Source organism: Ursus arctos, unplaced genomic scaffold, assembly GCF_023065955.2.
Source record: "Ursus arctos isolate Adak ecotype North America unplaced genomic scaffold, UrsArc2.0 scaffold_20, whole genome shotgun sequence".
Classification (NCBI taxonomy): domain Eukaryota; kingdom Metazoa; phylum Chordata; class Mammalia; order Carnivora; family Ursidae; genus Ursus; species Ursus arctos.
Window position 1 is genome coordinate 54,113,456 of NW_026622875.1, and position 144,179 is coordinate 54,257,634.

Sequence of the window (144,179 nt, forward strand, 5' to 3'; positions counted from 1 at the left end):
CACCGCTTCCGAAGCATTAGACACGAGGATGCATCAGGTTCCAGTCAGGATATGGAAATCACACCAGAATTCTAACTGGGAAATATTACTGTAAAGAACTGTTATCTTAATATAAAGTTGGTAAGGAGGTAACTGAGGTAGCAAGTGCAGGAACAGCTTCCTCATTGGCCTGGGACTGCCCCGGCAGCTGGGAAATGCCACTGTTAGTGCTCCAAAACCCAGGAACACCAGGGCCAGGTGGTCAGCCTGTTCAAACCCGAGGGTTGGGGCAATGCTGGAGAAATGTTGGAATTGTTAAAACTCAGAAGTTTGGAGGAGGAGCCCCACAGAGATGGGGCTCAGGCCCCTGAGGAGGGAATGTCCCCTGGCTGGCACTGGTGTCTCCAAGGGGGTACAGTGATACTGGCTGTGAGCACTGGCAAAGCTACTCTTGACATTCAACTGATCCTACAGGGAGGAACTGGCACTGCTGGGGTGGGGGGCATTGCTGGCTGCTGCTCGCCCCACTGCAGGGAAACAACAGAACAAACCCTTTCTCCCTCTTATGCCCTCTACTGGCAAAGCTTAGCAGGGAGCCAACTGGCAAGGCAGAAATGGGGTTTGCCCAGTCCCCAGCATCACCAAGCAGAGTGCAGAATATCAGCTTCAAAGCTGAGAGTCGATAGCTTAATAACCGGCACAGAGGCTTGCAAGCATATATAAGAAAGAAAATGTCTCTGGTAAAGGATTTCACCAAAGAACTTGCCTTTTTCAGAATTCTCACCAAGCTGCTGAGTCCAGTCTACATGGGAGCTCAGGAGGAAGGGAATTCCTGCAAGGCCCTATTCTCTAGGCTCCTGCATTGTGACCCAAGAGAAGGGTGGAACTATATCTGTCCCCTCCCAGCACAGTGACACCACCCGGGAACAGTCCAGGGTGCCAGCTGCCACTGCAGCCCACCTGACACTGGGTCAAGTCTTGTGGCCTTCTCCTGGGGAGCCATGTTGCCTGCTTTGCAAACTTTTAGACAGCTGGGCTGTGAGGAGCATTAAGCAGCTTTAAAAATTGATGTGGATCATTATTCTTTCATGAGCCACCGCAACCCAACAGCACAAGGCCAAAGGCATGCACGTGGGAATTGCTGCACCACTTGGCTCCATTCATAGTGGATTTGAGCCTCTAAAAGAGTGTTTAGAGAGGGCCCCGCAAACATTACACATTGCTCTCACCACCAAAGGAGGCACCACGCGACAACGGCAGCAAATGTGTGCCTGGTCATGTGGCTCAGGATGGCCAGCAGCAGGCCCGTGACCTCCTCATCTGACACCCCTGCAAACACCTGTGCCCGTCACCGTGGCCACAAAGGGGGTGACCCAGCTCACGGCTGCAGCTCCAGCTCTGTCTCTGCTGCCCTGACGTATGCAAAACCGTCTTCCAGGGCTTCCCATTCACTGCTTTCCCATTAGCACATTACTGGACCTTCTCCCACCATCTATTTCTTCCTTTCTCTATCTCTTCTTTCTCCTTGTCCTCCATTCCTGCCTTCGTCAGTCCACTTTTCCCTTTCTTATGGGTCCAATCCCTTTCTATCTGTCTGTTGCACTCCCTCTCTCTTTTCCCCATCTGTATGTGGACCTGTCTGACCACATTCCTCTGTGCGTGCATGCACGAGGGTGTGTGTGTGTGTGTGTGTGTGTGTGTGTGTGTGTGTGTGTTTCCCTAATGCTTTCTACTCTTACGGCTTCTCTGCGTCCCCTTGGCCACAACTTTCAGCTCCAGTCTCAGTGGATAGAAGAATGAAGTGCCCGTTTCTCCTGGCGTAAGGGGAACTCAGTTTTATTCCCTTCTTCCCTCTGCCAATGAAAAGAGAAAATGGGGCAAAAATGAGTTCAATTCAGGACCCAAATATAGAGTCCCAGCCATGTGCTAAACAATTAAACACAGATGCATAATTCAGTCCAACACATATTTACTATGCACCAGGCCACATGCTCACTCATCACTAGGGACTCAAAGAGGAATCACATGGGGAGAAAGTGCCACAGATCCCACGGTCTAGGGCGGGAAGCAGTTCTGTGAAAGATGCTAAAGAAGGCATCTACATCAGGCTGGGGAAGGGGTTAATCAAGAAAGGCTTCCTGGGGGAGGTGATGATGAATTTTGAAAAATACGTAGGTGATAACCAGATGGAGCAATGAGAGAAGGGCATCCAAGACAGAAGGCATATCACAAACAACAGCATGGAGGCAAAAACCAAACAAACAAACAATGCACCTAGGGTGTGCAGGGGTCGGCAGGCAGCATGGGACTACTTGAGCACAGGGACTGGTGCAGGTGGAAGAGCCGGAGAGTTGGGCAGTGGCTGGTCATACAAGGCCTCATGAGCCAGGCTGTGGGGATCCTGCCAGGGCCCTCAGTACTCCCTGCTCTACAGACAGCTTCTTCCTGCATGCACCTGCACTCTCTTGCCTGGAGGCAGCCTCTGGCCAGTGGAGCTTGCTGGGCCCCTGTGCAGGGCAGACCACAGCGTCAGATAATTAACACTCCTGGGAACAAACTCAGCCACTGACCAATGGGTGTTTTTGGAGAAAACCTGGTTTATAACCCCATCTGTGGGTAATTCTGAGGCACGTTCTACAGTCTCTCAAGGACTCTCTGGGATTGAGCTCCGATCATCCATGGTGGTCATCTACTCCCTGGCACACCCTGTATTGGCTGCCTTTCTTCACCCATCTAAAGTCCCCACCCCATCTCCTGTTCTCTTCATCTTTCAAATAAAGTCCTGAGTCAGACTGATGCAATCTCCTATGGGCATGAGGAAACCCACAGAAGCTTCTAAGAGGAGTGGCACAGTCAGATTTGCATTCCAGAAGGACACCCTCACGACTGGTTTGGAGAGTAGGTAATAGGCTGCTATAGTAACCTATCCTAGAGATGAGGAGGACTGCCCTGGGATGCCCATGGCAAGGAGGAGAGTAAGGGTCAGGTGCAGAACACAGAGAAGAAGAGCTAGGTTTGACAAGTCACAAGCCCTTTAGGAATTCAACACACTTTCATAATGTGTGATGAAAAACCTAGTGATGAAAAACAAGAAAAGGTGAGATTGGCACCACAGAGACTCAGAGCAAGCTGCCGCACAGAGAAGGGGCCAGGAAGGAGGAAGCAAAACCATCCTAGGGAAGATAACGCCCAGATGAGCTGTAAAGAATGAGCTAGATCCTAGCAGGATAGGGGGGTGGGAGGGATCTGGGGCAAGGTGGGTGTGACTGCTCAGGATCCACAAGTACTCAGGATGGTTGGGGCATAGAACAAAGAGTGGGGAGCCCTTGGTGAGGGCAGAAGGCACATGCCACAGGACCCCCTCCCTAGCTGTTCCGTTCATCTGAGTCCAAGCCTGTCCTGGACTCTATCCGGGCACAAGCACGGTTGAATGAGGGTTGAGTGCCAGGAAGCCACAGGCCAGACCACCAGAAAGGCCTAAGAGACTCCACCGCCTCTGTGTGGGGAGGTGTGTACATGGCTGCCATGCCAAATCCTCCCCACATGAGAGCCTGCCACCCAGCCAGTGGAGACGGCTCCATTCCTCAGTTTGTGGGGACAAGGCTGTCAACAGATGTCAGGGAAGTTCCCAGAGCTCTTGACAGAGGTGAGGACAGGTGTCCAAAGGGGAAACCCATATAGTCTAAAATGTTCAGGCAAACATACAAAACTCCTGTCCACCAAACCTTCCCTCCGTGTGGCTAAAATAGAGCAACATTGATATATTGAATTGTTTCTCATCATCTCTCTACCCAATTTCCATGGAGGTGATATAATGGACTGATATGGCCAGGAAAGGGGAAAGCAAAGAGAAATCTAGCTGTCAGGCATGTCAAGGGTACAGAAACCATCATCCTGTAAAGGAAATTCCATGAGTTCATTGTCTGTCCTCCATTGGTGTTCTAGCAAATGGCTCCTCACACTCTCACCAGACTTAGAAAAATTGCTCCTGAGGAGCAAGGAATTCTGAGAAAGGAAGGAACTAGCATCTGTTGACACCTTAATACACCAACAAAATGGGGCTTATTCTTTTGGGTTTACAGATGAAGAAAATGCCCCAGAGAGGTGCAAGAACTTGTCTTAGGTCAGTACCAATAGAATTCACTCACGCTTGGTTGATAAAATTATTCGATATTGTTTTTTACCTAGAAGAATAAATTTGACTTGCTTTGGGTTTGGAACATTCTTAACTATCTTTCCCACCATGTTTAAAATTGCTTGTGTAAACCAGCTAATTGTTTAGTGGATTTTACAATTTTTAAAAAGTTTTTTTTTCTAAAAATAAGTTTTAAGGACCTCAAGTCGTATTCCCTGCTTTGAAAAGAAAACCCGTAGAGAGATATTTAGGTATATAGTGTTATCTCCTAATGTTCTCCAATAGTAGAATCCTCTAGGAACTTGTTCTACACTCCTCACTCTCCTTCCTGGAATATTCTAGGACAATTGTGGGCTTTGGAGTAAGACTTGGATAAGATACTGGCGTTGGTACTTAATAACTGTGAGAGACATGGGACAAGGCACTTACCCACTCATGTGTAATTCTAATACTTTAGAAGGTTTGTTACAAGAATTAACTACAATGGCATAAGTATGGTGCCTGGCACATAGGTGACAATCCACCAATCCCTTCCTTCCTCCTTCTTCCTAGACAACTTTGCCCTCCCTGGACAATATTATCACTCCCATGAGATGGCAGCCTCCAAGCAAAGAGGACACACATCTTCATTGTCCACGGATTTAAGATCTTGGCTCAATCCCCTGTTCCACTCTCTGCCTAAATGTGTCTAGAAGGTATTAAATTCTATTTGAATGACCTAATATTGGTTGGGTGGCAGAAAAGAAAAGCAGACATCAGCCGGGGTGGGTGGGTGGGAGGGAGAATATCCCTTTGCAGAGAATTGTTGTGCATCCCTGGGGCAACACGAAAAAAGTCCAAGATCAGGTAATAAGCTTGCTTTGGCTTCAAAGAGAAAATGAATCACATAATTTTGTACCAAGCAGTAAAATCTAATAGAGAAAGTTTAATTTATGTAATTGGTTAAATACTGTTTGGTTAAGTAATATAAATAAGTTGGGTCAAAGAAAATGAAGTTGTCCACAGAGGTGCACTAGCCTTGGGGTAGGGGGGATGGATGCTGGTCATGCCCTGGTGAGCTGGAGAGTTGGGCTGTACTCCAGAGGACTGAGCCCTGTCAGGATGGGGCTGTTCATGGGCTCCACAGACTTGGGGCAGGAAGCTTTGGGACCCATTTGAACCCAGATAATTTCCCCCAAAACTAGCCAAAAATTAGGAATCTAGCAGCTTGCAGGCCATAGTCAAACAGGTCACTATGTCACATGCATTGCTGGCTATCCCACTTTCTCAGACCTCACAAACTGCCAGATTGACTCAAGATCAGGAAGATGAGGAAGAGCAGTGATTGCAAGTACTTCTACCACTGTCTTTTCATCAGCAGTACCTAAATAAATAGGCTTTCCTGTTCTCAGCCTAAGTCAGTGGACAGTGCAGGCAGGCTGAGGGGTGGGGGGCACATCTGAGGCTGTCTGCAAATCAAGCTAACCTCAAGACTGTTCCCCATCATCTTCTGCATCCCCTGTGCCCCTCTCAGAGGCAGCTCTGGCACACATGTCTTAGGCCTCCAAGCAATCCTTCAAAGTACCTTCTAAATCATTTTATTAATACATTTATTTTTTAGAGAGGGAGAGAAAGGTGGAGAGGGGGCCACACTCAGCATGGAGCCCAACATGGGGCTCAATCTCACCACCCTGAGATACCCTGAACTGAAATCAAGAGTCAGATGCTTACGTATTGCATGGTGCACTGGGTGTTATATGCAACTAATGAATCATCGAGCCTTACATGGGAAACCGGGGATGTACTGTATGGTGACTAAAATAATATAATAAAAAATCATTTTAAAAAAAAAGAGTCAGATGCTTAACCAACTGGGCCTCCCAGGCGCCCCCCTTCTAAATCATCTTAAACTAACACCTAGGAAAAGTCAACATCAGAGAGCCAGAACCAGAGAGGCATGAGTTCAAATCTCAACCCTGGAACTACCTGGCTTACAACCTGAGGCAAGTCATTTAACCTTCAGGTGACCAACTGTCCCTGTTTGCCCAGGACGGACGGGGCTCCTGGGATCCAGGACTTGGCGTTCTAAAACTGGAAGAATCCTAGGAAAACCAGATGAGTTATTCACCTTACTTAAATTCAGAGCTTCTGTTTGCTCATCTGTAAATGTGTAATGAGGAGAGCTAATCTGCACGTCGACCCTGATGACTAGGGGCCTTGTTTGTGCCAACAGCACTCTGTAAATCCTGTTACCTTTTCCAAAAGACTAGTCCTTGCTTTGAAAAGCAAATCAAGAATAATGAGAGAAAAGAAAAATGAGCAGGAAGGCAATAGAGATAATGGGGGAAAGGAAGGAACAATGAGGACAAGAGAAGAGCAGAGGGGGCAACTACAGCCCGCAGAGCCCATTATCAGTGGGCCTTCCTCAGCCCTGCAGGAATCCAGCGCAGCACGGCCAGATCTGCAAAGCATGTGGCAGAGTGACAGGATGAAAGCAGCTCCTTCTCTGGGCACTTAGCTCAGAAATCACCAGAAGCGATGCTCAGGGCACCTTCTGTTCTGAAGCCTTCTTTTCATCCTTCTCCCTAAATCCTGACACCTTCCCCCCCCCCCAGTGCCTGCTCCTGAGAGCTGGCAGGAGGGTGAGGGCTGCATCCTGTTGATTTTGCCAAACCTCCTGGAGTGGGGACCATTGCACTGACAACATCTAAGCCCAGGTGTCTTTACAGGTGACATCCACACCGCATGTTCTTGCTCCCTGCCCATACCTGACAGGCATAAGTTTTTGCTCTAACTGCTTAGTTGCCAGGCACTGTCAAGTGGGGATTTCACCTGCTTCCTTTTGAAAGAGACTTAATTGTTGCTGCTACCCGAGTGTCGAGTGCATCTCTCTATGCTGAAGGGCTACTGGGGAAACTGCACTTGTTCAAACATGAACGGGTTCCAGCTAAAGGAGGTGCTTCAGCAGGGCCTCAGCAATCAGGAGGGCAGTTTTTGTTACCAGCCCAGGGGTGGAGAGGTCCCCTAACTTGGGCTCTGCATGTCAAGAATTTCAGCGGCAATGCTAGCAGGGATCTGGGGAAAGTCACTGGACCAGCAGTGGAGAGACCAAAGTTCTAGTCCTAGCTCTGTCCCCGCATGGCTGTGTGACCTTAGCTAAGTCCCTGAAACTCCCTCTGAAGTTTCCTTGTCTATATAATGAAGGTAAGGATACAAGACCCTATCCTGTATAGTGTGCAGGCTTTTTGTGGGCAAAGGGTATTAAATAAGTTGATAGACACTAAGACAATTTTGATAACATAAAGGAGCCAAAAATAAGAAGCAATCCATTAGGATAAAAATAGATAAATTGCGGTACATTCACACAGAAATTTTTAAAGAACAAGCTATTACATCATACAACTTACATGGATGAATTTTACTGACAAAATAATAGATCAAAGAAGTCAGATGCCGAAGACTACAGAGTTATGATTCCATTTATATAAAGTTCAAGAATAGGAGAAGTAATCTACAGTGATAGAAATGAGAATAGTGGTCATTTAGGGTAGGGACAAGGACTGACAGGGAAGTAGCAAAACAGAACATTCTACACTGTTGAAAATGTTCTATATCCTCATCTGGGTAGCGGCCACATGGATATCCACATACCTAAAAATACCTACAGTTGTCTACTTCATATCAGAGCACTTCAGTGTATGGCCGTAATACTTCAATTTGAAAGAAAAGTAGAAAAGATCAAACAGGTACCTGAATTACTCTGCTGGGTAGAAGTCATAGAATTTTGTTCAATGCTGATTCATCCTTCTCCCTGACCTCAATTATTCTTGAAAATTAAAAGTGCAAAATACACAGCATTTCAAAATAGGAGACAGTGCCATCTACTATTTAAAAGCAAAATGCACACGTGTATTCACACACAAATACAAAAGATGCTGCCAACCCTTGGCTACTAATAGAGATGAAAATCTCTAAATGATCTACTGCCAGGTTTGATCATGCTGATTTGTTTCTGATCCGAGTGGAAGGAAAGCAGAGACTCTGCAGTAAGATGGAAAGTGCTGCTCGGTTTGACAGAGGGAAATATGATTAGAATGCACCGAGGCAGAAATAATGACTCGCCTCCCCCCCGGACCAGCCTGCCCTCCTGCCTGTACCCACAACAAGCCTTGCATTGCTAACGACAGGGTGTTGGGAGGCCGATGGCATCTCAAATCCATCCTGACTCATCATGCAATCAGATAATATGCAACCTGAAAAGCCCAGACACTTCCAGAAGAATGGCTTGCACAGGCACAGAGCACAAAATATCCCCACGCTCCAGGAACTTAAAGAAATTCTCTCCTTAGATGAAGTTCCCTAGAAAAGCCTAGGAGAGAGACTTGGGGGCTGTAGTTTATTGAGAGGGTGCTCTGGAGAGAAACCTGTAGGGAGTGAGGAGCAGAGGGGTCAAGGGAAGAAAGGGTATCTGTGGTCTCAGCTTGAGACAAGCTCCAGCCTGACCCCATGGAAAACTCTAGAGCATGAATCGTGTTGCAGCTGGTCAATCGTTCACTGCGGACTATTCCCTGGTGGGACTGGGGTGGGTGGGTTCCTTCTCTACCAAGTGAGGCGGACACACCAGCAGAGGCAGTTTTCCAGAAGAGAGGGCAGCTGTGAGCCATTAGCAACAACACTCACAGCAATTTGGGAGGTGTTCACCCGTCCAGCGAGGGGACCTAGGCGGGGTGTCAGCCAACTTTAAGTACCCCCTCTATGCTGACAACCCCAACTTCACATCTCTAGCCAGGTCTGTCCCCCAGCTCCAGGCTCATACATCCAATTGCCTGCCCAACATTTCCATGTAATGTTTAATTGGCATCGCAGATGCCATTTGTCCCATGCTGAGTTCCTGAGATTCACTCCGAAGCCAGCTCCCTTGGCAGTCTCTCCTTGGCCATAAATGTCTGACTCTAGTCTTCCAGCTTCTTGCTCTTGATTTCTCTCTTCCTCTCATTCTCCGGTCCAGCAGCAAATCCTTCTGGATCTACCTTCAAAATATAATCTGGAATTGATTGACTTCTCATTATTCCCATCATCACCATCCTGGTCCAAACCACTACTGTACCTTGCCTAGAATAATGTGGTAGCTTCCTGACTGGTCTCCTTAATCTAACTTTGTCCCCTTAAGGTCTACCCTCAACAAAGCTGCTAGAGTGGTTCCTGTTAAAGAAATCGAATAATGCAGTGGTACTTCTCCTCTGTTCCACTGGTCCCCACCTCATGCAGAGAAAAGCCAAAGTCCCCACTTAGACCAATATGGGCCTGTGTGATCTGATGCCTTACCCCTCAGCTTGCTCCCCAACCACTGTCCAGCCAGCCTCCCTGCCCTCCTGCTGTTCCCCAGATACTCCACACATAGTCTCTCCTCAAAGCCTTTGCCTAGAATCCTCTCTTACCTGATGGCCTCACCTCCTACAGGTGTCAGCTTAAAAATCACCTTCTCAGAAACAAACTCCCTCATCATCCCAAGCTTTCCCCCCTGACATTTCATATCCTCCTATCCTGATTCAACTTTCTTATCCTAAGTATTTATCTCTATCTAAAATATTACATATTTTGGGGCGCCTGGGTGGCACAGTCATTAAGCGTCTGCCTTCGGCTCAGGGCGTGATCCCGGTGTTCTGGGATCCAGCCCCATATCAGGCTCCTCCGCTGGGAGCCTGCTTCTTCCTCTCCCACTCCCCCTGCCTGTGTTCCCTCTCTCACCGGCTGTCTCTCTCTCAGTTAAATAAATAAATAAAATCTTAAAAAATAATTAAATAAAATATTACATATTTTACTTATATTCTTGCAGAGGGTCTGTTTCTGCCATGAGGGTGGGGATCTTTGGGGCTTTCCCTCCATTACATAACCCTAGTGCCAGGGCAGTGCCCGGCACAGACGAAGCACCCAATAAATGTTGGTCGAGCAAATGCATGAATGAATAAATGAATGAAATATAGAAATACATTGATATGTAAGTATATAAAATATTTGAAGGAACTATACCAATAGAATTAAGAATAATTTTTAGCTTAGTTTTCTACATGTTCTACAATCAACTTTTATAACATATGTACTTTTAATGTTTATTTATAAGATTTTTAAAATTTTCCCTTCCCAGAAAGACTTCCTTTCTAATACTTCCACTGGTTAACCAGAAAATCCTACTCCCAAAAGAGCTCCTGGGAGCTGCCAAATATCAGAATAGCCTCTTTCACACTCAGCTCTAGGGAATCCAGAGGGAGAGACATGAGGTTGACAGGCCAGAGACATCCCTGAGGCAGAGAGAGTGATTCCTCTCCCAGGACCTTGTAGGAACCCCATCATCTAAGATCCTTGTTCTTACCATTGGCCTCATCTACAAACATGTTAGAAAAGCAAATTCTTGGTCCCCACCCCAAACCATGGTTTAGCAAACCCTCCGGGTGATTCTGATATACCCCTAGCTTTGAGATCAATGCATTGAAGCCACTCAAAACAGAATTGCAGGCAGGAGCAGGGCAGTGGTAAAAAATCCGGGGTCAGTAAGAGTGGAGGAGGATGAGGAGAGAGAAAGCAAATGTCCTCCTTGGTTCAGGCAGGGAAAATAGGACAACTGCCAGAAATGTGATAGATCTGTCAAAAGTATGTGCAAACATCTTAAGAATCACCCCGATTCTGTGTTTGCTCACATTGTATATGCTGTGCCTGGCCTGGAGCCCAGAGGCGTATTCAATATTTGTTGACTGAATTAAGGGGGAATAATTCACTCATGGGAATGAATTAGCCATATAAATTGTGTAACATAGCATGGTTTCATGTGTGCTATAAGAGTAAAAATTGCAAATTTTCCTTCAGGATTAGAAATGAGAACCTCAGAAAACCTGAGTACTTATCTTGCCAAGTAGCTCACCACAGGGACATCCCAGCCCTTGGGACCTCCTCAAACTCCTTAGTCCTAAATGCCTGTAGTCTAGGCTGCCAGATAAAATACAGGGCACTCAGTTAAATTTGAATTTCAGTTAAGCAACGAATTTTTTTTTATTGTATATCTCAAATATTGCATAGGACATACACTAAAAAAATTATTTGTAGTTCATCTAAAATTCAAATTTAACCAGGCATTTTGCATTTTGATTTGTTAGATCTGGCAACTTTATTGTGGACTTACTTCTGTCTTTGCAGCAGGCCAAGAAAAGCCTCCTTATACCTGCTCCTCTCATAGGAACAGTGAAGCATTACCGGCTCCTGCTGTTCCTTCTTTACTCCCAGAAATGCATAGGATCATCTTCAAAGGCTCAAGACTTTGCTCATTTGGATAACATGCTCTTGTGCTGCCGTGCACATTTGCTCTATTCTCTTTGCTTTGGCTCTTCGTTCTATTCCTACCTTCAGTCTCCCATCCTCCTTTTAACTCCATCTTGCCCTTTGAGACTCTTTACCTCTCCGTGGAAAACTTTCATGGAAAACACACAGACACAGAGTCTGAATTAAATTCTTCTCTTCACGTGTGCAAATACCTATCCTAGGAATTAGCACCCTCAGGTGGGAAGCACCTACAGATGTGCCTGTCTCCCCAACCAGGCACCGAAGCCCTCGGCGGGACTGTGTTTGTTCATGCCCCTATTGCCAGCACTCTGTCCGGTACCTGGCTTCCAAACAGCCTTTGGTCAAAAATAACAAGTGAATGCATAGCAACTTCTCAGGAAACAAAAAGACATCCAGCTCTTTGGAAAGCAATCAAGAGCTAGTAGGGAAGAGGGGAGTCCTTGCATGTGTCTGCCTTAGAAATATCTGTCCCTCAGGACCAGCCAGTGTCCTCGTAGCTAGGGAGAGAACACATGTCCCTATATGGCAGCCCAGGGTCCAGCAAAACAGTTGGCAGACAGGTATAACTTGGGCCATTCTCCCTGGCCAGTCAGACTCTGGACCAAACCTTGGCCACACCCATTGGCCAGCAGCTTTGCCAGGGCACTCTCAGAAATGGTCTAGAAGTACATGTGGCTTTTCTCCCCCATTTCATATGTTCTCTAATTCACTCTACTAAATTTAACCTAACTTGGTGCCCGTAAAACTAGTAACCACGTTCTCTTCACTCCGCCTCTTCTCAATCCCCAATCAGAGAGGCCATGTCTTTGTTGGATGGTAACTTTGGATTTCCCTCCTCATTGCTGCATGGGTCCTGAACACCTGCACTTCACGCTATTCCATGAAATATTACCCTAACGAAAGCTGAGGAGAACAATGAAAAACAAAGCCCATCTGCAAATAGAGAATTATACACTCAATAGCAACAGCAATACTAGGTCATGGGCTGGGTTGTTACATCACTGAGTATATACATCTAGGGCAGAAACACACACACACATGCACGCACTGCTGAAACGTTTATGCTGAGATCTAAAATGACTGGAGTTGAGTCATCCAGGGCAAGTGTCCCAGGATGGCTTTCAGCCCGGCTCCAATGTGTCAGCTCAGAGCCAGGGAAGGAAGCTTTCAGCACTCTCCAGGTAATACCCAGGACTGAAATATATCTCGAGAGATAATAGAACAATCTGTGTGACTTCAATATGAGGCTAGAGAATGCAGAGGAAATTTGCTTCCTCTTCAAAACTTTGAGTATTAATTAAGCCCACAGGGAAGAGGAAGGCCCGGTTATCAGCAAACAGAATTGGGCTTACCTTCTTTTGCATCTACCCCATGCTTAGAAGGGGGTGTCTGTGAGATGGTCTCGCTGCCAAGGGTGACTCCCATTGGGACTGAGGGAACTATTCTGCACTCTCTTTAGATGACAAGTTGACCCTGAGATTAAGCAACATGACAGCCACTTCCTAGTCACATCTTTTTATCACCAGAACCATGTGCTAATGTTCCACTGTCTCTTCTGCCCTGGCATGGTCTGCCTTTGTCTTTTTACCAGCTGACGTGTGGAAACCATGGTAAGTCCAAAAGTCACTTGCTCTAAGATGCAGGACAAGAAGAGGTAAACCCAAGTGACACCATTAATGGCAAGATGTCTAGCACAGCCCTCACAGCTTGAGGATGCCAAAGATAGACGAACTCAGGGAGGGGGACCAAAAGGACCGCAGACCTCAGGCCTTGGCTGCAAATCTCTATTTCACTTTCATCCAGGGATGCAGTCTCCTTTTGTTCCAGATGTGGAGGACAGAAGGTCAGTCTTCTCACAAAACCAGGTTGTAGACTTTGGATGTCAGAGTTTCTAGAAAAGAGAAATGTTCACTCTCCCCTCATTCCCAGACAACCTCCAGTATCCCTACTCTTTGTCACACTCAGCAGAGTACAAGACACACAGCTTGCCACCCCTCTCCCACCAGCCCACCAGGACAATATCCTATGGCTCCCTAAGGAGGATGGACGGGAGGAGGGGGCAAAATTCACTAAGCACTAAAGATGGGCCAAGCATTGCATTGTCTCCTTTACCCCTTTACCTTACTAAATACCACAATAACACCAGAAAGTAGGATTTTTTGTCCCATTTTACAATGACGATGGTGAGCCACTGGGGTCCAACTGCCCCCATCTCACAGTGGCACCAGCCAGTAATCTGAGGGGGCATAAAGAGACCACTTTCTGTATGGCTCAACACTTGTTTTGTGATTTTCTAAAACTCACTTAAACTCCCTGTTGGAGCTATTAATATTATCAGTTCTCCTAAATTGAAATAATCTTGTCTGTGCATCCTCTCCCTGTCTCCTGTTCCCTTGTCCTGTGGTGCTGCTGAATTAGATAATGTCTACAAAGCTCCCCAAGTTCCTTGAAGGCAAGTTTTGATAAACAGGAGTTATTAACCTTCAAAGCACCCAGAGTCTTGAATGAAGAAGTTATAAAAATTATCATAAAGTCCTGCTGGTATTTGATAATGAAAAGAAGCTTTATTGAGACTTCAAATACTTCCTTTTCTTCCCAAGAGCAGAGGTGAACCCCTCTAGCTAGGTTGGGCACTCATTCCAATACAAGTCCCTAGCTCTTCTCTCTTCTGAACTAAGGGAAGGTCAAGTGCCTCTTCCACAGCCTTCTGCAGGGGATTCATAGAGATTCTGAGCAGCAGGTGCCCAAGGCTCCTGAGCAACACAGCTCCATCACTCTCTGGCTCTGATTCCCCAGGTGCAGCTGAAATGATGCTGTGACTGCCAGACGGGAAAGAGGATGCCACCGCTGAGAAGTCAAGACCCAGAAATTCAGTATTCAAAAGGTGTCTCATTTCTCACCGCTCTGCCCTCCTCACACTGACAGTGTGATTATCATGGGCAAGCAGGACTCAAGCTGTGCCTCTCCTCTGAGACTATGCTGTGCCTGGAAGAAGCAGAAAAGAAGGGAGGAGGGAACTAATGGGGACACCCCACCTCCTCCGCTGGATCTACACAGCATGGCTGTTCTGGTTATTCAAATGCTGAGCCAGGAGCAGGAATGGAGGGAAGGGTGTGAGGCTCAATGGCAAAGTAGTCATCTCACTATTGATGACCTCCTACCACACTGCATACCTCAGCCTTCAGCTTTGCTCTGCATTCACAGTGCACCTACATGGACAGTGGTTACTGACATCTCCATGCATAGCCCAGTGCTCAGGTCCATTGTGGCTACAAAAAAGCCTGGCTACTTCCCCCACTTTCAAGATTCTGTCAAGCCAAACAAGACAATAAACTTGAGGTGAGGGTATAACAGAAAGCACCTAATCATCATAGGTCTTCAAAATCTTCAAAAGGTGTCTAGTTAGATTTGATAGGTCTGACCTACCTACACTAACCGCCAAAAATCTTATTTGCATAAAACCTATCTGCCCTCCCAGGAAAAACGGCAAATGGCAATTTTGGGGACTGGTGTGTGAACTCCAGGACTCCAGAATGAAGATTCTTAAATAAAGAGAGAAAGAACAAACCTGTCTCCTGTCTTTGAGAGAAATATAAATAAAAGAAGGAATTTGTCTAGAGGGAAGAGAAACCTGAATTGAGGGGCTTGAGGTCTTTCCAAGACACTGGTTTAGGGTTGGCAGACAGGACCACTTTTAAGGGCAGTTTTGTAAATGTTCCTTGATCCCATCCCAGAGCAATTTGACCCAAGTTCCTTGAGCAAGGGAAAGCTATAGGAAAATCTAATGATCCAAGACTTTCCCTTTAAAGTTACAACACAGAAGGGGAGTCAATTCTTTGCCAAACATAGCCCAATGAGGCCTTCTCTGGTCCCTACCAAATGAGGTCCCCAGGCCCTGTCCCAGAGATCTGTGCTCACAGTACCTACAGGATTGCTGTCCTGGTCTCCAGTGAATGTGCTGGTGCTTTAGAGACAGAAAGAAATGGGTGCCCAAGTCATTCCACCTGAAGGTCCCAGGGTCAAAGGTCATGGCTGCTAAGCTGTACATTGTATTAACTGGACTATGCCATGTGGCTGCAAAAACAGTTTATTTTCATTACCATCATGATTACTACTCATCTTTGTGCTAAAACCTAAGAATTCTATAGTCATACACATGCGGATCCAAATACCTTTGTGCCTTGAGCAAGGTGCTTAGCCTCATTTCCTCATCAGTAAAATGGGGTGGTCATAGCACCAACTTCATAGTAACATTGTGAGGTTTGACTTCGTTAATTGCTGGTGCACGGTGCCTGGTGAGCCTTCAATAAAGACTAGTAGCTCTAATCAGTGACTAAGCGATAAGTAAGACAATACTGACAGTACAAGAATCTAGAGGAAAGAAAAAGATGGTAGCTGAAAAGTCTGCCTTTCCTTGGCTGATGGCAGCTTTTTAAAGTAAGAAGAAAAGGAGGACCAAAAATCAGAAAACGTGGTGGCCCAGCTATGTGGAAGATGAGCCAGGTTGGAAAAGAAAGTGTTAAGAGGCAGGAGAAATGGAGCTGCCTTGCAAAAACCACCTTGAACTTCAGGCAGAAGGTTTGGACCAGCTACAATGGCCATGGGGGGCCCCTGCTGATGTCCAGGCTTTGGGCCATCTCTATCCATCAATGGAGGGTGGGGCACTTCCTGGGATGGAAGGGTTCCCCTCTAGGGCACCACCCCTCTGACCCCACTCCAGCCTTCCTGATAGGGGGGAGAGCCTTCAGAACAGTATGCTACCCAAGCTCTGACTCATCCAAGGACAGGAGGAACCCCCCATCCCACCCCACCCAGAGATCTGAAAATCCTCGAGTCATTGCTTGACCCAAAAATAATTGCCAAACTGCCTTTTCTAAAACACCAGTCCAGAGAGTGGGCCATGCATCTTCTCCATTAACTACACAGCTCACCTTGAAACCCCACTCCTGGAGAAGCAGCTCATTTTTCTCAAACCTCCAATAAAGAAAGCCTCCACATATTAAGAGAAATGTCCTGCAGACGATGGTGCTCGGGAGGGGGCCGTCTTGATTAAGGCAGGTTGTTCTGCCAAGAAGTCTTGAATATGCTCTGTTGGTTTGGGGCTGTTAGTGCAGTGCGGAGGCAGCAGGCGACATGAATTGCCTTTTATCTAATTGGAAAACTCCCACCGAGTTTAGAAGTACTCATTTAGACAGGCAGATCAATAAAAGAAATGGGGAGCGGATGGCCGTGGAGATGTTATGGAGACAAGCCGGTCCTCCATACATCTGCTTAATAAAGATTAACTCAGCCTGGTTGCAGCAGAAACCGGAATACCCTCTTGGCTCCAGACTGCAGCAGGTTCCATCTATTTTCAATGAACAGACATTTCTCACGAGTGATGGGCAAGAGACCCCTTCCCTTTTCTCTTTATCTGGATTCAAGAGCTCTGGCAGGAGGGAAGGGAGAGGCAGCAAGAGGGAACTTGACTAGGATTTTTCTAGCACCTACCCAAAATGGTATTCCCCCGACCCAGACTAAGGTAGAATAGAACGAAAAGCAGAGATTCAAGGAAAAGGATCGAAAAAGAGAGAAACTAGTGAGGAGAGGTATCAGGCCCCCAGGCCATCTCATATCATTTCATTGTGTATAAGTCACACTGCCCAATAATGTGCGCTTATGAGCTGTTTCAGGAAGTCCCCATTTGAAAGAAAACTCTGGTCTCCCTCTCTCTCTGCCGTTAATCGTTGGGTCAGAGGCTCTGAGATTTCTCCCTCATTCCCACATCACCGACCTCATAACCTTTTATCTGTCCCTGTCTTTGCTCTTGTCCCCACTCTCTCCCCCACCCCCATCCCATACAGCTGCCAAGGCCACCTCTCATTTCAAACAACAGCCTTTGTTTCAGGCCACAGCATTGGAACTGATTCGTGGCTGAGGGCCAGAAAGAGAAGTGGGGTGTATGTGTGTCTGTGCATGTGTGTGTGTGCACGCATGAATGTGTGATGCTGCAGGCATTCCGTTTACACTGGGGAAATTTGAGCAAGCTGGGAACCCCACTTTTGATTCATGTGTCCCTCCTTTGACTCCCGCAGAAGTTCCTCTCTGGGCAAGGGCTGTGGGAGGAAACCTGCTGACACTCCACTTTAATAAGGGCCTTTTCTCTTGCACAGTCCTATGGTGAAGGCACAGAGTCATACCTGGGCCATGGGTTGGTTGCCATGGAAATCACTGCAGAGTCACAAATAAGGCAGTATTATGTTCTCTCAGCAGGACCAGAGGAGAGCTAGAAGCTAAAGAGAGAAAAAGGAAGAGGGAGACAGAGCTAGAGAGACAGCGAGAAAGAGAGAGAGCGAGACAGAATAGAAATGCTTGTTATCAATAGCAAACCAGAAAGGAAACAAATAAAGCAATGGGGTGCTGTTTGGGAGAAAGCAGGTTTCAGACAGGGTGGGACCAGAGTAGGGGAATGGCATTGTTTTCTTTAAAGGAAGTCTTTCATTTTCGAAGAGAGGGAGGGAAACACATTTGAAATGAGCCTCCAGTACCTCCCTCTCTTCTGCTGGCTTTATGCTCTCCCTTCTCATCCAGTAATGGTGCAAAAAGCCTGCAAAGGCCTGGTTGGGAGGATAAGAAAGAGCAGGAGGCAGAAAGGAGGAGGAGGTGAATCAAACCATTTCTCTTTCCCTCTCTGCCCCAAGATACAGAGAAACCCTGCTCTAGTGTAGCCTCTCAGCCCCTGGGTCTCTAACAAGTTCCATGCCAAGCTTCCACCCTTTCCAAAACCTCAAGCCTTCCAGAATATCAGCACCATTATTAAGATTTTTCTCCCAAGTTGAGTGCCTCTGGAGGGAGAGTGTCCGCATTGTCTTCCTAAGGTCACTCTTCATTCAAAGCTTCATTGCTTTCCTCACTGTTGACAAAAGACTGAGAATCAAGACCTTGATCCAGATTCAACAAGTGAGTAAAAAGCACCAAGCTTATTTCGACTAAGCCATGAGACTTTATACAGGGCAAGGAATTCTAAAATTCTGCCTTTCTCATGCTTGTTTTTTTAACAGATGCATATATAGAGATTTTAATGAACGCAATGCTTTTGGAAAACACATAAAAAGTTTTCCATGATCTATTTGCCATCTCATCTATTTGCCATCTCATATCATTTCATCGTGTATAAGTCACACTGCCCAATAATGTGCGCTTATGAGCTGTTTCAGGAAGTCCCCATTTGAAAGAAAACTCTGGTCTCCCTCTTTCTCTCCCGTTAATCGTTGGGTCAGAGGCTCTGAGATTTCTCCCTCATTATCAAGATAACCAGATTTTCAAGATAACCAGATTTTCAAAATCATTACAACTTTCCCTGCTTCCTCTGAGCCTCACACCCTGTATGGTGACCACCATAGCTAGCTCTTCCTGGTCTAGAGTCTATGCAAACTGAGCAGCTTCCTGGAGGGCCTGGGTGACTCAGTCAGTTAAGATTCTGACACTTGATTTCAGCTCAGGTCATGATCTCTGGGTCGTGGGATTAAGCCCCGTGCCAGGCTCCGCGTTCAGAGGGGAGTCTGCTTGAGATTCTCTCTCTCCCTCTGCCCCTCTCTCTGCTTATGCTCTCTCTCTCTCTGTCTGTCTCTCAAATAAATAAATAAATCTTTAAAAAGAAACTGAGCAGCTTCCTCCTAATATGGTTTGAGTAGCATTAAAAGTCTTACCAACCTAAAATTTTCTTTCCCATCAACTAACATCAATGCCTAAAATCCCACATTCATGTTATCCCTTTCAACAAAATGGTAGGACAATCTTCCCTAAGTTTTCAGTATGAATGTGTTTTCAGATTAGCTGAGTAAGTGAAACTTGGGATGAATACATATTGGTGCATACAGTGGAGGAAAAGATAGCCATGCCTATCTCCTTGGTAGTGGGAAATATTTGATATGGAATCCAGATGCATGATTTATTGTATACATGACCCAATTACATGACTTCCAAACACTTGAGGGTTACCACAGGTGCTTGAGAGAAAGAGGAAAAGAAAATAATATTCTGAGTGAATGCATTACCACAGGTTTTCAGCCTTGAACTCCCATCTAAAGGGAGCCTTGGTGCTTTGAGCTAGACTACATGTCCCCGTGACACTCAAAGAGCTTCTTCAGTGTTCTGGATGCAGATTCTTGCTTAGTCTGTCTCTAAATCTTCAAACACCAACTAATCTTGACCCTAAGAAACAGAGTCAAGGAAATTATACTATTCCTCCCTGACACATAAAGTTGCTCACTCCTAAGTCTTCCCAGTATGGGCATAGACTCCCTAACAACATTATCAACATGGAAGTCCCAAGAGCTCAGATAAAAGAGTTTGGAGCTCTTCACTCATGTCTCTGAAGATTTCCTGACATGCACAATGGCTCCACACTAGCCATGGTCCTCACCCTGTACTTCTTTCCCTCCACTGTAGAGTGGGAGATAGTGGGGTGAGTCTTGAGCTAACTCAAGAGGCCAACTGCAAAGTCTGGGGGAGCATCCCAGGTATGCAGCCAGCGACCAGCCTATCCAAGGTCTCTCCCCAGGTGCCTAGAGTAATGAAAGAGCAAAGAAACCAATTTTTTTATTGAAACTGATAATAATTTGCTTAATCAAAAGCTTGGTTACAGCAAGGAGTCATAAAAAAATAAAAGTGATGCATAACATCATAAATAGTTTATTGTAATTTAAATTATAAACATGTTTTTTTCTACTAACTTGTTATGTAGGGTCAAGATGTTTTCTTTGATATTAGAACGTTGATAAAAGTTCATGTTCATCTTTCTTCAAAAGCCACATTCATAACTCACCATGTACAATTTCTAGTTTCTATTTCTTTAAAGCAAAGTAAAAATTTAAGGGCAATTATGAGGTAATCTGAATGCAAAATCCTTCCATATCTTTCTATTTCTCTGCAGTCATTGATAGTCATCTCAGCCATGCCTAATTCAACAGCAATTTTTTAGCAACTCACATTTATTGAGTCTTTTCAAAGCATGCGATTTTGTTTTCACAGAAATAGCCCTCTTTTCATACTCAATGTTCATTGGTTTACATAATAATTAAATTGTACAATTACATCAGTTAAGGTAGTGAATTGATTTAGTAGGGGTTGGTTAAGAGAGATTCAACTACTATTTTTTCTCTGAAGGCAAACGATCAACCTAAGACATTTGCCTGGAATTGACCTTTAAAGCAAATCACATTTTAAATGTAAGAGGTCAAATATCATAGATTGAAAAGTGTGTAATGAATAAGAAAATAATTTGTGAATAGAAAAACAATTAAGGTAAATTGGGACCTCTAGCATGACAGGAGGAGGAGGTCACCAAATCCCCTCCCTGGAAGCAACTGAAATACTGGACGATATTACCAAAACAGCTCTTTCAGGACTCTGGAAATCAACCAAAGGCATCCAACAAACTGAGAATATTTATTCATAAAAAATTACTAACTTTGGGTAAGAACAGTAGGAATTCCACAACCCATTCTGCTTGGGGCTGATCCCATCAACCTACCCTCACCTCTCAGGTCAGTTAATATAGGAGTTCTAACAGGTAGAACAGGCTCTGTGTGACCAGCAGCTCCACTGCCAAAAAGGGGTGACTCGACTTGGAGCTAATGGGGAAAATCTGATACTCAGTGTGTCATGAGTATCAACCTCAGTGGTGAACAAACATGGAAAGCCAGTCATCACAACAGTCCAAGATAGGGGTCTTATTTGGAGCAAACATCAGACTGAAGAACTAGCCACAAATTTAAGAGGGAAATACAAGAAATGAAACACTCCTGGAGGCACCTGACAGCCTTTCCATATAGCTGGATTTGGTGTGCATGTGCAGGAGAGACCAGAGAGAGCCCTATGAAGAGTGTGTGTGTGTGTGTGTGTGTGTGTGTGCATTTGTGTTACTATTATATATTTATATATAATACATATTATATACACACACATATACATACACTTTCATATATTGTTTTTATGTTTTTTTTAAGTAAGCAAAGACATTAGCAGCCACACACCACAAGGGAGACTGATTTCATAAGAAAGTTACTAAACAAACAAAAACCCTCTGGGGGTTAAAGTCAGAATCCAGACTTGCTACAATATATTATCTAAAATTTCAAGTTTTTGACAAAAAATTGTAAGATATAAAAAGAAATAGAAAAGTGTGATCCATATGCAGGGAAACAGCAGATAAGAGACATTGCTTCTGAGTATCCCCAGATGTTGGATTTAGCAGACAAAAATTGCAAGTTAGTTATTATAAGTATATCAAAGAATGAAAGGAAATTGTGTTTAAAAAACTATAGAAAAATATGGCAATAATCCAAAAACAGAGAATCTCAATAAATGGATAGAAAATATTTTAAAAGAACCAAATAAAAATTCTGGAGGTAAAAAAGACAATAATAAAAGTAAAAACTTACCAGAAAGGTAAAAGGAGATATGAGATAGAAGAAGAAAGAATTGGTGAATTTGAAGAGGGAACAACAGCAATTATTCAATCTAAAGAAGACAGATAAAAAAGACTGAAGAAAAATTAAGTCTCAGAGACCTATGGGACATCAAGCACAATAGTACAGGTGTGATAGGAGTTTCTTAAAAAGAAAAAAGAGAAACTCAATAAAACTGCAAAATATAAAAATAAAAAAGGAGGAAGAAGAAGAAGAAGGAGAAAAGAGAGAAATGGGTAGAAAATTTTTTGATAAAATAATGACCAAAACTTCTCAAATTTAATTAAAAGCATTAACCTGCAGATCCAAGAACCTCAAAAAAATTAGGAGAAATTTTCGTGACTTTCAGTTAGGCAATGAGTTCTTGGATATGACAGCAAATGCAGACTCAAAAAAGAAAAAAAAAAATTTTGTAATTTTGTAATTTTTTATTTTTTTATAATAATTTTTATTTTGTTATGTTAGTCACCATACAGTATATCCTTAGATTTTGATGTAATGTTAGACTTTTTTTTAAATGTAAAACTTACCCACTTCAAAAGACACCCCTAAGTGAATGACAAGACAAGCTGCAGCATGGGAAAAAAGCTCAATAACAAGACAATCTAGTTTGAAGACAGGAAAAAGAGGGATGCCTGGGTGGCTCAGTTGGTTAAGTGTCTGCCTTTGGCTTGGGTGGGTCATGATCCTGGAGTACTGGGATCAAGTCCTGCATCGGGCTCCTTGCTCAGCTCCTGCTTCTCCCTCTGCCTGCTGCTCCCCCTGCTTGTGCTCTCTCTCTCTCTCTCTCTGACAAATAAATAAGATCTTTAAAAATAAATAAATAAATAAAAACAGGAAAAAGAATTGAAAATATGTCACAAAAGATATGCAATGACTAATAATCACGTGAAAAGATGCTGCATATTTTTACACATTGAGGAACTGGAAATTAAAACAACAATTAAATACCACTACACACTCACTAGGATTTCTACAATTAAAAAAAAAAAGTGGTAGTGAGGATGTAGAGGGACAAGCACCTTCATATGTTGCTGACGGAGATGCAAAATGGGACAACAATTCTAGGAATCTACCCAAGAGAAATAAAAACATATGTTCACATAAAGACTTGTACGCAAATGTTCATAACAGCATAATTCATAACAGCTAAAAAGCAGGAAGCATTTCTTTTTTTAAGATTTTATTTATTTATTTGAGAGAAAGAGAATGAGCAAGAGAGAGCAGAAGCAGGGGTAGAGGGAGAGGGAGAGAGAGAAGCAGACTCCACACTCAGCAAGGAGCCCAATGCAGGGCTGGATCCCAGGACCCCAGGATCATGACCTGGGCTGAGGGAAGACGCTCAGCCAACCGAGCCACCCAGGTGCCCCTGGAAGCATTTCATATATCCATCAACCAGCAAATGAATAAACAAATTGTGATATATCCATTGCATTCAGAAATAAAAATGACCAAACTATTGATTCATCCTAACATATGGATAAACCTCAAAATCATTATGCTGACTGAAAGAAGCTCAACACAAAAGAAATCATATTACATGTTCCATTTGTATGAAATGTCCAGAAAAGACAAATGCATAGAGACAGACACACTAGAAACATGGTTGTCTGAGGCTGGAGCCAGGTGGAGAAACTGACTACAAACTGGCAAGAGGGAGAATTTTAGGGGGAAATGTTCTAAAATTGGTCTGTTGATGTTTGCATAAATTCTGTAAATTTACTAAAAACATTGAATTGTAAACTTACAACAGGTGACTTTTATGGTATGTAAATTACACCTTCAAAACACTATTTCAAAAGATGAGACCTGAGCTATTTCCCCACCATTAATGGTGTGAAGAGAGGAGCAGCAAGGAGCAAGAGCACTGTAAGTCCATAGCAGTATTACAATAGGTCTGGGAAAACATAGGATAGGGGTGGGGGAGCAAGAAGATGTAGATCAGAAAGCATTACCAAATACACACACACACACACACACACACACACACACACACAAAGGAATATTACTCAGCCATAAAAAAAGAATGAAATCTAGCCATTTGCAATAATGTGGATGGAACTAGAATGTATTTTTTTTAAAGATTTTATTTATTTATGTGACAGAGAGACAGCCAGAGAGAGAGGGAACACAAGCAGGGGGAGTGAGAGAGGAAGAAGCAGGCTCCCAGCGGAGGAGCCCGATGTGGGACTCGATCCCGGAACGCCCGGATCACGCCTTGAGCCGAAGGCAGACGCTTAACGACTGCGCTACCCAGGCGCCCCAGGAACTAGAATGTATTATGCTAAGTGAAATAAGTCATTCAGAGAAAGACAATTATCATATGATTTCAGTCATATGTGGAATTTAAAAAATAAAACAGATGAACATATGGTTGGGGGGAGAAGGAAACAAACAATAAGAGTCTCTTAAAGACAAAGAACAAACCAAGGAGTGATGGAGGGAGTTGGGTGGGTGATGGCTGGATGGGGATGGGTATCAAGAAGGGCACTTGATGTGATGAGCACTTTTTTTTTAGAGAAAAAAAAAAAAACAAAGAAAGAAAGCTTTACCAAAAAAAATCATACAGAAGCTGAGGCTCCAAAGACACCCTTAGTTTTTAAAATATTACATCAAGCTCAAGTAAAGTTTATTCCAGGAGTAAAAGGATAGTTCATCAACATCAGAAACACCAACAATGAAATTGACCTCATTAATAGACTAAAAGGGAAAGAAAAATATACGATTGTCTCAGCTGACATAGGAAAAGAATTTTATAAAGTTCAGTAACTATTTCTGGAAAATTAAGTCTCTTAGCAAACCAGAAAGGAAAGAGAGCTATGAGTAGAGAGAAATGCATTTCCTTTAAGAGAGGAAAAAGAAAAGTCACAAGTATGCTCACTATCTCTATTATTGTTTCACTTAATACTGGAAGCCTTGACACATAGTACTGAAAGTCAAGGTGGGGAGGGAGTAAGATGTTAAGCTCAGAAGGAAGGAGACAAAAACTAATTATCTGTGAATGATGTGATCACTGGCATAGAAAAAGCAACAGTAACACAGTTGACCAAGGTTGCTGGATATAAGATCAACTTACAAAAGTAAAAATTGGGGCACCTGGCTGGCTCAGTCAGCAGAGCAGGCAACTCTTTTTTTTTTTTTTAAGATTTTATTTATTTATTTGACAGAGATAGAAACAGCCAGCGAGAGAGGGAACACAAGCAGGGGGAGTGGGAGAGGAAGAAGCAGGCTCCCAGTGGAGGAGCCTGACGTGGGGCTTGATCCCAGAACGCCGGGATCACACCCTCAGCCGAAGGCAGGCGCTTAACAACTGAGCCACCCAGGCACCCCAGCAGAGCAGGCAACTCTTGACCTCAGAGTTACAAGTTCAAGCCCCATATTGGGGGTACAGTTTACTTAAAAAAGAAAAAAGTTAAAAAGTTTTTAAGTCAAATTAATTTCTTTCTAGAACAGTAATCAACTAAAAAATATAATAAAAAGTAAAATAACCTTCACAATAGCAACAAAAACATAAAATATCTAGAGATTTTTACTAACAATTCACCATGGAGGAAATTTTCAAGTTTTCATAAAGGACAAAGAGATAGAAATGGAGTGACATTCCACAGTTTTGAATAGGCTCACATTTTAAGCATGTCAATTCTCTACCAAATAATCTATAAAATCTCTGTAATCACAATAAAAATTTCATTTGATTGTTTAAGTTACTTACTCATCCTGATCGACTCTATGAAAGAAGAGAAGTCCATGAGAAAACTGTATCAACTTTGAAAAAGAAGAAAAAAGAAAAAGACTGAGAATTTGCCAAAGCTGTAATTACAAAATACAATTCATGTTAGAGAAAAAATAAACAGATAAAAATGGAGCAAGTGTATCTCTGGAACAAGTATATACACACACACACTCTGCACTTAATAAAGGTGACACCATAAATCGGTGAGAAAAGAAGAGGCTGCCTAGGAGGTGGTATTGGTAAAACTGACTTACTATTTTAGAAAAGAAAACACATCCAAAGACGGATGCCATGTGGATGAGTACTGAATTGTGAAAAATAAAATTATGAAGTTGATAGATGGAAATTAGAATATCGTTGTCACCTAAAGGAGAAGGCCTTCTTAAATAAAACCCAAGTGTACAAACCACAAGGCAAAAATTTTTTTAAAAAAATCATGAGTTTGCTTGCTTTAAACATGAATTCTTTTTGATCCACAAAGAATACTGTGGGTGAACTTGACAGCAGATTGGGAGAAGAAACTTGTACTCCAAGCTGATCAGGGACTAATACATACACAGGGAACATTTGTAAAGAAAAAGAAAAAGAAAGCAATCCCAGCAGAGAAATGGACAGAAATATGAATGAGGTGATTTATACAAAAGGAAACTCAAAATACTGTTGTTGAAGTTGGTGTTTGATGCTCAAACTCAATCATCAGAGAATACAAATTAAAACAACAATAAAATATCATTTCACCTCAATTAAGACTGGGAAAACCTCAACATCTGGATAAATTTCTCACAAAGGTCCATAATATCAAAGTACTCCAGGGAGCGGGAGGCCACTTGAGTGTCCGTCATTGCCACAGTGGGTACGTACAACAAAGGGGAGAGTGTGACAGATGCTACTCAGTAAGTGGCAGATAGAGGTGGGTCTTTTAAAAACGACCTTAGTGAAAAAAGTAAAGAACAGATGGAGATTAGGCCAAAGCACCACTTATATAAACTTAAAATACAAGCACATAAAACAATACTACAGGAATAGAGGGTGTGGCAACAGACAAAAGGATATACTGTAAAATCCTGGATTTTTTTTTATGAACAGAGAACAGAAAAGTGAGACTAAAGAGAATAAAATAAGTAAAATAAATAAATGCATGAATGCGAGAGGCAGAATGTCTTCAGATCATTTGGTAATTTGCTAATTTTCCTTCCCATTATGTGAGGCCACAGGCCACTAATAATTTCCAAGGAAAAGTTTTACATCTTTAAGTTACTAAATCATGGATGATATGTCTGTGATGAGCGAGGTGTCACCAAATAACAAAACATAAACCTTTCACTGAAGTGTAATTTTCAGCTTCGTGTGAAATAGAATAATGTGTGGCCCTATAGTCTTCACTGTAACATGGGGAATACTTTCAGTTGGCCTTAGGAATTCTACAAACTTTGCAAGAAATTAAAAGAAAAAGCCAATACTTTCTTTCCTCATGAGTTTGTTATCCTGATTTTTTTTCCAAGTATTTTTATTCCTATATTTTCAAACTCTGGACCTAGATTTTTTTTTTTATAACTTGACTGCAAGTCGAAGATACACATGTACTCCCTGCAGTGTGCCTCCCTTGAAATATGCAAAAAGATTAAACAGATTGCAAAATAAAAATCCCATGTGTGCCAAACACGTGGGTGTATCCACTTCTTAACTCTGCATAACCAACGTGATTTTGTCTACGGCACAATTTCAATGTGGAGAAAATACAAATGAGAACTTCAAAGACACTCCGTAAATGTTCATCAGTTTACTAATATTGAATATTTCTTATGCCTTCTGCAGCCTAGAATAGAAAGATTTTGACTTTCTTTGCAGTGCTTGTTGGTAAAGAAAATACACTCTTAACTGTATGTGTTGGAAGCTTTGTGACCAGAGATGGCTCTCCAGAGAGCTCCAGGAGGTCCAGAGCAGAGCTCAGGCCATCCCACCCTGAGAGTCCCTCAAGACCCACAGTGGCAGGCTGACCTGCTTTTGTTTCCTGGCAGCCTCTGCCTGTGCCCTGCCGGGCCTGACTCCCACTCTGTCTGCTTCCATGGGCATCCCTGAGGGGAACTGCTCCCACCAGAGCTCTGCACGCCCACAGGGGTCCCGAGCTGGGCGCAGTTCTGTGCTGATTTCCTTACGAGCATACCAGCCTCCATAAGTATTGATCATTCAACTAGAGTAGAGAAAGTTTCTCTTCTGTGATTTCTGATCACTTACAAGGAGTATTCTAAAACATAGAGCTGCCAGACAAATGTTTAAGAACATTCTCATTCGTAAGCAGATAAAGAACACTGTTTGAATTCAAAAGGTAACTATATTGGTGTCAAGTGAGTTCTATGTAATCATTAAAGGAAGCCCGGCAGCTCTTTGCCAACTATTAGAAATGCTCGTAGGTTCAAAATTTCAACTTTTTAAAATATGTCTCATGGTTCAAAGTGTTCACCAAGGTGGGCCCTTCCCACAGCCTCCATTCTACCACACAGCCCCCAGAATTGTGTGAATTCACCACGTCTGTGGGCGGAGAGCGGCCAGGGTTAATAAATCATCAGCCTGTGAGGTAGAGAGCCTTCCCCAGTCTCCCTCACAGATGCTCTGTCCAGTCGTACACTCACCAGCTTTGTGGAGCACTCATGTCAACTACGCTCTCAGAATTCTCAGACCTCAGGAAAGCTGACAGCTCAGAAAGAATGAAAGCTGAATATGCAATCTAATTATGTGTTTTATTTAAATTCCAGTGTTCTGCTCTGCTCGGAGCCCTCCTGGCCCCCCTGGGCCCTCCAGAGCCGATCTAAACAAACCCTAGGGCAACAATACCCTGGGCCTCTTACTGGAGTTACTACCCCCTTCACAGCTTCCACAAACCATTGGGGTAAGGTGAATTTACCACGGCATTTTAAAAAACAGGGTTTTTTTACACTTTTTAGACGTCCTTGCAAATCTCATTCCAAATATTCTCCAAGAAGACTAATCTCATTCATTTACAAATGGAAATTGGAAAAAGCTTGAACCCTTTAAGTTTACAGGGCTCTCAGGAAGGTTGAGGCCTCCTGGGAGATAAACGCACAGGTCTGTCTCCCTACTCTGGTCACAGGACCACTGGCCTCTCCCACCTCTCTCAGTTTATGATTTATACAAGTATGCATGGACATTGTTCGAAACTAAAGAAAGAAAAGCCACCAATATACCTACCATCTAACAATAACAATTATTAGTATTAATGATTAATTTAGCAAATAATATTAATATTTGTAATATTTCATTCCATGTGCATATATACATTTTCATATAATCCATCATATAGAAAGCTTACTGGGTGGTTTTTTTTATTACTGTAAGTGTAGTCACCACCTGTCACCATACAACATTATCACATTATTGAGTATATTTCCTATGCTGTACTTTTCATCTCCATGATTTATTAATTGTATAATGAGAAATTTGTACCCCTTAATCCCCATCACCTATTCTTTGTATCCTGCTTTGCTTTATGTCAATATTATTTTCTAAGCATCACATATTCTTTTCACATGTTCTTCAGAATCACAGATTTTCATAGCCACAAAAAAAATTCATTCTATGGATATACTATAATAATTAACTTCATTCAATTATAGAAACAATATGTGAAGTACAGGTTTTTAAAAATAGAAAAGAGAAATAAGAATCACTCACCCTGTCAACCCCAAGTTAACATATTGGCACTTGCCTCTCTAGATTTTGTAAGAGTACATAAATACAAATAAATAAAGAAGAAAGTGGATTCTACTAGATCTCTTACTTTGTCATCTAGTTTTAATCAAAAATTACATTAAACATTTTTAATTTTAGCTAATATTTTTCTGTTATTATTTCAATTAAGTTTTAATTACTAGCCGTTATTAATAATACTTCATCTTGATACATGAAACTTCATAAACATACCCAAGTAGCTCATTAATAAAAAGTCCTAGAAGTGACAGTGCCAAAGATCATTCTAAAAATTGAGACTTTTCATTCATACTGATGAATTTTCCCTCCAAAAAATTCTCTCAGTACTGTCGTCAACAGTTTTTAAGAGTCCTCATACGTCACATTTTAAACAACTCTTGACATAATATATTTAGTTTTTTCAATCTTGTGACCAAAATAAGGTATTTCATTATTTGAATTTGTTTAATAGCCACAAAGATTGAGTTTTTTCATACTTTTCTTATTATTAAAATCATCCAATTTGTTCTTGCATTATTCACCTTTTCTCATTGACTTATAGGTTTCTTTTTCCTATTAAAGATATTAATATCCTATAGCATGTATAATTATTTTCTTAAATTTATCATTTCTCCTCTAATTTTTTACTATTTCTCTTTTTTTAATGTTTCCATACTAAAAAATAAATTTCAGGACTTTGGGTTCTAGAAACATGGTAGACTGGGCTAACACAACCCTTCTCCCACATCCAATCAATACAATCACACAGAAATGATAGAGCAAAAGAAAAAAAATAAATACATTGCTTATGTTAAAAGAAAGGAGAAATTCCTTGGTGCCAAAAGCAAAGGGGCAAAATAAAGCCATGTGCCAATATCATGACACCAGAGGAATGTCAGAATGAACACAAGCACTATAGATCATGTGTCTTCATAGCTCCATAGGAATGGCAGATATGACTTTGGATCCAAAAAAGGTGGAGAGCAAAACAGAAATTGATCCCTAACACCAGACCATAGAAAAGCTGTCATCTTCATAAAAGAGAAGACTAGCTCGGTAGAAGACTAGAAGAAAACCCACTTGGTAGTAACTCTTTCACAATCCAGCTCACATGGATTTCCCGCATGAAAAAAGAAAGAAAAAGTAAGAACAAAAAATCTCTGCTGAAGATGAGCTCACAATTCAAAACTACAAACCACACTCACTACTCACTGTGACAGTGACCCTGTGTATACCAAAAATGGGCATAATAGAGCTTGTGAAAAAAGAACAAAGTTAAAAGACTCCTAGATTATTGATTATCTTTAAAATGATTAAAGACATGAAAGAAATAAAATCATATGGAGAACAACAGAAGAATATGAAAAAGAACTGACAAATGAGCTTCCAGAAATTAAAATTTCACTGTACAAGATCAACAAAACATTAAACATAATTGAAAATTTAACTAATTGGAGCAGAGAGATTAAATTAATGAGACAAAGAGGTGGAAAATGTAAACAGAACTTTTTAAAAAAGAGAAAAGTAATATTCCAAGAGTAATGGATGAGACTCTTCCAGAATTAATGAAAGACACGAATCTCTGGTTAAAGTACCATGAGCTCTAAAAATTATAAATTTTTAAACCCTACCTCTAACCCCATTTAGTAGAACTCCAGAACATCAAAGTCAAAAAGAAACACCAAAAAGGAACTTGAGAAAAAATAGATTATCTATAACATCAACAGTGAAACCGACAGCTAACTTCTCACCAGTGACAACAGAAGACAGAATACAATAGACCAATACCTTTAAAGGACTATGGGAAAATAAATATCATCCCAGAGTTCTATCTGTAGCTAATACACGACTCAAGGAGGAGGGGGAAATAGTCATTATCAGACAAAAACCAAGGAAGTGAAAATTCACCTGTCATAACAGAAATATATATGAAAGGAAATAATGCAAGAAAAGAAAGAGTGAACCTTAAGTCAGGAGTGGGATGTAAGAAGCAAGGGTTAGCAAACAAACTGCAAATATATGGGCAAAGCTATGCAAGCACTGAATGAAAAATAACATTAATAACAACAATGACTAATTTTGTTGGATCCAAGACAGGTAGAACTAAAATACTATAAAAAAGAAACATAGGTATGAGAACAGGAAAGATCAGAATTAAACTGTGTTAAAGATCTTGAATTATTCAAGATAAGGTTGTTGTTGCGGTTGTTGTTTTAATTAACCATGCATCTTAAAAATTAAAATCTAACCAATAAAAGAATAGAAATAGAGTGAATAAATTTCAAACACAGCTGAAGCTAAAAAAGGGCAATAAAGAATATTTTATTAACCTAAGAGAAAGTAGGAAAGAAAAAAAGGCAGAGAAAAAGCATGGTGAGATTAATTGGACCTAATGTATTAATTTAAAGAAAAACAGAAGTTCTCATGTTGAATATTTATAAATCTAGCCATATGCTATTTATCAAAGATTCACCTGAAACATAATGACATATAAATGTTAGAAGCACATGGATAAAAAAAGATATTCTGGGCATATCCATCTAAGGGGGGGGGGGAAGGCTGGTGTAGCAGCATGAGAATCATAAAAAGAAGACCAAACAAAAAATACAGATACAGAGATATATCCATGTAGATAGAGATATACAATCCTTACATAAGGATAAAAGGAGCAATTCACCAGTAAGAATAATAATGCATACTTGTGAAGCACTTACTATGTGTCAGACACTGTTCTCAGTGCTTTTTACAGGTATTAATTTATTTAATCTTCATGGTGATCTTCACAGCATAGCCCATTTTACAGATGAGAATACTGAATTATAGAAAATAAATCACTTTCCCACGGTACAAAGCTAGTAAATGGCAAAGCCATGATTCAAACCCAGGCAGTCTGTCTCCAGTGTCTAACCTCTGTATTTTTTGCTAACAACACAACTTCCAAATATGTGAAGCACACATTTACAGAATTGCAAAGAAAAATTAGCAAATCCATAGTCATAACAGGAGTGTTAATATGCATGCCTCAGTATCAAATTAAGCAAATAAAAAATTAGTGAAGATATAGAACACAATTAAAACACTTGATCTAATGACTCTATATAAATGCTATTTCCAACAATTAGAGAACACATATTCTTTTTAAGCAGCATGAAGCATTTGTAAAAATAGATCACATAAAAGATTGTAAAGCAGTTTGGTACAAATCCCAGAGAATGAAAAGCATAGAGGCCATGATCTCTGACTACAATGTAATTAAATTAGAAATCAATGACACAAAGATAACCCTAAATAACCCATATATTTGGATTTTTTAAAACATACTTTTAAGTATATGAAGGGTCAAAGGACAAATCATAATGTACATAATAAAATCTTGAGAAAAAATGATGACAAAATCCTGCATGTCAAAATACTGTGACAGAAGTTAGCTAATGTAGTATGTAAATGAGAGTTTTATATTCTTAAATGTGTATATTAGAAATGAAGGAAGATTCCAAATTTATGAGCTTCATTGTGCAATCAAAGATAGAAGAACAACTCAAGAGGACATAAGAAGGGAGAAAATGAACGAGTAAGAGTAACTAATAAAATAGAAAAACTCTGGTAAGTTGTCGTTTCTAGAAGTTTTTATAAACTTAATACTCAGGAAGAAGAGTTCAAGCTACCCCACACACGAGGCTGGGAGATCAGGGGTCTTCATTCCCCACTGTGTGATCTTCAGCAGGGTTCTTAACCTCTCTGGGCTGCTGCTTGCTCATCTATAAAGTTAGTCAGTCAGATCAATTCAGTGTGTCCTCTTTCAGAAACCATTTACCATGAGGGATGTATGTGGAATCATAAAGTAAGTGACAGCTAAGGTGTTGCTGATAGAAGAAATCTCTTTGGTCTTGATGCAATAATTCACTATATCACCAGGAAGTGAGGTGACCCATTCTAAGGACAGCTCCTTTCTTGTGCCACCTGAGATTGGTCTAGGAAAATGCTAGAAAATTCCCAACTGAGCAAGGAGACCACTGCTATTCAAAAACCTATTCCTGGGGAATTTTTAACTAGCAGCTGTAAAGGTTCTAAGTCTACTGGATGCCATGTGAGCCTGAAGCCCCAAGTGTACGGCAAGTTCAAGGCATATACACGGGTCCCAGTAAATGGTAAATATTTACTGAATATTTTTGAATAAAAATATTTTTTGAATAAATGAATTAAGATGAAAATGCAAGGTGATGCATGAAAGGAATTATTAATCTAGATTTTAGGATAAGACTAGTTTAATCACTTAGTTCATTAAAAAAAAAGTTGAAATAAGCACCTAGAAGTGTAAATCTTTAAATTCTATTAAATCATGACTGACAATGATGGATATGCTGAGTAACTAGAAAAATAGACTTTATCCTTCTCACGCGCCTATGAGTAATAAGGCAGGAAGGAGTCACAGAAATTACAGGTGGTATAGATGCAGTCCAAAGGTTTCCTATGCCCTCACTTCCTAGAAAATACCTAAAGCGTGCTAGCACTAAAGATACCCAGTGCCCCCGTTGTACAAATCAGGGCACAGGAGTGTAAAGAGCTCTAAAAAGCAAATCTATCATCTTAAACTCCTAAAGTAATAATAGCAAGAATCAAAAATGTTGCACTCTCCACAGACACGAAACTGGGCTTCCTGCCCCCTTCAAAAGCCTGAGGAAGCTCAGGTCAGCCGGAAAATCTTCAGCTAATGGGGCTCTTCCCCTGCATGGCTTACACATGTGTGTTTTTCCAGACAGACCACTCTCCAGCCGTCAGTATTAACCATGGAGGGTCAGAGACGACACCAAGCTCCTTGTACCCTTAATGCCACTTTTCCCGTGTCAGCTCAGCCCTCGTGACGGGTGAACTAATATTATAATGGAACATTTGGGGTAGATGCAGAAGAATCAATCTGAGAAACAGTTTTCAGTTTCCTGTCTCAGACCAAAACCAGAAAGTCAGAAAAATTCTCTCAGGAAAAGAAGGCTGTGTAATTGTTTTCAAGATAGTGTGGCAAGCATCCCAGGGACTTAACTGTTTAAAAGAACATCTCCAACAGGCCTTGGCTGTGCTGAGCTTTCCTGAGCACTCCAGGTACAAATAGGTCAACTCGTCTGGAATATTAAGCAGGGGTCAAAGCCTTTGCATGCTACCCATGCCACACTGCCCTTTCCAGGAGCCCCAGGACCAGCTGCTGCTTGGTGACATGGGTCTTGGCTAAGAAACCTGAGAAAATCCTTCTTCCCTGTTCCCTTTTTCTTTATGAGCTTATCTCTGTCTTGCTGCCTGCCAGTTTTGCCATCTCCCCTAGAGAAGGGCTCCCCATAGCCAATGGTAAGCCATCTCTTAAACTCTGCCAAGTCAGCCAGAGAAAACAAGATCCAAGATCCAAAGGATGTGGAGAGGACAAGAAAACCCCTTATATTTTCTTCTCCAATAAAAGCCCGGGAGTCCCCCTTTACCTTCAATTCCCTCCATATCCCTTCAAAATGCCAGAAACTAACCGGAAATCATTTTTACAAGGCCCATGTTCTCATGCCAAGAAAAAAGTTAAGTGTGAAAACACAAAAGAAGAAAATTTCTTTGTGTCTCTTATTACTTCCTTTGAGGCTCGCTCTCTCTCTCTCTCTCTCTCTCTTTCTCCCTCCACCTCTTTTATATCTAGATGTGTGTTGGGCAGCCAGAACAACTTCAGATTCCACAATCATGTATTTTTAAAATGTCGGTCTTTAAAGGGCATCACTGCCGATGGTTCAGTCACATTGCAGGGATTTAAAATGAAATACACTCAAAGAAACGCATGGTGGGGTTTTTTTCTTTCCACAACTTCACTTCAATTTGTATTTTTCCCCTTCTAATTGAAATTAATTTCCCTTGCTGTTTTGTGTTACAAAACACCTGAATGGGTTTATTATTCTGGAAAGGTAATTATAAAATTAGAAGGCTAACCACGATGCAGATTTCCTAAATCGCAGGTGGCAATGGTTCCAAGCACCGACAACAGGGAAGGTACAAATGCAGGTTAAATTCACTTGCAAAAAACACCTACAGGCCTAGTGATAACCCAAACCAGGTGATGCCTAAAGTCTTCCATTGCCAAAGAGAAAGTGCTGTACACTGTGACACACTGTCCAGATTCCCCTGTAGGACTAATCAATGCATTCCCCCACCTGCTTGGAGTGCTCTTGGCAGACTGCCCTCAGCTGTCAGCCGCCTGTGGCCATTGCCTTGCCCAAGGTCACACCTGCTTCTGTGAACAGCTAGCTCCATTGACTGATCCTCTAGGGCCTTTTCACCCCAATTTGGGACAACTCTGAAGGGCCAGCCTAGCTTCCGAGCTCCCTGTGGAACCATCTTGAGGACTCCATCAAGACTGCATCACAGCCCAGCTTCTCCCTCTGCCTGGTCCTGTCTCCTTCCCTTTCCTTCTACAGCTGTGGATCCCAAGATCCTAAGAAGCATCCTGCATGCTGTTTCAGGGTTGGCTTCCAAGGGAGTCCAACCTGCCATAGAGGGGAAAAGGAGTTGGATTTAAAAAAAAAATGGTCTTCATTCATTGTGCCTTCCAATCAAGTGAACACTAACCCCCTTACTTCATTGCTAAGAGTTTAAGCTCGCTGGTATTCAATGGCTTTTCACATTAGTCCAGCCTAAAGTCCAAGAAAAAAAATAGATGACAATCCTAGAAAGTAATGACAGAAAGCAAAGTTCATTTGTCAGCATGTATTAACACCCTCAAAAACGTTCACATTTTTGACCCAATAAATTACATTTTTCTTCATGAGATATGCTTATATCTCATCTAATTCCCAAAATTACTGGATGTAGCTTACAAAATTGCTTATTACTCAGCAAATCAAACTACATAAATAATGTGTGGCAATATAAAGGCAGAGCTAAGGTGAGTCCAAAAGAGCGGCCATAAGGTCAAGCCAGATTAAAGCCTTTAGAGGTCTCCATCCCCTTGTAAGCAATTTAACAAAAGCAATACTAGACTAAACACAAAATACACATCTGCACTGAAATTAAAATAGCTTTTTCCCTAGATTCCCTACTAGTAAAATTATCCATAGGCATATTAAAATAAATGTTTGGGGCAGCTAGCCATATGTTTGAACACCTGCCAGGTGATCCAGACTGCAGAGGTTTTGTACTATTGCTGAAGATGGACTGATGGTTTGGCTTTGAGAAGAACTCTGACTAATTAAGCAGCACTGTCTATAATCAATGAAAAACAAGATGGCGCCTGAGAAGAAGTGAAGCTGCTCCTGGGACTGTGACTAGAAGAAACCCTGTGAAGAGCTCTGTGTGAGGTGGATAGAGACCTCAGAGAGCACACTCCTGCCTGCCAGTTTCTAGAGCATCCCCTCTCCCAAGGAGGCTGAGAACAATATTCCAAACCCAATTTATAAAAAGTCATTTTAAAGGGCCCAGAATAAGTTGGTCTAAGCTCTGGTAGGTCTGGTCCAGCTAGATCCAAGGATAAAATGGAGGTCTAAAGGAGTGAAAGGCTTGTATCTGTCATAGTCGGCTCAGACTGTTCTAACAAAATACCAAGACTGGGTGGCTTAACCAACAAACATTTATTTCTCACAGCTCTGGAGGCTGGGAAGCCTGAGAGCAAGGTGCTGACACATTTGGTTCTTGGAGAGGGCCCTTTTCCGTCTTCCTAGCCTGTAGACGGTTGCCTTCTCACTCTGTCCCCACATGGCAGAGAAAAGGGGTTTGGTTTCTCTTTCTCTTTTTATATGGGCACTAAAACCATCATGGAGACTCCACTCCCATAACCTCATCTAATTGTAATAACCTCCCAAAGGCCCCACCTCCAAATATCATTACATCGGGAGTAATGGTTTCAATATATGAATTTTGGAGGGACGCAAACATTCAGTCCATAACAATATGCTCCAAGCAATCATCTGAAGGTTATTCTCCACATCAGACCTTTGACAGGAGTTGGGCTGCAGAATATGTGATTACATTCTCTGCCAAATAGCTGGAGAGCAAAGCTGTCTGTTTAGACAGAGTCCTGCGCATTGACATCAACTGACGTGCAAGAGGGCTTGGGGGTTCCAAGAGAAAGAACCACCTGGCCAAAAAAGGGTTGTCCTCAGAAGGAATTTTTCCAGCACAAGGATGAATGGACAATCAAGGTCTTTACATATTCAGCCATGGAATTCTATGTCAGTGTGATTCTTAGTCTAAAAAAAACTTCTTAAGCAGGAATTACAAATTGCTAAACATGGACTTTTTAAAAAAATGTTTAAAGCATCAGTCAAGTACCTACAACCCATAGAATATCAAATTTTGAGCTCTAGGAATATATCCTTCTAAAAATGGTCCTAAATGTCATAAAATGGTGGGCACAAAGACATTCACTACAGGTTCTGTATAATAATGGAAGCAACATGAACGACTCTCGGTAGAGATCACTTAAGTAAGTAATGACTAGGAATCAAGAATAGTCAATAACAAATATTCATTGCTGATTATGTTATAATGTTTAGTAAAAAAAGTTAAAATGGTGGGGTGCCTGGGTGGCTCAGTCGTTAAGCGTCTGCCTTCGGCTCAGGGCATGATCCCAGCGTTATGGGGATCCTCCGCTGGGAGCCTGCTTCTTCCTCTCCCACTCCCCCTGCTTGTGTTCCCTCTCTCGCTGGTTGTCTCTCTCTGTCAAATAAATAAATAAAATCTTTTTTAAAAAAGTTAAAATGGTGACTAACATAATATAATAAAAAAATATTATTTTAAAAAATAAATAAATAAATAAAAGGCGTTTCCGCACATTTAAAAAAAAGGGGTTAAAATGAAAATTGCATTTACCATAGGGAATATAACTGGGTTTTGAAAGCTAACAAAAGTCACACACATAAAAATGACTAGGAGGAAATATATAAATATGATGATATATATTATATAAATATAATCAATTTGCAAAGGAAAAAACAAAACAAGATGTGGAGAATATCCAAAGGCCTGACAGATTCACAGAATTTCCAAAATGGCATCCAAAGTGGGCACAACGTGGAGCTCAGGAATGGATCTACTGACTGCCCGAGGTCAGTGCCAATTCCAGCATCCGCCACCACCACGATGAGAGCCCATGTTCAAGTAAGAGCTGACATACTGACCGAGAGAGCACACTTCCTTCCCAAAGAAATTGGATTCGAACCCATCTAGTCCATGAGTCTTACTTCATTTCTTAAGTCAGCGTCGGAATGGAACCATTACAGCAACGCAGCCTCACCAAAGCCCCTGTTCTTCAGGAAAAAAATGCAGTAACTATAGAAGAAAAAATAATAAATGAAAAGGGCAAGTCTCACTTTCCCTGCGTGAAATCTCACAGCAATTTCTGAAATGGAAGTGGTACTGCCTCTAATGCCCCCTGGGGAGCCTGAAACTGGAATGAAGTCCTTGTCCCTACAAAAACTAACTGCCTCCCAGCCATGAAGATATATTTTCAAAACCAAAATTCAAAACCTGTGGGTTTGACTGTTGGGACAGGACATTTGAAGTCACAGCTGTTCTGAGCAAGCAGGACCTGTGAGTCACTGCAAACGCCCTTCCTTCCACGGCGACCAGAGCGCTGCCACATGGCACTCTACAGTGAGTAACCCAGGAGCTGCGTTTCTCCAAACTCTTTAGAAAACATAAATGGGCAAAATAGTTTTTAATTAGTTCTAGGTATGACACGATGAGTAAAGTAAGATTTACACACCAAAATGGTGGCGCTTCTGCATATTTTAACGGTTTGTATGGATGAAGCCGAATCTTGGAGAGAGTTATTTAAGGACACCCTCGCTGAGATTTGTGGTGGTCACAGCTATGGCTGCAGTGTGTTCTGTGAAGGAAGCAAGGACCTCAGGAGATTCTTGAAATGCCTCCTTTGGGCTGAATTGCTGAGGCAATTTGTATGTTGTAAGCAGTACTTATCCTGCAGGCCTCCCCGTTTTACATCCAGGGTTTTCCTATAAACAAACTATTCCCCCAAATCCTCCCCTAACCATGTTCTGAGAAGCCAGTGTTGGTGTCAGTTCTTTGACTCAAGCTTGGATCTTTCTTATGATGTAAATCCCACGGTTAGCTCAAGCTGTTACTACCCCCTTTTGTGTGTGCTCCAGAAGCTTCTGGATTCAAGCTTTGTAAGAGGGGAAGAGGAGGTACAATGAGGTCACTGATTGCCTGAGAGGGGTGGTGGAGAGAGAATCACCAGGCAGATACAGGGTCCTGGGAGGACGGAGACAGGCAGGCCCAGGCTGCTGGCCTCCATCACCCACCTCCCTCGCTCATCACTAGCAGGGGAAAGACAGCCAGACTCTGTCTCCTGCCTCTGCAAAGACTCTGTGCTGCTCCCTTCAAACCACGGAGGAGTATCCACATTAAGGGACAAAGTAACAGAGGACAACCAAGAAAACCTCTAGTGATTCTGGAGTGGGTCAGTGAAGGTGACAAGACCCCTCCCCAAAGGATCGAGCTGGGCAGGACTAGATGGGGGGCCGCAGTACACAGTCAAGCATGAGGATATGCATAAACTAAACCGTCCATGGGGACAGGCATCACACTCATTCACTCACCACTGCATCCCCAGCACAGGGCCAGTGTGGAAGCAAAGAATAAGCCATGTTGGCCTTTGGGGTTGACGTCCCTGTCCTCCCCTGTGGTCCCTGCATGCCCTCCAGAAGCTGCTCGTGTTGGAGAAAATAGATGATCTTTGCAGATCACAAGTCTGCTTTTTGGCCCCCAAGGAGAGACCAAGTCTTTTGGGGGGCTCAGAGGAACTCAGATATTGTAATGTAGAGTTACAGGGACAGGCTGAGAGCATGGACTCCGCCCCAAGGCCCACACAGAGCCAGCAGCCATCAGAAGACAGCCCCTCGCTCAGGGCTGCCCCAGAAGTGTCTTCAAGGCTCCAGTCCCCTACCGTCTCCAGGGTCTTCCCTCTAGCCATCAACCAGCACCCCACTGATGCTCTGCAAAGTTCACTCAACAAGACTGTGCCATCTTTTGTGTTTTCCCAATTTTCTATAATAGGCCTATACCGGTTTTATATTGTTTAAAATAAATTCAGGTTTTCTAAGGTGAAAGAGAAACTTTGCTCCAGCCTCTCTGCTCATGGCTGAGAATCCATGGGTTTATTTTGGCACCACGCACACCCACTCCAAAGTCCCATATGGCTTGTGCGGAAGTAAATGCATTCTACTTCTTTAAAGGGCCGTACACAGTTTCACTCTGAATTTCAAACAGAAATATAAACTTGTCAGTCTTTCTGAGGGGGAAAAAAAGAAAAAAGACCTACCCAGGATCCATGGAACTAACCCTCCCTTTCCCCTATGTTTCATCACTGGGACTTGGAAATCATTCTTTAAGGAATGAGCCATCGATTATCTGAACTCCTTCAGTCTTGCCCCAGGAGCCATTTACAAATTTGTGAAATGCCTAGGTTAGCTCTCCGTGCTCCCCATGCCCCCGTCTTCCTTACAATGCCTGCTGCATTCTTACATCCACGCAACACATGAGTGAGTGCCGTCTGCCAGCCACCAGGTAGGCTCTGGACATGCAGTACAGGACAAACCAATCAAAAACTTCCGAACCCTGCAGCAGCTCTTTCTGCCCACGGGTCCTGTCCCTGTGCTTTAATAAACCACCAATTTTGCACACACACACACAAAAAAACTTCTGAACCCTGATGGAGCCCAGGTCAGAAACAAAGGGAATTGCCCAGAGATCAATCATCAGGCATGTTCAAACAGATTAGCAGACAGCTGGGCAAGACCCAGCTCTGGCCAGGGGGGCTGGGGACTGTGGGGGATATCCTCACCCAAAAAAAATTGTCTGCAAGGGAGGAATCCGGGGTCAGCGACTTCCACCAGGACTGGTTTTGGGGGACAGCAGGTCTTGCACACACTTCCAGGCTACTCTCCAGGCCAGCCAAGCCCAGATGCAAGTCTCCCACAAAGCCAGGGCACCAAAGCTTCATTTCTGAAAACATTCACAATTTCTATTTCAAAAGAAGCATCAAAGCGTCATGGGAAAAATCGGAATCTTGCTTGACTTCTTAACACTAATTTTATAATTTGATTTTTTTGCTTCTTAATAAACCCCATGAGGTTAAGAGAAGAACCATAAACATTTTCATTCTCAGTGTCTCCAGAACTACTCTTGATAGTTCTTGGCTTCATAGTACCCTCGTTGTGCGTCACCCTCCGCTCTGACATGTAAAGTTGACATCTCCAACCACTGACATCGAAAACATAACGCTTCCCTCTCCACACGTCCAGACCCCCTCCCAGTTTAAGCTCTGCCCTTTGCCTGGCAGGAAAGGCTGCGTGCTTTCCAGCCTGAAATGAGGACTTCTCCCCCTCAAAGTTCCTCCTCTAAGGAGCTTATATCCTGGTTGTTTTCATTTGCATGCAAATCTTAAATAAATAGCTTGCCTAGAATAAATTTGGCCTTTAAAATTACACACACACCCACACGTTTTCTCTCAGTCTCTCTGCCTCACCCCCTTTTCCTCCTCCAAACACCTTTTTCTCCATCTCCTTGTCCTTCACACACGCATGTCTCCCCACTCTGCGCCACCCCCACACTTCAGCCATCCCCCTAGGAGAACAATCCTCTGGATGGCCTTGCTGCCCCTCTCCCCTGCCCACCCACAACTAACCCAATTTCTCTCTATCTTTCTGCAGTTGAACTTCTCAAGCCCGTGTGCCGCCTTCCTGGACTCACCACCCACTCCTTACCTCCTGCGCGCAGGCTGCCCCACCACCCCACAGCCACGAAAACAAGGCCCCCACTGTCTCTATAAAATCGCCTTTGTTCAGTCCCTAATCTCTCTCTGATAATTCTGACACTACCTCTAATAAAGACAACAGCTCCGATTTATCAGGCTCTTAAGATGTACCAGGTAGTATGCTAAGACCTTCATGTTCATTATCTTATTTAATCTCCAACAATTCCATGAGCCATCAGTTAAAGAGGCCTGCTTCATTGACAGGTGGGGTCTCCTTCCCCCGAATCTAGGAGTGCTTTGACCAATAGAAGAGAGTGGAAGTACAGCTGTGCCAGCTTCCAGGCCTCAGACTTAAGAGACCAGCAGCCTCCACTTTTCTGTCGCCTAGAAGGGGGGTATACAGAAGGGGGAATGAACCATGAGAGACTGTGGACTCTGGCAAACAAACTGAGGGCTTCAGAGGGGAGGAGGATGGGGAGATGGGCTAGCCCGGTGATGGGTATTAAGGAGGGCACGTATTGCATGGTGCACTGGGTGTTATACGCAAACAATGAATCATGGAACACTACATCAAAAACTAGGGATGTACTGTATGGTGACTAACATAACATAATAAAAAATTAAAAAAAAAAAAACACTCGCCCTTGGAAGCGTGAGCCGCACAATGGAGAGAGCACATGGGGAGACCACAGAGAGAGGCCCTGAGACTCTGAGCAGAGAGGGCGCCCCGCCAGTCGCCACCCTTCAAGCCACTCCAACAGGTCCCAGACCTCCTGGAACGCACACAAGTTGTCCCCACTTTGTTCTGCCCGAACTGCAGATTCACAAGTAAAACAAATGAGCATTCGCCTTTTAGGACATTAAGCTGTGAGCAGTTTGTCATGAGGCAATAAATAACAGAACATAGGGATGATTATTATGATTTTTATCTTACAGCTGAGAAAATGGATTCTCCGAGAGGTGAGGTTGGGGGCCCGAGGTCATACAGCTAGCCCTCTCCACCACGCATCCCCATTCCTGCAAACAGACTCCCCTCTTGGAAACTTTCCCTCTCTTCAGCCATCGTTCTTTCGTTGCTGGTGTGCTGCACTGCATGGGGGTGGTTTTGGTGAAGATTAAGCAAGAGAATGCATGGAAAGTATTCAGCACTGTGTCTGGTACATAATTAGCAATGGACAAAAGGTTTGCAAATAATTGCTATCCTGGCCCTTTTTGTTTTGTTTTGGTTTTGGTTTTTGGGGTTTTTTTGTTTGTTTGTTTCTCTGTTTTTAAAAGATTATTTATTTATTTATTTATTTATTTATTCGACAGAGAGAGAGACAGCCAACGAGAGAGGGAACACAAGCAGGCAGAGTGGGAGAAGAAGAAGCAGGCTCCTAGTGGAAGGAGCCCGATGCGGGGCTCGATCCCATAACGCTGGGATCACGCCCTGAGCTGAAGGCAGACGGTTAATGACGGAGCCACCCAGGCGCCCCTATCCCGGCCCTTTTTGATTGCATATTGTCACTTGGCAATCAGATTCTAATGACAGACAAAGTAGGTGTCCATTCAGGTGCCTGGGCTGATCACCCACTGAACAGATCCTCTGAGGGTGGTCAGTTCTCGGCACACAGACAAGAGGCTCCAAACTGAAGGCATCAGCCCCCATCCTAGTCAGACTGGAGCCCTTCTATCTGGCCCATTTCTCCAGGTGGCAACCTTCTCATTCCCATGCATAAAAAGGAAGTAAATTGAGCTCTTACACCTTCTTCAACCCTGACATCAACCCCAGGTCCCGTTTGTACTTTCCTTGGTGCAGTCCATCCCTCCCTGTCTGTCCATCCATGGCCACCTCACTGCTCAGGCCTCCTTCACCCCCATCTGGGGTGCCTGGGTCTCCATGCTCCTCTCTCTGCCTGGCCAAAACCAGTCACTGCACAGTGCCACACAGCTAATCTTACTAAAGCTTTAAGCTCCGACATTGCAGCTATCCTCTAAAATCCCTAAGGCCATACCATTCACTGTAGGTTCAAATTCACAGTCCTCAGCTTGGCGCTGAAGTGACTGCAAATGTGGGCCCCTCCTATCTTACTGCCCACCTGAGCTTCCACCACTCCTCAGCATGTCCCCTCTGCCCTTCCTGACGTCCCTCACTCTTTGGGAGGGTACTCTTTCCCACCAGTACAAGGATGAGGTGGAGAGGGTAAGAGCAGGGTGGAGCCCAACATCCAAGAAACCTATCTACCTCATTCATGAGGCCTGCCACTCATACTGTACGTCCCCTGTCAATGCCTTATGACCTCAGGGAATGTCCAGTGCCTGAAATCACTCATTTTGCCATTTGGTCTACACTGTCTCACTTTGTTAATTATCTGGGCCACATGCATGAGGCTAATCTCTCCAGACAGAGAGATGCAACCCATGGCTTTCTCAACACAGTATCAGCATCTCCAACAGAAGAACTATGCAGACTGCAGGTGGTCAATATTAAGTGATATAGTCCATTCCTAGTCTTGTCCTGACCCCTAGTCTTTCTTATTTAGGGATGTGAAACAAGTGCATGGATGTATGTGCATCTGGTCCCAACAGAGAAAACTGTGTATCTGGGAATTTACCAGGTGTTTTGCTGGAGGTGTTAGGTTGTTAACGAAGCATGCTTTGGAAAGAAGTATGGTGTGCTGTTGTTTTTTAACCACTTTATCATCTCAAGGGGAAAGTAGTTATCATTGGGAACCAAAACGCATCAACAGGGATACAGAACAGTAATTGACAGAACGGTAACCAAGGGAACTTCAGTAAGATGCGTCATAAGTAAGAATCTGCAAAGGCAATTTTGGCAAAATCTCTTATTTCCAGAGTATGTGACATTGCAAGTATCTCTTCCCAGCTCCATGTTCATTGTTATAGTGTTGATAGCTTGCAATCAGCCATGATGGGAGGATTCATAGAACTGAAATTGGCAAATGCCCAAAGTCAGGACTATTATTCAGGAAGCCAGTTGTTAAACAATTACCAACACAACATTGACAGCCCAGTACCAGTACCTGCACAACACGGGTGCTCCAAGGTAATGACTGAGTGAACAATTCGAAAACAGAAAGAATGTGGGAATGAAGAATGAGGAGTATCCTTCCAAGGCAGGTCAACACTTCTACTCAATTCACATTGGTGTTTCAGGGCACTTGTCCCTTTTGAGGGCAATCACCTCATCAAAAGCTCAAAAACCATCAAAAATCCAAGTCCTCAATTCCACACACAAATACAATATAATTTCACATCCCAGTGAAAACACAGTTCCCTGGCATCACTGTGGAATATACATTCCAGATTGTTTTTAACAACCCTTTGGGTGCCAAGGATGTATCATTGGGTAAAATCTAAAACACTATACGGGGGCAGGTAAATAATGCAGATGTGTGGAGTGGTCTGCTGAGAGCCCACGGGGGTACATATGCCCCACATACAGGCATGCAACGTCAGAATAGTATTATTAAATTGGTCACTGCGTTGACCAAACAGGAAGCATCCATGGGCCTTTCAGAGCCAGCAAGCAACCCCTGTAGCCTTGGAGGTGACTTCAGGCTATTTGCCTAACATTCTCATTTCTCTTTCTTCAAAGTCCTGTTCTTCCTCAGCCATCATGGCGCTGGAAGCTTGCCACATCTGGTCTCGGGGCTTTTCTTCCTTTCCTATTCCTCCACTTGTCTCTCTCTCTCCTCTTCCCTTTCTCTCCCTTTGTCTCTTTCGTATTCCTTAGCACTTAAGAAAATGAAGTCAGGGGGTCACGGCTGGCCACAGAGCTCTCCCCACTGGCTGGCAACAAGGCAAGGATTCTTGCCACTCTGTTTCTATTCAAGATTGTACTGGAGATTTTAACCAGCTCAAAAATATAGGAGAAAGAAATAGAAGGCATAAATATTAGGATGAAGAAATAATATGGTCATTGTTCACAAGTGCTATGGTTGTATATCTGAAAAATTATCTATAAACTTTAAAATTACTAAATGAATTTAGCAAGATTACCAGGTTAAAGGTCAATATTCAATTGCATTTATTTATGCCAACAACAAACAATTAAAAATAAAATTTTAAAAGATATTGTTTTCCATAGTACCAAAAAACATTAAATGCTTAGTAATAACTCTAAAGAAATATATGAGAGACCTTTAACAGAAAAGTACAAACATTACTGAGAGAAAGTAAAGAAGCCCTAAAGAAATGGAAGTATATACCAGGCTCATGGATTAGAAGCTTCAGTACTGTAAGATTTCAATTTCCTCCAAAATAATCTATGGATCCAATACTATCGTTATCAAAGTGTGTGTGTGTGTGTGTGTGTGTGTGTATGAAAACTGACAAACCGATTCTAAAATTTATACGAAAACCAAAGGACCAAAAATAGCCAAGATAGTCTTGAAGAAGAACAAAGATGGAGAATTTATACACTAGATATCAAGATTTATCATAAAGCTACAATAATGGAGATAGAGTGGTATTTGTGCAAGGATAGGAATAGACCAATGAAACAAAATAGTCTAGAAACATACAAGAATAAATAGTCGAGAAACAAATCAATGATAGAGGTGTGATAGGAGAGCAGTGGAGAAAAGATATTTTCAATAAATGGTGCAGGGTCTGGTGGATATCCATATGGAGAACAAAGTTGACCCCAACTATAGAGAAAATCATTTCCGTGTGTATTAGAGACCTAAATGTAAAAGGTTAAACAATGTATACATTCGTATATAAGCCATAAGGGATCCCCACACTGGCCTCCCTGAGTCACATGTTCTCCTCCAGTTTACTTTCCACACGGCCAACCAAGTGATCTTAAATCATAAATCATATTACACTATGTTTGACAGTTCCTCAACACTCTAAAACTAAAGACTAAAATACTTGGAATGGCTTATAGAGCTCCATGCAATCTGGCCTCTGTCACTTTCTCCAGCCTCATCTGCCTGTTTTCCTCCTTGCTCATTCACCATATAGCCTGACTTCTTTCTTCCCTCAAATACACAAAGCTCTTCTCTACCTCAGGACCTTTACACCCATTGTTTCTTCTGCCTGGAGTGCTGTTCTCTCCATCTGCCTCAACTCTTAGCCTAGCTGATTCTTTTTCCTCCTTTGAATGTCAACTAAAATACCATTTCCAGGGGCACCTGGGTGGTTCAGTCGTTAACTGCCTTTTTTCGGTCCAGATTATGATCCCAGAATCCCGGGATCGAGTCCCACATCAGGCTCCCTGCTCAGTGGGAAGCCTGCTTCTCCCTTTCCCACTCCCCCTGCTTGTGTTCCCTCTCTCACCATGTGTGTGTGTGTGTGTGTCTCTCTCTCAAATAAATAAATAAAATCTTTAAAAAATAAAATAAAATAAAATACCATTTCCACAAAGAGATCTTCCCTAACTTCCCAATCTAAAACAGATAAACCTACTATACTCCTTTATACTCCCTGAAATTTTCTCTAATTGTCTCTGTGGCTTTATGTCTGAGTTCCTTAGTAGATGGTTAGCACCATGAGGACAGGGACTGGGTCCATTTGATCTCCATTGTATCTGCACGGAGCCAACCTTAACCTACATGCTGAGTAAATTTGTGTCAATTAAGTGAATGGTCATATCATTCTTGCTCTGGAATAAGATAAAGGGTAGAATTAGTTACAATTCAATTTAGCCCTGAGGGACAGAAAACACAAAATAATGTCTCAAGGCAGATGTTCATTTCTCTCTCATATAAAAGAAGTCCAAAGATAAGTCTTCTGCAAATCCATTCTCCAAATCTTACAGCCATGTAAATGTATTTCTCACTCACGTAGTAGTAGTGGATTGATTGCTATGACTCGGCTCCATATGTTTTCTTCTGCCAGGACCCCTATTTGGGACATGCTGTCTTATGACACAGAGAAAGAGCAAGAGAATTGGGGAAATGTGCAATGGCCTTTAAAGCTTCTGATTGGATGTGGCATACATCACTCTGCTCATATCTCATTGACCAAAACAAGTCACATACTCAGGCTTAAAAAGAGAGTGGAGATGTCTATAGGGAGGTACTGTGAATCACATGCCAATGGGTGAAAATAAATGATTCTCCTACAGGTAAGGGGGAGTGAATAATTAAGAACATTGACTGCAAAAAGTTTCAGACAGACATCAGGGACCCAAGATCCATATTGCTGCTGTGGGACCCTCATCATGTATTTTCTACCCCTTTTTCCAGAGTGGTTGCACTGAACCAGCTAACACATCTGCATCCCAACCAGCAAGAGTGAGGGGGTGGGGGGGAAATGTGTACTCCCTCCCTTTCACTTCCACCCCATTGACCAGAATATAATCATATTGATTATATGAGACAAGAAAATGTAATATTTATTGCTGGGAGTCATATGTCCAGTTAAAATCTAAGGGTCTGGATATAAGGAGGAAGAATTAAGAGCAGTTGTTATGGTACAATTAACATCTCTGCTACAAAATCAATTCCTCTCCTAAAGAAATCCCATGGTCTGTGATACCATCCTTCTAACTGTGCCAGCAGAAAGGCCTCCAACCCAGGAAACCAAATAAATCAAATGGGACTCATAAATTTAATACACATTTAATAATAAACACCTGTTGTGTGCTAGAACTCATAACAACTAGAGAATCAGACGTGAACCCCTCCCTCAAGAAGCTCACTTTCTTATGATCCTATCTGTCTCAGTTAGTTATTGCTACGTAACAAACTACCCCACCACTTAGTGGTTTAAAACAATAAGTACTTATTATTGCTCATGAGTGTCTAGATTAGATGACTGGTTCTGCAGATCTGACCAAACTTAGCTGGTTTCACCTGTGCTCGCTCATGTATCTGCAGTCACCTGCCAAGGAAAGCTTTGTTGATCTCTGTAGGCCTTGTCCGAGACATTTGGACTGACTTGGTTCTGGTCCATATCATCTCTCACCCTCAAGGAGGCTAGCTTGGCATGATCATGCTGGTAGGGGATGCAATCCCAAGAGAGATAGGGGAATGCACAAGATCTCTCGAGGCGTACGTTCAAAACCAGCAACAGTCATTTCCACCAAATTCTACTAGCAAAGCAAATCACAAGTCCAGCCCAGATTCAGAGCCAGGGAAATTACTTTATCTCTTGATAACAGAAGTTGCAAAGTCACTTTGTGAAGGGCACAGACACAGATTGAAGTAGATAAGAGGGAGCATTTTTGCAATCTCCCACAGCGCCATATTTCTTCATTTTAAAGGTCTTCCACCATAATAACATAATAGAATCAAAAGGCTTGTCTGCCCCTCTAGGAACCAACTTTTTTTTAATTTGTTCTGTGCCATATATAACAGTTAGTAGAATTCTCAGGGGAATTGTAGAACAACAAAAAAAATTGGGAATCATTGTTTTGTGTAGTGTGACCTCCTATGCAGGAAAAAACACACTGGAGTGGAACGAATGATTTCTTCTGGAGTCACTTAGATATTTCAACCAAGACTATTATGTTCCACCAGGGAACAGTTTTCAAGTTCATACATTTTATGCATGCTTATTAAACATATTTTATTCATGTACATATATATAAGTAACCATATTCAGTACAACAGTCTAAATATACTATCAATATAAAAGCCAAGGAAATAAACAGAAAATCGATCTTTGGTGCTAAACCTTGACCAAAATAACTATTGATAAGATTCTGGAATAAAGAGGAATGCTTGGGTTCAAGATATACTTTGTTGCTATAAAAATCCTATTAAAGTTGACATCCATAATAAAATATTCATTCCAGTTTCAAGGATGGGATAATCATTTTTCCAAAGAAACCATTTAAACACTAAGATTAGCAGGCCCAGCACAATGCCTGTATATATAAACGTTATAGAGAAAATTCTTTACCCTACTTCACCCTGGGTCACATCGTCATCATTTTTGACAAATACTCTATTGATTGTAAAAGAAAAAGACAATACATAAATCTTAAATCTGTAAGGGATAAAGTCTGCTTAGAGAAGTGACTGGCTTCTGGGAATAAGGAACAAACCAGCCCAGAGGAAGTAGAAAGAATAGTATTTGAAGGCAAACCTCCAAAGTGCCCCAAATCAGATCACCCCCTTGTCCCAACTAAGAGCCTGCCAATGGCCAGATATGTAAATGAGACTATATAAAACCAGCCAGGCCCCAGCTGACCACCAACTGACCATAAGCTCCTGTGCAAACCCAGAAAGCCCAGTATGGGTCAGAATAACAACCCTCATAGGACTGTGAGATTTATTTGCAAATGACACTACAGATAAAGGACTGGTATCCAAGATCTACAAAGAACTTCTCAAACTCAATACACGAGAAACAAATAAACAAATCTAAAAATGGGCAGAAGATATGAACAGACACTTTTCCAATGAAGACATACAAATGGCTAACAGATACATGAAAAAATGTTCAAAATCTTTAGCCATCAAGGAAATTCAAATCAAAACCACACTGAGATACCACTTTACGCCAGTTAGAATAGCAAAAATAGACAAGGCAAGAAACAACAATTGTTGGAGAGGATGTGGAGAAAGGGGATCCCTCCTACATTGTTGGTGGGAATGCAAGTTGGTACAGCCACTCTGGAAAACAGTGTGGAGGTCCCTTAAAAAGTTAAAAATTGAGCTACCCTATGATCCAGCCATTGCACTACTGGGTGTTTACCCCAAAGATACAGACGTAGTGAAGAGAAGGGCCTTATGCACCCCAATGTTCATAGCAGCAATGTCCACAATAGCTAAATCGTGGAAGGAGCCGAGATGCCCTTCAACAGATGACTGGATTAAGAAGAAATGGTCCATATATACAGTGGAATATTACTCAGCTATCAAAAAGAATGAATTCTCAACATTTGCTGCAACATGGACGGCACTGGAGGAGATAATGCTAAGTGAAATAAGTCAAGCAGAGAAAGACAACTATCATATGATTTCTCTCATCTACGGAACATAAGAACTAGGAAGATCGGTAGGGGAAGAAAGGGATAAAGAAAGGGGGGATAATCAGAAGGGGGAATGAAACATGAGAGACTATGCACTATGAGAAACAAACTGAGGGCCTCAGAGGGGAGGGGGGTGGGGGAATGGGATAGGCCGGTGATGGGTAGTAAGGAGGGCACGTATTGCATGGTGCACTGGGTGTTATATGAAACTAATGAATCATCGAGCTTTACATCAGAAACCAGGGATGTACTGTATGGTGACTAACATAATATAATAAAAAATGATTAATAAAAAAAAAGTGTATTGTTTTAAGCTAAGAAGTTCGGGTTTGTGTGCAGCAAAGGCTAACTGATACAGATGATTAAGTTGTGCCACAGGCCATCCATGAGGGGACACCCACCACCCCATTGCCCATGCAACCGAGCAGAGCTGGGACGGAGGCCTGCTCAGGCACGTAGTGTGGGTGAAGGGACCTGGGGTGGCTTCTCTACAAGCCCAGTTGTGACAGAGCTCGCTGCTGTTATACATGGCTGCTCACCTATGCTCCGCTTTAGCCTTTTCTGCCACATCACGGATCTCCAGGATGCATCTTTAGGTCCACCACACCGATGGGGATGAAAGGAGTCTTTTTAACTGCCTGGAGAATTTAATCTTCCAACCATCCCTAGACTCGAGTCCCTGAGAGCCAGACCAGCTCTGTCTTACTCACCATGCACACAACAGCAACTTCCTCCTCCTCGTGGTACCTGGCAAGCTCACACACTGCTTCTTTGCAGACTGTATTTAGTCCCTGCAGGCTGCCACAATTGTGATGGCGCTCACAAATTCTTGCCTCGACTTAGGGCCCTCCATGGCAGTGAGTCCCCCAGTCATCCTCCTGCCACCAATCGGGCCACTCCTTCTTCTCCCCAAGATTCCACCTTTGCCAAGTGCACCAGGGTTAGAATGGCATCGTCCTCAACTCATCCTGGCCAAGAACCCATGGTCTGCATCCTCATTCACCATGGACTTCAAGTTCTTGTGTTTGCCCAGTTCAGTTCTGAACTGAGTTTTGCTTGCCAAGTGCCCTTCCCCCAGCCCTGAATTCCATCTACCTGACCCTAAATTGACTTTGATTCCTGATTGCTCTCTCTTTTGGGTGTTGACCTAGTACCCCTGACCCTGAGCTTGTATCTTCATCCTAATTAATCCAGCCAGAACTTCTCCAGCAGGAAGCTTTTAAGCAGATTGACCTACAGTCCCAGTTCATTTCACACCATGGCACAAATGAAAAATGAAGCCATTTGGCACCCTAGAATAAACCTGAGGAGTTTGGTGGATGGGGTACATCTATATGAGACTTGGGGTAAAACAATGCCTTATTATATATAAAAAAATTAAAATATGAAGTGCCATGGAAGATACTAAGCATGAATGTATATAAATAAACTTCCAAGACTTTTTAGGCACGAAAGGCTATGCTCAATTCCTGATCAAAGCAATTTAGTGATGCTCATTTCAAATTCTCGATGGTCAATGATGATAAAAATCTTTGTTCATACAGGGATTCATACAAGTTCATACAAATGATGAAGAATGATGCAAAACTATTTCTTACAATTACTCAAGACGGTTATAACAGTTGAAATTACATTTTAGCAATCTAAGATCACTCCCTTTTCTTTCATTGACAAATGCAATATTGAAATTTCTTGGGACAATGTGAGTAGATTTCACGTCCAGTTAAACATTTTCATACCAACCATAAAGGCCCTATTTGCACCATGCACTCACATCATCAGAAGAACCTTCTGGCAGCCAGACTCCAACAGGGCATATTACCTACAAAAAGCCAGAAGTAAGTGATACCTATACAGGCAGAGATTCAGGGCCCTGCCTGGAGCTATCCCCACCCTTGACAGCCCATATGTGAACTGTGCACCATGGCTCCTGGGCATCCTGTCCACCATGGGCAGGGAGCCCTCCAGCCACATTCGCCATGACACCTGAGCTTCTTGAAGGAATTGGGGTTGTGCCTGCAGATCTCACTATCCTCTCACCCGCAGAACCCCTTAAAAAAAAAAAAACAGATAAAGCTACTAATGACAAAGACAACCTACCCAGGGGGTAAGTCAATCCAGGCCCTCTGCCAGGCTATCTTGAGGACATCTTTGACAACCATTGTGGCACAGCCAAATTCCCAGGTAAGCCCACGCTGAGCCTCTGCTGCCATGATCTCCTAGGAGTACCGCAGGCTGGGGCCAAATCCCACCAGCCCCCAGTCGAGTTATTGGCTATCTCTGAACCTGTGTTTCTCCTTCCTGAAGGTGGGCTACCTACATGATACCTTTCTGGCAACAATGTTGCAAATATTATGAATTCCAGAAAGAATTTGAGGTGGCAGTTGTGAAGGCTAAAGGAGATTATTGTGTCTAACATACTTCTCTGAACACTGTAGATACTATGTGTTTGTGCTTTCTTCTTCCCACTTCCCTAATGTGGGAGCTGAAGGATTTAAACTTTCTCTATTAACATATGACACAATTGATTTATCAAATTAGCATAAAGGTTAGCAGCATAGACTCTGAGAACAGACACATTTTGGTTTCAAATCCTAGTACCTCCATTAAATTAAGTATTTGACCTTGGAAAAACTACTTAATCTCTACCCTTAGTTTTCTTGTCTGTAAAACCAACTTAATGATAGTTTCTATGTTTTGAGGATTTAATGATCTAAATATCACACAGCAATTTGCACAACACCAGGCATATGGTAAGGATTCATTTTATAAAAGTTTTCTATTGCCTTTTCACTGTTGTTATTAGTCTCATTTTTATTATTTTAATTATTAGCAAATTGCAAAGAGATAAAGCATAGAATGAGCAACCAAAAAAGGTGAAAGAAGGGCAAGTCACTTACCCAAGCCATGTCCCCTTTAACATTGTCCCTGAGGCCTGCCCTGAAGGCAATGCAAGTTTCTAGGCACAGACCAAAGGGTCTGTGCTGGCCCAAGCATCCCCCAGAGTGGTGACTTCAAATCTTGCTTTGAGGAACAAGGAAAGGTACTGGTGATTCAGATCACTTCACCCCCTGCTTAAATCCTTTGCTGCTCACTACAATTAGGATAAAATCCTGGCCCATTTACCTCGCCTTATTTTTTTTCACTGACCTTATCACTATACAAAATTATCTTATTTGTTTCTGTATTTAAGGTCTTTTCTCTCCCCACTAGAATGCAAGTTCTATGAGGGCAGAGATTTTCATGCCTTCCTTATGGCTGTGGCCCAGCACCTAGAAACCTAGAAAAGAGTTGGCTCATTGAAGGTACTCAATACATAAATGTTAAATGAGTGAATATTAATTAACATAAACAGTGATCCAGTCAGAGCTCTGGAAAGTCAGAGTTCACAGGCAGTTTTGTAGGTGTGTTATCTCAAAAGAACTTAATATCGTCTCATTTTACCTAATGAATGGTGCATGAATGAATGAATGAATGAATGAATTTGTATGTCAACACAGGAAAGGAAATTGTCAAAGTCTGAAAAAGCCAAAGTGTGGATGACTTCTTGTACTAGGTGCTAGTTTCATCCCCACGGTAATGAAGGACCTAGGAACTTCTGGCCAGGATGACCAAGCCAGTGATGGTCCGATCAGTGGCCTTGGCAAACAGTACTCAGGGAGAACCTGAGAGCTCAGTCCTGGTTCAAGATTGGCCACCAGCTGGCTTGGAAACCTCAGGCAAGTTGCAATTCTCTGTAATTCCCATTCTTCCTCTGAAAGCTAGAGACCTAAACCACATTATTTCTGAAGTCCTTTCCACCACTCAAAAGAAATTTGATGAGTCCAAGCACTCATGAAATCCCATACCTTGGTTGAAAGCTGCTCACTGTTCTCTGAAGGAACCCCCACTCAGTGACCTGACCCTCCCACAGCTGGAGTCTGGAGCCCCAGCCTCACTGCCTAATATTGTAGCAGGGACTCCCCACATGTGTAGAGCCCCCACTTAGAGACCCAGCTCCTGTCATCCGAGCCCCACCTCCGTGAAATTAATTTATGTGTTTATTTGTTTGGCTTGGTATTTCCTTTGTGTGGCTCTAAATAGCCCTGAAAAGAAAAAAAAAAGTCAAAGTCGATGACAAAGTTTTCTTTCTCTCTGGTGGAGTAAAACTGTCTCCCTGTTTTTCAGCTGACCCAGAATTGCTAATTTTGCTGATTTCCTACTGTAACTGCCTCCTCATTTACCACACAGTGGAGATCTGATTCCTTCCAACTGAGACAAGTAGTTTTGCCTGCTCCTTTGGGTTTTTAGTATTCTTCCAAATTATTCTGATTGATATAGACCTCCATCCATGCTAATTATGCATAGCTTCTCTTATAAAGTGTGGTTTCCATGGCAACAGCGAAGGGAGAACAGGTGTGCGGAAAGCTGTGATGTATTAAATGAGTTACCCTCTGCCTCTCCTAGGCAGATTGCTTTTCTCTGCGTTTATTTATAGCAGGCAGTAATTAATCTGTGTGAATCTCATTGCTGGGGGGGTGGGGGTGGGGAGAGGGATACAGAATGATTAACAAGACTCCTAATTATCCTCATACCTTTGAATCTGAGAATTTCATCACCATTGGATAATTCCAAACTAGAATCGTTGAACTTTCACTTGAACAGAGATGCTGTTGCATAATACTCAGGGCTATCATCTGGAGAAGGAAGCATTCTTACAGCTGCCGTGGTGTTGATGTGGGCACTTGTGCCGTGGCATTTTGCAGAGGGCTCCAAAAGCAGCCCCCCTGTCTCTCTCAAATGACCTGTCAAGGTACAAAATTAGAGCAGGCCAGTGACCCAGACTCTGGGTACAGTCCGGCCCCGCACACTCTGCAGCAGAAATGTTACCACCAAGCAGGGAGAAAAAGCAGGGCAACATCATGGGAGGCTGGCCTCATGCAGAGCCCAGAACTCTGCTGAACAGAGACAAGTGTTCAAGGAGATGGCAGACCTGGGCTCTAGTCAGACTCTATGAGTTAAGGCATTTCCCTCGTCCTAGCCTCAGTTTCTCTATCTGTAAAATGATTCTGTTAAACCAGAGAATCTCTCAGACCTTCTCAAGCTCCCAGAAGTTGCAATCTGTCTCTCAGACTGAGCAAAAACTTGCTAAAGTAACAGAGAAACGCAAAATTTTAATGGCTTAAAATAAAGCTTTTTAGTCACCCCTACTCTATGTCCATCATGGGTTGCTTGACGGCTTTTCTGTGTCATCATCTCACTCAAGGACCAAGGTGGATAGAATAACCATGGAAAGTGTGCCATGGGGATCAACAGTGAATTGATGATTGGCCGGAACTGGTCACAGATCCTCGCCGAATTGCAGGGAACGCGGCAGTAGCATCCTGCCAGGAAGGCAGAGAGCTGGAACTTGGTAGGCAACATTACTGCTACAATGTAGCCCTTTGCATCACTGCTGAGAAACTCTGTGCGTTCTGGGCAGATTTCAGAGGTAACAATGACAACTTTGTAAACCATAGGTAAAAATAGGATTGGGGAAATAGACCAAATAGGAGAAAACATCCCAAAGTGATTCTAACAGTGAGCTGGGGTGGTAGATTTATGAGTGATTTTTCTTTTCTTTCTTCTAGCTTCTAAACTGTGACAATGCCGTCAGGTTGTATGTGGATTTTAAAAGATTAATTTCTTCTAACTCAATATATATGTATTGAAGGCGTATTTAATGTGGGTGCAGTGCTAGTCACTGTAGGAAATGCAAAAATGGTGAAGTCCAGTTGGCCAGTGACTGTTTCCAATGACATGGGCATGTGTGGCACGGGCGTAGGGTGGAGCAAAGGGACGATGCCGAAACTAACAGTTAAGGATGAAAGAATGGTAGAAATGCTCCAGAGGTAGACCAGCAAAAATATGTGAGGGAGAAATAACAGGAGGAGAAGGTGATTTGTGGAGAAAGTGATGGGTCCAATCTGGGTTCTATTGATGCAGGGAGCCTGGAGCACATGTTCCGGCTGGATACGTAGATGCACAACTCGTCCGTTCCGGTTGGTAAATGAGCCCGTGGAAGTGTGGGAGGTTCCCAAGGGAGCGAAGAAGACAGAAGAAATCCATGCACAGCATATAGAAGATGAATATTTAGAGTCAGGGATGGGAAAAAGAACTATAGGGCCAAGGAGAGGTGGAGGCAGGAGAGTTCTCTGTCATGGGAGTCCTGGAAGGTGAGAGTTTCATAAAGGGGGGTGTTTTCAAGCTGCAGGAAGGTCAATGAAGACAGAGGACAGGAACAGCCCTTGGCTGATGCAACTTCAGGTGAGTAGAAGAGAAGGAAGTCAGACAGAAAATACTGAAGCAGGAGCAGGTGGTGTGGACATGGAAACACAGGGTGTGAGCCTCTCCTTCAGAAACTTTAGGACTGAAGGGAAGGCAATGCCCAAATAAGGAAAAGATGTGTTTATGATGGGTGGGATAAACCTTGGTGTGTATGAGCAGAATGGGGAAACCCAGGAAAGGAACAGGATGAAAATGCTCATGGGAATGTATACATGGGGAAAATGTGCATTTGAAATGCTGGTATTCAGACAATTTGACTTACGAAAACAGCAATTTCATATGGTTCGATTGAATAAAAAAGCATTGAAAGCTAACTATTCACCCAGAAAAGAGAGCATTAGCCAGATTTGTTTGAGACTGGCAATAGGACAAACATAGACCAGAGATGTTCCTGCTGGGCCTAGAGACGCTAGATGAATACTACCCAGTTCTAGAGAAGTTTAAAAAACAGATATGACACAAATCATTTTGAAGATTTGTGTATTTGTTTATTTATCCCTGTGATCTTGGTGGTCAGACCCAGATGGCCGTGTGTGTTTGTGGACGTGGCACAGCACGAAATTTGAGAGAAAGACTCTAGATTCTAGCTGGCTCACTCCGAATTTCTACATTTCTACCACTCACCAGCCGGGCAAGGAAGACAGAAGAAGCCTGTGGCCTCAATTTCCACATTAGCCAAATGAGGATAATAATGCTACCTACCACACAGGGTTGTTTTCAATATTAAGTGATACGACAACCGCAGGCATACATTTCCTGGCATCTAGCAAGTACTTCATAAATGTTGGTTAACAGTACCAGGCATGGTTACAGTAGTATCCATAGCAAGGGCAAGAGCATGTGATGTTGTGCCTCCTGCACTTTTGGGCACAGCTTTGGATCTCCTTCCATAATAGTAACCCATGGACAAGCCAAGACATCCCAAGCATCAATAATGTAAGGACAGTGTGAGGTCCGATCACAGAGAGTATGTCCTGCCCACATTCAGCTTTCAGGATTCTCCCAGAAAGTGTACTAATGGTGTTCCTCCCTCTCCAGACAACCAAGAAAACATAATTAATTGCCTGATCCCCTCCCCACCCCGCTCCATACCTCTTAAATTCCACCTGCACTCATGTTTTGGACTTGGGCAAAAAGTTACACTGAGGCGTGGAGATGAGTTGTCTCATCCCAAAACTCACAGAGAGTGTTCCTAATGGGGGTGGCATCACTTATGTCACCAATGGCAATCAGAGATTTTGGACCCAAAGAAAGACCAATTTGCTACTATACACAACAACACATCCAGACCCACATAAAAGTAAAGACTGGAGTTTAAAGGCTGCCCAGGCTGAAAGAGAACTTTGACCTCTGCTCTGTCAGCTCTATGCATCCCGGATCTCCTGCTGGTTCTGAAGGACCAGATTCTAACCATCATCAGAGTCTTGCTTTCTAACTAGAAACCAACAAGTAAGAGAGAGAGGCAAGCCCTCAGGCCTGGGATCCCAGCACCTAGAGTTTCATCAAAGGAAGAATAATTGAGCTTCAGGGAGGGAGAAGGTATGTATTATTTCCAACTTTTTCAAAATCTTTATACAAGTAGTATTTACTTATGATAAGACCCCATAGAACCCTAAATATTTCTTAGCCTAAGAACCATGAAATGAGTAATAAGAGATTCCTTTTGGGTCTAAAATGAAAACAACTTGGGGCACCTGGGTGGCTCAGCCAATTAAGCATCTGCCTTTGGCTCAGGTCCGGATCTTGGGGTCCTGGGATCGAGCCCCACATTGGACTCCCACCTCAGCGGGCCATCTGAGGTCTGCTTGAGATTCTCTCCCTCTCCCTCTGCCCCTCCCCCTGCTCATGCTCGCTCTCTCTCTCTCTCTCTCTCTTAGAAATATAAATAAAATCTTTAAAAAATAGAATAAAAAAGGGGCACCTGGGTGGCTCAGCTGGTTAAGCGTCTGCCTTTGGCTCAGGTCATGATCTCGGAGTCCTGGGACAGAGCCCCACATCGGGCTCTCTGCTCAGGGGTGACTCTGCTTCTCCCTCTCCCTCTGTGATCTCTCTCACTTTTGCTGTTTCTCAAATAAATAAATAAAAACTTTAAATAATTAATTAATTAATTTAATTAAAATATCTTGCAGTAACTAAGTAAGAAGACTCATCTTAAGGTAGAGAAAGCAAAGCCCAGAGAGGTGAAGTAGGTTTTCCAAGGCCAACCTTCCTTGGTTGGAGAATTAAGCCCGGCATCCAGATGTCTTCATGTTCTCTCCAAAAACCTTCCATTCCTTTGCACTGCTTCCCTCGAAGATGGAGTTGCAACTCATGATAACAGCACTACTTGTAATTCCTCTGTTACTCTCAAGCTCTGGGGAGTCAAGCAATGGAGCTGATAAAGTTTTGATATCCCAGTAATCAAATAACATCAGGTAAAAAAGCACTGGAATCCCACCGCAGCCACAGAGCAACTCTCAGGAGGAGACAACGCTTAGATTGTTCGAATCTCTGACTCTGGTAGTTTTATTCCCACATCTTTTTTTATTTCTGAAATGACTTGGGAAAAAGTAATAAAGAACAACATAGCAATAAAAACAAAAGTAGAAAATAAGGAACCAATACGTGCACCCTCTAAAAAGGAAACTTGACTTCAAAGTTAGCCTGCTTTGTGCTAGGAAAAAAAAAGGGGGAAAGAAAGACAAGGAGAAAATAAAATTCATGTACGATTTTAGCACAGAGTTTTAGCACAGAATGGGGAAACACTGAAAAAATATATATCAGTCTCAGTGGATTTCCCAGGCACCAAAAGAAACATCAAAAAATTATTAAATTCCCAATTACTGCCATCCGTACATATGTTTTTCACAGCTAGAAAACAAAGTTGAAAATCAACCAGGACAAGTGAGCAGAATATAGATGTACCTAAAGCCTCTACCAACCCATGGTGCCCAAAGGGGTCAAGCAATTGAAAAGCTGAGCTAACCAGGGAAGATTTCCCATGGGAAGCGCCTGCCTCAGAGAGTGCATCTGCTGCTATTCAGAGTTCCTTCCGTGGAACAACAGCCCAGGGGCCGGGCTCAAAGCGGGTGTACTCTCTACCAGAGGACCCTTTCCTGACTGCAGTAGGCTGGCACTAACATCCCTAACTTCCCAAATCACTGACACATGCAGCTATGGAAAATCGCAAGGATTGCCTTTTTCTTCCTATCTGTGGCTCCAGTGCTTAGACTAGAACAGGCTTAATAAAGGTTTTGAGAACCTTCAGATAAAAAACTGAGGTTCCGGGGCACCTGGGTGGCTCAGTTGTTGGGCGTCTGCCTTCGGCTCAGGGCGTGATCCCGGCGTTATGGGATCGAGCCCCACATCAGGCTCCTCTGCTGGAAGCCTGCTTCTTCCTCTCCCACTCCCCCTGCTTGTGTTCCCTCTCTCACTGGCTGTCTCTCTCTGTCGAATAAATAAAAATCTTAAAAAAAAAAAAAAACTGAGGTTCCAGCAGGCTAAGTATTTTGTCCAAGGCCACCCCGCTTCTAAGTCTTGATTCTTTATCCAGTGTTCTCTCTGCTGTCTCCACCTAACTCTCCTCTTACCTAAGGTCACACACACCCACATCACACACCCAGATCACCACATTACATTAATCCTTTCTTCTCCTTGAAGATCCCAGAACAAAAACCGTTATGGATGGCTTGCCATAATTCTCCTGCCGCTCTCCTTACCTCTTCACCATGTTCCCGCAGCTCCTCTTACTGGGCTGGCCTTGTGACTTGCTTTGACATGGAAAGTGACCAAAGAGGCATTGAGACCCCGCTGCTGCTTCCACTCTGTGTCTTGGAACCCTGTGCGTGTGGCGTGAACAAGCCCAGATTGGCCTGAAGACCCACCACTCCCAACAAATTCAGATGTGATGGCTCAATTCTGGAATCAGAGAGGTTAAGTGGCTTTCCCAAAGGCACACAGCGAGTGTAAAAGCAAAACTCCATACAGAAAGCTTGTCTTGACTTCCCTTTAGTGCTTCTTTCACTGCAATCTATAAAAAATACTACTTAATGAGGTTAAACAAAGAGTGTTGGATAAAAAAAATTAAAAAGCCACGAACAGGAGACTCTCACAATTAAGTCTCCACTCTGTGCTTGTCACTCACACTTCAGGCCATTTACAAATATCCCACCGTAATGACCCTCCATTCCACAAATCCAAATCAAGTCATACATCCAAAATCAATCTCCTTGGGTTTGTTTTTGTTATTGTTATTGTTGTTTGGGGGTTGTTCTTCATTTGCCTTTTATTTCCTGGAATGTATAGTGACAGAAAGACCAGGATTCAAATCCCAACTCAACCACTGAATTGACTCTTGTAATATTCCTAAGCCAAGGGCAGAATTTCTTGCAATGAAATACAAGTCTCTTTGACCTAAACTTCCCTACAATTAATTTGCTGCCTAAAAATAGTTTCCACTAAGAAAAAAAAGGTGGGGGGGAGTGTGTTAGCCTAACCAACATCTCTGGAGACACAGCCAGTGCGACTTCACAAGGACAGTTCCTAAAAATGTATCTGCAAGTTACAGGATGTGGCTTTTTCAGATGTGACATGCCACAGGAAGAGCACTGAGAGCCATTGTGTTTCTGCAACTTATTATACTGTTTAATTAGGACTTGTCTGTCAGAGAAGCAGCTTAAGCAACAGTTATCAAAAGGGCATACATATCTCAGCATCAACACTTCTGCCCCAGAATTTAAATAGAACTAAAAAAAAAAAAAGGCACAGGGAAATGCCAGGGCGTGGTGGCTACGTTATCATGTGAGCTGGTGAGGCGGCTGAGCAGCCTTCGGCTCACAGACCAGCGCAGGATAGACACGTCGGCAGATGTATGTCTGGGGAGCTTCACCCACCACCACCACTGAGGCAACTGGTTTAATGTTTCACTCGGCTGGCCCCTACTTTTCCTTAAAATTCATTATCTGATATGTTTTAATTTGCTATCCCTTCTCTAGCCAAGAAAACTCATAGGTGACAGTAACAGATGATCTTTTGCCAGTAGGGACAGCATTTTGACTTTAGTAGTTATAGCAACAATCAAACAACATAGCCATGGAGGGTTTGTTGATGTTCATTGTCATTGTTGGTCCTAAGACAGGGAAGTGGATCTTCTTTGTCCCACAGCACACCACAGCAAGGACGTTCTAACAGCATCTTGTCTTCTGAGTAACTTAGCAAAAGCTGACACCGTACTATGTTTACAATCCTATAGACCGAGTGTGAATAAGAACACTGGGACATTCCAGGTAGGAAGTAACCAGGACCCCAACCCCTGATACTTCAGATTCAAAGAAAGGACTATTCATTAAGATGTCTAATAATTCGATATCATCATTCCAATAAAAAAAAAGACTGATTCTTAAAAAAGAAAAACAAAAGGATGTCTTCAGGGACTCCAACCAAGACCCATAGTAGGACAATAAGACCTGAGATGAAATTTCCTCTAGAAAGGGAGAGATCAGTCTAGCACAAGAACCAGAGCATTCATAGGGACACACTGATCCCCACACGGTTAGTTCCAGTACTGGACATCCCTCCCCACACAGAGCCATGCCCATTTGCGTGCTTGTTGTCTATGAATGTTTTGCACCCCAAAGACAGAGGTGGATAGATGCAACAGAAACCATATGCCCTGGGAAGTCTAAACTATTTACTGCCTGGCCCATTCCAGGGAAAGCATGTTGACTTCTACTTTAGGGAATGGTGGCTGAGCCTATGATGGGACAGGGGAAGCTGTCACTTTGGAGGCCAATCCTGGAGCACTATTAGGCACACACTGGTATCTAAACTATCAAGGACATCACTGCAGAAGGTCCAAGTCATACAGCTGCTGAGTGGCAGAACTGGGGACAAACTCATGCCCTTGTGATTCCAGGTCTGTAAATCAAATAGATATAAACTACCTCTCAGCAGGGAAGGGCTGAGTCCAAGTGATTGCTACCAACCCAGGCATGCATCCCAGGTGTTCCTCCTGGAGGGACAAGAGGAGTGTCATCCTTTCTGAAGGAATTGCTCTCTGGAACCCTTTGTACAACGTTTCACCTTTGCAGCCATGAAGCCTCTTTGGGGATGGTTGTGAAAGTCAAATATTTTCAGTGTTTCTGCAAGATAAACCCCAACCAAGATGGTAGGCCAGTTATTGATTGATGCAGCTCCAAATTCACCGTTCAATACCTGCTCTACAATACTGGGCTGGGCTGGAAGAATTTCTCATTTACAGTGAGCACAATGTTAAGGTTTGTCAGTAGAGGGCACGGATGGGACATCACAGGAGGCAGGGGCCTCTCTTCTTGATTAGGCTTGCTCTGTTTTTGCTTTTCTTTTTTTTTTTTTTTTATCTTTTATTATGTTATGTTAGTCACCATACAGTACATCCTTAGTTTTTGATGTACTGTTCCATGATTCATTGTTTGTGTATAACACCCAGTGCACCATGCAATATGTGCCCTCCTTACTACCCATCACCAGCCTATACCAGTCCCCCACTCCCTCCCCTCTGAAGCCCTCAGTTTGTTTCCCAGAGTCCATAGTCTCTCGTGGTTCATTCCCCCTTCTGTTTACCCCCCCTTCATTCTTCCCTTCCTTTCCTACCCATCTCCCTGCTATTTCTTACGTCCCATAAATGAGTGAAACCATACAATAATTGTCTTTCTCTGCTTGACTTATTTCACTTAGCATAATCTCCAGTCCCGTCCATGTTGCTGCAAATGTTGTGTAATCGTTCTTTCTGATAGCTGAGTAATATTCCATTGTATATATGGACCACATCTTCTTAATCCGTTCGTCTGTTGAAGGGCATCTTGGCTCTTTCCACAATTTAGCTATTGTGGACAATGCTGCTATGAACATTGGGGTGCATATGGCCCTGCTCTTCACTATGTGCTTAACTCCACTTGCACTTTCTGTGTCATCAGCGGTGCACGTGGATGGGACAGCTAATGGCAATCTGCCCCAAATTCATGTCCAAAGTAGGCAGATCCCCAGGAATCTTCCAGCCTCCTCCTGGGCCCAGAAATCACCTTCCTGCAACAGACACTGTGTGGCCACAGCCTCCACCCCATGGTGGCACCTCCCCAGCCGCCTCTGCACTCCTAACTCCCAGCCTCAGCTCACACCCTATAGGGTTGTTGCTGTTTGCCCAGTTCCTGTGGATGAGTTCCAACTCCCACAACCCAGCCATGTTCTCCACCATCCATCACACTGCACCCAGACCTTCTTCAGGAAGGTCTGAACACCCCTTCCATCCTTGTCACTCCATAAGTTGTTTTTCCATCATTACACATACTATGTTATTATAGTTTAATAATTCTTTATATTAAACTTCCCCCATGTTGAAATCACTGAATACAGTAATTAAATGCAGACTAATTCAGAGGCAAAAGTCAGCCAGTGACAGGGATGTGCTGCTGTTCTTGTGAAATGGCTCTGAGACACCACATGTCTTTCTGTGAATATCCCTGTGTGTGTGTATGTATCAAAAGCTACTTATTGAAGAATGAATGAATAAATAAATAAATAGATTCAACTATGATTAAGAAAAAAAAAATCCCATAGGGGATTAAATGGGTGACCCTAGAAGACAGAAGTCAATTGGACACAGACACTTAGGACATTTTCTTGACCCTATAAACTACTCCACATGACTTCTCACCCCTGTTTCTAAAACGCAGTTTTTTTTTTCTAAGTGTATATAAGCTATGCCTGTCCATATTAGAAGCATGAGAGACTATGGACTCTGAGAAACAAACTGAGGGCTTCAGAGGGGAGGGGGTGGAGGATGGGATAGACTGGTGATGGGTAGTAAGGAGGGCACGTATCGCGTGGTGCACTGGGTGTTATACGCAACTAATGAATCATCGAACTTTACATCAGAAACCAGGGATGTACTGTATGGTGACTAACATAATTTAAATAAATAAATAAATAATCTAAGAATCAAAAAAAATAGCTACTTCAATTCTACCCAAATTCAGCACCCTGTGTTCCCATAGCAACCCACAGCCCATAATAAACAATCAGCTTTTGTTAAAAGAATTCTAAAAAGGAAGATTTGATGTTTTGCTTTAATACTCTTATTTTTCCATTGTGAATAGCTGGTATTTCATAATGCACACTTCCATGAATTGGGTTACATAAGCTCTAGACGCCTCTGAGAGTCCAATGTTTTGGTGCTGGAATATACAACTTCAATCCAATTGCATCCTCCCCCCGACATCCGGCAACTATATACCAAAAGTCTTACTTGAAAGTTGCACACAGCAAATAAGGGAAAGTGAGGGAAGCATCTAGCCCTCACCATGTGCTAATTAGGATCCCCAGAGGCCATGATCCTAAGACCTTCCTTACAGGTTTTAGATAAGGGAGAGCAAATGGCTCCAGCCATAGGGCTAGGGCCGTCACCGGCTAACCAGCCACAGCGCCCTTGTGCATTAAGACTCGACTATTAGCAGCAGGTGTTTTATTCTCTTCCCTTGAAATGAAGAAAATTGACACGTGTTGAGCTCTCACTATATCCTCAGCATTGTGCTTCTATTTTATATAACTCCTTCTAGCCTTCACAGTATGCTTCAAAATAGGTATTATTATGTCCATCTTCCAAATGGGAAAACAGGGATTCAGAGAGATTAAAGTACCTCTTGATGAGAGACAAACCTGAACAGCCCTGAGGCTCATTTCCTCCCCCATTCTTGTGACTTAACAAATAACAAAGCCAGCAGGACTGGATTATCGCAACAGAAGAGCGGGTTGTTACCATCCCTGTTCCTGGGTCTACAGCCTTCCTAGTAGCACAAGGAGCTCCCATTGCCATGTAGTTCCATAAAAATTGTCTCTTCCCCAAGCCCATCAATATCACTAGCCTCACAGGTGGAGCCGCTCTGTTCTGGAACTGTGGCCATGACACTGCATGTCTCTAGCCCAAGCTTCAGGAACAGAGTCCAAAGGATTGCTTGCTCTACTTCTCTGCTTACAAATTTTCCCTGATAAGCTCTATTTTATGTTTGTCTCTTGTAGGGCTACAGGTGTATGACCACACCCCCTTTGTATCATATTTCCCAAGGTCCCAGAATTGGAACACAATTTGTCCTACCTTCAAGCTCATCATCCTTCCACAATGCTCCGTGTGTGTGTGTGTGTGTGTGTGTGTGTGTGTGTGTGTGTAAAATTCTCAGAGATTATTATCAGAGTTATCCCTACCAACTCTTTGTGCCAAATAAGGTAAGTGATCGTGTGCTTAAAGCTTTGCATCAGTCATGGGTTGGATCCCAGGAAGAAGGTGACAATGGTACCCATTGCTTTCACTGCTGCCCTCAATAACTCTAACTCAGCAATTTCCTAATCTGCATTGTGCAATCCATTCCCCAGCTAATATTTTTATTAACCAATTCTACCAATAAAGTCAATGTTTTTTCCATGGGCAAAATATTGAGACAGATGCCTCACAAAAAATAAAGGTATATGAGTGGTCATAAGCAAACACGGAAGTGCTCACATCATTGTCCGAGAAAATGCAACTCAAAACTAAACTGAGATGCCACTAGACACCCTCCAGAAGGGCCAAAATTTAAAATACTGACAATCTAGTGAGAACTGATTGGCAGCGTCGGACGGAGCTGAAGGCATGCCTACCTCAGACTCAACATCCCATTTCTAAGTATCTACTCAAGAGAAACAAAACCACAAGTCTTCAAAAAGATCCATACAAGAATAGCGACAGCAACTGTATTCACAAAAGCCAGTTTGGAAACAGCCCCGGGGAGAGGGGCATGAAGAGGGAATGGATAAACAAACTGTGGCACATCCATATAATGGAACAGCACTCAACACGAAAAGGAACAAAGTACTGCTGCACACGACACCGTGGATGAACCTCACAGGCATTTTGCGGAGCAAAAACACCAGACACAAAGAGTACCTGCCATTCAAGTCCTTTTACATGTAATTCTAAAACAGACACAACTAATCCATGGTGTCAGAAATCAAAGAGTGGGAATTTGAGGGGTGATTGACTGGGAGAAGACACCAGGGGCCCTTCTGGGGTGGTGAGAATGTTCTATGTCTTGACCTGGTTGATGCTTACTTGGAGTATACATTTGTAAAATTCCATCGAGCTGGATGCTTAAGATCATCCATTTTACTGTGTAAATAAATGACGGTGTGGAGCACAAATTACGGGAAGAGCTACGGAGAGCAGGTGAAAAGATAAAGCCCACAGCAAGTGGTGGAGACAAGATAAGAGCCCAGCTCTTCAGAGACACGCTCGTTCTATCTATACACCACATTTCTGCAACAGAAAGTGGGGCTTTCTCATCACACAGAGGAGGCGAGTGGCAGAGCCAGCTCGTTTCCCCTAATGGAGTCCAGAGTCCGTGTTCAACAGGCTCTGTGGAATTTGGGGTGTTCATTTGGACAGTGAGTCATAGCTCATGGGGGTGAGAGTCCTTCAACAGCTCAGGATTTAAATAATGATGTGTCAACATCTTCCTCCGATGACTCAGATTTAATCTTAACAGTGACCTTGTAAACTTGCAGGATTATTAGAGCCAGCAAACAGACACAAAGAATATTAAAGTTGTTTGTCAAAAACCTCTCTGCTTCTGTCAAGAAAAACTTCCAGAACAGAGGAACACACATGCTCAAAACAGAAGAACCTCCAACTGGAAACAGAAGGAATAAGATGCCATTAAAGCCTATTTTGCCAAGAACAATCAATTGGATGGAGTAAGCTTCTGGTGTTTGCAGCTTTGAAGAAATTCAATATTTTTCATGTTATTCGAGGAGTCACTGTGTTGCGGTGCTTTAAGATCAAAATTATACACCCCTCGGATGCTCTCTTATCTCCTCTACCTTGTGCTGAAGTCAGAAGTCCTAAGTGATTGCCTCATATTGGATCTGGTGTCCAGGATTCTGACTTACCTTGTCTCTGTCGGTGCTACCATAGGCCTTTTAGATAGGCCACGTCAGCTTCTCTGAGCCTCAGTTTCCCCATCTGTAAAATATAAGAGGGATGAAGGGAGTAGTGTTAAAAGAGGTAACAGGTTACAGAGGGGTCTGGCACACGTAGTAGGAAATGAGCAGTCATGAGCTACCTTCCAAGCCTCCACACTATGTCACCTTCCCCTGCCCATCCTGCAAGCCAACCCCAGAACAGATCAGCCTCAAGGACTGCAGGGAACCAGCCTCCGCAGGGCTGCAGGACTGCTGGCCTGTGAGCCACTTGATTCCCAGCGTATGCCCAACAGTGGGCTAAGGGCCAGGCGTGCTGCAAGCCACTTCATTTTTTTTCTTTTTCTTTTAAGATTTTATTTTTATTTATTTGAGAGAGAGAGTGACGGGGGGGGGGAGATAGATTGAGAGAACGAGTGGGGGGAAGGGCAGAGGAAGAAGCAGACTCCCTGCAGCGCAGGTAGCCTGATGTGGGACTCCATCCCAAGACCCTAGGATCATGACCTGAGCCAGAGGCAGACACTTAACCAACTGAGCCACCCAGATGCCCTGCAAGCCACTTCTGATTGGATTGGCTCACTGCAGTCTCAGCACCTCTCTGGGAGGCCTTACAAGGCCCTGTAACAGGTAAGAAAGCTGGAGTTCAAGGTGTGACCTGAATACACAGCTAATAGGTGGCTGAGTCAAGATTCACACACCAGACCACCTGGGCTGGAAAAGCCTGTGCTTTTCTCCATTCAACACAATTAACAAGGCCATGGGGAAAACATGCACAAACCTGGAATAGGAACAAAGGACTATTATGGTTTTCTATTGCTGGGTTACCAACGACCCAAATATGAGTGTCTTAATACAGTCATTATTTTCTTTCACAATTCCGTGGGTTGGGAATTCAGGAATTCAGCTGGGAATTTAGGAAACTGGGGCTGGGAAGTTCACTTCTGGGATGGCTTCCTCATGTCATGCCTGATCCCTTTCTGTTCCTTGGCTTTCTCTCTCTCCATGGGGCACATTATCTGGTAGTCGCAGGAGAGTCACACTTCTTACATGGCAGCTGGCTCCGAGAGATGGGAAACAGACATCGCCAGGCTGGCTGCGGGCCACACCCAGCACTGACACAGCATCATTCTGCCATATTCCATTGGTCCAAGTGGTCATGGGGTCAACCTAGAGTCAAGAAGATGAAGCAATAGGCCACACTGCTTGAGCCAGGAGTGGTAAGCTCCCATTGAGAAGGCACGCATGGGATGGGAGATTTCATTATGCCATCTTCGGAAGTCATAATCTGCCAAAAATTTCCCAAGCATTGTATATTTGCAGAAATGAGAACCAAGGACCTCATTACTACTATAACCAAGAACAGCAATAAGTTCAGTGGCTTACTGACTATAAAATACTTTTATGAGGCATGTATCATTAAATGCTCATAAAACTCTGCGAGATCAGCATTGTTTACAGAGGAAGACAGAAGAAGCTTGTCTAAAGAGCTACAGTTATTGGGTCTTTGGGGCTCCAGGCCTGCTCTGCCTGCAATGCTGGGATTGTGGGAGGTGAGCATAAGCATGGGGTCTTAGAGACCTCTGTTTGTTACTACAGGGTGCTTGGAAACAGCTGGGGGTGCCAGCCTCCTGCACATACAGGTCAAATCATTGTGCCACAAACATTAAGAACAAATAATGCAGTGGCTCTTCCTATCTTACTTCTAACATAAAATGTCAGAACCTTGTTCCAGCAGGTGTAGAGCTCAGGTTTCAAGGCAAGGACTGCAGTCACTGGGAATATAACAAAAACCGCTGAAATCCATGAGAGTAAGAGTCCCAGCTGTGGCTGCAATCCCCTGTCCCCCAGCTGGCCTTCGGTTTTCCACAACGCAATCTTGAAGAGCCCCAGTTAAACAGCACATTACATCTGCTGCCCCCCCACCCCACTGACCCTTCGGGCCTTCTTGGTGATAAGGAAGAGTGGCCAATGATGGTGCAAGACGTTAACTTGAGGTTTGTGCTCCCGTAGGAAACTGCCCCCTCTTGAGAATGAATGAAGGAGGAAATGAACACTCTCCTTGTTGCACGCACTTCTGTAATTATTCTAACACATAAATGTGCACTTCCATAGTTCAAGGTTGAACATATTCATGAAAGTTGAGCCAATGAGGAAAGATACCTAGGTGGACTAGACCACTAAGCCCCTTCAAACTATATCATTATATTTTTATTTTCCGAACTTCTTTGTTTGACATCTCTCCCCACCCAGATTCTTACCTGTACAGAGGCGAAGGCAGTATCTCTGTTGTTCACCCCTGTATTCCCAGTGCCTAGAACAGAAACTCAAATATCAGGTACCACATGAATGTTTATTGAACAAATAAATGACGGAATGCAACTTCTCAGCTCCTGTACGGGAAACATGTGGACTCCTTCTGTCTTGTTTATCTGTGTGTCCCAGCTGGTGCATACTAGATGCTCAATAAATGTTTGATGAATGAATAAGGAAGGGCAGGAAGGGAGGAACAAAGAAACTTGGACTAAGGAAAGCATTGCCCTCACATGTGCAGCAATAATGTTTTCCGGAAGTCATTCCCTCCTGCTCTTGAACTTCCTAGGTTTTGAGAAGCCCACTGGCCGCTGCCACTGTGAGCAATCTGCCTTTTTGTTACCCTGAATGAAAATATGATTACAGCAACTGAGAAATATCTATACGGGAGAATTCAGTCTCCTTTGCAAAGTATCTCAGCAGGGATAAATACAACCAATGAAACCATTAGAACCAGAGGTTTGTGAGTTTCAAATAAAATGTGGTGTTAAGCAAAAGCCATGAAACTATTTGCATGTTATTTAGACTTTAATAACGACATCTCTGCCTCCCTGTCCCTCCCCAGCGTTTTGTCTTTCTGCTTGCTCTCCTCTGCCCCCTACAACCTCACCCAGACAGCTCTAGTGAGATCTGGGTTTTCTCTCTCACGGTTTATCCTGGAGCTGTTTCTCCTTGCCATTTCTATAGCATCACTGCAGTCCCCCGTGGCACTCCCCTCCCACCTCTGCCAGCCACCTCCCAGGGGGAGATGCCATGACCCAGCTAAAGCTTCCTGCTCTGTTTAGCACAGGGAAGGGCATCCGTGCAACGGAGCCTGTTCTAAGTAGCCTGTTCTAAGTGAGTCACCGTTCCCCCGAGACCTTCCCGCAAGCTGAAGAAGCTGACGCTGACCCAGTGCTCAGCAGCTAATTGGCCTCCTTGCCTGCACAGAGATGCAGCCACAGGGCCCAGCACATACTGGGAGTCCACTGCCTGGGTACTGAGTGGAGATCAGGGTGGACAGGTCCACGTGATACAGCCCAGTGGGGACCACTACCCAAAACTTGGAGGGATTCAAGTAGGTTTGCAATTCTAGGTACTGAACTCTCTGTCTTGGTGACGAGGTACCTTTTACATCAACTCAGATCATTCCCCAGTTTCAGGGAGATGAAGGGGGCCAGATCAGAGGAGCGATGAGGTGCCATGAAGCTAGGCCAGACCATGCCTTCCCAGTCTTCATGGTCAGAGGTGGGGGTCCCAGGAGTGCCTAGCAGAGCCACCTAGGTGCATGTTAGGAGGGCAGGAAAGCTGCCTGGAGTGAGAAGCATGTGAAGCTGCGTGGCTTGGAAACTGACTACTGCCCCTTTGTAACAAAGACTTTTTGGGGTAAGCAGTGAGGTCTGAACTATGTCCTGGGAACCAGGACTATTTCACAGGCACATGCCCTATTCTCCTAACAAGTGGTAGCTGGTCCACCCAACAGCTGTGAGGTCCTGGGCAAATCACTTCAGCTCTCTGGGTCTCCTTTACTGCATCTGCTCAACCTGAGTGTTGCACAGTGTGGGCCTGCGGTTCCTTCTGTTACAGAGTTCAGGCATCTAAGACCACTGCAAACTGTGGAAAGAGGCTGGCTTGTGCACAGCCAGGTCCTCCTGACCCAGATCACAGGGGCTAGCTGCTCCAGACAGGAAGTGGGTGGTGCTCACCTTTCTTCCCAAAACCCGGAACATCCCACCAGCATGGCAAGGAAAGAAATGGACATTTATGGAGCCTCTACCATGTCTGGAGGCTTGTGATGTCTCATTTGATCTCCAGCAAAATTCTATAAGGTAGACATGGCTGCCCCCATTCAATAGACAAGGGAACTGGAATTCAGAGAGGCTAACGGGCATGTCCAGTATACAGCTTGAAAGGGGCGGAGCCTTAGTTGAAGCTGGCTCAGTTTGACTCCAAAGTGATCTACACCACCCACCCTCTGCAAGCGTGAGGCACAGCACAGAGCCCTAAAGCAGGGGCCTGTTGTTGGCTCCAGGAGCACAGAGAACCAGTGGCCACCTAGTGGTGTTGGCCAAGGGTCGCCCAGCTACAGGGAACACAGACCCCCCGGGATCCCTTGGAGAACGGATTGTGTGCCGTCCAAGCCCCCACCAGCCTCCCCTGCCTCCTTGTTAAACACCGCTTTGGTGTCTGGCTGTCCTCCTCCACATTCCTCAGCTTGGAGGAGCCTGGTAGGGGGTGAGAACTGCTCCAAATATCCTTTCTGAGGAAATACAGACATTATAAATCCACCAGAAACGAGACACAGAAGTATCTCTGGGACTCCTCACGGGTTGCTCTGTAAGGACCCTGAGACTCTCTTCTATTAGTATCTTTACCTCAAGGACCAAAAAATAATACTCATTTCAAAACCGAAAGACCCAGCTTCTCTCATTCACTCATTTGGAAGATTTGAAGATTTCCGTGGGGTGCCCGCTCTCCTCCCTTCAAACAAAGGGAGAAATACGAACGTCTCAGGCTCTGTCATGTGTTCAAAGAGCTTCCTGCCAGACTGGCTTGTCTAAGCTAGTTAAGGAGAGGAAGGTGATGTTTCCTGGGCCTGCTGTGCACCACTCAAGACAGCAGGCACCCACCCTGACTCTCCCTGCTTCCCCGAGGCCCAGCATACAGAGGGTGCGCCATGTACGTTTGTGGACTCAACCAAACGTTCTTCCTAGAGCAGGTCATGCCAAGAAGTGTAACCGGATGTAAGAAATGAAGGTTTACCCTCAGGCAAAAGAGGTGGTGGAGCTTCTGCAGAGTTTATAAAGGAGATGGCCAAAACACAACCTACCAAGGCTCTCATATAAAAAAGCTCGGAGCTGACTGTGGGATCCCTTCAGAGAAAGCCATGGGTAGGGTTTTTGTGGATCCCTTCAGAGAAAGCCATGCTGTGGTTCACTGAGGAGTGCCCCCTGTAGTGTGGGGTCACGGTGGACTGCTGTCTGGCGCCACCGTGAATAGCCCAAGATGGAGGACGAGAGTCCTGGTAGGGTGGCCTGCAGTGCCAGACATGCCAGCACAGAAAGCCACCAGTCAGTGTTTCCTGGCGACCAGTGGGAACTTTACAAGAAAGAGAGAATAGGACGGGCCATCTGATACTGCCCAAGAGAAACCCCTGAAGGGAGTAGATAGATACCTCTGCAGAGACACTAGAGGTTTTGTCCGATACCCAGGGGCAGAGAAAGGAGAACAGTGAGAACTGAGTGAGTGTCCGTCACCTGCCTTCAAGAAACTGCAAGCAAGAGGTCCTCGGGGAAGGGAGCAGGGTGTGGGAGGACTGTCAGCACATCACCCCCATGGATCCCTTTTACCATTTCTGTCCACCCCTTTTGAGCTTCTGGGTGCTTCTGCTTCTAACTGCCTGCACCTGCAACTCTCTTTGGAGCCCTGCCCTGGAGTTACTGGAGCTGCTTTGCCTGCAGAAGCAAATTGAGGCAAGGGCCTGGCATTTGTGTCCTGCACACCCATGGCCATGATGGCTCCTCATCAATGTCTGACAGGTAGAAAAGGATGAAGGCCTAGCTCCCTAAAAAGTAGGGACAAACTGAGGTGTGATTTACATTCCAGAGCACCCCTTTGTGATCAACTCACAGAACTATGGGATTTTGCCTGGAATCACATCCCTGCCTGGCTCCCTCCAACTCCCTCCCCATCCAGCTGCCCCTTGGGTGCTACCTTGAACCCAACCTAAGGCAGGTGTCTCTACTGAACCCCAAGAGGAAGGGGCAGAAAGAACACCAGTCAGTCCATACTAGTACCAACGAAGTAAGACGTTTCTGTGCCCCTTACCCTCTCCTCCCTCTTCCACACCCTAGACCTACAGAAACTGTAGGTTTAGCAAGTTGGGGGCATTGAGAGTGGATGCTGAAGTCACAGGAAGCAAGAATGGGCAAGCTACATTCCTTTTCTTGTCCTCAGCAGCCCTTAGCTAGCCACATGGAAAATGCAAAATGGAAAAGACATCACATTAAACCAAGTTCAGAGTTTTGATGCCTACATAGGAAATGGACATCGCATTACTAGCAAGAGGACATGAGACCCAACTTGGGAAGTGGAAGCCCTATTTTAGTACATGGCATTTTTTCCCCATCCTCTGCATTGATTCCATTAACAGACTTCCCCCAAAGAGGAGCACACACTAGCCGACCACTGACTTCCCCGTATCCCAGCTGCTGAAGGCACACCCCAATCTTGGTCTGGTTTACCTTTCCAGACTTCTCTCCTGTATACCCTCCTCCGGCCGTACCACGCTATCCTCCAACATCCTTTCAACCCCCTGCATCTGAGCTTTTGCTCTTACCATTCCCCTCCTCCTTCTCCTGAAGCCTCATGCAGCCTGCCAGGATCCTGACCAGCTCCACAGAGCTTCTGTGGAAGTCCTGGTCCTGTGGATCCTTTCCTCCCAAGGAGTCATAATACACATGGTTTCATTGATAGTTAAAGAGGCTAGACGTGGTTCTTCTAGATATGGGGGAAATTATCGTGGCAAGAGATAAGTGATACACAGAGGAAACTGTCTTCCCTCCCCTGGCCCACGATTCACAAGGGGGCTCATCAAGAACACCACAGCCTTGCCCTCTCGTCCACTGTCTTAAACAGTGGTTTCCTGTGGCAGGAGAGGGGCCAGCCTCTGCCCTCCCACACAGAGAACAGCCCCTGGAGAGTGGAGAGATCCCCGTGGGGAATGGATCTGTGCACCTTCCATGGCTTTGGCTCAGTAATCCCTAAAGCTCCATTTGCCAGCGTCTGGGACGAGCATCGGCCTCTCACAGACTGCAGTGAGAATGGAGAGAATACGCAAGGCGCTAACTTTTGCTGACACCTGAGTAGTTAGCAACTCTGAACAACACACTGGAGAAAAGGGAGGAGGGGGTCATAGACGGAGAGAAATTAAAACGGAAATTTAAAAGGGAAAATTTTCCCCTTTTATTGGCAGCATAATTAGCCAGAGGAGCCCCAACTGATGCCATTATGACTACTCTGATATGAAACTGAAATCAAACAGGGGAGCATCAGATGCAAAACAATAACACTTAGCATTTATATGACTTTTTACATGCAGCACTTTTTGTTCCTTTGTACCTCACAAACTTAACTAATTAATTGCCGTAACACCCCAGAGTAGACAGTAGGTTTTCCTGCCTGCATGTAACAAGGAGTAAAAATAAGCCCTGCCTAAGGAAGGGGCAAGTTGATTCTAGGCTCCAAATACTCTCTCTGGGTCTTTTGCCACAACCCTCAGGGCTCACACTTTTTTTATGGCTTTGAATCCAGATTTCCAGAGATTCCTATTTATAGACTTAAAATATTAGTGTATTTGAACTGGAAGGGACATTAGGAAGCACTGATCCAAGTCTCTTATCTTACAGATGCTGAAAAGAGGCTTATTTCAGCCAAGGACTGTCTAAGGTCACAGAACAATTCAGGGAAAAAGCAAGATCAGATCTAGTTCGCTCAGCCTGGGTCAACCCTCACATCCCTAGATTTCGGAGGATACAGTTATTAATGTAAAACCCACAAATGTCTTCCACCCAACCTGTGTTCACAAATGATTTTGTGTGTACTGGTCAGTCAGTCATCACACCTTTATTGAACATGTGGCATGGAATTCCTGGAGCTTCAGGGATTTAAGACAAATGCATTTAGGAGTGATTTAGGATTGTGTGCAGGTGTATTCCTGGCAATGAGCAGAGCACAGAGAGGCTCTGTCTCAGTGGAACCACGGGACTCTATCACCTGAAATACTTTGGTATTTCTTAGCTTATAGATTGAGATCTCAGCATATAGCAGGTGCTCAGTAAATACACGGTGACTAGTCGAAGTTGGTATGTTGCTGAACTAGTTCAGAATTAGTCTTAAAGTAGAAGCTAGGAAAACTTCCTTGCCCAAGAAAAAGCACCCACCAGTGCAGTGACTACTGGAATCCCATACTGGGAGTTTTAATTCATTGCAATTATAATGGAGAAACTTCAGCTTGAAGCCTCATTGCACCTTTGTCCCTTCATATGGAGGATATTTTAAGGCCCTTTATGACAGGGTCTCTACCAAGCTCTTTAGCCACACCCCTCACCCAAGGAAGGTCCCTATACCCTGACTTCAGTCTCCAGCATATCAAACTGCTTGGACAGCCCTGAACCCTGATGTTGCTTAGACTTCCAAGCCCCTGCCCAAAAAGTCTTCACTCTACCTGTTTGCTTGTCAAACTCACCAGACTCTCCTGTCTGTACCCCCAGCCCTTACACAGCAAAGAACACCTTCTTCCTTGATATTGTGTGTTCCATGCCCACGTCTACTATTAACACATCTATCTCCCCTATAAACTGTGATCTCTGACTCCCCAGAAATTAGCCAAGGGCCTCACACATGGAGGTGTTTAACACATTTGAATTTTATTTTAATAAGGAATTCTATCGTTAAAATAATCATTAAGAGGAAGGGATTGAGTGTAGACAGAAGACACCTATAGGCATTGAAAGACCATCTAGAAGCTCCTAGATGACTCACTTTACCTCCTCGTGAAGCGTCACTTACAGAAGATGACTGACACATGGCCTCTCAGGGTCCCCTGAACCTCATCCAGCTGTTTGATGGCCATACTCTCTCATTTGCCATCTTGTAGCTGCAGAGCCCTTAGAGATGGCCAGGAAAAGTTTATGCACTCCCCAAGTTGCTTTTCTTGCAGGCAAGGAGAGATGTTCACCTGGGGAGTTGTGACTCAGCCATCTTTTACTCCAGGAAATGATCACAGCATGTCCCCAAAAGGTTGACATATCCTGGGTCTCATCAGCTTTTCTGATGGCTCAGAAGCTTAGGGGGGAGGGCAAGAGTGTCAGGCTGTGTGTGTCCCTGGGCTCCCAACAGTTGCCAATAAACACTGAAATCTCTCTTAAGTATCACTTGCTCCCCAGCTTTCTGAGTCTCTGCCGCTTCTTTCCTTTCTCTTCACTGACTGGTCTTTCATTCCCTAACTCCCAAAGTGATCCCGTCAGCACTGAACACATGAAAATGGCATTTAAAGGAAATTAAACAGTCAGGATCTCCCAGTACCTGTTGAGTTCAGACACAGAGTACTGATTTCCTGCTAATGGAAATAATTACTCAGCTTTAAGATCTCTTAAGTTTACTTCTTCTCCAAGAGGGGCACAGTGAAATTGTCTTCCACTGAGCCATCTGGGTGGGGGTCAGGGAGAAGAAATTTACCATACAATTTGTCTTAAACTTTTTAAAGGCATATATAACAAAAAACAAGACTGAAGACTCTCAATTTTGCTGGTTGTTGCCTGGTTTTCACATGTGGTTCACTGAAGTCTCCCAAGGTCATGATTTAGTCAATAACCTTGACTTGAGTCTGTGGAGTGAGCAGAGGGCAGTAGTGAGGGCATAGACAACAAAGATCACTGAGTCAGGGGACCCAGGTCTCCTCTGTGCCAACGACAGTACTAGCCTCCGGTGCTGCAAGGGACAACAGGTGGGCAAGGGCAGGTTCCTGCCTCAAGGAGTTCTGTCTGATGGGAAAGACAGACAAGTAAAGAGTCCATGGCAATGGGACACCAATGGGATAGCTAAGGGACTAAGGGGAAGGGAGTGGCCAGCTCAGGCTAGATGGCCCAGAAAGGCCTTCACACAAGAAGGAAAGAGAAAATTGGCTTTGAGGGACATCCTCACCAGGGACAGGAGCAATCATGGATGTGCTGGTGCCCATCCAAATCTTTTTTTCTGCACAGGTGCACCCATGCCTCTGCTGCTGTGAATATTGGCTGCTAGCTGCCATCCTTCCTCCAGAAAACTGCTCTGACCCGAAGAACCTGCATTGTCCAGGAATGTATACTCCTTAGAGCTCTCCCAGGAACAAACTACAGCCAATGGCTAGCTGAGTGTGTAAATCGCTACCTTAAAACCTGTATAGAACGTTATGCCACACTTGCTTCCTGTCACCATCTCCTGGCTTGACACCTCCAAGGACACGTCCATTTTCTTCCTTATGAATATCAAAATTTTGCCTCAGAAAAAAAGAAAGAGAATGTAGGAATCCCCTGCCTGCTTGTTTTTTGGTTTTGCTTTGTGTGACATCCCAACAAAGAGATGCCCCTAGAGCTACAACCTCCCAAATCCTGTTAGAAACAAAACACACTGTTCTGTTGAGATGCCAGAAGAGGAAGTGTCCACCGGGGTCTCAATATACTTTGAGTTTGTCATCGTGTGACTGTCCAAAGATCTACTCGTCCTCCCAACCACTGCCATTTTCCAGCAAAAACTGCTGTTTATGCAGAAATCCCAGGATTGGGTCCCTGCTTCTCTCCCTGCCCTCTGGAGACCCTTTCAGATAAACTTCAGCTGCAGATTTCAAAGAATGGGAACAGGTTATTGATTCACTTTTATTAAAAATCAGACAGGAAGTCACAAGACATTTGGTTCAGTAACATACCCTGTAAATCTAAAACAAAAGACTGAATCTTTGAAGGGATATAACATTATTAAATCAATCTCTAATGGGTTCAGTTGGAAAAGTTCAAAGATAATTATTCCAGAGTTCCAAGAGTCAGTATGGTCTCTGGCGTTTCTCCTGTTATTTTTCCCCTGAGTTACTAAGAGTTACTGAACTCTTCTAAGAAACAAATTCCTGACTGTTTGTAAGGTAGGCAAGACCATGATGGGAACCATCTTTTACCTGCATTTAGCAAATAGGAGACCCTTGCTCCTGTGCAACCAAACACAGAATATTTATAAATAGCTTAATATAGTGACTGGATTATTATATACACTATGAAACAAACAAGAAAATGCATTTTAAAAATCAAAACAAAGAGCTGTGTAGGAGAACATCACATAGGAAGCTGACTTTAGGGAAAAGAGATGGAAATGCCTTGTTAAAGAAATGACATTAAAGCTGAGAATTAAAGGAATAGATATAGCTAGCCAAGCAGTTAAGGATGAGAAAAGCATCCAGAGGAGAGTAAGCAGTCTGTTCAAGAAACAAAAGGAAGACCAGTAGAGTTAGGTTGAGACCAGTAAGGATAAGGTTCAGATACAATAAGGCTGGAGCCAATGGCAGGGGCCAGAGCATGTAGGGCATATGGTCATGGGAAGGGGGGGGGTCTAAATTTTATTACAGAGACAAAAGCAGTTGAAGGATTTAAAGCAGGAAGAGTAATATGATCTACAATGTATTTATTTAGAAGAGCAGTCTGACTGCTGTCATCCATCCCAGGACAGGAAGAATGGACATTAGAGCAAGAATGGAACAGGGCCAGCTGGGAGGCCCTCACAATAATGCAGGCAAGAGATGTTAGTGACATGGGCCAAGAAAATGGCATTGGATAAGGAGAATAGACTGGACTCCACTTATATTTTGCAGATTGAAACAATAAAACTTCCTAATGGATTAGAAATAGGGAATGAGGGAAAGGGGAATCAAGACTGAGACTTGGGTTTCTGGCCTCAGCAGCTGGGTGAATGATGACTTTGTGAACTGTGAAAGAGACAGCTAGGAAGGTAGCAATGCAGGTGGGGGGCAGATCAAGACATCTGCTTTGGGCAGGGTAAATCTGACATGTCTAGGAAATATTCAGCTGCAGATATCAGGTGGGTAGTTGGATATGTAAATCTGGAATGCAGAGAGATCTAGGCTGGAAATATAAATCTGGAACAACACCAGAATAAAATCACATTTAACCTTATGGGAAAGAATGGAGTTAAGGAAAAGAACAGAAAGAGAAGAAAGTCTGGGATACACAGAGAAGAACCCCAACATTTGTGGTCTGATAGAGAAGGAAGATAAGGAGATGGAAAAAAAGACAAAGGAACAACAGTAGGAGAAGAGCTACACCAGAAGTCACACTAGTCCAGTGTGCACCACCACTCCACTGGAAATGACCTGTCAAGATCTCCTATGGCCTCTGTGTGGCCAAATCCTGGGATGATGTTCAATGCTCATCTTCTACAGAGTCAATTACTCCTAGGCTTGAAACACTGTCCTCTTTTGGCTTCCATTAGGCTTTCAGCCACGATTAACAACCACCTCCAACCAAAGAAAATTATTATCTCACATAACAGGAAGCATCTCCAGAGGTAGGTCAGCCTTCAGGGCAGGTTGATTCATCAGCTTAACAATATCGTCAGGGACACAGGCTCTGTCTGTTTCTCCACTTTGCTGTGTACGGTATAGAAACCTCTGAAAGGAAGGGATGAAAGAAAGAAAAGAAAATGCATTTCATATTCATAAAAAAGTTGGAATCCTCGGATCTTTTCCCAGTTTCAACAGACCATTCTTTAGAGCAACGGTCCTCAAATATTTAATCTCAGAACTACTTCAGTCTTCAAAATTATTGGGGACCCCAAAGAGATCACATGAGAATTATATATATTGATATTTATCATGTGAGAAATTAAAACTGAGTCATTAAGGGGCACCTGAGTGGCTCAGTTAAGTGTCTGCCTTTGGCTCTGATCATGATCCCAGAGTCCTGGGATTGAGCCCTGCATCCAGCTCCCTGCTCAGTGCGGAGCCTGCTTCTCGCTCTCCCTTTGCCACCCTTCCCCAGCTCCTGCTCTCTCTCTCTCTTACTCTGTACTCTCTTTCTCAAATAAATAAATAAAATCTTTTTAAAAAAACTGACTCATTTAAAAATATTTTTATTAATTCCTTTTTTAAATAAGGTAATAAGCAGTAATTACATATTAACCTAAATAACATATTTTATGAAAAATATATAAATTCTAAATCAAAAAATGTTAGTGAAAAGAGTGGCACTGGTTTACATTTTTTTAAATTTCTTTAAAATCTAGCTTAATACAGGGCCACCTGGGTGGCTCAGTTGGTTAAGCATCTGCCTTTGGCTCAGCTCATGATCCCCGGGTCCTGGGATTAAGCCCTGCATTGGGCTCTCTGCTCAGCAAGGGAGTCTACTTCTCCCTCTCCCTCTCCCTCTGCCTTTCTCCCCATGCTTGTGCTCTCTATCTCTCTCTCAAATAAATAAATAAAATCTTTTTTAAAAATCTAGCTTAATACAAAATAGTCTCCTATACGCTTCCACATTTGACCCCTTGCAATACCACTCATCAGGTAGCCACTGGAAAATTTCATTCTACACTAAAGGGAAAATGAGAGTAAAGAAGATAAATAAAGTGTTGGTATTGTTATGAAAACAGTTTCAATCTTTCTGACCCTCTGAAAAGTTCTCAGTGACTCCTAAGTGTCCACAGATCATACTTTGAGAACCAGTGCTCTATTGAGAGTGAAAGCAGGGATCTCTGGATTGAAGCACCAGGAACAATTGAGGGACAAATTTACTGTATCCAAAATATGGCATTAACTAAAAGATCCACACTGGCTGTTGAAACTCTGCCATCCTTCCCCATACTTCTCAACCTGCTTCAATTCCCAGGATACTGTCAGTTAGGATAAATCCTCTAACTAGGAGGCTGAAACACCTTCTCTAAGGAATCTAGCAAGTCTAATAGAAAATATCTAAAGATACTGATATCAGAAGTTCCAGTGAATGGTACAGTCTTCACCCATGGTGAAAGCCATGAATGACAACACAGAGCTTCAAATGAGCTTTTTGATGTTGCTCTAATTATCAACAGACAACCAAAGATAACAAGATAATTGAGGAAAACTTCTAAAAGGAATACTAAAAAACAAAATAAACATACAGAGGAAAAATTAGAGAAAACAGACTACATGGAAAGAAGTAAACTTTTAAAAATTATTATTAATATCTTCAGAGAAAATACTGTATCTATTAAAAAACCAGAATGCTTGGAAAATATTCAGAGAACCAAAAAAATAGCCCTTTGGAAATTAAAAATATGAGAACAAAAATGAAAAACCCATTGGAAATGTTAGCAGATAAAGCTGAGAAAACTTCCCAGGAAGTGGAGCAAAAAGACAAAGAGATGGAAAAGCTAAGAGGCCCAACTCCAAACAGCAGGCACTCTGTAGAGAGAACATAGATGGAAAGAAATCATCAATAAAGTAATTCAAGAAAATGTACCACCACTGAAAGATGTGCATTTCCAAACTGAATAGCTCACAAAGTACTCAGCACAGGAGATAAAAACAGACCCACACCAAGACCCATCACTTTAAAATCTCAGAATATGGGAGACAAAGACAAGATGCTAGTTCCTGAGCAGGAAAAAGTTATATACAAAGCATCAAGAATCAGAATAGCACTGAAACTTTCAACAAGAACACTAGAGCTGGGGGCGCCTGGGTGGCTCAGTCGTTAGCGTCTGCCTTTGGCTCAGGGCCTGATCCCAGGGTCCTGGGATCGAGCCCCGCATCAGGCTCCCTGCTTCTTCCTCTCCCACTCCCACTGCTTGTGTTCCCTCCTTCGCTGGCTGTCTCTCTCTGTCAAATAAATAAAATCTTTAAAAAAAAAAACACTAGAAGCTGCATATATACTTTGGAATATATAGTAGATAAGGGCATTGAATTGGAAATTGGAGACAAAAGGGGAAAAAACTATATTTAAACATTTTTTTAAGAGTAGCCAAAAACCAGCAATGATAAGGTATAATAAACCGAGGAGAATGAACTCCATTTTGTGCGCATAAGAGACAACCAAATCAACAGAGGCACGCACATACACCTCAAAAATCTATGAGATCCAGTACCCTGTCTCCACTCACTGCTCTATCTACTCATGCCAACTTTCCATTTCTTGGATATCCCATGCTCATTACCATCCCAAAGCCTTTTTCGACTTTTGGTCTCTTCTTCCTGAATTATTCCTCCCCTGGCACTTTACATGGTCAACCCCTTTTCACCTTTCAAGTCTCAACATTCACCATCTCAGAGAGAACTTCCTTCATCCTCCTATGCAAATTCATCCCTTCACCCTATTATTCCCTCTCTGCAACAGCCTACTTAAATAGCAACTATTGAAATTAAATGTTCTTGCTTGCTTGCTTATTGTTTGCATCTCTCCACCTTTATAATGTAAATTCTGTGAGGGCAGTCCTCCTGTAGCACTTGGATCAAGAATACTGCCTGGCAAATAATCAGTGTTTCATCATTTATTTGCAAAATTAAAAGGTCAATGAAGACGAGATCAGGAATGGAGAGGCCATGGTGTTGGATGAGTCGTCAATATGGATGCTAAAGTCAGTGAGAATGATGACAGCATTTGAAGAATAAGAGTGTAGGCCAGTAAGAAGTAAGGTACTGAGTCCTCCCATGAATGTAGGAGAAAGATGGGGCATTCAATGGATGATGCATCAAGGAGTAAAAAAGCGTAGCATTACCAGATGGCATGAGCTTCAAAAAGAGCAGATTTTTGTTGGCAGGATAGAAATGCCTGTTTCAATACAACACTGGAGAGCAAGAAGACACCTACTTCACCTCCTAGCCTTTAGGTAGGTAAGATGTGGGAAAAGAAAAAGTCTCCATTCAAGACAGCCAAGGGATAGCCAAATTTCAATTAGAGAAAGGAGACAGGAAAATTCAGAGAAGGTAGAGATGAGTTTCCTAAAGACATTTCCAGAGGGCACAATGGAAGGCATAGGTTATATTACAAGAGTGGTTCTCAAGGAGGAGTAATTCCTACCCCCTCCCCAGAAACATTTGTAAGTATCTAGAGACATTTTTGGTTGTCATAACTTAGGAGATATTAACTGACATCCCATGAGTGGAGACCAGAGGCACTGCTAAACATGCACTGAACAGCCTCCCAAAAAAAGAGTTATCCACACCAAAATGTCAATGGTGCCAGAAACCCTGGGTTAAGAAACATTGGAATACAGGATGAAAAGAACCAGATGGGGGTGCCCGGGTGGCTCAGTCAGTTAAGTGTCTGCCTTTGGCTCAGGTCATGATCCCAGGGTCCTGGGATCGAGTTCTGCATCGGGCTCCTTGCTAAGTGTGGAGCCTGCTTCCCCCCCTGCCTGCTGCTACCCCCCCCGCTTGTGCATGCTCTCTCTCCCTCTCCCTCCCTTTCTCTGACAAAAATACATAAATTAAATTTAAAAGAAAAGAACCAGATGGGATGAAAGTCCAGTTAGGGATAGAATGCATTTAGCAGTCACTGAGGTAATCCAGTTGGGGTGGCATGATGAGATTACTACTGATAGATTCTGAGATGGAAATGGGAAACAGGTACGGTTATACCTGTTGCTGAAGTTGAAGTCCACATATCTAATGGGATGGTAGCTACCAGCTCCATCTAGTGTAATGGAAGTCCTGGGCAGCAGCTCCCAGACACCAGCCCAGTGTAAAGGAATACACAGGTGATATCTCGTGGATGTTTGGCTCAGCCAAGTACCCAGGATTATCCCGTTCTGAGTGTCATCTTCTGAAGAACCGAGGAACCCTTGGAAAACATTAACATTCAAGATGCCCTGAGCCCTCTTATTTACCATATTGTTTACTATTATTTTCTTCAATTACTTCTCTTAAAGTGGCATGATGGGAGTCATGGAAGCTCCATTTTATTCTTTTTAATGTTTTTTTATTATATTATGTTAGTCACCATACAGTACATCCCTGGTTTCTGATGTAAAGTTCGATGATTCATTAGTTGCGTATAACACCCAGTGCACCATGCAATACGTGCCCTCCTTACTACCCATCACCAGTCTATCCCATTCCCCCACCCCCTCCCCTCTGAAGCCCTCAGTTTGTTTCTCAGAGTCCATAGTCTCTCATGCTTCATTCCCCCTTCTGATTACCCCCCCTTTCTTTATGGAAGCGCCATTTTAAAGTAAATTTTCTTGAAGGTGTGTAACAGTTAACCAGAAACTAGATAAGGAGAGCAAAACAAGGGAACAACTAGTATTTATGGAACCCTTAGGTACAAGGTATTGTTCCAAATATTTAACAACCATATGAGGGAGGGATTTGGAAATCTGTTACAGAGGTGAGCAACGTGAGGCTGCAGAGATTATAAGCTTTGTAGATCATACAACCAGGATAAATTTGTAGCTAGGATTGTAACTCAGGACAGTGTGGCACTAATGCATGTGGGATTTCTACTCTGTATACAGTTCCTGGAATCACACCTTGCATATGTAGGCATTCTAAATATGAATGGACGGACGGACGGATGGATGGATGGATGGATGGATGGATGGATGGATAAAGAGAGTGATGATGAACAGAGCACATCTATATGGCCCATCCATAGTTTTTTTTTTTCTTCCTACCTTGTCCCCTGGCTGTGTTTTATTGTTTATTCTGCTCTGTTTTGGCTTGGTTTTTTTTTTGAAAATATGATCAATTTCTGATTACCCATGGTAATAGAAGAGATAGATTAAGAGAAATAATTGAAAGCAGAAGTCAATCCAGAAATAATTTCTATTTAGTCTGGGGATTTTGTTCATGCCCCTTTAAACAGCAGATTTACCAACCTAATTATATTTTACCTTGGCAAATATTAAAATTATTTATCCTTCCTTAAACACACACCAACTGGTTGTAGGTAAGGTAAAGCGAGACATAAGCTGGATGGCAGGAGAAGGCAAGCAGGGACATAAAACCTGAGAGCAAAAAATTTACAAGCTTTATTACCTTCAAGTGAGTGATGAAGAATTTATTTATAACCCCAGAAAGAGTCCTTTAAATTTAATAAGAAATAATGGGTCATTTCTCTCTGGATGTTTTTCTATAGTATTGTCTGTACAGAGTTATTTTTAAGAACCTCTTTAGAAAGATGTTGGCTTGCCTGTTTCCTTAGCAGTAGGTCCCATCTCAATCTTTGGGTGAGGATAAGAGATTATGAAAGAAGCCAAGTTGGCTCAAGCTGCCTTCATGGGTCCCCTGGTCATCCTGACTCAAGCCAGTCCCCTGGTAACACTTTCCATTCCCTCTCCCACCAAAGTGTAAGGCAGAACTGCCCCCAGCTTTCCTACTGATAGGCCAGCAGAATGCAATAAGATACTGGGAGGCAAAGGCTAGAATAGCTTCCTTGTTGTGGACAGACTGTCTTGATGGCTAAGCAGGGGTCCTTGGGAACACTTAGACAAAGCTATAAATGAGGTGTGGCAGTGGAACTGAAATGTTGGAACACACAGAGATTAACCACCAAGAGCTGAGGAACTGCAGTTCCCTGGGAAAGTGGCAAGCCATGTCCTCTAGTAAAAGGCAGAAGAGGATCATCTGGGTCCTGCAGGCTGTGTGAAATCCAGCCGGCAGTGTGGTCATCCCTCTTTTACCAACATTGCCCCAGGGAACTTACACCATTCCTTTCCCAGAACCTCTACTCAAGACACTGATAATTTCTACATCACATCGGCACCACTAGGCCATGCATCAAACTTTTCCCCAGAATCAAGGAAGAAGAAAAGGAGCTGGCCCCCTTTGATACCAGGCTTCAGTGTTTGACTTCATACTTTTATTCCCTACACCACCTGTCCAGCCCAAGAGCCTGACCATAGTATACCCATGACTCAGTGAAGACTTACCAAATGTCTATTATAAATCTGGGTCTTGGCTTTGCAGAGTTAATTTCAACTTTTGTGGTGGTTGTTTTGAATGTGTTGCACAGCGTAAGTGAGTCAGTTAGACCGAGGGCAGATACAAGATGATTCCTGTCTCTCCCTGCTCCTTGGAGGTGAGATGTGATCTGAGACACTCGCTAACTCACCCACTCTCGTGCTAATAGGAGAGGAGGAGAACTTGCCAGGGCCAAGGCAGACAATGATGAACATTCTAGCAGAGCAAGGCTTTTGGAGTCCAGAGAGGCCATCTGTGGGAGGGTGGGGACTCTAAAAAGTCCCCAGGGTATGAGTGGAGGTGGAAAGAGAAAATACAGCATGTACCAGAATGGCATATACACTACTCCTAATTACATTTTTAATCTATTGATCAAACTTTATTTTTAGATTGAAGATGAATCAGGGTGCATGCCATCATAAGAGCTGCTCCTGCTTGCATTGCAGACCTCCTGCCAAACCCCTCACCTCCAAATGCTATTGATGGTAGAACAACAGCCTCCATCACCCAGCCAAACAGCCATTCATCAGTGAGAGAGATGCTCCAGCAAAAAGATGATGGATAAATATGTGACCTACCTGGGAATGGAGCCAGAGAGTGGTACTGGTCACAGCATTAGCCATTTTTACACCTGTACTTCAAGTCCCCCATATCACTAAATCATTCATTTTTTCCCAAGATGGTAGGAGGGACAGAACACCTCAATGTTCCTGCTTTGTTTGAGGCCTTCTTTATTTCTATATTTGGCTTCTCTTAAGTTTCCATGTTATCATGGCCCAACCTTACCCAACAACATCACATATCCCAGATGTGATCATACAATAAAGGAGGCAATACAATGGGAGTCCCCTAACTGTGACTCTTTGGGGAATCTGTGTGAGAGCAAGAGTGGGAATAGAAAGAGCTCAGAATTTAAAGTGAGAAACCTGCATTAAAGTCTCCCATTTACTGGCTGTGTGACCCTGGAAAGTCCCCTGCACTGACTCCTCTAAGCCTCCTTCCCTTATTTATAAACTGGAGATAATAATGCCCATGAGCAGGTGACATCCTGCGGGCATCTGAAAGGCTGGGCTAAATTATAAAACCAATAAATAATGTATGAGGTCAGTTGTGCAAATGGCACCTCAGAGACAAAATGTTTCCTGTGCCAGCTGCAAAGAGAGAAACAAATTAGCTTCATTTGTATCCGTGGTATTAATTCAGAACACAAACAATAGGGTCAACAAAAGAAGTGTCCCCGAGAAGGGGGAGGGAACTCCACTGGAACCCAGGGAAGTAAGATGCAGAGACACAACAATAGATAACCCACATTTCGAGAAGGGGAGACCCACCCTTAGGAATTTACCAGCCCAGTGGCTACCCAGACATTAGCCTGATGCCATTAAACACTAGAATTGTGGTCCATACTTTCCACAAAAACTTACGGTGAATTGACTACCACATGGTTTCCCCACAGGAAGAGAAGGGGCTAGCCAGGGGATACGTCTATCTAGTCTTCATAATTTCACTTCAGAGGTTCACTATAAGGCACAAAGAAGACCCCATAAGAAAGTACTTTATAAATTGCCCAGTGCTATGTGTTGCACTAACATCCTCAAATGATGGGTTTCGTAGGACCACTGTAACGGGCAGGTTCAACTCTCAGCTGTGACACCTGGGTCCACCTGACCTGTTAGTACCAGAACCCAAATATCTTGGTGAATCCTGAAAGTAGAGAAATGTAAGAAGGAGTTGTTGAGTCAAGATCTGCTGGATGCAGGAAGGGCCATCTCTTTGTCCCCAGTCCCTGCTTGGCTAACTCTAGGTCCATTCTGCCACAGGCATACCATCAGCTCCTCTCCTGTTGAGTCAGTCATTTGCCTGGTAGTTTTAATCCCACTCACCACTGCCAGCATTTAGCTACTTGTCCCACCTTCCAAATACTAATCTAATACTCCTCCTGGGTTTGTGGCAGTCTCTCTCACAAAACTCCACAGTCTCTCTTCATGGTTTCTGACACTCCAATTTCCTGGATATTCTTTCGAAGTTCAGAGTAGTAATAAAGTCTGTTTTGTAGCACCTAAAAACTGTTTACAAAACTCTGCTTCCCCTCTTGGATCTTGAACCTGAAATTCAGAGCTCTCCCCAATGATTAAATATAACCACATGATAATTTATTATTTAGGTTGGATCAAGGCCTAAAACCAGAGTTTTGGCAAAAGCAGCTATAGGGTGACCCAGGTCTGAATTCATTCGTTCGTTCATTTAGCAGTTGCTCAATACCCACAAGTCTCCTACGTCATAGAGACTGTGCTGAGCTCCAAGAAAGAAGAGATGAGGAAGTTGGCTTCTGTCCCAAGACTTTGGAGTTTGACAACAAGGGCTCAGATCCTGTCACTGCCACTTGCTTGTTACTTGCTTTCTGAGCCCTAGAATGGAAATTCTACTCAAAATATTTGTGTGGATTGTATGGGAAAGGTCTTAGTAGAATGCCTGCTATATAGTACATCCTCAGTAATTGTTAACCATAAATAGTATTTGTGGTCAGCAGCTTCTGACATGGCTCCCAATGAGCCCCACTTCCCAGTGTTCATGTCCTTGCATAACCTCTTCCCCTTTGGGGTATGTTGGTCCTAGTAACTTGCTTCTAACCAGTAGAAACAGCAAAAGAGTTATGGGATGTTATTTCTGTGATTAGGTTGCAAAACACCTTGACTTCCATGTTGGCATCCTCTCTCTCTCTCTCTCTCTCTCTCTCTCTCTCATTGCATGCTGTCTTCAATGAGGGTACCTCTTGTCAAGAAACTGAAAGTGATCTCAAGCCAACAGCCAACAAAGACCTAAGGCCAAAAGGAAGTATATGCCAACAACCACATGAGTGAGCTCAGATGTAGATCCTGGTCCAGTTGAAATTTGAGATGATTGTAGTCCTAGCCAATACCTTGATTGCAACCTTTAGGAGGAGAGACCCTGAAGCAGAAAACCAGCTAAGCCACGTCCAGATTCCTGACCCATAAAAACCATGAAATAATACGTAAAGCTTTGAGGTAGCTTATTATACAACAATAGATCATTAATACACCGTTGTTATTAAAGTTTGTGGTTTACTTGATGGTCAAGGAACAGAGAGTGTGTGGCAGGACACTAAGAAGGGGTATGGAAAAAGAGGTATGTTGGCAGCCAGATAATCAAGAGCCGAACAGACATGCTAAATGTTTGGTGTTTCTCTTGGGGCCAATGAGAAGTAATCAAATGCTCTTTAAGCAAAGTAGAAACTCAATTTCTTCTTAAATAATAAGACAAATATGGAGTCATAAAGAAAACATCGTTCAAGAGAAAGAGCCAGAAATGACTTCTTGAACTGGTATATTTTCCAGGACACAAAATTGGAAAATTTCCAGAGAACTGAGATCTCTTATAGTCCCTTCGGCTGTTAGGGGATTTATGGCACCAAGTTTAATGGTGAAGAAAAGAAACGGAAGTGAAGTTACTGAAATAAACAATTTCATTAACTTCAAAATCAGTCAGTTCAAAATCAATTAAATTTGTAATACCCTGATTGAGGACAGAAGTAGTGAATTAATAACAGTGAAAATGAGTTGTTAGGAATACAAAAAGAGTGAGACTTTTAAATAACTTTTGGCATTACAGTTTCCTAAATCAATAAAGATACATCATTTTTTATTTGCACACCTCTTTTTAAATCCCAAACCAAAATTTTACATATACCTGCTCTTAGACTAGTCCCATAAATCAATTTGAAAGTGACCCAGTTTTTGCACATGAGTCATAATATCCACGTATCTAGGTCTTGTCATTGTACAATGAAGGGACTGAGATAAGAATATGGTCTATAAAATAAATAAGAGGAAAATATCTCTGAAATATTTGCCAAAGACTCAGGTTCCAAAGAAGGGAAGAATGATTGCTAGCTTGGAGTCCACAAGACACACCCTAGGTCTTACTGTTGTAAGAGTTAGAGCTCATAGAACTTCACACATTCGTTTCTCTGATCAGCGCTTTGAGCACCTACTACGTGCTGGGCTCCAGACCTCCTTCGACTTAATATTGGCACTGGAAATCTATAGAACTTTTTTTAAAAAGTATAATTAACACACAGTATTAAGTAGTTTCAGGTGTATGATATAATGATTCAACAATTCTGTACATTACTCCATGCTCTTCACCATATGTGTACTGAATAGAACATTACTCAGCCACATAAAAATAAAAGTTAAAAAAAAAAACAAAGAAATCTTGCCATTTGCAAGAACATGGATGAATCTAGAAAGTATGATCTAGAAAGTAAGTGAAATAAGTTGGTCAAAGAAAGGGAAATCTGTAGAACTCTGATTTGCTTTTTTTCCCCCTTGAAGGCATAAGTAGGCCTAGAATAGAAGAAACTTCTCAGGTAAGTGACCAGAGTCTGAGCTTAACTATGAATTGGCTGAGTTGTTCACTTCATCTCTTAGTGTTCATGGGAAGAATGAAAGGGTTGTACTCAATTATCTATAAAATTTCCTCCAATTCTAAAAGACTCAGAATCAATATTCTGAGGACTTGAATACCCAAATTCAGCTCATTCTCAAACTGTAGGAGTGTCCCACAGAGCTCATGACTAAAAGAAAGAGGATTTACCTCCCCATCTTGACAGCTCACTTCAGAAAACAAGCATCCCCAGCATCCCCAGGACCATGCTGAGAATGTTCTATCACTGATCTTTGCCCAAATAATCATAAAGGATCCTCACTCAGTATAGCTGCTGATGGAGGACACATTTGGAAGCAGAGGACTTAGAGCCAGAAGAACAGGCACCATCTTTTCATTGTAGAGATGGGTTAACTGTGGTCCAGAGAGGGTCACTGACCTGCACAAGACACAGGGCATCCATCTTACTCTGCCTTCACACCAGCATAGAGCTGGTCTTGAGCTAATACATCTTTCTAGATATCACCATATCTGGTGACTACAAGGGACTTCTAATTCCTTCAAACACAGCAAGATCCCAGAACTCTGGAATGCCCAAGGTGCCCAACTACTCTGCACCTCCCATTTCACAGAAAAGGAAATCAAAACCAGGGGGGAAAGTGCTGGGATGCTTAGCAATAAGTTAAGAGCCAGAACACAGCATTCAGTCCAGTCTCATTCTGCTTCCCAGATCCTCCCCACCTTCTCAGTCCATAGTTGTCCCCTGCATGCCCAGAATTATGTCTGGTGTTATAACCTGACTCAAACCAAGACACTGGGCTGAAGTCTCCCATTCTGCAAAACTGAACTGGCCAGGCGGACCCAGCCTGAGCAAGGCCACCTCTAACAGAGGTCTCAGTGGAAAATCTGAGCAGAAAAGGCATTGATGACAATGAAACAAGTAAAATCTGTTCCTTTTATATCCCAGATAATTCCTTCCAAGAGCTGACCCTGTACTCTGGTTTTCACCTTTTTCCTTTTCAAGGTATTGCTCACAGCAGCAAGTCCAATCTAATCTTTGCCAATTCCTCCAAGGGAAATAGTTGGAGAAGAGGGTGATATTAGCTGATGAGCTGGAATTAGTTAAACTGACTCCTCGGGTGTATAATGCACTTTACTAAATCAGAGATAATGAATTCCACAGAGAGCACGTAGGGGAAGGAAAAAATAAGCACACAGTCTAAATACACTTTATTTCAAGGGAAGCAAAGGGGCAGTCAGAGAAAGTTCACCTTAGAAAGAGCCTGGTCCCCTGACTGGACAAAGGGGAATATGGACCTTCATGGTCTCCCTGACCGACAATTGTCTCTCCTGTACATCTTCTCCACTAGAAGCTTCTTTGTCCTTTCAAAACCTTTTTGGCTTTTGAGAGACATCCTTCAGTCTTGCTAGGGTCAGCATTAGCTGTAGCCCATGTAAGAAGAGCACTCCTTTCAAAAAGGGAACAAGGACTTGGTTACTGGGAAATCATTTGCCCACTGTGTTCCCTGGGGCATTTATCACCATGATGGGGACCATCCCTGCCTCAGAAACTACTGAAAGGGGAGAAATTGAAATTGTACTGAGCGGCATCAGAAGGAACCCTCAAAATACAGATATGGTAGCTTCAAAGTGTCTGCAAATTCTATGACACTACTCCCTTGGAGAAAGTGAAGGCTAATTCTCCTCCACCTGAAAGCAGGCCACACTCGGGGTTTCACTTCTTATGAACAAAATGGAGCAGAAGCAATGTCATGTCACTTCTAAGGGCAGGTCATCCAAAGGACAGCTTCCACCTGACTCTCACTCTCTTGGCTTACTTGTTCTGGGAGAAGCAGCCCAGCAGGCCTCCTGGGGAAGATGTAGACTCCCACCAACAGCCAGCACCAACTTGCCATCTATGTGAGTGACCACCTTGGAAGCAGATCCTCCAGCTCCAGTCAAACCTTCAGATGATGCCAGCTCAAGATGATCTTGATGGCTACATCATGAGAGACTCTGACCCAGAACTCTCCAGCTTGGCCACACCTCAATTCCTGACCCATAGAGATGATGAAAAATAATAAATATTTATTGTTGTTTTAAGGCCGCAAAGTTTTAGGATAATTTGTGTCACACAAATAGATAACTAATACAGTAAACAAACTTGATTCACTTTCACCTTAGGCAGATTCCATGCCTAAGATGGGCAGAGGATCAGAAGAGGTTGGGAATAGGATATGAGAATAGAAAAGAAGAAGGGGGAAAGGAAGGAAAGAGGGTGAAGGGAAGAAAAACAACATCTCCACCTAATCTGGCCCTCATTTGTTTCTTTCTTCTCTGAATTTTTGTCCCTCCACTAGCCAATATGTTCTTGCTTTTCCTCACATGTACTAGTTTTATCTCACCTTTTGGCCAGCTGACTCATTAAGACAGGAACAGGGTTCCTATTTCTTCTGTGCTGTTCATAATGCCTGGCAATGTCCTGTACTAAGTTTTACCAATGGGTAAAACTCGCAGGCCAATTATGACCCAGTATTCTAACAGTTTGTCAAGGAAGTTGTGGTGGGGCATGAAGCTTCAGATGGGGGCTAAGTCATGGACAATGTTTTGTGCTGTGGTTGCAAAGTAGATTCTTAGAGATGGTAGTAGAATGTTATTATTACTATTACTCTGGTGGCCCCCAGTGAACCACACCTCCCAGTATTTATGTCTTTGTGTAGCCTCCCAGTACACTGTCTCTGAACATGGTCATTTGACTATCTTTGTCCAATGGGATGTTAGCCAGAATGATGCAAGTGGAGGCTTGATAAGTACCTGCACACTGAGGCTTGGAACACTCCACAGAACCCAGCTACCATGCTTTGAGGAAGCCCAAGCAGCCATGTGGCAAGGATCACATGGAAAAGAACCAAGACCCCCAACCAACAGTCCCAGTGAGCCTTCAATCAGCAGGCAGCACCAATTCTCAGGCATGTGAGTAAAACCATTTTAAACTTACTAGCCCTCTCATACTCCAGTTGATACTACATGAAACAAGAGAACTATCTGTTCAGCCTGCAGAATCATAAGAGATAAATTGTGTTTGTTTTTAGCCATGAAATCCTGGGGTAGTGGGTTACACGGATAAGCAAAACAAAGGTCAGTCCCAAATCCAGGGTAGGACCATTTTTCAGGCCATGCAATCTGCTCAGTCATGACTCGGAAATGGTCCTCAAACCAGAGTGTGTCTATTTACAAAACCTGAATTCTTTTCACCACTGCCTCCCAAGTCATGAGAGTCAGTGGATAAAAAGAACATTGAAAACTCCAAAGAGTCTCCAAAGATATCTGTTGGTACAGATTTCAAGGGTTGCTATTGTTTTCCTTTCAATTCTCCTTCTAATTTTTATTTTTGCCTCATGTTTCCTTCTGTTTCTCCATGTTTCTTGCTAAAATCTCTCAATTCTTAGTGCTCCTTCAAGCATCACAGGAGGCTAAAGACACTGCTGACTTCTGATAGAGTCCATCTTCTTCCCCAGGCATGAGTTCTGGGCTCTAGACACAACCACGGGGCCTTAAAAAGTTACTCTATGAGCCTTGTATTCCCCATCTGCAGTCTGGAAATCATAGCCTATCTCACGGGGTTCCTGAGAAACCCCTACCCATTGCTGAGGAAGGCTCCTGGTAAGAAAGTTGTTGGGAAGGTTTCTCCCCTTCTTCTTCTCCTTCCTTGCTTTTAGCTGTTTATCTGTAATGCATTTCCCTGTCCTCTGGCACCTCTACCATGACAAGACTCAGGCAACTCATCTGTTCCTCAATGGAACCAGGGAACAAGGAAGTTGCAACTCCAGATAAAGTGATACTTAAAGTTCTTTGATGAATTGAGATAATATGAGCCATCCTGGACCCTCTCCCCTTTCCAGAAAAAAAAAATTGTGCCCCAGAATACAAATAAACAGAACCCTCCTTTCAGTAAGAAAATAAAAGACATTTTGTGACAGAACAATAATGGGAAAGGAAGAGAGAGAGATGCAACTAATAAAAAATATATTCACAACGATCTATATTATGAATATATATGTATATTTATATCTCAGCAGGCCCTGTGGAGTTACAGATGAGCTAATTAAAATGCTTATGCTTTTAGCAATGATGTTTATTGGAATCGTTTTATAACCATCCAAAGTGAGGTTTGTTTTCAGCTGTAATGTAATGCTACCTGGAATATTCTGACCTAAATTATTTATGTGCCTAAAAATAGATTGCCTTCCCCCATTACTGACTTTGTGGATATATCTCAGGATGTGGAAATTTTTGGTGAGTTCAAGTGGCTCTTACAGGCTTTGCCTACACCTTCTGTGCCTACTGAGACAGACCCAGCATATTGGTGCAGTAAGAAGTCTATTTCAGGCCCAATAAGTTGAAATTACCCTCTGGGAAAAGTTGGGTCTGGTTAGAGACTCTCAAATACAAGAGGACTATCAGGAACAAAATTGGGATCTAAATGGATAATCATTCTATCCAGGTTCAAGTCCCCACACCACTTCTGTGTTAGGTGTGGAGGAAGAATGTGTGCCTACAAAAGTATAGCCCGAGGAAGATTTGGGGGGTGATGGAACTGTTCTAAATCCTGATTATGATGCTAGTTACAAGAATACATAGGTATTTAAATTTCTAGAACTGTGCACCCCCCAAAAAGTCAATTTTATTGTATGTTAATTTAAAAATAAATAAATAAATAAATTACACTCTATAGGTTTGGTAACTGATAATTCTACCCCCAAATTGTATCTTGAACAGGTCAGCATCCCTCCAGCTCTGTCACAGGAAGCATCTCTCTCTCACACTTTTGCAGTGGCCTCCTAAGTAGTGTTCCTACTTCTGTGTCTGCCCATATGATCCATTCTCTATGCTGCACCTAGAGAGGTCATATCACTTCCAGGCATACAACAAGGCAAGGCTGTGTCTCAGTGGTGTGCCAGAGCCAGCTCACAAGAGCTCATCGTATAGCATTCAGTGAGGTCAGTGGCTTGAAGTCAGCCATGGTGGGAGTATTTACACCACAGAAATTGGCAAATGCTCTGAATCAGGGCTTTTCTATTTGGAAAGCTGGCTTACCAGCACACCACTCTTCATCCTCTACTGTGTTCCTAGTGCTTCACATGGAGCTGGGAACATAGACAATTCTCAGTATTTGTCAAATAAATGATAGTTATTGTTATTGATGCTGGTTTCTTGTAGCAACCCTGTGATGAGTCAGGTGGGGAAGATTCCAGCCCTCATATTACAGATGATGAATTTGAAGCTCAAGAAAGTTGTCCAATTTGCAGGAATCCATCAAAATCATAGAGGAGAACCTAGGCTGCAACCCCTTTGACATCAGCCACAGCAACTTTTTTCATGACACATCTCCAAAGACAAGAGAAACAAAAGAAAAAATGAACTTGTGGGACTTCATCAAGATAAAAACTTCTGCACAGCCAAGGAAACAGTCCAAAAAACTAAGAGGCAGCCCACAGAATGGGAGAAGATATTTACAAATGACACTACAGATAAAAGACTAGTATCCAAGATCTATAAAGAACTTCTCAAACTCAATACACAAGAAACAAACAAATCATAAAATGGGCAGGGGCGCCTGGGTGGCACAGTGGTTAAGCGTCTGCCTTCAGCTCAGGGCGTGATCCCGGCATTAAGGGATCGAGGCCCACATCGGGCTCCTCTGCTATGAGCCTGCTTCTTCCTCTCCCACTCCCCCTGCTTGTGTTCCCTCTCTCGCTGGCTGTCTCTATCTCTGTCGAATAAATAAATAAAATCTTTTAAAAAAAATTAAATTAAATAAAATGGGCAGAAGACATGAACAGACACTTTTCCAATGAAGACATACAAATGGCTAACAGACACATGAAAAAATGTTCAAAATCATTAGCCATCAGGGAAATTTAAATCAAAACCACCTTGAGATACCACCTTACACCAGTTAGAATGGCAAAAATTGACAAGGCAGGAAACAACAAATGTTGGAGAGGATGTGGAGAAAGGGGATCCCTCTTACACTGTTGGTCGGAATGCAAGTTGGTACAGCCACTTTGGAAAACAGTGTGGAGATCGCTTAAAAAGTTAAAAATTGAGCTACCCTATGATCCAGCAATTGCACTACTGGGTATTTACTCCAAAGATACAGACGTAGTGAAGAGAAGAGCCATATGCACCCCAATGTTCATAGCAGCATTGTCCACAATAGCTAAATTGTGGAAGGAGCCGAGATGCCCTTCAACATGACTGGGTTAAGAAGTTGTGGTGCATACAATGGAATATTACTCAGCTATCAAAAAGAATGATTTCTCAACATTTGCTGCAACATGGATGGCACTGGAGGAGATAATGCTAAGTGAAATAAGTCAAGCAGAGAAAGACAATTATCATATGGTTTCTCTCATCTATGGAACATAAGAACTAGGAAGATTGGTAGGAGAAGAAAGGGATAAAGAAAGGGGGGGTAATCAGAAGGGGGAATGAAACATGAGAGACTATGGACTATGAGAAACAAACTGAGGGCCTCAGAGGGGAGGGGGGTGGGGGAATGGGATAGACCGGTGATGGGTAGTAAGGAGGGCACATATTGCATGGTGCACTGGGTGTTATATGCAAATAATGAATCATGGAACAATGCATCAAAAACTGAGGATGTACTGTATGGTGACTAATATAACAAAATAAAAATTTATTAAAAAAAAAAAGAAAGCTGTCCAATTTGTCCAAGGCCACACAGCTAGTTAGAGATATACTGCTCTAACTTAGGTTCTCTGACTCCCAATTTAGAGTTCTTTGCATCTCACCTTATGAAAACAAATGCATGGGTATGTTGGGAATAGTGAGGAGACCTGGGGATTGCTGAAGTGAATTTTGAGAAGAAAGCAGAAGCCTTGAACCCAGTTCACAAAGGTGGAGATTATTAATTATCCTGAGTCTCTATTCCTCCATAGAATGGACAGTCCAAGCTATGCCTAAAAGCCAGAATACAATATAAGAAATGGAAATCACTCTAGGTATTTAATATATTAAGCTGCTTATTGAATATTGGAAAGGCTGGAGAAACAGAAGATACAAGCATACCACAAGACTATCAAGTTCAATGACACCAACTGAAGCTGTGACCCAGAGGTCAGGAAGCTGTTACTGCTACCCCCATGACTCCTGCCATAGTTGCCTTAAGGTATCCATGAAACTGATGACTAGACAGTGAAGTGGTGAGTCTAGCTGCCATAGATGACTCTAAGTGTTCACATTTTTATTATCTTGCTTGCCAGGAGCAATAGCAGTAGGAAAATGGACTCTGAATCACTTCTACCTTCCAGTTTTGCATGAGTGCATTTAATTGGCAGAACCTAATTTATTCACAGAACACTGGCTGCAAAGGAGTCTTGGGAATGTAGTGTATTAGCTTTCCAACCTCTACATCTGGAAAGAAAATAACATGGCAGTTGAGAGAACCAATTCACCGTATCTACCACAGTCCATCCCTTCAGCACTCATCACCCAAGTACACCCTTCTGCACAGTTGAATCTCCCAAGCACCAACAGCAACAATGGCAAACATAAGCAACCATCTCTCGTACAAACGGAAGCATCTCACCTCTTCCCAAGGGAAGATCCAAAGTCCTGTCAGTCACTGAGTGGTTTTCATTCATTCTTCTAGTTCCATCATCCCCACCTTGGTATCCCGTAATTTGAGGATTAGATTGTGCAGTTAACCACCAACAAAACATCTTAAAATAGTAAAATAAAGAAAGAGTTTCAAAAGTAAATTATGTGATACATGAAAAAAAAATAACAGAGAAAAAAAGAAAATATGAGAAGCTACTGTAATCCTTATTTCTGCAACTGGTCATGAGGCCAGAAATGAGCTTCTAACTTCCTTCCTAGACCACCTATTCCATGTTCCTTTAACTGTCAACCAGTACCAGTTGCTTTATGTGGTGAGATTGCTCTACTGACTATACATATACAAGAAATATGTATACATACATACATACACATACATACAAGAAATATCTGTGTATGTGTATGGATATATAATACACACGCATATACATACATTTACTAGCATACATTTGCTTTCCTTTCTTTATTATGTACACATTTTAATGTTTTGAATAATCTCTGGATCAAAGTACTACAAGGCCCCAAAGGATGCCCTAGTTTACAGACCCACTCTGCCCTGCCCCTATCATGTAACAGCAATGCTATTTCAGCTGGCTAAACTGGATCAATCACCCAGCCAACCTATCTGCCCAATCACTGAAAGGTTAAGGGAAGGAAAAAGCAAACTCAGGCTAGAGGTTGAGGGCACCTTGGAAATAGGCCCTCTGCCTCAAAATACTTCTTGTATAGCCCTCATGATACCTGAAATTCATCCATTAGAAAACAGCTTCTTTTTCAAAGACTTCCTTTGTTCATAAGCTTTCCAACAGAAACAGCTTATAAAAAGGAGCTGTTTTGTTGCCACAGGGATCCTTTGCCTAAAAAATTAAAACAGCCAAATGGGCAGGTCAAAAACTCAGGAATGGCTTTACACTGATAAACAGAAGAGTAGAGAATGCAGCCATGTACCCCTTGAGGCAGAGGCCCATCGGTAGAATAATAGATGTCAAGAGTATGTGAGGACAGAAGAGAAATCCTCCCTTTATTTCCCTGGAGACAGCAGCTCAGAAGCCTGGAATTAAAGGTGACAAGCCCAGGTGTCAGATGGCAGATTAGCTTTGTTTGAGGGATCCAGCAGGACTAAAGGATTTACACAGTGACAGTCTGCGGGCAGTGGCTGGGACCAAATGCCATCTAGAGCTCTAGCTATCTTAAAAGCAGACTCCAGGGAGAAATCTGCAGTGGGAAGCCTGAACATCAGTAATGACCACAATCGTGGATTACAGAAGGCTGGGTGCTCACCGGGCACCTCATGTTTGGAAAGCTTAGCATTCATCCAGATTTGATCAGAAACTCCAATTTCCATTGGTCAAAGACACTTCTCAAACTAGTACTATTAACCTGGGAAGTTTGTTTCCTGATTAAGATTTTCTTCAGCAGATGCAATTATCTCTTAGTGTGGGAAAGGGGACAGTCCTGTCCAAGTGACCCATAATTATAAATAGGGAACTTGCACCAACAGCTTAACTTTATCCCTTGGTCACTTGCCCAAAGGTTCTACTGCCAAGGGAAACAGAGACTGTTCTGTTGGAGATGATAAAAAGTACCTCACAACTACTGCAACACCTCCTAGCTGGTACCCTGGCTGGTCTGGGGTTCTGCTCAACTCTTTGCCTGATATCAGCTCTGTGACTTTAGATTAGCGCCCCACTTCCTTGCATTATAACACATAAAGCACAAAGCAGGGGATACTTGATTCCAGACAAGGGCTCAGCTACCTCCACATTTCCATAAATCTTTTATTGAAATGTCTCCACCCCCACTCGCTATGCTCCTCCTCCTCCTCAAAGTATATTCAACTATTCTTTGTTCCAGAAATGCAAATCTGACCCTTTAAGAAACATAACATAGGAGAAGACCCATACCCAATTTGCTTTTCTTCTTACCTTTGGCAAAGTTAATATAAGAAACAGTCCATGGCAGCAAATTAGGCCATTACTTAATGGTCTGGAATTCCAATTAAGGGAAGGATCTTTATGAGGCTGCCTGACAGTGGGGAGGAGTGTCTGACCTAATCTTGGATCCCAGAAAGGCCACCTTCAAAGGGAAAGCAATTGCCCATCAGATTTGCCGTGGGTGAAAGGAAGCCATAAACTACAGGGAGACTGGGCTCGTTAAAATGGTAATGCTCCTGTCTCCACCATGAAAACACTCCCTGGACACCTCCAGAAATGAAATTTGGAACAATCAGAGAACCAAGCATTTCCTCCCCTCATCCAATTTAATTATTGTTACTCTATGTATTGATGTATAACAAGGCCCATTAAATGTGGACTCATCAGTAATGAGTGTGTGCCACTCTTGCCAGACACCTGCAGGAAAACAAAAGACCTAGAATCTCAACTATAGGTTATCAGATAGGGATGTTGGGGAATAATCAGCAGATCTCATTCTCACTGACACCATCTTATAATTCATTTGAAATTCCCTGAAGCACTAGCGACCTCAAGAAAACCATACAATGTGTACTTGGGGGATGGAGGGAATACAAAGTGTAGTCATGGGTGGTATATAGGGCATGGAGTCAGGACTAAAAACAAGGCACAGACTCAGGCAATAAACCTAAAACAGAGAACCTGTAACATCTAAATTCATCATATTCCCCCACACACAATTACCCACCATCTAATCAATACCCGAAGCCAGAATTGTGGTAGTTATCCTTGACTTCTTCAAACCTATCACTCATTCATTCACTCAGTTCTGTATGATGTGCCAGGCACTGTGCTAAGCACTAAGCAGCAAACCTTCTCATCTCTTCTGTGCACAGATGTCATTGATATCTGTCTTAGACGGGTTCTCTAGGCTCAGATTCTTAGATAAGGAATTGCAAGCAGAAATTGTGTTAGAACTCTCAGGAGATACACCTGCCAAGAAGGGTGGATGACAGGCCTGGGCAGAAAGAGAAGCTGATCTGCAATACAGTTGTAACTGAGGTGCCAGCTGGTCCTACACAGGGCTCTAGAGCTCAGATAGCCCTTCAATGTTGTCCCAAGTTGAGATCTTTGTATTCACAAATCAGCCAGTCACTGGCCGTAAGTAGATCCTTAGAAAGGGGTGCAACCTTGGGCAATTCCCAGAGGTTGCAGCTGGGAGCCACGCACACCAGACATTCCCAGCAGTGGCACTGGCCTACAGGGGGGATATGATGGAGCACCACAGTCCCCCCTGCAGTACCACCTACCCCTCCCCCCACCAACCTGAGCACAGTCACTGTTGGTCTTTAGAATGTCTTATCTCGGAATCTTCTCACACTTCTCTGCTTTTATATTGGTCCCCTCCTCTGGTGGCCTTCCAGTTTGCCACTTGAAGTACCCTAAATACCTAATTCATCTTTGGGATAACAGATGAGACCCCAGTTGGAGACTCTGGAGGTCTTCAGACGTATTAAGGTAAGACTTCAAAATCTCAGCAAGATTATTTTTCCTATTTTCATTTCAATGATATTTACAATTTTTCACATAATTATATTCTGGATCATCTGGATTTCCATTTTAAAACCAAGTACTATCTTGAAATTTTGGTGCTTGCATTTGCATTTGCTAACAATTACATGGACTCCAGGTAATTTCCCCAGACTAATGAGGGAAAGTCCAGAGACAAATCTTGGATAAATGATGCCTTGGGCCAAATGGTGGTTTAAGTACTTCACATCGCTGCCCAAATTAAGGTTTTATCATGTTTAAGTAGAGAAAAATCATCACTGAATTGTTTTCTGACACACAATACAAGTAGGTCAAACTAAAAACACTACCAGATAGCAGTACCATTGTCACATTGAGAGCAGCAATTTTGCTTCCCCAAAACAACTTGATCTGACACACTGAATTAATTTTTTATTTGATCTGTCTAGTTTGCAATTTTATTTGAATACAACTTATAACTTTGCTTTGGTTTCATAGTTACATAAGAGCTATAAATATAATGCGCTTAAGCCTGGCTTTATAGCTATATATATTTAGGTAAAATTACAATGAAATCGTTTAAATCAACACTGGGAGATTTTGAGAATTTTTTACCAAAGGTAAAGTTGGAGAGTGTCGTAAATTACTCAAGTAGAAAACATGGATCTAAACTCCTTCAGTTGGCCTCTGTGGATCCTCATGGTCTTGTCCCAGCTTCTCAATCCAATCTCCCCCTCCTCACACTGCTTCCAGCAGACAGAAGGGTGAGAACATTAGTCCATAATATCTGAACTGACTTTAGTCACTTTTGCCTTCCAGTGGGAAAGGGATATGCATTATCTATAAAAGAAGGAGCTAGACCTTTGCTCTATACCATCTCACTTAACAAAAGCTAAGGCTAGAAAGAAAATGGAGAGATCAAAAATTCAAAGCCCCTCCTATGTTTTTCTGAACTTCTACAGAGTGAAGCCCAGAGCATACAGCCCATTTGGTTGAGCTCAGCTAGGCTGTGTTTCTATAACAGGCCTCTTCCCCAAGGAGAGGGTTGATACTACAGTAACTTTAGAATAAGCAGAATTAGACCCAGCTATAATCTGGAGGTTGAGATTTTAAAATGTCCAGGGAGGGTGGCCAACAAGGCCAATTCAAGGTGTGTATTTGGAACAGACACCCTTAATACCCAAGGTCCTCTCAATGTTGCAGGCACAGTGGGAAGAAAAAAATTAACTAGTACATGGGACAACAAGGAAGTTTGTTTCTGCTCAGATTCAGGATGAAAAAGTCTCCTATTAAGTATCAAAACTGCAGAGTATCAAAACCTCATTTTCACTACCTACCTTGGCTGTTTTAGGTTCCACATAAGTGATATCATAGGTATTTGTCTTTCTCTGTCTCACTTATTTCACAATGTCCTCAAGTTCATCCATGTTGCAAATGGCAGGATTTCCATCTTTCTCGTGCCTAAATAGTATTCCATGGTGTCTATATAGATATACCACATATTCTTTATCTATTCTTCTGTTGAAGAGCACTTCTGTGTCTCTGTATCTTGGCTACTGTGATAATGCTGTAATGACCATGAAAGCAAAGATATCTTTTCAAGATCCTATTTTCAGATCCTTTGGATATATAGCCAAAAATGGGATTGCTGGATCATATGGTAATTCTTTTAATTTTTTGAGGAAAGTCCATATTGTTTTCCATAGTGACTGCAAGGGTTTCCTTTTCACCACATCCATGCCAGCATTTGTTATCTCTTATCTTTTTGGTAATAGCCTCATAACAGGCTTGAGACAACATCTTACTGTGGTTTAAATCTGTATCTCCCTGATGATTAGTGATGTTGAGCATCTTCGCATCTTCTCATGTACCTGGTGACCTATGTCTTTTTTGGAAAACTGTCTATTCAGTTCTTCTGCCCATTTTATAATTGACGTCTTCTTTGTTTTTTCCTATTAAATTGTATGAGTTTCTTATATATTTTGGATATTAACTCCTCATCAGAAGATATAGGATTTACAAATATTTTCTTCCATTCTGTAGGTTGTCTTTTCATTGTTGATGAAACATGTCCTTTGGTGATTGGGTTTTTCTGTTGTGCAGCGGAGTTTGTTTTGTTTTGTTTTGTTTTTTAGTTTGATGCAGTCCACTTATTTTTTTTTTAAGATTTATCCATTTATTCCAGAGAGGAGGGGTGGCGGGGTGGTTGGCCAGAGCGAGAGAGAGTCCCAAGCAGAGTCTGTGTTGAGTACAGAGCCTAACGCAGGGTTCATTCTCAAGACCCTAAGATCGTGCCCTGAACCAAAACCAAGAGTCGAATATTCAACCAACTGTGTCACCCAGGCACCCCTGATGCAGTCCACTTATTTATTTTTGCTTTTGTTGCATTTGGTGTCACAACCACACAATCATTGACAAGGCCAATATCAAGGACCATTTTCCCCTATGTTTTCTTCTAGGAATTTCATGGTTTCAGGTCTTATGTTTAAGTCTTTAATCCATTTCAAGTTAATTTTTGTGAGAGTAGTTAGAGAGGGGTCTGATTTCATTCTTTTGCACGTGATTATCTAATTTTCCCAACACTATTTATTGAGGAGACTATCCTTCCTCCATTGAGCATTCTTGGCTCCCTTGTCAAATATTAGTTGACTGTGAATGCGTGGATTTATTTCTAGTCTCTCAATTCTATTCCATTGGTCTATGTTTCTATTTTTATGCCAGTACCATACTGTTTTGGTTACTATAGCTTCATAGCATAGTTTGAAATCAGGAAAAGTAATGCCTCCAGCTTTGTTCTTCTTTCTCAGGATTGTTTTGGCTATTTGGGGGTCTTTTGAAGTTCCATATGAAATTTTAGGATTGTTTTTTCTACTTTTATGAAAAACACCATTGGAATTTTGATAGTTATTTGTTACATTGACTCTGTTGATGACTTGGGGTAGTGTAGACATTTAACAATATTAATTCTTCCAATACATGAACACAGGCTATATTTCCACTTATTTCTGTCTTGTTCTCTTTCATCAGTGTCTTATACTTATCAGTGTACAGGTCTTTCACCTCTTTGGTTTAATTTATTCCTAGGTATTTAATTGTTTTTGATGCTTAGTGTGAGTGTGAATGGGATTGTTTTCATTATCTCTTTTTTGGATATTATGTTGCTAGTGTATAGAAATGCAACTGATTTCTGTATGTTGATTTTATATCCCTCAACTTTACTAAATTTATTGATTAGTCCTAACAGTTTTTTGGTGAAGTCTTTAGGATTTTTCATATATAAGGTCATATCATCTGCAAAGAAAGACAATTTTACTTCTTCCTTTCTGATTCAGATGCCTATTTTCTTTTTCTTGCCTGATTGCTCTGGCTAGAACTTCCAGTGTTATGTTGAATAGGAGCTGGTGAGAGTGGGCACTTTTGTCCGATCTTAGAAGAAAAGATTTCAAGTTTTCACCATTGAGTATGATGTTAGTTGTGGGCTTATCATGTCTGACCTTTATTATGTTCATGTATGTTTCTTCTATACCCAATTTGGTGAGAGTTTTTATCATGAAAATATGTTGTATTTTGCCAACTGCATTTATTCAGATAATTATGTGATTTTTATCTTTCATCCTATTAATGTGGCATATCACATTTACTGATTTGTATATGTTGAACCACCCTTGGATCCCAAGGATGAATCCCACTAGATCATGGTGTATTATCCTTTTAATGTTCTGTTGATTTTGATTTGCTATTTTTTCTTGAGAATTTTTGCATCTATATTCTTAGGGGATTTGCTGTAATTTTCTTTTCTTGTTCTGTCTTTGTCTGGTTGGATATCAGAGTTATGTTAGCCTTATAAAATGAGTTTGGGAATGTTCCCCCTCTTCAATTTTTTAGAAGAGTTTGAGAAGGATTGGCATTAATTCTTTAAATGTTTGGTAGAATTCACTAGTGAAACTATCTTCTTGGGAGACTTTTTATTAAAAATTCAACCTCTGGGTCACCTGGGTGGCTCAGTAGGTTAAGCATCTGCCTTTGGTTCAGGTCATGATCCCAGGGTCCTGGGATCAAGCCCTGCATTGGGCTCCCTGCAAGGCAGGGAGCCTGTTTATTCCTCTCCCTCTGCCTGCCGCTCCCCCTACTTGTGTTCTCTCTGTGTCAAATAAATAAATAAAATCTTTTTAAAAAATAAAATAAAACAATAAAAATTCAATCTCCTTACCCATTAATGATATGTTCAAATATTCTATTTCTTCATGATTCAGAGGGTAGGTTGTGTTTCTAGAAACATATCCATTTTTTCTAGGTTGTCCCATTTGGTGATATAGAATTGTTGATAGTCATCTCTTATGATCCTCTGTATTTCTGTGATATCAGTTGTAATGGCTACTTTTTCATTTACAATTTTATTTATTTGGGTCCTCTTTCTTTTTTTCTTAGTTATTCTAGCTAAAGGTTTGTCAATTTTGTTTATCTTTTCAAAGAGCCAATTATTAGTTTTGTTGTTCTTTTCTATTGTTTTCTTATTCTCTATTTCATTGATTTCTGCTCTAATCTTTGTTATTTCCTTCATCTGCTAACTTTAGGTTTTGTTCTTTTTCTAGTTCCTTGAATTATAAAGTTAAGTTATTTACTTGAGATCTTTCTTTTTTGAAGTTTATTGCTATAAACTTCCCACTTAGAACTACCTATTAATTATTTTAGTGTCCCTTTTCACTACCAAAAGTATCTCTGCTTGGATGATAAATTATGTGGTCATCTTAATGACAAGGAATGAAGAAGGATATTATATATCAAAAGAATATTTCAAAGGGGAAACAATCCCAAAACAGTATGTACCCAACAACATAGCCTCAACATATATAAATAAAACAATTACAAGGACAATTGGATAAATGTGGTCAGGTGGAAGACTTTCATATGCCTCTCTTAGTCTGCTTTATAGATTAAGCAGACTGAAAATTAACAAAGATAAATAAGGTTTAAACTAAACAATCAACAAACTTAGTATAATATACATATATAGAATTTTACATGCAAAAATTATAGGATAGACATGCATTTGAAATACACATGCAACATTTCTAAAAATTGACAACTAAGTCGTAAAGCAAATCTTAACAAGTACCAATTACTCTCTCACTAACAACAGCATGATAAAATTAGAAAACATAAACAAACGATGGAAAAAAGGCTTCTGGAAATTCAAAGCATGCTAGTAAATATACTAGTGATACAAGTGATACAAGAACTCATCATGGAAATTATAAAATATTTAGAAATGAACAACAATGAAAATATTACATATCCAAATTAATGGCTTGCAACTAAAGCAACAAATAGAGATAAATTCATAGCCATGAATGCATCCTTTCAAAAGACATGTGCCATCACTCACATCTGAGTTACACTTATATATGGTTCCATTACATAGTACAGATTTGTTCCACATTTCATTCAAATTTCCTGTTTGCTATGTGCCTCTCCGACTAAAGCATAAAGAACTTGAGATCCAAGATTTTTCTTTTTATATTTGTTTTCTAGTACATAATATTTACTAATGCATAGTTGACACTCAATTTGTATCTGTTAATTGAATAATAATATTCAAAGGAAAAATAGGTACTCTAAAAGACAACGAACTCTAACAAATAATTCATGATAATATGCAGGAAATCCTCAATAGAAGCAATACCATTCCATTAAGCTAACCAGACCCAGTGTGCAAGCAGAAGGCAACTTTATTCTTTCCCCCATTCTTCCTTTAAATCACTAAATGCTGAGTTCTTCCTCTACAATGGGGTGGAAAGAATGCCAAGTGGTTAACAGATGTTTAAAAACAACTCTTGCTCACTTGGAGTCTTGGGGTTCTTTTATGGATTTTAAGGAAATGTCCCCCATGTGGACACTTAATTTTACCTCCCTTAGTGTAGGCAATGGCCCTTCTGTTCCCAGTTGCTTACAACTCCTTCCTCCTCCCCTGGGCACCATACAGTCTGCCCACACCCTACCCATGATTCCATAGCCCATATATAAACCCATCCACCCTCTTGAGTGAATTCCAAAATTTCACTCCCAAGTCAAGGCACCTTTGATTACCATTGACATTAGTGGAACAGTCACTAGTTCCCAATACCATCATCTTTCTTCACTCCAATGTCAGGTAGGCTGGTCCACTGACCTCTCTTCTGGGGACCTTTGAGGCATGAGTCAGCCACCAGTCTGCTAGGGTCCCTAAACTCCAGAGAACACATATCGAGGCTCCAAGGGGTTTCCTTAAATAACCTGTCACTAGAAATAACCATCCTCTCCCTTTCCCCCATGAGTATGTAGTGAGAAAATACCAAAGCGTACCATTGTCCTTCTTCAAAGATATTCTCTCACTCAGTTTTCAAATTCAATCATGTTTTATTCTTAAACTTAGGGCTGATTAAGGGGAACAACACTGGTTCCCAATTACCTCTTCACAACCCTGCATAGGTGGTCTAACACCTCATTTTAGAAAGTAGGTGAAACACCTATTATTTGTGATTAGAATTTTGCAGGCTCTACTGAAACCAAGATAGAAAGAGTCCTATTTTAACATCCTGTTAACAGAAGTGTAAATTCTACAAAACGTGTGTATAAATTGAGCAACAGAAGGCTGTCCTCTATAATTAAATAGCAGATGATTTCAGAAGGCTTAAGATTCCTTTCTCTAACTGAAGATGAGAATTCTGTTTCTATGAGGACGTGAGACCTGCTATGAACAGTCAGCATAAGGACTCCATCCGATCATCTGGAAAGAAAAAATTATACTAAAATGATGGTGGTGTGATAGAAGGAAAGGGAATCATTTGAGCAGAAGGTAATTTCCTGCTGGGCTGAGAAAGAGGCGACAAGTATGGTATATGAGCAACAAGAGTTCAACATACGAACAGCACTTCTACACACAAAGTGCCTTCTAACGATGCACAAAACAGAGTAGAAGGGGATTTATGGCTGAATTGGGGTGACAGAAAGCAAAATAGGCTTGGAGAAGTATGTGCACAACAGCCCTAATGAAATGAGTCTGAACAACAGATGTTCCTCTACACAATAAATAAAATAAAGAAATTGAACTTTATGTGATCTCTAACACACAACTACACCCATTGGGATAAACAAGTCCCTTGACTTTCCTGGAATATTTATCTGAGCTACAAACATGCTCATTAATGAAAACTTTTCACAGTTCCTAGGGAGCATTCAAGTTTGGGATTTGGGGGGAAGATAAATTTCTATCCGGTCAGGGTTGAAATTTCAGAGCTTTGCAACAGGATCAAAGGGCATTTAACCTTTTTGGTCCTATTTATAATTGCTATTTTGGTCTGTTAATGTTATAAGGAGCAATTCATTTTCAGCAGAAGATACGGTTGTTACCACATTTCTTTGTGTTTCTAAGAAGATACAAGAGTCTTACCAAATTTGAATTTAGGTCCTTTATCAAAGAATCGAATAAGCTAGAAGGAAACTGAAAGTTGCAGCCCAATTCCAATCATTCTGTAATCATATCATGATTTTGTAAGTCACAGGGCAAATGGTAGAACATTTGCTTACAAAGTATTTTCTGAAAAGAGGGGCATGCTTCAAACAGAGACTCTATCTCCACATGTGTTTCCATGATGACAACAGCAAGAGAAGAGAAGATGGAGAGTCATGCACTGGCTCTGAGAATGTGTGCCTGGAAATTTCATATGTCCCCTCACCTTCATTGGCCAAAACAAGTCATATACCAATGCCAACCTCAAAGGGATTGGGGAAGTTCCATTTTACCACGTGCCCCTCTTTATGGCTCCTCTGCAATGAAGGGAATGTTGACTTTCCCTTATAATTCCCATGTGTAGTAGTAAACACTGCTGGCAAAAGTGCTAAAGTCTTTTCCAGCCTTGGTCCAACAGGGTCTCCTTATTTGAAGTTCTCTGTTCAGTCTCATAAGGCTAATTCAAATTCTTCTTGGATGTTCCAAACATCTTCCTTGCTACCATCAACCCAAAGTGATTTCTCAAGCCTCTAGACTCCTACCCCGTGTATATGCTGTGAGCACTTGCATCAGGCAGTTCCTGCAGACTATCTCATTTCGCCCCCTTGCCCAGTTAGGCAGCAGACTTCCTCAGAGCAAGATGTCTTCTTACGCCTGAGAAAGCCATTCAGGGAACAGAGATAGTGAGTCACAGTGTGGAATGCCCATGGTAGAGCTCCTTGGAATTAAACTTGCATTTAATACAGACAACCATAAGTTTTTCAATCATATATATCATGCACAAAATTAATAGTCATCAGTGTCAGAGAGCTTGAATTTCTTCAGGCATATATTTAAACTGAACTTCAGGACCACATGGAATAAACTACAGCTCCTTCAGTCAGAATTAATAACTCCCTGACAGGTTTCTGAATCAGCTTCACATGGTTCTCGTGAAGTTGGGTTTCCTAAAAGCTGAGACTGAGACCACAATTTGTGTCCAAGTGGTTTATTGAGGAAGTGTTCTCAGAAGAAATCTGTAAGGGAGAAAGAGAGTAGCATAGAGATCAGGAAGAAACTAAGCAAGAATGAAGCTTTCGGGTGAAGTCCAGCCTTAACTCAATCCCACAGGGAGCACTGAAACATACATTGTATCTTGGGGACTATTCTGCCTTAAGACAAGACAGGGGTTTTTTTGTTGTTGTTTTTTTTAATAATAATTTTTTATTATATTATGTTAGTCTCCATACAGTACATCCCTAGTTTTTTATGTAAAGTTCCATGATTCATTTCTTGCGTATAACACGCAGTGCACCATGCAATACGTGCCCTCCTTAATACCCATCACCAGCCTATCCCATTCCCCCAACCCCCTCCCCTCTGAAGCCCTCAGTTTGTTTCCCAGAGTCCATAGTCTCTCATGCTTCATTCCCCCTTCTGTTAACCCCCCTTTCTTCTTCCCTTTCTTCTCCTACTGATCTTCCTACTTCTTATGTTCCATAAATGAGTGAAACCATATGATAATTGTCTTTCTCTGCTTGACTTATTTTGCTTAGCATTATCTCCTCCAGTCCTGTCCATGTTGCAGCAAATGTTGAGAAATTGTTCTTTAAAAAAAAAAAAAGACAAGAGAGGTTTTGTAAACTCACTCCCATCCAACCCATTACTACTAGTTGTTCCACTGTACAGAAGAGGAGGTATAATTCCAAGGCATCTCCAGGTAAGGCTCCAGTCATCTAAGAGCAATCCCCATTAACAGCAGCACCCAGAGCAGCTGGAGATGAGCAAATCAAACTGGCAAAATGGAACCCAGGGCATCTGGAGAGGACACCATCATTGTCTGTCTGTGTCTTAAAAATAAGACTACACACAGAGAGACCATAACATTATCGTTCACCTCCAGAGGTATACCAGTGGTATATATGTGAGCAAGTGATCTAGCTGTGGCTAAGTGGGTGTGCAACAGCTTCACTCTCCCATAAAGACATCCTCAATAAGTATGTTCATTATTAAGAGAGTCACTAATTTGAAATCACTGTGTCACATCAATTTTCCTCTCTGCTCTTCTTCATGCCCAGATAACTACACCTGCATAAGGACATTCTGACCCTGATATTCCATCCTAATTGTTAAGATGACAGCAGAGGGCTTTAGATGGGAAATTTGGTGAAAAGTGGGATGAATTTTGCCTTTGGGCGGCCACAAAGGATTAGTTTCCATCACAGGGCTGTGCTAAGGGATGATATTTTGAGAAAATGCCTTGAATTGATACCTCAAATGGCTTCTTTCGAAGGGATGATTTATACATCACAAGACAAAGAGGATTTATATTAAAGAAAATGGATTCCTTTTCTGAACTGTTTTGAGGAAGATGGATAGCTTCCTGTAAACTGCAGTTCCGTGTCTGTGAGCTGAGTGTTTCCAGAAAATTTCTAAGGTAATGCTGCCTCTGGGACCCACTGCATTGTCCTTGCCACCACCCACACTCTGTGTGTGTGTAAAAATGTGTGTGTGTGTGTGTGTGTGTGTGTGTGTGTGTGTATAAAAGAGGCCATAGAAACAGTTACCTGATCAAGGGGAAGAAAGGGATAAAGAAAGGGGGGTAATCAGAAGGGGGAATGAAACATGAGAGACTATGGACTCTGAGAAACAAACTGAGGGCCTCAGAGGGGAGGGGGGTAGTAAGGAGGGCATGTATTGCATGGTGCACTGGGTGTTATACGCAACTAATGAATCATCGAACTTTACATCGGAAACCGGGGATGTACTGTATGGTGACTAACATAATATAATAAAAAATCATTAAAAAATAAAATAAAATAAAATAAAATAAAATAAAATAAAATAAAATAAAAAGAAAGAAACAGTTACCTGATCAGACTGTCCTCTACTGGGCAATCCTCCAGAGAAAAATTCATATTATCCAAACCGTACATGCATAGAAGTTGATGCAATAATGATGAAAATACGCAAGTAATGAATCATGGAACTTTACATAAAAAACTAGCGATGTACTGTATGGTGACTAACATAATATAATAAAAAAATATATTACAATTAAAAAAATAAGAAAATAAAATAGAATAAAATTTTAAAATAAAAAATGTTTAAATTATTGAATAGTAGTAGTAGTTTTGTTGTTATTGTTGGTGTTGTTGTTGTTACATATTTGCCCACAAAATTCCTTCTGCAGGAGTACTGCTCTTGTCTACTAAAAATTTCAGTGTAAGGGTCATTCTGCGTATTTTAACTAGCTCTGATGGGTTCCCCACCTAATTTTTATACCAGCTTCCATGTACGTATAATGGAGAAGCATCCAGAAGAATCTAAGATTTGTCAAAATGTGAATAAGGTAAAGGCTCATCATTGCTTATAAGAGCTCAGATTTCTGACCGCTGGGGTGGCCGAAGGTATCAGAGAAAAGACAAATGAGATCATAGAGTCAGTGATAAAATTTTCCTGAGAAATTAGAACAACTTCTATTGAGCAATCTAGAAAGGCATCTGAGGAGTCTTGAAAGCCATAGCACTAACCTTCAGAAACCAAGAACTGCAACTCTGTTTCATTGAGGAACCAACCACTGAGTCTTCTATCTCATTTAAGCCTTAAACCAACTCTCATCCAGGAGAGGGGAAAAATGCTCTGATTTGTGGGGTTTGCTGACTTCTCTGATATAAACACTCTCACTGTGGCCAATTACAAGCTACCAGTGTGATGTCATCAAATAGGGAGAAGAGAGGCACATGATCAGCTCTCACAAACCAAGACAAGCTGGTTCGAAATGAGCACAATGAGAGGCACAAGATGATTGAAGTTTGGACTGACAATCTTCCAGCATGTGAAAACATCTGTTCCTGCCTTTGTATCTTCCACCTGCAGATATATGATCACCAAAAAGAAACGCTTTCAATCACTTGCCCTAAGTGCAGAAAAGTTGTATTAATACAAGTGTGAGGCTTTGTAATACACTAAGTCCATCTTTGTCCAACAAAGAAAAAAGTTCCTTGAGACCTGAGCTATGTGTAGTTCAATTCTGTGAAACTCAAATGCCTAGTGCCATGCTTTGCCCTTGGTGGTCACTCATCAATGGTTCCTGAGGGAATGGTTTAGTGACCCTTTATTCTGAATGCCTGACAAAAGCTCGTCACCTAAATCCAGACTTCCCAGACCAGATGATTTTTTTCCCCAAAGTTATATAAGAAGTTAGAGACCTTGAAACTTGGAAGGGAAAATAAATCATTAAACTCTATTGAACATAGCCCCCTATCCAAGAAATAATCTTCTACAGTCCCACTAATAAGTGGTTACCCAGTCTCTAAGTGAATATATCCAATGACGAGGAACTCACCAGCTAAAATCTTTGCAACTCACTAGTCATAGCTACCCACTGTAGCTCAATGCTATGGATTGCAATGTGCTAAGAGCTCAAACAATGAATGTGCAATCACCAATGACACCTACAAGAACAAATATCTCTCAATATGCTTTCGTAGTCTCATTCCTTCCATAATTCCTAACAATATCCCTGCCATTCATACTGAGAGGTGAGCATTTACGCTAATAGGGATTGAGGGGAGTGGAGAATGAACTGGAAAAAAAAAAGATGCGCTGGGTAGCACTGGGTGTTATATGCAAGTAATGAATCATGGAACTTTATATCAAAAACTAGGGATGTACTGTATGGTGACTAGCTTAACATAATAAAAAATTATTATTAAAAAAAAAAAAGAAGTGTGTTTCCTGATACATAAAAATCAAATGTGGGAGGAAAGGAGTTACGATGGCGGAGGAGTAGGAGACACCGTTTTCAGCCGTTCCCCCGAGTCGAGCTGGATAGGTACCAGACCAGCCTAAACAACCACGGAACGAGCCTGAGATGCAGGAAGATGCATCTGGATCTCTACAAATGAACATCTCCAGCGCTGAGTATTGAGGTACGAAGAGGGGAGCCGTGAAACCGTGCACAGATATCAGAAGATAAATGGAAGGGGGAGAGAGCCCCCGCGTTCGGGTGCCAGGAAGTGGTAGCCACCTGCATGGGGGAGGGGGCAGACTCGCGGACCAGCACCCGCGAAACAGCAGACTGAGACCGGTGAGCCGGGTGCGCGCCACCAGTCTTCTCACGGAACTCTGGAATCCCGGTGTGCTCACCGGAACTAGACTGAGACCGGGAGCTCCGGGGAAGCGCGCGGGGGCGGCTGGCGGCTGGCGGCGTTAGAACACAAAGGACAGAGACGCGCCGGCCCTGTAAGTGAGGGCTGGGATGCCGGGTGTGGGACACACATCCCGGGACGCTGCAGGGTTGAGCAGCACCAACAGTAACAGAGTTAAAGTGGCCAGAACATTAGTGGAGAATGGGCCGCAATCCCTCTGTTCTGTGACAGAGGCTGAAATTCGGCCGCTCCTGCTCTGACTCTCAGAAGAGGCACAGCAGACCGCCAGGGAAAGCCGCCAGAGAACACAAGCCTGGAAGTACCGGTTCACAGCGTGCCCATCCCCATCCCCCCTCGCAGAGGACACGGAGACTCTACCCAAACAGGGTTGCCTGAGTATCGGTGCAGCAGGCCCCTCCCCCAGAACACAGAAGGCAGGCTGAAAAATCAAGAAGCCCACAACCTGGGCACCTGGGTGGCGCAGTCATTGAGCGCCTGTCTTCGGCTTAGGGCGTGATCCCGGCATTCCGGAAAGGAGTCCCTCATCGGGCTCCTCCGCTGGGAGCCTGCTTCTTCCTCTCCCACTCCCCTGCTTCTGTTCCCTCTCTCGCTGGTTGGCTGCCACATAAATAAATAAATAAAATCTTTAAAGAAGAAGCCCACATCCCTAAGATCCCTATAAAACAAGGGGCACGGCCTGGGACCCAGTCAATAATTGGGGCTCTGGACAACCCCACAACCTCTCCTCATCAGAATGACAAGAAGGAGAAGCCCCCCCCCCCCAGCAAAGAAAAGACAGTGAGTCTGTGGCCTCTGCCACAGAAATAATGGATATGGATGTAACCAAATTATCAGAAATAGAATTCAGAGTAACGATGGTCAAAATGATGAGTAGAATTGAAAAAAGTATTAACGAAAAGGTTACTGAGAATATAGAATCCCTAAGGACAGAAATGAGAGCGAATTTGACAGAAATTAAAAATTCTATGAGCCAAATGCGGGCAAAACTAGAGGCTCTGATGGCCAGGGTCACCGAAGCAGAGGAACGGGTTAGTGAATTGGAGGATGGATTAATAGAGGAAAAAACGAAAATAGAAGCTGGTCTTAAAAAAATCCATGCCCACGAATGTAGGTTACGGGAGATTACTGACTCAATGAAACGATCCAATGTCAGAATCATGGGCATCCCCGAGGGGGTGAAGAAAAACGGAGGTCTAGAAGAGATATTTGAACAAATTGTAGCTGAAAACTTCCCTAATCTAGCGAGGGAAACAAACATTAGTGTCCAAGAGGCAGAGAGGACCCCTCCCAAGCTCAACCACGACAAACCTACGCCACGTCACGTCATAGTGCAATTCACAAATATTAGATCCAAGGATACAGTATTGAAAGCAGCCAGGACAAAGAAATTTCTCACGTACCAAGGCAAAGGCATCAGAATTACGTCTGACCTGTCTACACAGACCTGGAATGAGAGAAAGGGTTGGGGGGCATTTTTAAAGCTCTTTCAGAGAAAAACATGCAGCCAAGGATCCTTTATCCAGCAAAGCTGTCATTCAGAATTGATGGAGAAATAAAGACATTTCAGAATCGCCAGTCATTAACCAATTTCGTAACCACGAAACCAGCCCTACAGGAGATATTAAGGGAGGTTCTCTAAAGGTAAAAAGGCCCCAAGAGTGATACAGAACAGAAAGTCACAACTGATACAAACAAAGACTTTACTGGCAACATGGCATCATTAAAATTCTATCTCTCAGTTCTTAGTGTCAATGTAAATAGTTAAAACGCTCCCATAAATGCCACAGGGTTGCAGATTGGGTAAAAAGAAATGACCCATCCATTTGCTGTCTACAAGAGACTCATTTCGAACCCAAAGATGCATTCAGACTGAGAGTAAGGGGATGGAGTACCATCTTTCACGCAAATGGACCTCAAAAGAAAGCTGGGGTAGCAATTCTCATATCAGATAGATTGGATTTTAAATTAGAGACTATAGTTAGAGACGCAGAAGGGCACTATATTATTCTTAAGGGAAGTATTCAACAAGTGGATATGACAATTATAAACATATATGCCCCCAACAGGGGAGCAGCAAGATACACAAGCCAACTCTTAACCAGAATAAAGAGACATATAGATAAAAATACATTAATAGTAGGGGACCTCAACACTCCACTATCAGAAATAGACAGAACACCCTGGCAAAAACTAAGCAAAGAATCAAAGGCTTTGAATGCCATACTCAACGAGTTGGACCTCATAGATATATATAGAACACTACACCCCAGAACCAAAGAATACTCATTCTATTCTAATGCCCATGGAACATTCTCAAGAATACACCATGTTCTGGGGCACAAAACAGGTCTCAACCGATACCAAAAGATTGAAATTATCCCCTGCATATTCTCAGACCACAACGCTCTGAAATTGGAACTCAACCACAAGGAAAAATTTGGAAGAAACTCAAACACTTGGAGACTAAGAACCATCCTGCTCAGGAATGACTCGATAAACCAGGAAATCAAAAATCAACTTAAACAATTTATGGAGACCAACGAGAATGAAAACACAACGGTCCTAAACCTATGGGATACTGCAAAGGCAGTCCTAAGGGGGAAATACATAGCCATCCAAGCCTCACTCAAAAGAATAGAAAAATCTAAAATGCAGTTTTTATATTCTCACCTCAAGAAGCTGGAACACAACAGAGGGACAGGCCTAATCCACTCACGAGGAAGCAGTTGACCAAGATGAGAGCAGAAATCAATGAATTAGAAACCAGAAGCACAGTAGAGCAAATCAACAGGACTAGAAGCTGGTTCTTTGAGAGAATCAATAAAATTGACAGACCACTGGCAAGACTTATCCAAGAGAAAAGAGAAAGGACCCAAATTATTAAAATTATGAATGAAAAAGGAGAGGTCATGACCAACACCAATGAAATTGGAAGGATTATTAGAAACTATTATCAACAGCTACATGCCAAAACACTGAGCAATCTGGAAGAGATGGAGGCCTTCCTGGAAACCTATAAACTACCAAGACTGAAACAGGAAGAAATTGATTCCTTAAACAGGCCAATTAATTATGAAGAGATTGAGTCAGTGATAAACAACCTTCCAAATAACAAAACTCCAGGCCTGGATGGTTTTCCTGGGGAATTCTACCAAACATTCAAAGAAGAAATAATACCTATTCTCCTAAAGCTATTTCAAAAAATAGAAACAGAAGGAAAGCTACCAAACTCATTCTATGACGTCAATATTACCTTGATCCCCAAACCAGGCCAAGAGCCCCTCAAAAAGGAGAATTACAGACCGATTTCCCTAATGAATATGGATGCCAAAATCCTCAACAAGATCCTTGCTAATAAAATCCAACAGTACATTAAAAGGTTTATCCATCATGACCAAGTGGGATTCATACCTGGGATGCAAGCGTGGTTCAACATTCGCAAATCAATCAGCGTGATACATCATATCAACAAGAAAAGACTCAGGAACCATATGATCCTCTCAATTGATGTAGAAAAAGCATTTGACAAAATACAGCATCCTTTCCTGATTAAAACTCTTCAGAGTGTAGGAATAGAGGGTACATTTCTCAATCTCATAAAAGCCATCTATGAAAAGCCTACAGCAAATATCATTCTCAATGGGGAAAAGCTGGAAGCCTTTCCCTTAAGGTCAGGAACACGACAAGGATGCCCACTCTCGCCACTATTATTCAAATAGTACTAGAAGTCCTTGCAACAGCAATCAGACAACAAAAAGGGATCAAAGGCATCCAAATCGGCAGAGAAGAAGTCAAAATGTCTCTCTTCGCAGATGACATGATACTCTATATGGAAAACCCAGAAGAATCAACTCCCAAACTATTAGAAGTTATAGAGCAATTCAGTAATGTGGCGGGATACAAAATCAATACTCAGAAATCAGTTGCATTTCTAAACACGAATAACGAGACTGAAGAAAGAGAAATTAGGGAATCCATCCCATTTTCAATAGCACCAAAAACCATACGTTACCTTGGAATTAACTTACCCGAGACGTAAAGGACCTATATTCTAGAAACTATAAATCACTCTTGAAAGACATTGAGGAAGACATAAAAAGATGGAAAGATATTCCATGCTCATGGATCGGAAGAATTAACATAGTTAAAATGTCCATGCTACCCAGAGCAATCTACACTTTCAATGCTATCCCGATCAAAATACCGAGGACATTTTTCAAAGAACTAGAACAAATAGTCCTTAAATTTGTATGGAAACAGAAAAGGCCCCGAATCTCCAAGGAATTGTTGAAAAGGAAAAACAAAGCTGGGGGCATCACAATGCCGGATTTCGAGCTGTACTACAAAGCTGTGATCACAAAGACAGCATGGTACTGGCACAAAAACAGACACATAGACCAGTGGAACAGAATAGAGAACCCAGAAATGGACCCTCGGCTCTTTGGGCAACTAATATTTGACAAAGCAGGAAAAAACATCCGGTAGAAAAAAGACAGTCTCTTCAATAAATGGTGCTGGGAAAATTGGACAGCTACATGCAAAAGAATGAAACTTGACCATTCTCTCACACCATACACAAAAATAAACTCCAAATGGATGAAAGACCTCGATGTGAGACAGGAATCCATCAAAATTCTAGAGGAGAACATAGGCAGCAACCTCTATGACATCGGCCAAAGCAACCTTTTTCATGACACATCCCCAAAGGCAAGAGAAACAAAAGATAAAATGAACTTATGGGACTTCATCAAGATAAAAAGCTTCTGCACAGCCAAGGAAACAGTCAGAAAAACTAAGAGGAAGCCCACGGAATGGGAGAATATATTTGCAAATGACACTACAGATAAAGGACTGGTATCCAAGATCTACAAAGAACTTCTCAAACTCAATACATGAGAAACAAATAAACAAATAAAAAAATGGGCAGAGGATATGAACAGACACTTTTCCAATGAAGACATACAAATGGCTAACAGAGACATGAAAAAATGTTCAAAATCATTAGCCATCAAGGAAATTCAAATCAAAACCACACTGAGATACCACCTTACGCCAGTTAGAATGGCAAAAATAGACAAGGCAAGAAACAACAATTGTTGGAGAGGATGTGGAGAAAGGGGATCCCTCCTACATTGTTGGTGGGAATGCAAGTTGGTACAGCCACTCTGGAAAACAGTGTGGAGGTCCCTTAAAAAGTTAAAAATTGAGCTACCCTATGATCCAGCCATTGCACTACTGGGTGTTTACCCCAAAGATACAGACGTAGTGAAGAGAAGGGCCATATGCACCCCAATGTACATAGCAGCAATGTCCACAATAGCTAAATCGTGGAAGGAGCCGAGATGCCCTTCAACAGATGACTGGATTAAGAAGTTGTGGTCCATATATACAATGGAATATTACTCAGCTATCAAAAAGAACGAATTCTCAACATTTGCTGCAACATGGATGGCACTGGAGGAGATAATGCTAAGTGAAATAAGTCAAGCAGAGAAAGACAACTATCATATGATTTCTCTCATCTATGGAACATAAGAACTAGGAAGATCGGTAGGGGAAGAAAGGGATAAAGAAAGGGGGGGTAATCAGAAGGGGGAATGAAACATGAGAGACTATGGACTATGAGAAACAAACTGAGGGCCTCAGAGGGGAGGGGCGTGGGGGAATGGGATAGACCGGTGATGGGTAGTAAGGAAGGCACGTATTGCATGGTGCACTGGGTGTTATACGCAACTAATGAATCATCGAGCTTTACATTGGAAACCGGGGATATACTGTATGGTGACTAACATAATATAATAAAAAATCGTTAAAAAATAATAATAATAATAAAAATAAAAAAATAAAAGCAAAAAAAATCAAATGTGTTTCTATATACTAACAATGAATAATCCAAGAAGAAAGTTAATAAAACAATTTCATTTATAATAGTATCAAAAAAATGATACTTAGGAATAAATTTAATAAAGAAGCCAAAAGGCTTGTACACTAGAAAATACAAAATATTGCTGAAAGAAATTAAAGAAGATATAAATAAGTGAAAAAATTCCAAGTTCATGATATAGAAGATTGAATATTGTTAAGATGTCAATACTACCCAGAGCAATCTACAGATTCAGTGCAACTCCTATCAAATCCCAATGCCATTTTTTGCAAAAACAGAAAATCCATCCTAAAATCCATATGGAATCTGGTCCTGCCATAAAAACAGTGACCAATGCAATAGAATAGAAAGCCCAGAAATAAACCCTTACATATATGTTCAAATGACTTTTGACAAAAATGACAAGATCATTCAATGGGGAAAGGGCAATCTTTTCATTCAGTGGGGAACACTGATGTCCATATGTAAAAGAATGAAATTAGGGGCACTTGGGTACCCAGTCAGTTAAGCGGCCAACTTCTGATTTCAGCTCAGGTTATGATCTTAGGGTCATGAGATTCAACCCCATGTTGGCCGCCCCACGTTGGGCTCCACACTCAGCATGGGGTCTGCTTGAGATTCCCTCCCTCTCCCCATCACCCTCCATCCCCCACCCCACTCACAAGTATGCGCTCTCTCTCTAAAATAAATAAAGAAATAAAATCTAGTTTAAAAAAAGAATTAAGGGGCACCTGAGTGGCACAGTCAGTTAAGGGCCCAACTCTTGGTTTCAGCCCAGATCATGATCTCAGGGTCATGAGATCAAGCCCCACATGGACCTCTGCACTCAGCATGGAATCTGCTTGAGATTCTCTCTCTCCCTCTGCCCCTCCCACTCATACTCTCTCTCTCTCTCTCTCAAATAAATAAATCTTTTTTAAAAAAATAAAATAAAAAGGATTAAATTAAGCCCTTTAGTTGATGGAGGGAGGAGGGTGGGGGGTGGGCTAAATGGGTGATGAATATTAAGGAGGGCACTTGTTATGATGAGCACTGGGTGTTGTATGTAAGCGATGAATCACTAAATTCTACTCCTGAAGCCAATATTACACTGTATGTTAGCTAACTAGATTTTAAATGAAAATTTGGAAGAAAAAATCAATCAATCAATAATCCCTTACCTTATACCCTATATAAAAATGAATTCAAAATGAATCAAAGACCCAAAAGTAAAAGCTAAAACTATAAAACTTTTAGAAGAAAACATCCAGGAAAATCTTATGGCATAGGATTTGGCAATGATTTATTGGATATGAAACCAAATCACAGGCATCAAAGAAAAAAATAGGTAAGTTGGCCCTCAGGAAAATTGTTTATACATTAAAGCACACTATAATCAAAGTAAAAAGGCAACTTACAGAATGGAAGAAAATGCTTTCAAATCATATACCCAATAAGGGATCACTATCCAGAATACACAAAAATCTCCTACAAATATACAGCAACAAAACAACAACAAATGATTTTTAAAAATGGGTAAAGGACTTGAAATAGACATTTCTCCAAAAAAGATACACAAACAGCCAGTAAGCATATGAAAAGATGCTCAACATAACTAATCATTAGGGAAATGTAAACCAAAACTATGATGAGATACTACTTCATACCCTTTAGGATGGTTATTATAAAATAATAATAATAAAAAACAAAAAAAAATAAGTGCTGGCAAGGATGTAGAGAAATTGAAACCATTGTGCATTACAGGTATAGCCACAGTGGAAAACAGCATGACAGTTTCTCAAAAAATTTAACATGGAATTACCATATGATCCAGCAATTCCACTTCTGAGTTTATAGCCCAAAATTTTGAAAGCAGGCACTTCACAAATATCTGTATGCCAATATTCAAAGCAGCATTATTCACAATAACCTAAAGATGGAAATAGCCTAAATGTCCAACAATGAATTAACAGATAAACAAAGTGGGGCACATATATACAATGAAATAATAATTCAGCCTTAAAAAGAAAGGAAATTCTGACACATGCTCCAGCATGGGTGGACCTAGAGGATATTATGCTAACCAAAATAAACCAGTCACAAGACACAAATACCGTCTGATTCCACATATATGAGGTACCGAGGGTAGTCAAATCCATTGAGACAGAGAGTACAGTAGTAGTTGCCGGGGGCTGGGAAGGAGGGGGGATGGAGAGTTAGTGTTTTAAAGGTTACACAGCTTCAGTCTGGGGTGATGAAAAAGTTCTGGAAATGCACAGTTGTACAGCAATGTGAATGTACTTAATGCCATTGAATTGTACATTTAAAATGTTCAAAATAATAAATTTCATGTTGTGTATATTTTCCCAAATAAAAAATAATAAGAAGTGTGTTTTTTGAAACTGGACTTGAACTATCCCAAGGCTTCTCCCATAATAGCAAAAAGCATCATAAAGTTAATATGCTTCCCTAAGCACCAATCACACATTAAGTACTCAACGGAGATTACTTCTCTCCCGCAATGTGATGCCCTCTCCCTTCTGTTTTATGATAGATAACAGGACAATTGCTAACTCATTTATGTCTGTTACCCCTACTTATATCAAAATTCAGTGATGTTCTACAAAAATTACTTTTGAGGGGCGCCTGGGTGGCACAGCGGTTAAGCGCCTGCCTTCGGCTCAGGGCGTGATCCCGGCGTTCTGGGATCGAGCCCCACATCAGGCTCCTCCGCTATGAGTCTGCTTCTTCCTCTCCCACTCCCCTTGCTTGAGTTCCCTCTCTCTCTGGCTGTCTCTATCTCTGTCAAATAAATAAATAAATAAAATCTTTCAAAAAAATTACTTTTGAAAACTCATCACCATTTTATTTCAAAACTGCAGTCTAAGCCCTAAAAGTGCCATCCAAGACCTCTATGAACCTCTTTCTGTGCGTTTCTTAGTAAGACTAGTAGAAACCTTGAGTGTTGCCCAAGAAAGGGGAACAAAGGATGCATTATCCATTCCATCACAGGAGCAGAGTTCAAAGATAGGGTGTCTTATGTAATAGCTCTTTTAAGCAGGAAATAATCCATTTGGGGTTAAACCAAAAAGGTGACATTTTTTCTTAGTTTGCAATAATCCTTTAAAAAAGTTTTTTTAGCTTGTTCTTTTTTAATATCATTGTCCTATATTATACTCATAGTATGTTGTAATTGTCACCTGTAAGCACGCTCACAACAATTCTAGCAAAATCTAGTCTAATCTAAGAAAAGTCCAGGGCAGCTGGGTGGCTCAGTTGGTTAAGTGTCTGCCTTCAGCTCAGGTCATGATCCCAGGGTTCTGGGATCGAGCCCCATGTTAGGCTCCCTGCTCAGTGGGGAGTCTGCTTCTCCCTCACCCTCTGCCTGCCGCTCCACCTGCTTGTGCCCAAGCTCTCACTCTCTCTGTGTCAAATAAATAAATAAAATCTTAAAAAAGAAAAAAGAAGAAAAATCCAATACAACCCAGTGTCAAATACTTTGCTAAAATATTCCATTTAATTAACTTGGCTTTTCTTCACCTCTCCTTCATGTGTTACGAAAATTCAAATATATTAAATTCATTTTTTGCCTCATCCACTAATTGTGTAATTCCATCAGTGAAAGGCTATTAGGGTTTTTGGTATGATTCTTTGTTTACAGATCTGGCTGCTCTTTACTGATGATTCTATTATCCTCCATGTGACTACAGATCTCCTTTATCCTAGTATTTGCTCCATTATTTTCCAAGAGAATTAGTCTATTCCAATAGATATTCATTTTCAGTGTTCAATATCTTCCCCATTTTCAAAAACTGTTATTACATCTACGATGATGGCGGAGCTGACCAGCTAGACCCAGAAAAACTGAAACTGATCAGAAATGCACTCAGTGCCCCAGTCCATACTGCCTTACCTGTATCCACAGAACTCTGGGGGCAGTGTCCTGTTATTTTTGTTGTTGTTTTATTTCATTGTTTTTGTTTGTTGTTCTTAGGGGAAAGAATATTCAATAAGTGGTACAAACTCCCTTTCTGTCTTTCTTTGCACAGCCTAAGCAGATGAAGGGCAGTGCTTGGATATTCTAATACCTTCATTTATTTCATGTTTTACATTTTAATACATTTATTCCTTTTCTTAATTTTCCCTTGAAGAGTGATAGAAAAAACTTAACAGAATTCTGTGAGTTTTTGTGGAGTTTTTTTTTCAAATTTTTATTTAAATTCTAGTTGGTTAACATACAGTGCAGTATTGGTTTCAGGAGTAGAATTCAGTGGTTCATCACTTACATTCAGTACCTAGTGCCCATCGTAGCAAGTGTCCTACTTAGTACCCATCAGAATTCTGGTTTTTATAAACTTTGGAATCAGACAGCCCTGGGTTCAAATCTCAGCTCTACCGTTTACTAGCTGAATAACCTCTGGTAAGTCACCTGACATCTCAAAGCATTAATCTCACCCATAACACAGAGATAACACCATCATCCCTTCAGGGTTGTTTGAGGTTAGTGGAGCTAGCCTATGTAAAAGCCCTTAGGATATCACAGGTACTTAACACTTACCTCCTCTTAATCCCTGTCCATCTTTCCCCTCAACAGCCCACACCTCCACTTCATCCCCAAATCCTCATTCCAAGACAACAAAGAATCCTTCTAGAAACTTCCAGGAAACCTCTATCTAGCCACAATCTCTCCAGTCTGTCTGCCTCCCAAGCAACACTTCAATGAGACCTGAAACCTGCTAAATACCAGGAATTTCTCAGTGACCCCATGGGTTGCAGAACATGGCTACAACCTAGAATTGTGAGAAAAGATGGTCCAAGGATTTCCCAAGGCAGGTCTTTCTTTAGTTCCCTAATCGATTAGTTTGGGTTCTTGAGCCATCGTTAAGTCACCCTACAAACGTGAATCCTATTTATTTGAGTCTTGCTTTTGTTCTGTTTTTTTCCAGAAAATTCAGAGCCTTGATTCCCTTTTTTTTTTTTTTTTGGCCCTGATTTTTTATTAAAAATACTTTTACTTCCTGGGGTGCCTGGGTGGCTCAGTCAGTTAAGTAACTGACTTGTGATTTTGGCTCAGGTCATGATCTCATGGTCATGAGATTAAGCACTGAGTCAGGCTCTGTACTCAGTGGGGAACCAGACTGAGATTCTCTCCCTCTGCCTCTCACCCTGCTCTCTCTCTCTCTCTCTTTCAAATAAATAAATCTTTAAAACAATAATACTTTTATTTCCTTCTTGATCCCACTCACCATTAAGAAAATACAAACAAGAATCCATTTTTACCATAATGAATTCTTACATTTCTGCAGTGACCATGTTTTTTTAAGCTCCATGATTATTCTCACATTTCCAACGGACTCTTTCCTGTCTTTTTGCAGTAAAGTTCAGATGACTTCCCCCAGGACCGATTTTTCTCACTTCTGGAACACACACTTGCTGTCTTTATTGCTTATTATTTATAATCCTCTTCTGCTTTTTTAGGAGATGAGCAACAGAATTACTATGGGAGGCCTTCTGGCCATGAAATGCCTCAAAATATATTCAAGGGGACCTGAGAATTATAATTTGAAGAAGAAATCATGATAGTTACAGCAAGGAACTAATCGAAGAAGGCAGTTCAGTTTGCTAAGGTAGGCAAATGTCAATGGACTAATCTCAACTTGGAAATAATTATATCTACATCCCCCAATATCAAAGGAGTACTTACTATGTCTGGACATCCTACTTTGTATGCACTACCCTCATTCTAGCCTCATAAAAACTTTATGATCCAACTATTATTGCTACATCAATTTTACAGATAAGGAAACTAAAGCTTTAAAACGCAAAATAACTTGCCTAGTGTCACACAGCTAGTGAGTGATGGACGCAGGATTCAAATCCAGATCAGCCAGACTCCAAAACTCAAGCCCTTAAGCCCAATGCTCTTATGTATCCCCAATTAAGCCAAACCTTTCATAATGACATTCAGGAATGTCATGGAAATCTACCTAACATTATATACTAACACCTATAAGTCTCTCACTTGTAGAGAAAAATAATAACTTCTCTTCAGTATATTAGGTGCAAGAGTCTACAAAGCAATTTCAGGGATCTAGAATGAATTATAGACTGCCCTCAAAAGATAATGATCAAGTTATGACACTGAGTTCAGTTGATGGGTCGAAAGAAATGCAAGTATCTACCAGAGGACACTTCAGCAGCAAAATACAGAAAATTCCTTTCATTACTTTCTTAAATGCCCCTTTCCCCCTCCCCCCCCCAAAAAAGTCGGTTTGTGATCCAGACCAAATGAAATGCTACATGACAAATATCATGAGTTTTTCTCCAGGGAAAGGAACCCAACTTTTCTGCTGAATATGTGATATTTCTTATTTGTCTGAGGCAAGGCAAATGTGAGGTCAGGAGGCAATGGCAAGTCTAGCATGTGTGTCTATTCCCCACTAGGAAGTCCTGAGGACAAAAAGAGAGGTTACAGATAGAACCACAAACAGCATCACAGGTCACAATCGGCCAGCTGGGAAATCCTTGCATCAGGCTGTCATCAAGGACATGGAAATGCAGGAACAGTATCAACTTCATACCAATCCTTTTTTGTGTCTCTCCAAAACAAGAGTTATATTGGAAAATAGTAGTAAATATAGGACACACATCTCATGGCCCATCTTCCAATAAAGTTTCTGCTTTGTAATAAAGTTCCTAGCACTCTTCATGAAAATTTCCATTTTCTGTTGCTTTTATTTTGACTTCCTAATCTCAGTGGTGACATGTTAGGGAAGGGCCGACTGCACTGCTAATAAAAGCATTGCTTCTCCGGTGTTTGAGTGATTGCATTTGTGTCCAGGCTGCTGGCGGGTTAACGTGGCACAGTTCCAACACAGCCTTGAAAAATAACAATAATGTGATTTAGGTCTAGTATCATTACACTTGATTAACTGAATGAGCTTATGAAAATCCATAATTAACTAGAAAAACAAGAAGACATATGCCTTTGCCAGGAAATTGAGAGAACCTGGTCTTCTGTTCTTCCTACCTAAGGGCTCGGCAACTGCACACCCTTTCAAATGCAACTGGCAAATAATATCCCCAAATATGACTTATTTCCTATCTAGTCATTACCACTTTCCATGGGGAGATGGGAGAAAAGGAAATGCAATTCCTTCAGATGTGCTGAAGTTCATCAGATAAGTTGGCAAATGCTCTGAAATATATTACTATCAGCCCAGACCCACCCCTCTCTCCCACTCTGAAGTTCCCTGGGCCCAGTGGTTCTTCAGTAGGGGTGATTTTGTTCCTGGTGGGTATTTGACAATGTCTAGAGACATTTCTGATTGTTACAACTAGAGACAGTGCTACTGGCATCTAGAGGCGAGGAACGCTGCTCTACAGCCTACCAGGCACAGGACAGCCCCCACAGCAAAGAAGCTAACCCAGAGACTCAACAGTGCTGATGTCATGTTGACAGAGTCAGCCTGCACCAAAGGCAAGTCCAGAGTGTGAACATCCTCGGATACAGAGCACCTGAGCCCCCTCCGTGGGGTGTCAGCTCCTCAGGTTCCCCGGTCAGCCCTGAGCAGCACATACTGGCAATTCTGAGACACAGGAAGCATGACTACCTAGCATGCAGTGGCCTAGCAGAGGTTCACACAGACCCTGAAAGAGCCATCATTTTACGAGAGCTGGCATCAGCTCAAGAAAGCGTGCTTAACATGAGAACCACTCCTTATGATGGTATTTGTTATAGAGGCTGTGACCTCTCATATTACACTCTGCTCGTCTCCTGGGGAAAGTGACTTTCTATCACATTCTCTCTCCAGCTTCTCATTTTCAGCTTAGGCCCTTAAAGAGCTGGGCAAGGTCAAGAAACCACAGACTGAGTAATGGGAGAACAGGTTCCACACATGGATTTTTATACCACTTGTTACAAGTAACCTTTGAAACCTAGATTTCCCTGGGCACTAAAATATGGTTGCTTATAATCTTTCTGTCTCACAGGGACAATTTAAAGAAGTAAGAAGAGAAAGACTTTCCAAAACCTCATATTAATATATTAGTTGAACGATACAAAATGGCTTGACTATTGGCACTTTCATTTGGCTCAACCTAATTATATCAGTCAGGATTTTCCAGAGAAACAGATCCAATAGGATATATATAGATATAGAGAAAGAGATTGATTATGAGGAATTGGCTCACGCAATTTTGGAGGCTATGAAGTCCTATGATCTGCCATCTGTAAGCTGGAAGCCCAAAAAAGCTGGTGATGTAATTCCAATCTAAGCCCAGAGGCCTGAGAACCATGTGAGCCAATGCTGTAAGTCCTAGTCCAAAGGACCAAGAACCAGGAGCATGGCTAAGGTAAGAAAAACAGATGTCCCAGCTCAAGCAGAGAGAGTGAATTCACTCTTCCTCCACCTTTTTGTCCTATTCGAGCCTTCACCAGATTAAATGATTCCCACCCACACTGGTGAGGGTGATCTGCTTTACTCAGTCTGCCAATTCAAATGCTGATCTCTTCTTGGAAACACCCTCACAACACACATCCAGGAATCATGTTTTATTAGCTCTCTGGGCATCCCTTGGCCCCGTCAAATTAGCACACAGAGTTAACTATCATGCTAACATTAGAGAGATCTGGTAAATACCATGGGCTTTTCACATTTTCCTAAACACGCAATCGATCCCATCTGAATTCACAACTACCCTGTGAAAGAGGTATTAATTTCAAAGAATATTCTTGTTTTATAAATGAGGAAACTGAGGCTGGGATGGGGGGAGGTTCAGTAATCAGTCCAATGCAGCAGAGTTAACAAGTGGTAGACTAGGATTCAAACACAGAAGTTAGGACTCTAAATTTTTCCCGCCGGCTGCTTAGCCCTAAACAAGAACAACATGCTGCCATCTACTATTTGATGAGACTATTTCACTCCATGCAAGACAAAATTTCATGACTGTGGCTGGAATTAAAGTCAAGGTAAGAGTTGACTTTATCCTCCCCTAAAAGCCCTTGCCAAGAGGGAAGACAGGTCCAGGCTCAACACGTGTAAGAGCTGCATTAATTCAGAAAGAAAGGGAGCCCAAGATTGGTAAGGAAAGACGTCTGTGACTGGTAAGAGCATCCTCACGTCCTCAGGCCTCACGCACTCCCCTCTTCTGCTTCTCCAGCCCCCAGATGCACACACAGATCCTTAATGAGCTTGGTGTCAAACAGCGAGCGTCATGGGAGCAGGGTCCAGGTTTCTGATCAATGTGAGCAATATCAAGCCTTCCCCCAGTCCTACTGGTCGCCCTCCCTGTTCAGCAGTTCTGCAGTGTTATTTTTAGTGTGTTAAGTTAATAGAGATCCCTGGAGTGATGTGGAAAGAGGAAAGTCACCAAAGGAGCGCGGCTAAATTCGTAACCCGGGAGAGCCCTGCAGCTACAGGGTTTCATGAGGGACACCGTCAGGGAGTAGATGAAGTGTACCATCGGTTCACATCCAAACTCAGAAATACTATTTAAGGCTGTTCCACATCTGGATGGGAGGAAGGGAGACCAGCACAATTCTCCTTCTGCCTCAGTGATAAAATAAATAAATGATAAAATAAAAATAATGATAGTATTCAGGAAAAGGAGATAAGCCAGTAAGTTTATGTTACATTAAAATATATGTTAGGAAATAAAAATCATTCACTTTTAACTGATGTCAAACCTTTGGTTTCATATTTAAATAACCTCTACCCTAACATTCCCTGTGAAAGGCTGTCAGTGTAATTAGAGCTGTAACAAAGGACATACAGACTTACCCAGGAACGAAAATTATGACAGACTTGACCAAAATTACCCTATAAATATCACTTTACTGTTTTAACTACCATGTTTTAGTTCTAGGGCCATGAAAATGAGTCATATGCTACCAAAACTAGGCATAGAGTTGAATTTTGATTCATTCCTTTTATGGCAGCTACACATACAGATGTGCCCACTAAGAGCTTCCCCCTGTGATTAATGTATACAAGGTCCCTAGTGGGCACGGCCCTTAAAGGTGAAAGTTACTAAAAGGGAACCAGAGGGAATAAAAATAGAAACAAAGAAACTTTCCTCCACCTTCTGCCGCTACCCCCTGAACATGCAATGAGGCTTCCCGAGCCACAGAGATGGCACCAGAAGGGGTAACTCTTGACTGCCGAAGGTGCTAGGGGTGCCACAATCTAAGTGCTCAACTTTGTGCAGCATTCTGGCTTTTTATTCCTTGATAACTTTAGAAGATGACATCTGTTTACCAAACTTGGAAACTCTACCAAGGAACACAAAGGCAATTTGGGGAGAAAAAAAGGAAGAGAAAGAAAAAAATATATAGTTACATCTGCCATCTTGGAACAATAGGTTGACTAATGAACATTTTTCAAATGATGATTTTTTTCTGTCATTTTTGATGTTTATTGAATGTCACTGTGAAGTTGAAGTTACAAAGGAAAATGTCATATGAAGGAGAGAAAAAATGACATATTTCCATCATAAAACAAAATGAAGAAAGCATCCGTACCATTTACTAGATTTTTCATATAAATATGAATTGTTTTATCTTGTTTCTGGACAAGAGCACAGTCATAGATCACTTCTTCTAGAAGTGGGAATCAGAAGTTCTGAAATCTGTTCATTGATGCAGGATTTGATGTTGACTGACTTGCTAGAGGAAAACATGCAATTTTTATCCCTCTCTGCCCAGAGGGGGAAAAGGTTAGACTCTCTTTCATAAAGGCTTTTGTTTAAAATATTAAATATTATTAACTAAATTGAGTAAGACCATTATTAAAAGAAAGATTTAGCGTTTCCAGGACCACTGTTTCAAAAAATTCAGAGCATCTAAAAGGTCAATCCAGGTAATTTACTTTTAAATAACATTTTCCAGATTCGTTTTGATTCTACAGAAATCCCCCCACTATCTACTCTACTCCTCTTTGTTATGTGGAACCTGGGAAGCTAGAAGGAGGAAGAGGTGAGCAGAAAATGTCCCAGAATGCCTTCTTCATGCACACTCAGCCTCATTATCTCAAGGGGCAGCTGCTGCTCCTACCGGTTACCCTAAGGAGCACTGACCTAAGAGGTAGGGGAGAATGAGAGGACGCAAGTTGGGGATGGCACAAGGACATTCTTGGGAGCAGAAAGATCATCCAGGTAACAGAGGAGTTCTTGCCCAATCCCACTCAGAAACTACAGGAGGGTAGATTTGTGATCAGCATACCATCAGCTGGAATTACCTTCGCATTTTGCCTTTGTTATCACAGGGCATCCAGCTGTTTTGCGAATGTCACCCAGGCTTGCTGTCAATCTGTACCACAGAGGACTTGCTGGTCTTCACCACCAGTCTGAATGCACCATCTGCTTCTGTCATTAATTGGCTTTTTGGTGTAATAATTAATGAAAACCAAGCATCAAGTTTTTCTAAGCCTACTCTTATTAGTGTCTCATCAGAAGTCATGTGAGAAGCCCTATATCTGATGTGCACTCTTTTTACAGTGAAAAATTGAAGGTTTTCATTATCCTCGAGTCCCCAGTGGAGGCTTTTACCCCCACTGAAGCCATCTGAAAAGAGAAAAAGCTTGAGAACAATGGATCTGGGCTTTTCCTAGCTTCTCTGCCTCCACTGTCTTAGCACATCAGTGGACTAACCTATTCTGAAAATCCACCAGCAGAGATTTCAAACCTTCTGGGTTCCATTCATATAATGAAAAGGTCCTTTTTAACAGATGTCTTGAATTCCCCTGACTGCAACTTAAACGTATTCTCTTTTGTCCTCTCCCACTTATGCACTGAACCAAAAAAAAACGGGAACCACAACCTGAACTGGCCAAACTGTTATCTGACCTTCGGTATTTTGTTTTTAAATTTCCGTCTGAGTCTCAAGTCTAAGTGAGGTCTGGGGGGAAGCAAGCATTAGATTAATAAGATTCACAGGGAAATAATGATTACCTAATTTAGCAGTGAAGAGAGAAGGGGAACAACCTTCAAATGTCATCATCGGAGGCAGTGTTGAAATGCCTCCTTTTTCTGACACAATTCTGTCAATTAGCTGAGCAGAGCAATTACCATTCCTTTCTCTTTTTTATTTGCGAAGAACCAAAACTTTCTAAGGATGATAAATGACTCCCTGGAAAATTCAATGCTGGTTCTGCTAAATTTGCACTTTCTGTATTGTAAGGGTTTGGGTGGACTTTTTTCCCCACAGTTATTTCTCATAATCAATGGGGCGAGCAGCTAAAAAACATCCTATGTAAAATTCAGTGATGGGGGCCTTACAAGAAACCAGACACACTCAGATCTGTCCAAATGACCAGCAAATGAATACATATCTCAGTGTAATTAGTACAGTCGAGGACATTGTTAGCCAAATGATGAAGTAAATTTCATTTTAATTGTTTTGAATCCTATCACCATTCCCCTAAAAAGAAGAAAAGGAAACGTATTCAGATTATGACCTTTGAGAATTCTGAACTCATTAGCATTTCATATAACACAGCACAGAATTAAAGCGGGAAATAGATCCACAATGTTCCCTTAACTGCAGCGTGTACATCATTAATGGCACATAATTAAGGAGGTGTCAGTGTTGGTCCCAGGTCTCAATTGACAATGGCTCACAAACAGCATTTTCAGTCCAATGTAATAGCCAGCTTACAGTGGCTAAACCTGTTCATTAAAAAAAGACAAAGGAGACCTAATTTGGCTCCAGTGCTAGGATAGGGGACAAAAGGAATGCGGGGGGGGGGGGGGGGGAGGCGGGCAGTAATGCATATCCAAGTTTAAGATGTTTCTGTAGCCTTGAGGGCTCCCCACAGCTATAGAAGAGGAAGAAGCAGGAAGGAAATGAGGAAAACCAGGTGTAGATTCAGGCCATGGAAGGAATGGTGAAGGGACAATGAGAAACAAGGGAGATGGGGAGACAGAGGGCCACCCCATAGGTAATATCCCTCTGGTGCCACCTGCACACTTGAGACGTGCCCTCCCCAAGGCTGGAACTAAAGTCAAAGTCAAGGAGGAAGGAACAAGAGAAAACTTCTTGGCAGAGGAGCTTAAGAGATTCTGTTTTGGAGACTCTACTAAGAAAATCCCAAAAATATCCCAGTTCCTCCCATTTTAACCCATTGGAAGAGGTTTGTTTCAGTTATCCATTGCCATATCACACACCCTCAGCCTTCATTATAAGCCCAAAACCAAGTGGCTTAAAACAGCAACAATCTATTCTTCTTCATGGTTCTCTGGGTACACTGAGCTCTGCTCCATGTGATGTAGCTGTGGGCACTTGTGTGGCTGCATCAGGTGGGAGCTCAGCTAGGACTGGAATTCCAAGATGGCCTGTCATCACACGGGTATCTGTCCATGTAGCTTCTCGTCATTCAGTGGTCTACATGAGCCTCTTTACAGTATGGCAGCCAACTTCCTAGAGGACAAGCCCCAAAGTGCAAGTGCTTGTCTGTCCCCTACTTGCTTTGTTTACCAACATCCCATTGGCCAAAAAGGGTCACACGACTAAGCCCAGGGTCAGTATGGGAGGGGCTATCCAACCATGCATACTGAGATCCATGGTTTACTGGAGAACACAAATCTACCAATCTACCATGAAGGCACAAGCCTTCTCAGATCAGAGCCCTATCCAGAGGCTTCACCTCTTATTTCCATTGAGGCTTGTGGAGTATACCTAACACAGTAATGCAGCAGAAACAGTTACTGATTCAAGGTTTGCTCCCAGCCTGCCACCCACACTACAGACACACATGAGCACCACAATCCATTCCGTTGTGCATGTCAGAAACCTGAGGTTACCCCCTTGATATCACCCTCTCCTTCTCACATCCTAACTGCACTCCATTACCAAATCCTGTCCATTTTGAATCCTGAATAGCTCCTGATGTCGTCACCTCTCACCATCTCCAGGCAGCTCTCCAGACAACCATAGCAACCTCCTAATTGGTCACCCCAAGACATTGACCACATAGTAGCCAAAATGAACTTTGTAAAACACAAATCAAATCATGCCATGCCCTCCTGCTCTCCTCCACTCTTAACCCTTCAAATTCTTCTCATCACTCAAGATAAGCTGCAGGGACCTTGCATGACCTGCAGAGCCCTGGATGCTCTGGGTCCCCCCTGCCACTCTGTCACTCTCCCCCTGGCTCTCAACCACACTGGCCTCTCACTTTCCCAAACATATATACCCATGCTCCCTCCCACCATGCAGCCTTGGCCCTCCCTGCATGGTCAACTCTAACTCTGCAATCAAATCTCTGGTATCCCTTGCTCAGGAAATCTCTCCCTGGCCTCCTAAACCAGGTGAAATCCCACTCACATGCTCTCTCCTTCCCTTAACCCCAGCTGTTCTAAATATCTGTGTGTTTAGTTACTAAAATATGAGACCCGTGTGCACAGGAGGTAGGTTTGGTTCTGCTTACCTGGGACAGGTAATATTAACAATAAACTTTTACTGAGTACTTACTATTTGCCAAGTACTACTGAGGTACATAGCAGTAAACAAGACAAGGTCCCTGTCCTCATAGAGCTTACAACCGGGTTGGGGAAGCAGGGGAAGAAATGTGCATATACACATTGTGATGTCTGCTAGTGATACACATGAGGAAGAAAATTAGTAGAGTAAGGGGATAGAGGGTGACAAAGGAGATGCCATTTCAGATAAGATATTGGAACAGATCTCTCTGAAGAGGTGACATTTGAGCAGAGAACTGAGTAACGTATGAGAACAAGACAGGAACTGTCAGGAAAGTATGTTTCAGGCAGAAAAAAAACAGTAAGTGCAAGGGCCCTGAGGTTGAAGTGTGTTCAACATGTATGAAGAGCAGTCAGGAGGCCAGACTGAGGGGAGGATGGTAAGACACAAGGGTGGAGAAGTAGCCACAAGCCTTGCAAGCCACAATGAGTATATCAGGTATCTAAAGCTGCTGGAAGAAAGTACCACAAACCAGGTGGCTTAATATAAGAGACTTTCATTTTTTCACTGTTCTGGAAGCCAGAACTCCAAAAGCAAGGTGTCAGCAGGCTTGGTTCCTTCTTAGGGGCTCTAAGGAGAATCTGCTCCATTTAGTCTCTCGCTTCCAGAGATTGCCAGCCATTCTTGGCATTCCTTGTCTTGTACATGCATCCCCCCAATCTCTGCCTGCCTTTCTGCTGGGTATGTGTCTCTCTCTGAATCTCTTCTATTCTTATAAGGACATCAGTTATACTGGATGAAGGGTCCACCCTACTCCACTATGATCTCATCTTAACTTTACTAATTACGTCTGGCAATGACCCTATTTCCAAAGAAATTCTCATTCTGAGGTTCAGGATGGACATCAGTTTTGGGAGGACACCCTTCAACCCAGTACAATTAAGACTTAGGATTTTAATCTAAGTGTGCGATAGAATGAATGAACAAATGAGCAAGCAAAGAGACAAGTGCAGGAGTGAATGGTAAATCAGGTGAAACAGGAAGCCATCACTTGCCAAGGCCACCAGATGGGCCTTTGTGAGTCACCAACGGACATTGCTCTGTGAAGAAAAGCTTCTGCTACCTTGGGTCTCTGACTCTTTCTGAATGGACATTCAGGAGAATAAGTATTATTTCCTCTTTGAATGTTTGGTAGAATTCCCCGGGGAATCCGTCAGGCCCTAGACTCTTGTTTTTGGAGAGGTTTTTGATCACTGCTTCAATTTCTTCATAATTAATCAGTCTGTTTAAATAATCAATTTCTTCCTGTTTCAGTTTTGATAGTTTATAGGTTTCCAGGAAGGCATCCATTTCATCCAGGTTGTTTAATTTATTGGCATATAGTTGTTGGTAATAGTTTATAATGATCCTTCCTATTTCTTTGGTTTGGTCGTGATCTCTCCCCTTTCATTCATAGTTTTATTAATTTGAGTCCTTTCTCTATTCTTTTGAATAAGTCTGGCCAGTGGCTTATCGATCTTTATTCTTTCAAAGAACCAGCTTCTAGTTTTGTTGATCTGCTCTACTGTGCTCCTGGTTTCTAATCCATTGATCTCTGCTCTAATCTTGATCACCTGCCTTCTCATGCATGGGTTAGGCCTGTTCTTCTGTTCCAGCTCCAGCTTCTTGAGGTGAGAATATAAAAACTGCATTTTAGATTTTTCTATTCTTTTGAGTGAGGCTTGGATGGCTATGTATTTTCCCCTTAGGACTGCCTTTGGAGTATCCCACAGGTTTTGGACCGATGTATTTTTATTCTCATTGGTTTCCATAAATTGCTTAAGCTCACTCTTAATTCCCTCATTTACCCAATCATTCTTAAGCAGGATGGTTCTTAGTTTCCAAGTGTTTGAGTTTCTTCCAAATTTTTCCTTGTGATTGAGTTCCAGCTTCAAAGCATTGTGGTCTGAGAATATGCAGGGAATAATCTCAGTCTTTTGGTATCGGTTGAGACCTGTTTTGTGACCCAGTATATGGTCTATTCTGGAGAAAGTTCCATGTGCATTCGAAAAGAATTAGTATTCTGTTGTTCTGGGGTATAGTGTTCTGTATATATCTATGAGGTCCATCTGGTCCAGTATATCATTCAAAGCTCTTGTTTCTTTGCTGATTTTCTGCTTAGGTGATCTCTCTATTGCTGAGAGCATAGTGTTGAGGTCCCCTACTATAAACGTATTATTATCTATATGTCTTCAACAGACAAATGGATTAAGATGTGGTCCATATATACAATAGAATATTACTCAGCCATCAGAAAGAATGATTACCCAACATTTGCAGCGACATGGACGGGACTGGACGAGATTATCCTAAGTGAAATAAGTCAAGCAGAAAAAGGCAATTATCATATGGTTTCACTCATTTATGGAACATAAGAAATAGCAGGGAGATGGGTAGGAGAAGGAAGGGAAGAATGAAGGGGGGGGGTAAACAGAAGGGGGAATGAACCACGAGAGACTATGGACTCTGGGAAACAAACTGAAGGCTTCAGAGGGGAGGGGTTGGGGGATTGGGATAGGCTGGTGATGGGTATTAAGGAGGGCACATATTGCATGGAGCACTGGGTGTTATATGCAAACAGTGAATCATGGAACACTACATCAAAAACTAACGATGTATGGTATAGTAACTAACATAACATAATAAAAAATTTCTTTAAAAAAAAAAGAATGGACATTCAAACTATTGTACTTTTCAAAACTTTCCAGAATGCATGAAATACCTACCTTTCAAAGTAAAAAAGTGACAATGTTCACAGTAGTGAGCTTCCAGATTCCACGGAGGGGGATTTTTGGAACACACAATATTTCTGACAGGGGGCCACCCCCCCCTTATCTCTCACACCCCCAAAGTCAGTTCTCCCAGCTATTGTTTTTCATAATTAGGCCTGACTTTGGGTCCATCCAACATAATGACAAGTGCCTGGAGAGGGCCAATCTTATTTCCCTGCTCAGACCTCATTATAAGTCTCAGCTGATAAGCTGCTGAGCACTAACACTGCACATTTATTTAGAATTGCAAACACCTGTGCACTAGAAAACCAGGCCAGCAGAAAGCCTTCCTCCTTACCTCCACCCCCTCCCCAGCAGCCTCTATTCTCAGGGGCAGCCTGTCCTCCCGTCCCCCTCACAGCCGAGGTGGAAGCCAGAAGTCACAGTGATTCATGCCCTAATGAAGGCCAGCCTCCCCCACCTGAACACCTGGGATGGCCTCATTAAGCCTCCTTGTCAGTGCGGTCCTGTCCCATGCTAAGGTGCTGTCTCACCAAGGGTTAAAGAAATAATTATTGTGGGGCTGGGAGACTTGGTAAATAGCATTAGCCTAAGGAGAAAGCAGATTTCCTGAGCCCAGCTGAGAAATACAATTAAGTTGTAATATTTTGTCAGGGCTTTTTCCTCCTCCTTACTGTTTATCAGTGTTAAGAGACAATTTATACTTTGCAATTCTCTGGGATGGTGAGTGTACCTCACAGCAGGCAGGTAAGATTAAACTGTCTGTCACAAGGCACTGGCCTTCCCGTTTTGCCACATACACACAGCTGGAAAGAGGGGAGCCTCGGGCACGGGAGGATCTGCCAACTTCCAACTTCAGCAACGGGAGCAGGACACACCATCGCCTCTTCTGCCTTAACTATTGTTCAGAAACTGGAATCAGACCAACAGGAAGATTCAGGACCCCCCACCCCAACACACACACACACACACACACACACACACACACACACACCTTCATACTCGGAGTGGGGCAGCCTGCAGTCCCCTCCTCAGCACAGAATGAGATCTCTTAACTTTATTCCCAAGGGTCTCTGTTTCCCCCAACAAATCAAAAATTGGGCCCATTGAGGGCCTCCCTTCCCAGGGAAATCTGTGACTAAGCTGAAGACACCATGATTAATTCATTTCCTCACACAACCTCATGTGATGAACACATTCAGATGAGATAATGCATCTCAGAGGGGACACATTTAGCCTGTGTCAAAATCCAGTCAGCCTTGGATTTCTGTTATAAAGGGTGTCATCACATCGAGTAACTGAAAATCTGTTGATTCTCCTTATCTTCCTATGTTTCATTCACTTCAAAATGAATGCTTGTGTCCACAAAAAGACTTGTACATGAATGTTGATTGCAGCTTTATTCAAAACAGCCAAAAACTAGAAACCCAGTGCCCATCAGCAGTAGAAGGGATAAGCAAACCGGGCATATTCATACAATGGAATACTGCCCATCACTGAAAAAGGACACGATACAGATACATGCAACAACATTGATAATCTCACAGATACCATGTTGAGTGCAAGTAGACCAAAAAAGTACATGCTGTATCATACTATTTCTATGAAGTACAAGATCACCCAAAACCGATTTTGGTAACAAGTCAGAAAAGTAGTTATCTCTTGGGGTGGGGGAAGGGGGTTGGGAAGATTGACTGGAAGGACATTTTCTGGGATGATGGAAATGTTCTGGTGGCCACATGGGTGTATACACTTGCAAGAAGTCATAAGCTGTACACTTAAGATTTGTTCATATTACTGTATGTAAATTGAATCTCAATAAAGAACTTCTAAAATTCAAGCATGATGTCATTTAATTTAAATTACATCCTCCCCTCCAACCTACCAAACTGTCCCAAGCCTCCAGCAGTCTGCTCAAAATAAATTCTTTCAACACTGTAGGACTGTTGGCTCCTCTGCCAGACCGTGAACTCCCAGCTCTTCATGGGGACCTCAGAAGTTTGCTGGCTAGCTGGCTGGCTGGCTGGCTGGGTGGATGGGCCCGTGGATGGGTGCATGAACAGGCACATTATGACCTCCAATATATGGAAACAGAACAAGCTATTCCATGATGCTGTATTGCTGTCCTAGAAGAGAGACCAGTTCTTTGCCCATTTAACCACTCACCCTCACCTGGTCCCCCAAGCACCAACAACACAGAGCTGGGAAATGACCAGCCAGAGTTAGGCTAAGTGATCAGATGACAGATTTAAGTTAATGGGTCTGTGTCTAGAAGATTAAGGAGGGTCAGTAATGTATCCTCTAGACTGAGAGGGCATTTTAATACTGAAAAATGAAGCAAGCCACTCCATACCATTCACACAGAGTTTTATTCAGGGTCACTTACTGACGGGGGGGACCAGGCAGAGAGACTGATGATCCAGGCCACTATGCAGCTTTACTACGCAGCTCTCCTGATGCCCTCACTCTCTGCCCATTCTCCACGGCTATGCAAACCTTAATCCCCAGCTTTCATGGAGTAAGGGGCATGGTGGTGAGGTCACAAGGTAGTTACCTGAAGTGGTGCCATCCATGCACCAAAGGAGCTGTACTGGTGACCTGAAATGGTACCACCTGTGTGCCAGAGGGGAGAACAAGATGGAGGGCCAAAGATGACATCAGTGTTGTCAGCATTCCTACAGACCACAAGGTGATGAGACCATAACTTGCTCTACTCATCTAAGCTACTAGGAATCCACATTTATAAGCTGTGATGATGGAAAAACACCAACTTGAATAATCCAAACTTGGCCCAAAAATGACTTGTATGTGTCTTGAAAATTGCTACTGCTGCCTAATTGTTAGTTCAAGATTTTCTTACTTGCTAAATGGCTACAATAGGCAAGAAGTACACCAAATTAACTAAGGAGGTGGCAGGCTGGGGGAAAAAACTTTTATAGGTAATTAATGTTTGATAATCTAGATCCGGTGCAAATGCAGTTTATCTTTGGGTCTCCATTGTTGGGAGTATCTTGTTTAGACTGAAAATTGTCAATGTCAGATCCATGTTTCTGCTTTGTACCAGATTTTGGAGTCTTTGTCCTTTTAATTCTAAATATATTCACAAGATCCTTTCCTCTGAGGAACAAGTAAAAAAAAATCTTGGCCATCAAATGTATTCTTAATTACTTTACAGAAGGAGAGAGAGACAGAGATCCCAAGGGAAAGTGCAAAGGGGAGAAGGGGAGTACTCCCTTGCTTCAGAGAGGGGTTCTTTTAATGTTTTGGAATGGAGTTGATGCAAATATTGAGCAGGAACAAGGGTTATGCATGTGGAAATGTTAAAAGATTTTAGCTAATTGTTTAAAGTACTAAGGTGATGTAAAAAATAATATTAAAAAATAACTTATTTTTTAAAGATAAATTCTGAACCAAGTTTGCCACCCACTTCTCTTTAAAAGTACTGGGTCTCCCATATGCACCCCAATGTTCATAGCAGCATTATCCACAATAGTTAAATTGTGGAAGGAGCCGAGATGCCCTTCAACAGACGAATGGATTAAGAAGATGTGGTCCATATATACAATGGAATATTACTCAGCCATCAGAAAGAACGATTACCCAACATTTGCTGCAACATGGACGGGACTGGACGAGATTATGCTAAGTGAAATAAGTCAAACAGGGAAAGACAATTATCATATGGTTTCCACTCATTTATGAAACATAAGAAATAGCAGGAAGATGGGTAGGAGAAGGAAGGGAAGAATGAAGTGGTGGTAAACAGAAGGGGGAATGAACCATGAGAGACTATGGACTCTGGGAAACAAACTGAGGGCTTCAGAGGGGAGAGGGTGTGGGGGATTGGGATAGGCCGGTGATGGGTATTAAGGAGGGCACATATTGCATGGTGCACTGGGTGTTATACGCAAATAATGAATCATGTAACATTGCATCAAAAACTGGGGATGTACTGTATGATGACTAATATAACAAAATAAAAATTATTTCAAAAAATAATAAATAAATAGGGGCACCTGGGTGGCACAGCGGTTAAGCGTCTGCCTTCGGCTCAGGGCGTGATCCCGGCATTAGGGGATCGAGCCCCACATCAGGCTCCTCCGCTATGAGCCTGCTTCTTCCTCTCCCACTCCCCCTGCTTGTGTTCCCTCCCTCTCTCGCTGGCTGTCTCTATCTCTGTCGAATAAATAAATAAAATCTTTTAAATAAATAAATAAATGTACTGGGTCTCAAAAAATAAATAAATAAAAGTACTGGATCTCTGATATTTTGAATACAACTGGCTAGGCTTTCAAGAATGAAGACGATGTGGTACAGCCACTTTCACATTTGAAAACAATGTGAAGGTCGCTTAAAAAGTTAAAAGTAGACCTACCCTATGATCCAGCAATTACACTACTGGGTATTTACCCCAAAGATACAGACATAGTGAAGAGAAGGGCCATATGCACCCCAATGTTCATAGCAGCATTGTCCACAATAGCTAAATTGTGGAAGGAGCCAAGATGCCCTTCAACAGACCAATGGATTAAGAAGATGTGGTCCATATATACAATGGAATATTACTCAGCCATCAGAAAGAACGATTACCCAACATTTGCTGCAACATGGACGGGACTGGACGAGATTATGCTAAGTGAAATAAGTCAAACAGAGAAAGACAATTATCATATGGTTTCCACTCATTTATGAAACATAAGAAATAGCAGGGAGATGGGTAGGAGAAGGAAGGGAAGAATGAAGGGGGGTAAACAGAAGGGGGAATGAACCACGAGAGACTATGGACTCTGGGAAACAAACTGACGGCTTCGGAGGGGAGGGGGGTGGGGGATTGGGATAGGCTGGTGATGGGTATTAAGGAGGGCACGTATTGCATGGAGCACTGGGTGTCATACGCAAATAATGAATCATGGAGCACTACATCAAAAACTAAGGATGTAGAGTACTGTCCTCAAATAGCTGGGGACTCACAGCCTGCAGGTACTGAAGTCAGGCAGATGACTAATATTAGTGATCCCCATTGACAGGCACACACTAGAGCACATACACCCATGCCCACGCCACCCATGCTCCACCAACTTTCCATCACCAGGAACCAGAAAGTTCCTACCTAGAGCAGGAGCCTTGGTCCAGACATCCCATAGAGAGCTTAGGTAAGACCTCTGAAGCTTGCATCCCATAGCTCCAATTTGGATCAAAATGGAGCGAAGAGAGCCATGAAATCCCCCAGCCTACCTCTTTCTTCTGCACAAGTCTCCTACCTAGAAAACACCTCTCGTTCTCAACCTGAAAAGACATAGTGTTGGACCCTGGCAATTTGTGGGCCTGAGGAGATCTGAAGATGGGAAGAGGAAGAGAGAGAAATGGCTGCACCGGCAGATTTGTGGCGGTGCTGAGTCCGAGGTGGTGATGGTAAACAGGGGAAGGACCTGGGGGTTCTGGGGAGGCAGGGAGGATGAGAAGGCCAGGGGCCCGGGGCAGTCCAGGGAAGGAAAAACACAGAGGCAAACATTAAGATGGCAAAGCCCTGACTCCCCACCTCACATTACTTGTCTGAAAAGTGGGGTGCTGACCTGCCATCCTACCCGACATTGGGGAGAACACCGTGCAAGTACGTCATCCTGTAGAGACAGTTGTGACCCAGATGCCACCCATTGCCAGGCCTCCCCGCCTCACTCCTCGCTTCAGGACTGCAGCTAATTACAACAAGTAGGGTCCTTCCGTTTCCCAGAAAAACCCATTTTGAGCCCCCTCCGTGTTCAGAGATTGATGGTGTGCCTTCAGGTTTTCCTCCATAAAGAAATATTTTTGCCAAACATTTGTGAACAGCAGATAGCATAAAGATAGCAGATAGCTGAAGGCAGAGATTAAGAGGGGATAATGGGAGAAGGTGAGTAAAACAGCGTCTACATGCTCATTTCTTCAGTTAACGTTCGGGTGGCTGAAACTTCCTCCAAATGCCCAGAATGCTTGCTCCTTA